The sequence below is a fragment of the Aplidium turbinatum genome, chromosome 5 (assembly GCF_918807975.1).
Source record: "Aplidium turbinatum chromosome 5, kaAplTurb1.1, whole genome shotgun sequence".
NCBI lineage: Eukaryota > Metazoa > Chordata > Ascidiacea > Aplousobranchia > Polyclinidae > Aplidium > Aplidium turbinatum.
This window is the reverse complement of record NC_137476.1, coordinates 35,451,808-35,588,315: the sequence shown is the minus strand read 5'-3', so window position 1 is coordinate 35,588,315 and position 136,508 is coordinate 35,451,808. Positions and strand designations below refer to the sequence as shown.

Below are 136,508 nucleotides of genomic sequence, written 5' to 3'. Positions count from 1 at the left end.
AGAGGGTTCGGGAAGAAGCTTATTTTCGCAAAGCAAAAATGTTTCGTTTCCAAACACTTTTATTTTAGACCTGTTCGGAACAGTTCGGAAAAGACCTGTTCGGAAAATGTCTCGTTTCGACACGAAATTGTTGTCTTAGCTTTGTTTTGAAACAAAGAGCAATTTCATGCAATGCAGAAAGCGCCAAAAGTACTGGACGGCCTTGCGCCGCGTTCCTTGAGGAACTGCAATCACAACCAAAAGACAAAAATATAATTTTTAAAAGCAAAACAAAATTGCTTTCAAATTTGTTTTTTCCAAACAATTTGTTTTATTTTTAACCGCCTTTCACGCTCCGAAATTCGCTCTGTTAAAAGCAAATAAATATCCCTGCACACAGCCCTAGTTAGTTAAGTTTGATTTCATTTCTAAGCACTAAGAAAATGCGCATATAGTCTGTCTATTCTAATTGCAGCAACTATCGAGCAGCAGCGCAAACTACTGCAGTACATTTTTGACTCAACTGAGTTTCAATCTACATCTACCTTCCCTGAAAGTTTGAAAAATCCACGCTACACTAATGCAAACGGCAAAGTGAAGCAATCTGTTCAACTCAGTGCTAAAGCAACTACCAACTTAACTGCTCTAGGTTGAAATAAGTACTGTCTGGTGACACATTGAAAGACTTGCATCTTGCTCTAACAAACACATTTAATTCCAGCATGTTAGCGAGTACTTTGAAACACTTTGATCCATTTTGTCTCACAACCACAGGACCCAGACAGAACGCAGAGGTCCAAGTGCACTAGACACGGTTGGCTGCACACATCCTCTTTCATTGCTCTTTGAAAGCGTTTACCAATAAATAAAAGAAACAACAAGGAGAATAAGAAAATTATCACTCTTTTTTTCTTTTTGTTTCATTTATTATAATCCTCAAATATTTGTAATTCGTTGTTGAAATTCAGGTCTGGTGAGACAACAGAGACCTTTTTCCAGACATGTTTCAAATACCAACCTAAAAACAATCAAACAAGTCCACTGTCCAGTCTGGGACAAGATCACTTGTCCATTCTGCCTTTTTTGCTCTTTTGGACAATGCGATGTCACAATTATTATGACTGCTCAATCAGCGCCGTAGCCAGAAAAAAAATTTGGGAGGGGCCAAATATTTGATGAATTGAAGAGAACGACAAAGTGTTTAATTTAAAACATCTGCAGTGGCGTTTCCTGGTGGATTAAGAAAGAGAAGCAATAAAGCTGAGGGGGGGTTAGAGCGTGCCGAAGGCACGCGTATACTAGGGGGGTCCGGGGCATGCTCCCCCGGAAAATTTTTGCAAAATTACACTCAAATAATGGATTATAGCGCTTTCTGGAAACACTTTCAGGGAATACTTGTATGAAATTTATAGACAGATAAACAGCTATTAACTTATTAAAGGTAGCTGTTACAGACACACAAACGGGCAAAAATTGCGCCTAAAATTAGAGAACACAAAAATCTTAGCTACACAAAAACTACAAAAAAACCCAACAGAGTAAGCGATCCTGAAGTTGCTTCCACAAATTAGTTAAAAGAAGAGTAAATCCCGTAAACTTTGCGCGATTTACGATTTGCAAAACTCATTGGTGTCTTTCTGTGTGTCTAAAACAAGTCCTGGAGGGTGTTAATAGCCAGATGTCTTGAAAAACAATATAAATTTATACAAATTATATTATATTTTCAACAAAGGGTTCAACTTCGGAATCCAAACTTTGAAAATTTGGGGGGGGGGCATGGCCCCTTTTCCCTCCCCCCCTGGCTACGCCTATGCTGCTCATCCACATCAATATTGGAACAGGCAAATTCACTCCACAACACTTTTCATTAGGCTGTCATTCATTACTACATGTGTGCTTCTCTCTGTTTTTGTTTTATTTTTTGCTATTTGTTTTTTGGGTTTTGTAGCCGTGCTAACTACTGATATACAGCCTACTACATGATTTTCCATGCAGGCACGTTTTAAACCTTTCAAGGTTTTGCCACCTTTTCCCGTTCATTAACGTACTGGTAGGTCTATATCGGTTTTTGTAGTTAGTAGGCTATCTTCGAATTTTTATGTTTTTGTTGAAAGTTTTTACGTAATTTTAACGTGGAAAGTAACCGCTCACACATCATTGGCCAATTTTTTAAAATATTGCGTGTTTTATTTTTTCTTGCCTTCAATCGCACTGCAGTATATAACCTGGTGAAATTTTATTTTGTATGTTATTCGCTCTGAGGATGCGCATTGTCATGATGCGCGAAACGTCAGTGAAGCAATAAACCATCTTGTTTGTTGTTAATTTTACTTTCAATTTCATCAGATGAACGTAGCAACTAACGTAGCAACTAGTGCTAGAAACGATAATTGTCCTGATGAACACCCAAACTTTTCAGTATTTAGGCTATCTTTTTCGTCTCGGACGCGTTAATGGCGAAAAATAAAATGATTGATTGATTGATGTGAGATTAACATTTGTGAGTTTATATTCAAGCCTAATAGGCACTATAGAGAAAATCCAGGAGTGGGTCACGTGCATAGGCGTAGCAAGGGGGGGCAAAAGGGGCCATGGCCCCCCAAATTTTCAAAGTTTGGATTCCGAAGTTGAGCCCTTTGTTGAAAATATAATAAAATTTGTAGAAGTTTATAACGTTTTCCAAGACATCTGGCTGTTAACATCCCAAGGACTTGATTTAAACACACAGAAAGACATCAATAAATTTTGCAAATCATAAATCGCGCAAAATTTACTCGATTTACGTTTCTTTTAACTAATTTGTGGAAGCAATTTCAGAATGGCTTACTCTGTTGGGTTTTTGTGTAGCTGAGTTTTTGGTGTTCTCTAATTTTAGCCGCAGATTTTGCCCGTTCGTGTGTAAGAGCTACCTTTAATAAGTTAATAGCTGTTTATCTGCTAATAAATTTCATACAAATATTACCCTAAAAGTGTTTCCAGAAAGCGCTATAATCCATTATTTAAGTGTAATTTTGCAAAAAAATTCCGGGGGAGCATGCCCCGGACCCCCTAGAATACGCGTGCCTTCGGCACGCTCTAACCCTCACCAGTTTCGTTGCATCCCCTTGCTCAAGCCACCAGGATACGCCACTGCACATCAGGTGGCGATGTCTTAAATCAAACACTTTGTCGTTCTCTTCAATTCAGCAAATATTTGGCCCCCCCCAAAATTTTGTCCTGGCTACGCCACTGGTCACGTGCCCCCAACAACCGAAAAACAGTTTTTCAAAACATTTTTCTTGTTTTTGTAAAACATATCTCGTTTGCTTTGCTCGTTCAATTGCATTTCATTAAAAACCAAACTGGTGGTAAACGGTTTCAACAGTGATCATATAAACTTATGAAAGGTAGGCTAGATGTTTTTATGATTCTCAAAAACTGAAAAAAGATCCAACATTAAAAAGTGAACACAATGTTCACTCAACTACTGAGCTATTTAAGAGAATAGCTAGCCTATGTTTAAAGAATATTTTGAGCCGTAAAATTATTGGGCTCCAAATCAAGACATTTATAAGAAAAACGCAATGCATCTAAACAATAGGCTGTAGTTTCCACATGTTTCCGGGCCTCATGAAAAGGTTACGGCCCCTAAAAATATCTCTGGCCTGGATTCAAAAGGACTCCCATGGACCCTCCTGACAACGCTACTTTGTGTTAATGAAGGTATGAGTCCGAGGATAAAAATTCAAAATCAATCATGTACCTTGTAGTAGGGTTATATGGCCTGTTTGGCCCAACCATAAGGAAAAGTTGGACACTTCTGGCGGGTTTTTTAAATTTGACTGAAAGACTTTTAACAAAACACAAAACTTCGCTTCATCAACTGATGAATTGTTAAAATTCTTCCGTGGTCATAAAAAAAAAAATAATCTGAAATTAATTTCAATTCTAAACCAAACCTTATTAATCCAACTTACAGAAATCTAGTTTTTAATTTGATGAGTTGATCCGGTTTGGTCAAGCCATGGACTTCTAAATAGTATCAGGACTGGAAACTCAGTTGACAACAGTAGGCCAAACAGTTGGTACAACAGTTGGCCAACAGTGGGCCAACAGGGTTAGTTACTTGGCTGTTGGCCCACTGTTGGCCAACTGTTGTACCAACTGTATGGCCTACTGTTGTCAACTGAGTTTCCAGTCCTGATACTATTTAGAAGTCCATGGTCAAGCACATAATATACTGTAACAATGGCGTCCTGTCTGATTGATTGGTTTTGAATCTTTATCCTCGGACTGACAAAGTCTTGATACTGGGTTCTCATTGGTTCTGGGCTCAAAATGTCTGTAAGTGTGAGGCAAATGCAAAAAGGTCTCCAATATATTGGGCTGCAAAATACCCAAAAAATGACCAAAACAAGGTAAAATATTTTGAAAGGCAAGCCTTCCACACCCCAAGCCCTCCACACCCCTTACTTCTCTAGTTGCTGTTTTGAAACTGAACATTTATTTTGTCCATTTCTTTTAGATTTTTTGCTTTGTTGAGGCTCTGGTGCCTAATAATCTTTAGCTTACCGATGCTAAATGAATTACACGTTTGCCGTGATATGTTTACCTGCAAGTAGGCGTAGACCCATATTTCGTTTCGTTATATACTGAAGGGATTGTATTTTTAACATATAGTGCGTAAAACGAATTATAAAATACATGATACAAGCTACAGTGTATCACAGGGCTTCCAAAACTTTATCGCTCTCGACCCCTTCTAATTCCCTAACAATTTTCGCGACCACTCACAATCAAAATGATAAACAGTGCGAATTAACATGATGCGTTCTACTGGTGCAAATTAAGCAAAAACTATCACAAGATGTATAAAGTTACAATCTGCTTTTATTCCGACGTTTCGTTAATCAGATAGCCTACGACTGACTTCTTCAGGGAGCTAGATTATGCCTGGTGAACAGCCTCATTCAATTCTAAACAGTGCGAAATATAGCCTACATTTGTGATATTTATTGACAACCTTAACTCGAACGAAAACTAAAAACAAGCTGCCGATACTCGAAGCCTATTGGAGACAAAACAATAAAGCAAACACATTTATTCAGTGTGTCTGGTGCGACTGCTTCAACACAGCAAGTCCAGCCATGGCTCAATTTGCTGGTCTCAACTCTCAAGGCGGTTTTAATGTTGCTTGGGCTGGAACAGTGGGCCTAATTTCTTTGATTGCCATCAACGTTGAAAACACTGATACAAATAGTTGAAAACACAGATACGTAGATACAAATAACGGGAGTGCGGTTACTGCTGAGTGAGATAATAATGGACATTCCACTCTAATGTTTAGCCCAAAGTGTGCAGCTTTAAAGTCAAAAGATAAATCAGCAAGTTCTTCCTGTGGTTTGAAAGAGAGAGGTGCTTGAAAGGGTTATGCGTCAATTCAAAGCCCGACAAAAAAAAAAATTTTTTTTGGTGCCGAAGATATTTCAACTGTTTTTAGCTAATTTGGGGTCGCTGATTTCGAAAATGCAGTCAGTTTTTGTCTATCAGGTCTAGTTTTCCAGTTACGGTGATTCCACTGCATATGCTTGTTTTGTTTGTTTTTCATATCTTTATCCTGCATTGCGGGAAAGCGGACTTAAGCGCTATGCATCGGTGTACGCCTTCCGACGTACACCTGACCCACGCTGCAGCCGACGGCAATGTCTGTTTCCGGTTGTCTACTCTACTTATGACTTAAATTTGGTACTACCCATTACTCGAAATCGATCACTGGGTAGAGGCAATTATCGTAAAGTTTCTTGCCCAGAGAAACAACAGCAAGTGCGGGTGGCTGGAGTCGAACATGCAGGCTCTCGACTGCGAGCCCAACGCGCTAACCACTCGGCCACTGCTGCCGACGGTAGGCCGTGGAGTAGGCTACGTATGGTAGAAGGAAGAGGAAAAAAGAAACGTAAATTTGATTGATTAATAATAATTTATTTACGATAAAGACAATTGTAACCCTAACACTAACCCTAACCTTAACCCAGGGATCTCTGAAGAACAGAGATTTTTTCCTCAAAGATCCCTGCCTTAAAATTTCGTCGTTGAATTGTCGGCTTTGAATTGTCGTGATACCGCTTGAAAGGGCTACTTTGTTTTTGCATTGCAAATAGGTTTTGAATCCAATTTAATTTGGTAACGCCCAATTTTGGAGGAAATAATTTACTTCTGAAACTGTTTCAACACATTTGGTTGGTTGGTTTTTGAATCTTTATCTTTTGATTGACAAAGCCTTGATTGGTTATTCCTGGTAGCAGACAGATAGTCGATAAGCAGAGGTTTAATAACATTTGATTCCTTGTTTGTCAAAAACTTTTCAGTACGGTATTATGAAGCAAAAGAAGATTCAAACTTAAGTTACTTTACTGTAAATAACTGATCTGGCCACGAAAAGTTAACACGATTTAAAAAATTAACACAAACTTTTTTTTAGACAGTTTGCTAATAACTTTACTTGGCATTATTTCCACTTTGCCATGATGTGTATTGTTTAGTGCCCCAAGGCGAAAGACATGTCTCATCAGCCAACATGCTCTGGTGATGTGTCACCTCGAAAAGGAAATTTACTGGGTTGAAGTTGAAAGTCATTATATACAAGCCTACCATGAGTCGCTTTTCATAATAACGTTTATTTTACATTCTTTACGCATGTTTTGTTTAATCAAGATTGGCAGGGTAACAGAGTGGGGAAAGTCCAGACAATTATTCTGGTCCTACAAGCTATGTCAAAGGATGACCACCTCCTCAACCAGATTGTTCTAACCTCGCACTCCCAAAAGCCCCAGCGCTTGAAATCTCGACGCCCGTTCTCCCGACATGCTGCAGCTATGTGCAAATCGAACTTCCACATTTCCGAAGTTTGGAACCGTGAATGGAGAGAAGTTGCGAGACCAACCCAATTCACAGTCCTTCCCAATACCAACACCCCACCTGGAGCAGAACTACCCCGGAAGGAATGGGTGAAGCTCAATCGCCTGCGGACTGGAGTGGGCCGTTTTAGCAGCAACATGTTCCAGTGGGGCCTCGCCGATTCACCATCTTGTGCGTGTGGCTCAGATTTTCAAACTGCACACCACATTATCTATCAATGTCCTGTATACCGACCACAAGATAGACATGTGGACCTAACAACGCTCGATGAATACACAATCCATTGGCTGCTGCGCCTGGATGTAACAACGTGATCTGTGGCGGCCTCAAACGCAAGAAGAAGAACACAATTATTGAGGCGGGTCCACTCCTCCACTTCGTAACTTTAGGGAGATATTTCAGTATAGCCTATTTACAGCTAAGCTTATATTTTTGATCATTAAAACAACAAGTTCACACTAAGACGGCGCTGCCAGGAATGAAACAAAACTATAGGACCACATGAAGCTTCTCTCTAATCATGTCAAGATAAAACAATAAAAAAAAGTCTCATGTTAAGATCATGTCATCACTGGCCTTGCAAAGCGAGATGAATAGAGCTCTTTTCCTGCATTTTAAGAGGGAGAACACCATCTTTGAATTCTCAGTTGAGGCTTAAAAGAACATCGGTTTTATATTTGCCGACAGAACCGAGCTGTCTCTTTAGAAAGACCTTTATTAACATAGAGCTTCGGTAGAGAGTTTGTCTTGTTGAACCATAGGCATACGAAGCCGAGTAACGTGATCAAGTTTAACATCTCAAGTTTATTACATATAGAAACACAAAACTACGCAACAAATTAAGTATCGAACGATTTCGACATCACAAGATGTCCTCTTCTTGATGTAGTTAAGTTGCATGTATATTATTTCCTGAAGAGGACATCTTGTGATGTCGAAAACGTTCGATACGGTACTTGATTTGTTGCGTAGTTTTGTGTTTCTATAAGTAATAAACTTGATCACGTTACTCGGCTTCGTATGCCTATGGTTTAACTCAGTGCTGTGTTAACCTTTTGTGGGCCCCGGGGCCAGAATAATTTTGGGCGCTTTATCGTCAAGCAAACCTATAATATTGTGTATATTTTCACTGCACCGATATGGAAATGTGGTTCACTTCAATAGACTTTCTCACAAGTTTAGAAAACAACACAAGTGTAAGTAACCGCAAACACAGGTCTATCATTTCTTAGCTACTCCTTTGGAATGAAAGCCAAAAGTGTTAACAATTTCTAATAAATAAAATACTGGCAATGGAGTATGGTCACGACGCGGTATTACCAACGTACCGCGCAAAATTTCGACTGTTTGAACTTTGCCGCGCGTACCGGCGTACCGTGCAGATAAAATCAAAACTGTAGAAATTATTAATTTCCATTCAGATTTGGTCATCTGACAACATTATTGTTTTTCACCATTTTTATGTTTTATCTGGCAACATTACTTGTTCTGTCAACCAAGGATTTGTAAACAAAAGCAGTGTAAAGCGTTTTGAGGTCAGGTGTTCAATTATTTTTATTCAACATTATTTCATTCCAAGGCAAAGCTTTCATAATTTTATGCAGGCATTCAAGTTAATTAAAGTTTTTAGGGTATGGTAGCCTCTGAGGTTAGTGGCAAGAATAAACAGGTCACTTGTGATAAGAATGATTTTTGTTTTGGATCAAAACAATTTCAGTACCGTACCGTACAACATGTGATATGCCAGGTCTATAAGGTATTTGAAGATAAGAGCAATTTCATGTGCATATATTCAGAAAAAAGTAAATACAAAAGAACGTTTCTGCTAAAAGTTCCCAGCATTCAATAAAAGGCAACTTAGATGAGCTACGATATCAAATTAGATGTCGATAATAAGTGCAGTAAGTTACTCAATTGCCTAAATTGGCCCTAAATTTTTTTCCAAAATTTGCTTTTGTTTAATAGATTCCCTTGCATTTGCTGTGCACTTGTGCAAGTGCACTCTTGTTTTTGGTGGTGTAGGGGCAGTGTGACATTTTGAGATGTTTTGCGTTGCAGTGTACAGGAAGACATGTGCATTACGGCAGCGGACAGGTTTTTCATGCTCACGACATCACTAGTCAAGGATATTTATAATTACGGTGTTGTAGATGTTAAAAATGAAATGATAATTAATTAAACTATCAGAAATGCTATTTTGCTTCCAGCTAACAATTTTTTAAAGCAAAACACTTTTATTGATAAAAATAAATTGAATATGTGAATTCACAAAGGGCCCAACTCCATTTTTTTTCATTTCACTTTTTGTGCTTTCCGATTTCTTTCAATGAAAAGAAATTGAATATGTGAATTCAAACAAGGGCCCTCCAGTTTTTTTTTTCATTTCCCTATTTGTGCTTTCCGATTTCTTTCAATTTCTTCTAAATGATACCGAAAAAAAACAGCCAAATTTTTCAAACATATCAGTAAACACATAAAAAATACCCTATCGATATTTCCATTGATTTTGAAATGGGCCCAACTACAGCAATTGCACTTCAACTTCTCCATAGTTTCTCCACAGAATCTTCACCGAGTGAACTTTTTAGTTATGATGCTTCTTACCAGTATGTTTAAGCATACAATCGTTATCAAGTTTCACCACAAAAGAAAATGACCAAAACAATTAAAACAGTTGTGCCAAAAACACTTTGTGGCAATTGGGCCCTTCTTGAATTCACATATTCAATTGCATCCCACCTGTCATATATATGTTAAATACATCTCCGCAGATCGTGTTACTAACGTTAGGCCTATTGCATTTTAACTTTGTTTTTAGATAGCAATGGTGTTTTTAGAGATGTTCCAGTGTAGTTAGGGCCCAAATTTGAGATGTTTTGGTATAATAAGGGCCTAAACCATCTTCTTAATGGACAAGTACACGCAGTGAAGTTTAGCAACTCAAAAAACACTTTACTGAAACGCAAGAATCTATTATTTGTGAGCCCCCTGAGATGGTGGGCCCGGGCCCCCCCTTGACACAGCACTGGTTCAACTTATTAACATGTATGCAAGGGGACACGAAGATTGGCTTCCTTACTCAATTAAATCTTTTACCATTAGACATAGTCTAAGCTGGAAAGCCTGCAACACAAAAATCCACGCAAACCGTATTTGCACTGCTACCAAACATTTCACTTGCTTTCTGGTAAGAAATTATCAACGTTCAAAATCAAAGGGATGGTGGTTGAACAACCATTGAGACTACGTAGTCATGAAATATTATTATTAGCATGTTATTAGCTTTTATCATGCACGTTATAACGTCCGCGTTTTGTCGCTTCTACTTTTTTCTAGACCTCTGCTATATTTGTCATATATCGTTTTTCGTTGTGGTGGTCAGAAATAAAAACAAACTGAACTGGCCATATGCAACTTCCACTGGAATCTCGCAAATATTTGGCATCATCCTTTGCTTTTTGGCTACTGTGCGCCACCAAGCGAAGTGATTGGCTGGTGGTTAAAAATAAATAAAAAACCTAGAACCCTTGTCAATGCTCTACAGTGGTGGACATTTGTGTGTGCATTGTTGAAAGGCGGATAATTATAAATGCAGTTGCTATGAAACAATATACAATCGCCTTATTAAAATATATAGATAATAAAGGTAAGTTTTTGATGCTTCAAAGGGTAGCCTACCTCACTAACGAGTTCGTTCTGCAGTAGTGCTCAACTGATGCAAGCAAAAAATTGAAACATTGGCGAAACTATTCACCCAGAGCCATGTGGTTAAGTGTTGAAATGTGACAAGTTAATTATATTAGTGTAGAACACTGGGCTAAGTCACTACCTCACCTACATGGAAACGTAGAAATCTGTGAACGTACAAGCTATCATTGCACTGGTTGATGATTTTAGTAAAACCTTCAGTTTTTCTCTCCAAATAAAAACAAACGAGGCAGTCTCCCACAATTGGGGTTATTTGAATGACAGATTTGTGACCCTTCTGTATGTGTAACTCCGGCTTCTTACCAGAATTGTCAAATAAACAAGAGACCTGGAGTGACAGTCTGTCCGAGTTTACACTTGTAGTAGCTGACAACTTAGAATAAGTGGCGCTAGAGTAAATAATACCAATCTTCGTACCAATCTGGGGGCACGCCTTTCGGTGTGCTCCCAAAGACAACACAGCGAAGTCAATGTAGACCAAAACTTACTTGGGAAGAACTTGCAAAGCGCGACCTTGTAGCCCTGAACATGGACTCTACCAACCCAGTGGACCGTTAGATGTGATGTGGAGAGGAAGACTTCGCTCTCGACAGACAGGCCACACCCTCAACATGAGGATTAATCCATGGCCTGTATGACTGAAATTTGTTGATGATGCTCTTGAGCGGGGTCGGCTGCTGCAAGCGCCGCAACAGCATCCGACAAGACACTGCTCCATGTTCAAGCTCAGGTTAGTAATTTCTAGTGACCTGGTATTGGTAGACATGATACAGAATTTGCTGCTTTTTTATTAATAAGACTATAACTGATGTAGAATCAACGTTAAAATACAAGATTTTATAGCCTGGATTACCGCAAAGCAAGACGAATAAATCCCAAGAAAAACTTTTTTTAGGATAAATGTCATAAATAATGTATTACAAATAAACCACGTGCATTGGTGGAAAGTCCCATAGCTATAAACGAAAGAGATACTCGGTAAGGCAGACGAGTATTTGTTATTGGTGTCAAAGTGTTTTGAGACGGACGCTGGATATTCGATAATTTTCTACTTAAATTCGACCACACAAAAGGTTTGGGAACAATTGGTACAAGTTGTTTATCTCGACGAGGAAGTTGGCTATGCTTTGTAAGCAATCTTCATAGACTTAAGATGGCTGAAAACTCGCTTCTTCATATACCAGGAGAGCGGCATCATTAGCACGAACAACAAAATCGCCTGAAACAGCAACAGATTGTGTAAATCATGACGTCACAATAGTGTAGAATAGCATAATCTAATTAAGAAATGAAATATCTTCTGACAGGTGTCAATCCCACAACAATGCTTGATATGAACGACTTGGTTATATGTCTTGTAATGCAAAGAAATTCATTTTCACACGAGTCAGTTCAGTCATAACAGCTGACAGCTAGATCAGGGGTCGGAAACCTTTTTTGGTAAAAAAGCCATAAAAGCTACATTTTTGGAAATATATTTCCGTAAGAACCACATAATGCTTTAACACTTAATACACCTAACACGCGGTGGCAGGTGATGAGTTTATAATAGTGGGGCCATGTGTTTAATAACGAATGGAAAAACAACGGGGGTCTGGGGGACTTTTCCCAATTTTTTTTTAGGAAAATTACATTTAGTTTAGAGCATTCTGAGCGTATTTTCAGCACTAAAAAAAAATAAAACTTTCTGCGCGGAAGAAGCCGTCACGAAAACAGCCGTGGCTTCCCGACCCCTGAGACAGATCATCTTCTTTTAAGCTTATTCAAATAGAATATTCCAAATAAGAAAATAATCCAAAATGTAGATACTAAACTTATGTTCAGCAAACGTTTCGGAAACTAAACTGCGTTATTAATTTAACAATTAGAAGCCCTAATTATTTTGCTGAAAGTGAGTTTAGTATCTACATTTTGGGTTCTTTCTTTTTTGTTGGAGAGACCAAACGTTCCAAAGATACTGTTTCTAAACATTAACAATGTTTTGCAGATAAAAGGCAATTGTTTTAGGCAAATCATTGCAGCTATCACACATTAACCCTTAGAGGACCAGTGGCACACAAATGAACCACAAATTAGACCTGTTCAAAACTGAATATTTTAATTTTTAGCCTCTTGCATTGATTGAATTGAACGGGCTTTATTTTCGAATTCCCTAACCTCGAAAACCTCTAAAAGCCTCTTAGCTTTGTTGCACCAAAAATTGTATTGACCAGTGTAATCTACTGAAAAGAATACAGTACCGTATAATCAAAGTTTGAAGTTTTGTTTTATGATAACAATCGTGAAACATACCCGGAAGCCATATAGCTTCTTGGTGTCATGGTGGGGCTCTGAAGTCCATCGGAGAAATGTGCTCACGTCCTTGGCTAGCTGACTTTGTGTGGCGGGGGTGCCTGAAAAGTTGGGGATAGAATAACGCTTCTGCCATGCCAATCTAGTTGTGTATATTGACAAGAGAGGACGCGTTAGACAGATTGATGTGGAGGCAGGGTGTGAAGGCAATTGCGACACTTGGACGTGAATCCGGCCACCCTCGGGAACGGGAACATCACCGGATTGAGACTGGACTACTACTACTATACAAAGCATCGCAGTAATGAATCAGCAAGAATGGGCTACAATTGAGTGACTCTTTTGGCAACGCTGGGGTGCATTGGCAATGCAATATTCAGTTAGAAAATTAAGGCTTAGAATTTCTTAGTTAAATCAGGCTTTGCTTAACGGTTCTTGCTATTAACTGCTGTAGCTACTCAGCAACATGGTGACCACACAACGTACCGTCTTCGTATTCTATTATTTCGTTATAGAGAGCTTGAGCCATTCCAATGGCCTGGCCAGGGAAGTAGACGTTGTAGTATTGTTCCTCAGCTATTTCCACACCGGCTGGCGCGTCGTGATACCCGGTCAACAATGAAAAGATATAATCCTGATCATGAATAGTTGTGGTGATTTCTCGTGTTTAGTAATGACATTTACAAATCACATCCTTGTATACTACAGTAATGACCAATATGACCACAAAGGCTCATTTCAAAGTTCATATGAACTTTCAGAAGGTTGACAAACAACTAATGACCCTACTTACCTCCCCTCCATGTCTGGCCAGCGTTATGAGGCTGAGATCAGGGGGCAAGGCCCCGTTGTTAGCAGCCCTGGCCTCTTCATCATTAGCATACGGCTTTGGCATGTAGTCTGACAATTTTCCAGGCCGCATAAACATCTTGCCAAGGTCGTTCGGGCCATCTTGGACCATAGCCTGTTGAAAAAAGAATGAGCAATAGAATGGGCAGTTCTTGACCGGTTCAAAAATGTAAAAACGCCGAGGTTAGGTGTTCTAGGCCAATGAGACATCAACAACCAACGTGCTTGGATCAACAATACAAATCTTTGAACAGTAAGCAAATTCATGACTACAGAGCCCCTACGGTACTATGCCAGTAATTCCCTACTTTTTGCACTCAGACTCCTTTCAAAGAACTCCTTTTCTAAACTTCTAAGAGTGGCCTCGAGTGAAAATTGACTTGTTACTCCAGAACATGAACGTTTTCTACCAATACTTCATCCAAATGTCAACGCTTTTTATGCATCCTTAAAAAGTATCCATGGATGCCAGACTTGGAACTTCTTCACTAGACCATTAAGAGGGCGGCTTTGAAGACATGAGCACAAGTGGTTATAACCGGTTGGACATTTTGTCAATCAACTGATGCATCTAACGCAGTTGAGTGAAATCTTTGCAACCATTTGGGTTGTGTACGAAAATTTTATTAAAATATTACCTCAGCAGCTAAAGCCTTTGCTTCTGCTTCAGTGTGGGTGACACCAACTAAGTTCCTAAAGGCCAAATAGTTCATGCTATGACATGCCGCACATACTTGCTGGTAGACTTGAAAGCCACGGCGGACGCTGCAAACAAATGAGTGAAATGAACTGGTCATGTACATTGTATAATGTTACCAACTTAACCACAACTTCTTGAACATTACAACCCAGGTTTATATCAAACAAATTGATGGCTATAAAGAGAGTTCTAAATTGTAAAAATTAAAAACAAAAAAACACCTGACAAGTAAAAGCGTAAGCCAGTAAGAATAATGAAGTCAATAGTGTTCTTCTTCTTTCGTTCGAGACTAGATCAAATCAAATTTCAGGGCAGGTGGTGGAGAGCCAGGTGAGGTGAGTGTAGCTTCGTCAAGCGTTGCTATACCATGCGTTCCATTTCGGAATGGCCCGTTTCGGCGAGTCCGATTCGGTGAGTTCCCTATACGGTGAGAGCCTTTTTCGGTGAGAGCCCTATTCGGTGATTTATTTTTTTAATTATTGGGTATCCTAGCCTAATTATAATTGCCGTTATAGGGTTAGGGGTTAAGGGTTAGTGGTTAGAGGTTAGGAAATAGGGGTTAGGGGTTAAGGGTAGGGTTAGGGTCTTATTTCAACGTTTAGCGACGTTAAAACGATGTAAAAGCGGCAATGATAATTAGGCTACGGTACCCAATAATTTTCAAAAAAAAATTCAAAAAAATCACTGAATAGGGCTCTCACCGAAAAAAGCTCTCACCCAAAAGGCTCTCACCGAATCGGACCAACCGAATAGTAGCAGACCCGTTCCATTTGGTGCCTTGTAGATGGGGCATTCGAGAACGAAATGGTCAGCAGTTTGTTCCTCCGCGCCGCATTCGCAGGCCGATGAGGGAGCCAGACCCCACTTGTGCATGTTGGAATGGAAGCGACCGACTCCGGTTCGGATTCTGTTGAGCTTGACCCAAGTCGGCCGAGGCAGGTCCATACCAGGGGGGCGCGCCACCGGGTGGGGTATAAAACCATGTAGTTTGGTGTCGGTGGCGCACCACGCTGCATTTCAAGTGTCTTCCATGAAGTGTGCTGCGCTGATGGCATGATCGCTGAATGTATGTAGTACTTCAACAGCAACAATTCAATAGTGTTGTTAACAATAAACAATGATTCAAGGATTAAGCGATGTTGGTTTTTGTCAATAAGTCAACAGGTTAAACATAATATTGCATGACTGAAATGAATCAAGAACTCCTTAATGAACAGAGCATATAGATAGTGTTGCCATCAATGTGAGCAACTACCTGGCTGAGTCCAGTGTTGTCAGTAATCCCTTATGCTTGAAAGGATAGCTTGGAGGGTGCAGTTCATCCTCAGAAGCATGGACAGAATGATGAAGTGCAAGTGTTGTGATGACTCCAGTTCCACATATTAAAGCTGTTGACCCAATCACCTTGACAGAATAGAAGACGCTTAATTGTAATGTCAAAAAGACAATTATTTCTTAACTTAAATTGTTTTTGAAGACACAGCAATTTGGTGTTTAGCATAAGATATATATATAACTTACTATTTTCTTTCCTCTTGAGAAACTAGAAATGTTGTGTTTTTGACTAGTCTTGCCATGCTGGACCAACAACAGCCTACTAGATCCTAATGTTCTGCTTAAGGCTGATGCCATTCTAATCTGGTTGTAGACCTGCTGAGAGTAGTACAAAGAGTAACTTGGTCAATGGTCATTGGTCATGCATACTATCGCTATTACTTTTCAATGCAGTTAGTTTATTTATAATTTAGGGGCTCAATATGTGAACTACAAAACTTTGGGCAGTCCTGATTTAGACAAATTTGAACCTCAAAATACCAATTACAAAATAAGTTGTAGTGATTTTATCTCAAAATCTAAAAGACATAATTTGATAGGATCGGCAGGACAGCTACATCAATTGATTATTGAGAGTAAGGTGGAAGGAAAGAGGTGCAGGGAAAGAAAAAGGCAAACTTGGGAGATGATGTAAAACAGTGAGCTTACACGTCAAGTATCAGGGAAGCAAAAAGAATACCGTAGTGGGAAAACATAATGCGCAGAAGCAATGACGGAGTTCTGGTTTTTTTTTTTCGGTCATTTGTCGGTCATTGACCGATTTTTTAGCAAAATGTCCGAAAAAAATATAGTGAATTCGATCAAAATGACCGAAAAAATATGTAGTCAACGCGCGCAAATCGATTTCAGTGATTGAAAAGAAGCTTCTTGCGCCACTCTACAATTTTTTGTCAATCGGAAATACAAGACATAGACTTAGTCAAATTTCAAATGACGTAGACTTAGTGTTTGAACGTTGATCCAATGTCTTATTATATGTGATAACGCAAATACAGAAGTAACATTTCCCAAACGTGATTTTCAAGTGTGACGCAATGTTGCGTTGCCTTGGAAAGGTCAAACCGCTTGGTAGAGATTGATCGGTCCGTTCTGTCAATCGGGACATTTTCTCAGCATGTTGCATTATCAATTTTTGAGCTAGTGGTCAACCCTTTCGAAATGTTATTGACCAGACATGGATAAACAACGAAGTATCCCTTTGAACTGGTAACCTAGTAAATAGTCACCAGAAGAACGCAAATTACTTTAATTATCAAATGCCTGGTGAACAGTCTCTCTCTGTTTTTATCCCTTTGAACATTGATCCAATGTCTCATTGCTTGTGATAAACGCAAACATGAAAGTAACACACTCAAAGACTTCAACTTCCTAGAAATACCACTGCGTTTTCAAATCTTTCCTTCGAGTCGTGGAAAAGATTGATCTGTCAGTCAAGAAGTTATCCCAGCATATTGCATAATGTTGTTAACTTTTGAGCTGGTGATAACCTCTGTGAAATGTTTGACTCCACATTGATAGATAGTGATTTTGTGTGATGGTTTTTGCAACGTCGTACTCCACTCCATTAAAAATTTTAAATTTGAAGTAATGTGTAATTGCGAACCAGGTGACAATTGGCGGAAAGTTTTAACAATAGCTGCAAAGCGTGGCATAGATTGGCCAAGTTTGGCAGCTAATTGCTAATGCTTTGCTGACTTTTAATGAAGAAAAGTGAACGCAACCGTAGATTGTGGATTCAGTTTGCATTCTCGGTTGCAAACTCCAACAAGACATCGAAGCGAGCACGCTACAACGTAAGCGGTGAAATTGTTGATGAGTTAAATCACTTTGTAAATGCGAACCATTAGAGCGTAACGTGTTTTTTTATTTGGTCATTCTTACTTGTTTATATTCCTTTCCGTTGTGCAATAAAAGATGTCTGCGGTCGGGTGTTGCAAGGTTGAGTTTCGCTGATGAACGTTGAAGAAACGTTTGTCTGTTCTAACTTTTCTCAGATATAACACGACACCGTTTCTCAGCGAAACTTCATGTTGTAGCTAGTCAGGAAGTGCAAATTTTGGTTTGTATCAGGAAATTTTTGGTTTGTATCATTTGTATCAGGTTTGTATCACTTGAAAGGAAATATTTTCATCAGAAAAAATGACCAAAATAAATAAAAAATTACCGAATTTTTTGAAGTCATTTCGGACAAATGACCGAAAAGTCTCAGCGAAAAAAAAAATCCCAGGGATGGACACATGATGATATGAGAATGATTTTATCATATATACACAATACACAGCAATTCCACCACATTATTGTAGGCTTTACAGCAGTGGTTTTTGGATTCACGACCTATACGGGGGGTCACAAGCTATTTTTTGGGGGGTTGTAAGAGGGAGCAAGTCTTTTAGGCGCAGACAGTTAGGCACCGGTCAAATAGGGGCGCACACTGTGACGTCAGGATATTTAGGTGTGGAACACTGTGGCGCCTGTTCATTTAGGTGCTATTTCTACTAAAGTATGCAGATTGTATCAGCTTGGCAGGTAGGACAATGCTTTTCACACAAAATGTTATATTGAACAGAAAAATATGTCATGACTTCCGTGAGTGAAGCTGCTTAAACCGGCAATGCTTTTCACACAAAATGTTACATTGAACAGAAAAATATATTGTTTATTTAATGCGCGTGGTCGGCACTTATTTGTTGTTAGTCCAGGTTTGCATCGACGAAAGCTTTATCAATAAATTATTCAAGTTTCTGAACACGATTGAGTTCACTTTTAGTTATACAAGTCAAATAATAACTACACTAAACATCAGTAAAAAATAGCCTACCTATATTCAAGCGGGTGGTAGGCTTGAGTGAACAGTAACTTAGTTTTCCGTCACTAGGTTATTGCCAAAGCTGAGTAAATATTCCTAGTAAAGTCTGCAGATTGTATCAGCTTGGCAGGTAGGACAATGCTTTTCACACAAAATGTTACATTGAACAGAAAAATATATTGTTTTTTTAATGCGCGTGGTCGGCATTTATTTGTTGTTAGTCCAGGTTTGTGTCAGCGAAAGCTTTATTAATAAATTATTCAAGTTTCCGAACATGACTGAGTTCACTTTTAGTTATATATACAAGTCAAATAATAACTACACTAAACATCAGTAAAAAATACCTTTATTTAAGCGGGTGGTAGGCTTGAGTGAAGAGTAACTTAGTTTTCCGTCACTAGGTTATTGCCAAAGCCAAGCTGATACAATCTGCATACTTTACTAGGAATAGCACCTAAATGAACGGGCTCCGCACTTAAATATCCAGACGCCACAGTGTGTGCACCTATTTGACCGGCGCCTAACTGTCTGCACCTAATAGATGAGGACCCTCGTAAGATGCCTGCAAGTCAAGTATATTTTAATCAATTTTTTTTTGAGAAAAGAATAAAAAATGTGTTTTTTTGCAATTGACCATTTCTCAAACTAAGATTACAGTACTCTACTGTTTAAGCTTTTAGCGTTTATACCTAAAACTTGTAAGTTGTTTGTACAGACTAAAAGGTTAAGCAGAAATTATGCTATCAAAAAAATGAGGTTATATGGAAATCCAATGACAAAATTGGATTTGTAAGTATTCTTTCCAATGGTATTGAAAAACCTCAGTGTGTACTTTCTATGACAATTCTTTCAACAACAGTTCCACTCAGTATTTTTTATTTAAGTTGCATGGGACTTAATAATTGCAGTTCTACTCATTGACAAGCTTCAGATATACAGAACCAACCATCTCACGAAAACTGGTTTCAATCAATCCATAACTGCATTAAACATTGCTAGAAATTCAACTGGTGAAAAAATGCAAAAATGAAGCTTTTATTCAAAAGTTTTTCACCTAATCTAGCCAAGTTCGATAGAAAATGGAATTATTAAGTCGGAGGAAATGTAATATGGACACTGTATGTACAGTAGTATATAATAACATCACCAAGATGTTTTTATTCCAGTTTACAGTAGACCAGTGAAATAAGAAATAAGTTACTCGATATTGGCATCAATCAATTTTGCTTAAATTTTGCATTAAATATGCTTTTATTGAACGTTTTTATGGGGAGTCGCGAGGCTACATTGACTGCTCTTAAGGAGTCGCAGTGCAAAAAAGGTTGAAAACCAATGCTTTAAAATATAAAAATATCTTGTTCATGAAAAAAATACCCATTTAAGTTAACAAATACGATTTTTCATGATATAAGAGGTCCATGAAAAAAACGTCTGGATATTTGCGCATTAACTAGATTGGATAGCATTAGCTGATAATTAACAATTTACTAATTCCTAAAAAAGTGTTGTTAAATATATTTTTAATGTTTTGGATTTGCAAATTTTTCATTTTATAGGTATTGCATTTATAGAGAATGTGAAATCTTTTGTTTTGTAACAAAATACCGTACGCTTGGGCTGGGTTTTCTTTTTCGGTCATTGACCGATTTTTTATCAAAATGTCCGAAAAAAATATAGTCAATTTGGTCAAAATATCCGAAAAAATATATAGTCAATTGACTATATATGACCAAAAATGACCGAAATAAATAAAAAATTACCGAATTTTTTCAAGTCATTTCGGACAAATAACTGAAAAGTCTCAGCGAAAAAAAAAACCCAGCGCTTGGGCATACAACGTTATACTTGACTAACAAATAATAACTATAAGGCTTTGTTTATTATGGATGGTATTGATAACGACAACCTCTGCCTTGATAAAACACTTAACTTTTTCTGTGTAACGCTTGCATTTATCCTGAGCAGGCATGGAAATAAAAATGTAAAACCCAAGCTTGCCCTGTTCTAAGGGTTGCAAGTCGATATTGAAAAATGTAGGGAATAAATCGATATCGATAGTCAAACAAAAAAGTAGAGAAATATCCGATTTCGATAGCTTCCAAAAAAAGTAGAGAAATATCCAATTTCAATTGCTTCCCAAAAAACTAGAGAATAAAGAATAGGCTAATCGATATTAAACGCAATTAAAAAAATACAAAATCTAGTGTATATATATATATGTATCTAATTTTATACTGCCTACCAGTGACATTCCCTTTCTGCTCAATCATGCATAACTTCAAACAAAATGCTTATCCTTTCAACTCCGCTTGATTGGTATTGTTCAATTATCGTTTATCTCGTATGAGCGTCAAAATATGCTATGATATCTTTGTCCGTCATATGTTATTAACCACTTATATAGCTACGGATTTTTGCTTACGTCATGGTGCCATGCCAACGGCGTTTTTTTCGCAAATTTTTTTCCGGCGTTTTCGGCTGTAATATGGGCTTGTTAACTCATCCGAATGGCATATCTTCATCTTCAAAACCGTATCTTCATCTTCAAAACTGTCGGCTTCGTAGCCGAGTGGTGAGAACGTCTGCGCGACGTTCGAAAGGACGTGGGTTCGACACCGCTCCAGAGCACGCGGCTGTGTCTCGGCGAAAGACACTTAAAGGCAAGTCAAAATAAGGGGAGCAGCTGACTCGAAGACTATATGTCACTTCGTTGCTTCCTGTCGTCTGTTGTATCGCATCTGTGATCGCAGTGTACTGTATGTTATCGCAATGGGCGCAAATAAAAGCATGATTATAAAAAAAAAAAAAAATCAGCTTCTTTTGCATAGATTCAACGTATTCAGTCCTTCAATCAATGTAAAATGATTTGTTTAAAAACCCTTGTGGCGAAACTCCAAAAACTCCGTTTGAAACTCATAAAGCAAGTGAGCTCATGCGAAACGTATTCATCTTCGCTCCACGTGAAGTAATCAGCAGTTTTTACATAAATTCAACGGGTCCAGGCCTTGAATCAACGTGAAAAGACTCATTGAATTTAGGCAGTTTGAACAGACTTTTCTCAAAACTGCTTGCAGACAGACCTACTTTTCGCTGAGAAAACATAACCATAACGATGATTTATTGAAGCCAAACTACCCGGTATTTCTGAGAGATAACGGAAGCTTTAGGAAATTCATCGAAGCGATACAAGCTGTATACGACCGTAAACGCTGTTCCAACGTTAAGCAATAAAAATTTGCGCCCCTAGACGCTTGCCGTTGAATTGGCAGACACAACACGCGTGCATCAACGCTTGCCGTAGCTAAGTGGTTAAGTAGAATTAAGGCAGTGGCTATTTCACCGGCTCCGGTTTTTGAATCTGAAACACTATTTGACCGGTCATGACGTCACTATTTTTTTCTTTTTCTCTTTCAGAGCAAAAGACGAGAAGTGCCTATATAAGTTCTAAATTTGACAGTTTTATGCAACACGTTCTCTGGCGCGTGCGATACGTCTCCTGTTCCCACTCTAGAAGGAATGAGTTCGATACTACGCGGAAGCGTTCTTTTTCTTTTATTTAACTAATTTTTGACCCGAAGTGCATTTTTTTAGTCAATTTTTAATTTGAGTTGCCTACAGCGCAATTTTTTATGTCTTTTCAAATGTGAGTAATAAAGTTAGAGTTTTTTTAATTTGCTGAAATTTGAGAATTTCTCTGGGTAATTTTCCGTTCGTCATAAGAGGATGTGACTGTGTTTGCCGAACGACGCATTACATTCACATACCATTACCATTATTAACATCCTCTTATGACAAACGGCAAATTACCTAGAGAAATTCTCAAATTCAAGAAAATTAAAAAAACTCTAACTTTATTACTCACATTTGAAAAGACATAAAAAATTGCGCTGTAGGCAACTCAAATTAAAAATTGACTACAAAAATGCACTTCCAGTCAAAATTTAGTTAAAAGAAAAAAAAGAAAGAGAACGCTTCCGGGTAGTACCGAACTCAATCCCTCTAGAGTGGGAGCCGCAGACGTAGCGCACGTGCCACAGAACGTGTTGAATAAATCTGTCAAATTTAGAACTTATACTGTATAGGCGCTTCTCGTCTTTTGCTCTGAAAGAGAAAAAGAAAAAATAGTGACGTCATGACCGGTCAAATAGTGTTTCAGATTTAAAGACCGGAGCCGGTCAAATAGCCACTGCCTAGAATTAAAGGCTTGAAAAAAGTCGCAAAACAATCGATAAAGAATATCGATTCAGTCAAAAAAGTAAAGAAAGAACCATAAACAATATTGGCGGAAAAAAGAAAAGACTTGGACGTAATCGATATTGAAAAAGTAGAGAATAGTGCTATCGAATAGCGATTTGGAACCGATACTTGCAACCCTGACTGTTCTATATCAATTTGAAGAGAAACCAGTAGAGTACCATACGCTATGCTTTCTGAGGTGAGATCAGCTACACAACAATACTACTGGTAGTGTTAAAGCATAACCGAAGCATGTTGGACTGCTTTTGAAAGTATCTATTAATGTGAATTTCAGTGTTTTATATGTACGGCACCATCAGAGATCTGGGCACCATGCCTGCATTGTATAAATGCAATAGCCTATCAAACACTACTTTTCTCCATGTGGAAGCTACATCATGAAAGTACCTGAAAAATTCATGCAGTTATGAAAGTCAAGGTTACCCCACTAGTTTAAGTAAAACTTAAGGGGCAGAAGAGAGAGTACGGTACCGTACCTAAGTTGGCTTTGCTACAAACTTTAAATATTCTAGGCTACTATCAAATTTCCATCATACTATTATGACTCCTTCCAAGAATTCTCGCACTCCTTCAAATGAAATATAGTAGAAAATATTATTATCAGCAAGCAGTGTGCCGAAATTTGCAAATACTTATTTCAAATTTTTTCAGAAATCAGTGTCAATTATCCAGTCTTGACTTTCGCATCTGAGAGGACAAGTCACATTAGTGTTTCCAATCTAGAGTTAGACAAAAACAAAATCAAAAGGGTTGTTGGTGTGAATTCAAAATAATACATTTTTATTTGTGATTTCTCCCTTTTTTTCTTCCTTGTCGTGTGAGCCTCTGGGGCGAGAGATTATCCTTTTACCACCTTAGATTCACTGTGTTCCAGGACTACACTGAAAGGCTGCTAGATATCAACCAGCCTTTTCCTTTCATGAAATGATAGCCTACTGCCCGGACGCGTTAATGACGAAAAATAAAATGATTGATTGAATGCAATTTTAATTTTAAAGTTAACTTCATGTTCACAAGGTGTTTAAACGAATCCTTGTATTTGGCTGAGGTATTAAATTTAACTGAGGGGTGTCTAGATTAAATAAGTTTGTAAACAATACATTGTTTTCATAATGGTTAATATAATAATGGTTATAGGTCAATTTTGGAATAATTTGAAGTATTAAACACTTAGCCATAGGCCAGGCTACACGTATAGTCGAGAGGACGGCGAAAAGTCTGAAGCATCCGTCCATACTTTGTTGTAACTGTTACAGCAACGTCCTGAGTATAAGCACAGTAGTGGAGATGATATGAGAATGGTATCTTGGTTTCTACAAGTATGAGTTTATTGCAAAGAAAAAAAGTAAAACCTCCAGATCGAAAAATTACGTTGCAGCCAAATAATGTCTAGCTTGATTATAAATAGAACGAGATGAACTGAATCAAAGTCATGATCAGCACCTAAAACTACACTACAACCACAACACAACTAAACTGACACCGTGACTTTCAAGAAAAGAATCCGTGGTGAACTGACTGAAAATATCGTACTACCCAATGACTGAGAAAAACCATAGGCTATTGATTTTTGTTTAACGCTACACGGTCCATTTAAGAGAAACTCAGTGTGATTAAAATGGTCCAAGCAATGCAGTGATGTGGCATGCGGCAGATGCACAACGCAAAACGACGTAAAACTACGTATGTGTGTATCAAACTGCAGATTGCAAAAGAATACACAATTACTGTAAGCGTTTCAAATCCCTAATAAACGGCATAAAATCTTGAATAAACGCAAAAAGTTTAGTTAGCGTTTCAAATTTTTAATAAATAATACAAATTTTAAAGAGACGCACAATTGTAGCAAAACCGCAGGAACCAAAAAGGTTTCCATGTTTCGCAACAGCAATAAGACGCAAGGAAACGAAAGAAACATAAGAAAAGCCGCAGGCCCTACACACGTTTTGAATCTTTTAATTTTTTTGACCTCTCACCGTCCAATAGCGTATTGATTTCGAGTAATGGGTAGTACCAAATTTAAGTCATAAGTAGAGTAGACAACCGGAAACAGACATTGCAGTCGGCTGCAGCGTGGGTCAGGTGTACGTCGGAAGGCGCACACCGATGCATAGCGCTCAAGTCCGCTTTCCCGCAATGCAGGATAAAGATAATAAAACAAAACAAAAACAAAAAAATATAAGCTATCACTTCAGGGATATCTAAAGTAGGGGATACGAAGGCTTTTATTACGCCTGACAATAGAAGGGCTTTTGTATATCGTAATTAATCTGCGTTTATCGTAAAATGACAATTGGCACCGATAGTAGTTTAATAAATCTTGTTATGATAACTTGAATTGCGCTATTAGAATCAGGCCTGGATATTCACAGCATGCTCATGGTTGCTTGTTAATTCAACTACCCATATACTTGCGTTACATCCAGCCTGCTGCAAAGGCTTTGGTTTGGTTTGGTTTTGAACCTTTATCCTCGGACTGACAAAGCCTTGATAGGTTATTCCTGGTACTTGTTCGCATACTTGTAGAGGCACTTGACGCAGGGCCGGTTACCGAGATTGGCAGAGTGAAGCTTTTCCGATTGTTGAAGTCTTGTTGCCGAGAAATTATTCCATTCACTAGGTGCCGCTGAATGGAGAGCAGTCCTGAAATGCGTTGCTCAAACGCACACCCCGAGAGTCGAACCAGCGCCGTGTGATCTTGAGCCCGGCGCGTAACCACTGAGCTATCGGGGCGGACAGCTTACCGGTTACTAGCTTACCGGTTACTTACCTTGTTAAAAAAAACAGCTTACCGGTAACTTTTCAACTGTGTTTGTAAACAAGTATTCTTTAACTATGCTCTATGTAACATTTGCTAACTGTCTTCTGTAGCTCATTGTACCAGCTGCACTACAAAACTTTCTACGATTTAAAAAAAAAACACATGTTTAAAGCACTACAAACTACCGCCCTGGTAGTGTCATGAGAATAAGGCAATTGCTGCGAGCCTTCATATCCCCTTCTCTAGATATCCCTGTATCACTTGTTTTAGCTTGTATTATATTTTTGTCCCGCTCATGTCTTAACAAAAACGAGATGATACAAAACATGTTTTATTTGAACTTTGGTTGCTCGTTTTTTTGAAAGGTAGGCTACCTGTCATTGTGCTCACTTTTCTCATTGCATTGATTTTGCATTTAATACAAAATTAATGCTTTTTGTGTCCACAAAATTTTTGATGCTGACTCTGATGGTAGGCTACATTTAATAGAAGTCCGCCCCGATAGCTCAATTGGTTAGCGCGTCACTTCTGGAACGAAGAAACTTCAAGATCAAGCGGCGCTGGTTCGACACTCGGGGTGTGCGCTTGAGCAACGCACGTTAAGGACTGTTCCCGACAATTTTGTTCACCAAATCAAACGTCATATAAAAACCGTTATGGTCTACTTAACCTAGCTGGCATCTTACGTCATGGAAATTGCTAGAAAATGTCCAAATATTGCACCATCGGTCGTAAGACCTGATGAAATATTGCATCACTACCTTTGAACACCGGTTTGAATTGCGTGACAATGTCTTTCATTATTGCGTCACAGTTACTGTCTACGTGCATTTGAGATATCGCAAATTATTCTAGTCATTGGTAAAATTGTTTGTTGGAAGTCAGTCGCATATTTAACTGTTTGCTTGGTGCTTGCTAGCTGGACAAATTTTCCGTCTTTTATCTAAGTAATCTGTTCTGTAGTGACAAGTTTTAGTGGTGTACGGCGTTGCATCCAATTTCGACAGCTTTGAGGCTATTTTTACGGAAATACAATTTTGAATAGACGTTTCGAAGGAGTGTTTCTTTTTCGGTCATTACATACAGACGAACGGATCCGGGAACTTTATGTTACAATTTTCCCACGAAGAGATTATGGTTTACCGCTGTGACCATAAATAATAAAAGACGTTGCTTGTTAGCTGGTAGACCAAGAAGAACTTGAAGCAAGAAAAAATAAAAGACGATCTTGTTGGTTGGTAGTCTACAGAAGCAAAAGATTAGAGCCGTTTTCTTCTCAGTTGGTGCAGAAGAACTTCAAGTTAAAAAATTAAAGACATTTCTTCTCAGTTAGTACTGAAGAAAAAATAACATTGACATTCATTTGAAGAAAAAAGATTAAAGACAATCGATCTGTGCTTGAAGATTCAAGTGAACGAATCCAAGCAAGTTTTGTGGAACTTTAGGACTTTATATACCCCTACAACTACGGTATTGTGCATTTAAATTCTTTTTTGTATTTTTACGGTCTTTGCAGTTAATTTTTTTATAACTTAGTTTTGTGTGTTTGTGTAACTTAATTTTTTAATTGTTAAATTTAGCCTCAACATTTAATATGTCTACACTCGGTGGCGACAGGGACTCGACCGCCGTCGACTCGACTGAGTTTAAGCCTGATGGTGTTCTTTGCGGTTGGGCAGGCCATTCTGGGGAGGGACCCAGTAACGATGAGGCTAAGTCAGTTCGAGAGGCCCGGCATCTTAGACGGGATATTTTGACTCAAATTGGGGAACTTTCTGTAGCCCTAGGTTCTTTGAGTGATAAGCAGGAACTGTTAATTTTTAGATCTAAGTTTTCTACTTTAGAAGAGGATTTACGGCATTTCCATGCTCTTTTGACTAAAATTTTTAACTCTGCAATCTTGGCAGAACTTCGTGATAGGGTAGACCCCGAATTTAACTCGTTAAAAAATAACTTTGAACAAAAAGTAAGTGAGTTCTCAGATATGTTGGATGCTGACATAGCCTACATCCTGAGGATAGCGCCTCAAATGTAAGCACAAGGATGTCTACGAGTTCGTCTCGGATAATTGCACAAATTAACCTACAGCTAAGACGAGAGGAGCTCCAGATACAAGCTGAGGCCGAAGCAAGAGCTGCTGAGGCCATGGCGAGAGTTGAGGCCATAAGAGCTGAGGCTGCCGTGAGAGCTGAGGCCGAAGCAAGAGCTGCTGAGGCCATAAGAGCTGAGGCTGCCGCGAGAGCTGCTGAGGCCGTACGAGCAGAGGCCGCCGCGAGAGCTGAGGCCGAAGCGAGAGCTGCTGAGGCCGCCGCGAGAGCAGAAGCTAGAGCTGCTGAGTTCGCACTCAAAGACGCTCAGTTGAGGGCTGAACAAAGTAAAGAGGTAGTTTTAGCTGAATATCGTTCAGAGTTGGGCTCCCGGCGTAGCTCTAAGAAGGGATCTTCTAGCCATTCCAGAAATGAACATCAATCGCAGTTTAATTTACATAACCTTTTCCAGACGCCTGTTCAATCTGTAAGTGGACCAGTGCAATCCACACGTTTTCCAGCCGTTTCGGGAGGTCTCGGGGCCGCGGCTAAGGGTCTTCCGAAAGCTGTAGAGCATTGAATTGAATTGAGAAATGAATTGAATTGAAGGTCTGCGAATTACAACCGAACTCCTCCCCCAGAGCGTACAGGTCACGGGGCCGCTATCAGAAGTAATGTCTTGCCCCCTTCACATTTTTCTGCGCCGCTAGTTTTTGATCGCCCAGCTACACGTAATTTGGGTGGTTGTGAGAGGCGTATCGCGTCTACTGATTTTAACGTTTGTGAGGATCTTGATCGTGCTGTGCACGTGACTGAGCCCTATCAGCCCCTTAAGGGATATAGCTTGTCTTCTCCCGTTAAATCGAGTTCTCAACAACAGGATAGCTTTTTTGAATACCAAAATAGTAGGACGTTTTTCGATAAGGCGGCCTTGATTGGTTACGATGGTAATAATATGCCATTTGTCTTCTTTAAAAATTGTATTACGGCCTTAATGGCAGCTTCGCCCTTTAAGGGAACTCGTTTGACTATGTTACAAGCAGCTTGTGTTAGAACAGCTGCGCAAACGATTGCTAATTTGGTTTCCGACACTCCTGGCTTGTCAGAGGAAGACAGGATAGAAATGTCGTTAGCTCGCTTGTCCCAGCGTTTTGGGGTTCGTGGAGGTCTTTTCGCCGAACCGGAAATTAGAAAGTATCGCTATGGTAGCAAATTGAATTCAATCTCTTCCAGTCATTTGAAAGAGTTTAAAGATGAATTGTCGCAGTGTTTGCTTTACGAGCAAGCTTATGGTCAGCGTGACAAATTGGAAGGACGTTTTGTTTTGGATTTGGCTAAGCGACTCCCGTTTGACGCTAAGCAGCGTTATCTTGACTTTTTAGGTGATCAGTATGGTGGTACTGATGAGCCTACTTTTCAGAGTTTGTTTGAATTTGTAGTACGGGAGGAAACGCGCAAGTCGACTGATTTTAGCATTATGCTAATGGGCGATTCTGGTGAGTCGCAGCATTTTAAAAAGTTTGGCAAAGGAAAATTGCCTTCATGTCCGGTTAGGCAGACGTCGGTAAAACCCCATGATAATGTGATTTCAGGTAGTTCGCAGTACTCGACTGCTGTTGGCGCACCGCGCGGTGGTGTGGCCAGACGTAGTGACATACCGGCATGTTTTTATTGTTCGTCACGTGGTCAAGTTGAATATCATTTTTTGTCTAATTGTAAAGAATTTTTGCGCTTGACACCTAAAGATCGGAGAGATGTTATTGTGAAAGCTGGCAAATGCTTGAATTGTTTGCGCCAGCATATGGTTAGGGATTGCGTTCATGCAAACAACTGTCGTAAGTGTGGCCCTAACAACGATAGGAAACACTATTTTCTTCTGCATGATTTTTATGTGACGTCACGTGATTCTCTGGATTCGATTGGCAAAGATTATGCTCGTACCAGAGTTCCTGTGCGTAATGTTAAGATTGGAAATGTTAAAGCAGCCTTTAACCGCGTTACTGCTGCTCGTGTTTTGAATCCAATGACTGGCAAATCGAAGTTGGTGTATTGTCAGCATGATCCTGGTTCGCAGTTGACTTTTGTTTCGAGTGATTTGGTCTGCGAACTTGGCGTTAAACCTTATGACAAAGCGTCGTTTAAAATGGATGCTCTGGCTGGTCAGAAACCTACTTGTGCTAACCTTGTTAAACTCAACATCCAGTCGTTAGAGCCGAATGAACTGTTTTGTGATATAACTTTGGTGGTTAACCCAGCTTGGGCTGACGATGTTAAAACTTTACCACATAAGCAGGATTTAAATGGTTTCCGTCATTTTCATGACGTGAATATGTTTCATTTGAATGATTGTAGTACTGTAGATGTACTGATTGGCAACGACAACGCTTATTTGATGTGGGCAAAAGAAGAACGTGTTGGTGAAAATCGTAGTGAACCGCATGCTTTACTCACTCCTCTCGGTTGGTTGGCTTGTGGTGGTAAGTCACCCTTAGTTGAAAGCGTTGCTAAAGTGTGCAGAGTGCAGACGTCTTCAGAGTCGGATGTCATCTCTGGCTTTCAGCGTAAAATTGAGTCTCGTGATATGGAAATAGCAGACCCGAATAAAGTCATTCAGGATTTGACTTTGCAAAATGAAACCTGTGAATTGTCTCGCAATGATATTTTGGCTAGAGAACTTGTCGAACCGAATATTGAGTTGAAAGATGGTCGATTTGAGATACCTGTTCCGTTGAAGGAAGATATTGATCTACCTAACAATTTTGTGTTGGCGTCAGATAGAGCTGCTGCTGGAAGAAGGCTTTAAAACAACCTGAACTTCGTGATTTTCTTACCGACACCATGAAAGATCTTAAATCTAATGGTTATATTGAGCGTGCTGGTGAAGCAGGAAACGTAAAGGGCTTTCAGTGGTAGTTACCATAGTTTGTGATGTCACAATTAAAAAAGCGCATTGTTTACGACGGCAAGTCTGAATTTCGAGGAACTTGTGTTAATGATGTAATGTTTTCGGGTCCTGACTTGTTGAACCCTCTGGTAGATGTCTTGGCTAGATTTCGACTTGAAAGATTTGGTTTCATGGCTGATGTGACCAAATACTTTTTTCACATTTTGGACTCTTCAATACGTAAGCCCAATTTTATTGAACTGCTTACGTACACCAGCAGTGCCGTTCGGATCGTGAACGAACGCCCTTTGGTACCTTTGAGTGACGACCCTAGGGATTTTACTGTCATCACCCCTGCCTCACTTTTGACCCCATACTTAGACCAATACTGTGCTGTTGGGCAACCACATGATCGTGACCAACTAAGAAGGGATTATCGGTTCAATTTGTCACTTTCTCAGCAGTTTTGGAGCAAATGGATAGATTTTTACTTGCCAGGGCTTCAGGGCCGGAAAAAATGGTTAAAAATGGCCGAGAATTTGGAGCCTGGTCAACTTGTAGTGGTGGGTTCTCTCCAAGACATTGGTAAACGTGGGAAGTATCAACTTGTTTGTTTGTTTTGTTTGTTTGTTTATCTTTATCCTGCATTGCGGGAAAGCGGACTTGAGCGCTATGCATCGGTGTACGCCTTCCGACATACACCTGACCCACGCTGCAGCCGACGGCAATGTCAGTTTCCGGTTGTCTACTCTACTTATGACTTAAATTTGGTACTACCCATTACTCGAAATCGATCACTAGGTAGAGGCAATTATCGTAAAGTTTCTTGCCCAGAGAAACAACAGCAAGTGCGGGTGGCTGGAGTCGAACATGCAGGCTCTCGACTGCGAGCCCAACGCGCTAACCACTTGGCCACGGCTGGGTGCATGAGGTAGTTCCACAAATTAGGAAAGGGAAGCCTGTGGTTCGTAGAGCTAAAGTTGCCGTCTGCAACTATGATGAGAGTACGGGGGAAGTGAAAGTAGACTACGTGTTGAGGGATATTTCGTGCCTCGCCCCCGTAAAGAACACCTAAGTGTTAGGGTTTGAGCCTGGTTTTGTCTGCGGTGGCCGACACTTGTCTGAGCCCAGAACAGTCGGTTATTATCGCAACCATTGTAGGGATAGCGTCATTTTAGCGTGTACCTATGGTACCAATTTCATGTATCGTCGTGTATTATTCCGTATTGTTGTTCATTCTTTGCATGCCCTTTGTATTTACGTATTAACTTAAACGGGAGTGATTCAAACAATTTGTGTATTGTGTGTTTTTATTCATTGGCTCACAATTGTCGTCAATTCTTTTTAGTTATGCCATGCTCGTCGTCGTCGTCGTCGTCTGAGCTTCTGGGGCCGAGGGTCTATCCTTTTACCACCCCAGATTCACGATGTTCCCGGACTACACTGGAAGGCTGCTAGAGAGCAGCCAGTCTTTAGTTTCATCATCCATGACGCGCAGACCTTCCACTCCGTTAGGTGGCTTGAAGATGGTACAGTCATTGATGATGTGGTCTGCGGTCTGTTCCTCGGCACCACATTCACAGGAGGAGGAAGAAGCCATTGCTAGCCATGCTAGACTGTCATAACTAGGGGCCGCTATGTTCCCGACAATTTTGTTCACCAAATCAAACGTCATATAAAAACCGTTATGGTCCACTTAACCTAGCTGGCATCTTACGTCATGGAAATTGCTAGAAAATGTCCAAATATTGCACCATCGGTCGTAAGACCTGATGAAATATTGCATCACTACCTTTGAACACCGGTTTGAATTGCGTGACAATGTCTTTCATTATTGCGTCACAGTTACTGTCTACGTGCATTTGAGATATCGCAAATTATTCTAGTCATTGGTAAAATTGTTTGTTGGAAGTCAGTCGCATATTTAACTGTTTGCTTGGTGCTTGCTAGCTGGACAAATTTTCCGTCTTTTATCTAAGTAATCTGTTCTGTAGTGACAAGTTTTAGTGGTGTACGGCGTTGCATCCAATTTCGACAGCTTTGAGGCTATTTTTACAGAAATACAATTTTGAATAGACGTTTCGAAGGAGTGTTTCTTTTTCGGTCATTACATACAGACAAACGGATCCGGGAACTTAATGTTACAATTTTCCCACGAAGAGATTATGGTTTACCGCTGTGACCAAGGACTGCTCTCCATTCAGCGGCATCGAATGGATGGAATAGTTTCCCGGCAACAAGACTTCAACAATCGGAAACTTCACTCTGTAAATCTCGGTGACCGGGCCTGCATCAGTAATTCAAAGCCTCTACAAGTATGCGAAACTGCCAGGATTAAGCTCTGCAAGAAGCTTTCCCAGTCCGAGGATAAATATTCAATCAAATAATAATCAATCAATCAATATGACAATCTGCAAAGGAATAAATCCTTTTACTTTTTGAAAAAAAAAATTCTTTATATGGCATTACTCTTGTTGCAAAATTTGTTATTGAGGCGGAAGCTATATTGCTGTGAAGCTGGGGTGCTGAAACTGCTGACTGCTTAGAGCCTATCAAATCAAGTCAATTTATTTTGTTTCAACAGCACCATATATATTAACAAACAAGCAGAGTAAATGTAATTGTCAAAACAATACATTGTACAATTGTTGGTTAGATTATGGCGCCATCAGGATGGTAGCGAAAGACCATAAGCAGTCATATACAAGACATAAGGCTAAAACCAGATTTTTTCTTCCCAGGTTTGAAACAAACTTTGGCAAAAAACACTCCATTTTTTGTGTGTGCAAGTGTGGAGTGACATTTCACACAACATAAAAGATTTATCGTTCCATCGCTTTAAGAAGAATTTCAAAAATTAACTGTTACATGAATATAGGCTACATGCGTACTTTAAGTGGGTGCAACCTAGTTCGTACCTTGAAAAGATCGAGAGAAAAAATTAAAAAAAGCCAAAGTTGCTGATCAGAGTTTCCGCAAACAACTCGAGGGTTAGGGTTAGCGGAAACTGCGGAAAAATATTTGCGGAAACTGCGATCAGCGAGGGTTAGGGTTAGAGTGTAGATTAGGTTAGGGTTAGCAAAAAGTGCAGAGATATGTTTGCGGAAACTGCGATCAGCGACTTCGGTTTTGTGCTATCTTTCTCTTGATCTTTTCAGGGTACGAACTGAGGGTACGAACTGTTCAGGGTACGATCTAGGTTGCAGGGTGCTCAATCCTTAAATGCTTAATACAAAGGATAACTTACCTTTACAGTATATCATCGTATCGTACTTTTTAATCTTGTTCTCTACAGTAGTATCAAATTGTCCTGTTTTTGTATGTTTTACATAATAATTGTTGCAATTCGGTGGTGGTATTCACGTTTTCCTCCGTTATTTCAGGAAAATTTTTGCGAGTGCTGTGGCCTGTTCTCGCACACAATCACATATTGGTTGTTGATTAATTCTTGGTCGCTGGTTTGAATTTTCATCCTCGGCTTCTTCAGTTTGAGAATGGATATTCAAACCAGCAGCAGTTGTTTCTCAATCTCAGTGGCGAACCCTTTTTATTCATTAAAGTAGTGTGCCTGCCTCTGCACACTAGTGTGTATGAATGTGTAGTTAGATTTTCTGTGATGGGGTGGTGGCTGACTATATGACTGCTTATGGTCTTTAGCTACTATCCTGATTGCGCCATAATTGATTGCTTGAATCTTTATCCTCGGACTGGGAAAGCTTCTTGCAGAGCTTAATCCTGGCAGTTTCGCATACTTGTAGAGGCTTCGGATCACTGACGCAGGCCCGGTCACCGAGATTGACCGAGTGAAGTTTCCGATTGTTGAAGTCTTGTTGCCGGGGAACTATTCCATCCATTAGATGCCGCTGAATGGAGAGCAGTCCTTAATGTGCGTTGCTCAAGCGCACACCCCGAGAGTCGAACCAGCGCCGCTTGATATTGAAGTTTCTTCGTTCCAGAAGTGACGCGCTAACCAATTGAGCTATCGGGGCGGACCAATCTAACCAACAGTTGTACAATGCATTTTTTTGACAATTACATTTACTCTGCTTGTTTGTTAATATATGGCGCTGTCAAAACAAAATAAATTGACTTGACTATAGTCAGCCACCACCCCATAACAGTAAATCTAACTACACATTCATACACACAGGTGTGCAGAGACAGGCACACTACTTCAATGAATAAAAAAGGGGTTTGCCACTGAGATTAAGAAACAACTTCTGTTGGCTTGCTCTATGGGTGGAACCTATTTCGTCCCCTGAAAAGATAGAGAAAAAAAATACAACAGAGCCGAAGTCGCTGATTGGAGTTGCCGCAAACATTTTAAAATTTTTCCTTTAAAAAGAAAAAATTGAGAGAAAAATTCAGAAACACCGAAGTCGCTGATTGGAGTTCAGTTGACGAAACAGTTGACCACGCTAAGTATCTTAAAAGAATAGTTGATAAACCGAACCTCACGTTCGGGTTATCAAATATTAAGATTCTAGCCCCTCCATTACCAATGATCACGAGCTGTCACACTGGAATGATCTATTCACTTCCAACTAGCATTTCTAGTTTCCCTACAAAGAAAAAGTCAGCACTTATTTTATGGTGGCTCATAAAAAAAATCGATTTTTTTAGTTAGTATCTTTTTTGTCCCGGACGCGTTAATGACGAAAAATAAAATGAATGATTGATATATTGTTGAAATTTGGAATTTTAAATTGTGTTATTACTTGCCTTTTCTTATAATCTGAAAGTGCTTTATAAACTTTACCTTCACACAAACAAGTTTTCTACATACATTATTTTATTTCCAAATTCAAAATTTATTCATTTTAAAGTTCTGAATTTAAAGATTACCGTTCTAAATTCTGTATTTCGAACTCACGAATACAGAAATTCCTTGAGACTCATTTTGTTACCTCCGTGTCATCAGAGCGTAATTGCGGTTCTACTGTCATCAGGGGTTCTTCTGTCATGAGGGGTTATTAAACATTTTAAGAGAAAAACGTAGAACCCCTACACATCTATAGAATTTATTAAAAATTATTTCTAGTTACAAAATTACTAATTGTCTATTAAAAACCTACTTATTGATAGTAAATATGATACAAACAATGTATTGGTGTGAAAAAAATCTGTTTTTAACACATGATATATATATTGTAAAAACACAACTATTTCTAACTTTAAAGGTTTAGATTTGAGTTTGTAAATTTATTCTTATCTTAATTGATCTTCAAAAAGAAAAAAAGGATGCCGGTAAGCAAAACAAGTTTTTGTATGGAACATGTATATATATATATATTTTAAAAACAATGAAAACTATTAATACTACAAAAAGTGCTCTATGCTAAGCAAAAAGGCAAAGCAGAGCGAATTATATATATTTTATAATGCAAATGTGCTTGCTGTTAAAACTATTTTGACCAGTGTCCATCAATTGCCAGTAGCCTAACTACATCGCTGTATACTGAGAGTGCATTTTAACGTGAAAGTTTGTAAATAATTTTAAATGTATTCCATGCTTATTTTTGATGTAAGATTAAACAACAAGAGTAACTTGCTGTACTGTGCAGTAGGACATTCTAAGCATTTTTATTTCTATTATTAAATTTATTATGCCATTGTGACATGTAATACTGCCACATGTCAATTGCTGTCAATATAAATGTCACATCCCAATTTCTTTCCAATTGAATTAATGAGTTTCCACTATATAAATGAGGATTTGTCTAACCTACATTTGTTTATAGGCTTATCATTCCAGTCAAGAATTTCAACGCTCAATCTGCAACATGGCTCTCATGCCGTTGCGAACTTTATCAAAATACAAGGGTCCAGCTCCTCGGCTGCCTAACGACCAAACTGATGTCATTGATGAGACAATCGGCTACTTTCGGTAAGTATTGGTTTCTCAATGAGTGGCGATTTATTTCATCACAATAATAGTAATAATTTTGTTCATTTTTTAAAGAATTCTATGTGATTGGATAGGGGAATGTTTTTTCTCAGGAAGAAGCTTATTTGAGAGCTTATTCCATGCAGTGTTGCATAGTCGTAGAGGTAGGCCTACTTTAAACCGCCAATGGTCATGGTCACCAGGAATAATCAAATATATTTTGATCAAATAAAAACACAAATTTTGTGAAGAGTGAACACTTCACACTGGAAAAAAAACATCAAGAGCTGTATCTCCACTCTGTTAACATGTTACTCTTTTGAGCACTGAAAATTGCATTTTCAGGGCCAACATATTTTTTCGAAACTATGAAATCAAGTCTGATGCTGATCGCACTTTGATATACATCACTCTGTACATTCAAGAATGCTTTAAGAAGATACAAAAGGTAGAATTACACCTTGTTTCTTGTCAGAGGTGGGCACCCGCTACTTTTAAAGTAGCGCGCTACCCGCTACTTGGGCCAAAGTAGCGCGCGCTACCGCTACCCGCTACCAATTTACAAAAGTAGCGCGCTACCCGCTACCGCTACTCGGGCCAAAGTAGCGCGCGCTACCGCTACATCTTCCGCTACTTTTGTCTAAAATGATACTAGGAAACACTCAAGTCCCTAGTGACGCAAAAATGACCTTGACAACGAATGTTATCATTCGTTTACGCTGTCATTTTAACGTCGTTATAGAAAACACATTCTTAGGGAAATTTATTGTTACGCATCTTTCAAAAACACGAGCATTTCAAAATGAGAGTCACTAAGTCCTGCCGCTTTCGCTTAAGCACATCTTTTCCAACAGAGAAAAGTTTCTCCACTGCAGCACTGGAAGGAATGGGGGGGGGGGTTGTATTTAATGAACAGATGTTTTAACTCGCTATTCGAAAATCTCAAGGCTTGCTCTTGTCCGAAAAAAAGGCGTCCACAATTGCTGCTTCCTTCTGCACCGACGTTTCACGGGATCAAGTTGTCAACCTCCACGTGGTGAGCCCCGGATTCGACTAATGACAACAAACCGACAAGTAGCAAAGAGAAAGCAAAGCTTATCTGAAGCAAACAACATGCAAATAGAGTTGCAGTCTCCGATTAATTCCGACCCCGATCAAGCGCCCTTATTAGGGCGGACATCAACGAATGTCGTAAGGGAAGGAATAACCTTGCTGCAGCTCAATGTGGAAGGAAGGAACGGGATGGCGCAACACTCCAAAAAATTCATCCTCGGAGTCATGACTGGTGTTGGTGTCACTCTTCTCGGTATCAACCTGGCTTGATGTCTCCCGCAACAGTCTAATTACATCTGTCTTGACTTTTTCTCGCAGTGCGTCAGCATCATCCGTGGAAACGTAGTGCAGAAATTGTAGTCACAACGTCTTGAAAGAGGGATGAAGACATGATGCTATAACGCATTTCATGTTGTTGAAGCACTTGTTGAATCGTTTCTTCACCCCTTCAAGGACTTTCACTTTCAACTCCTCACAGGTCACAAGATCACTGATCTCGGTCAATTTCTTCCCGCAAATTGTGATGGTTGGAATCAAGACTCCGTAATATGCCTTAGACTCGCCCTGGAGAATGTCTAAAGCCTGGCAGATAGGCTTCATCACACGGAAATATTCGCCGAAGAAGTTGACGTCAGCAAGAAAAGACCGAAACTTTGCAACCAAGCTGATTCTATAGCTGCTTGACCACGCCAGTATTGCAAAAAAAACAAGCATTTTTTTTCAATTTAAATTAAAAAGTAGCGGGTAGCAGGAGTGCGACTGAAAAAAGTAGCGCCTCTCCCGATACCGCTACTTTGGAAAAAAATAGCGCCGCTATTGCAGCCGCTACTCCAACTAAAAAGTAGCGGCGCTACCGCTAATTTTACCAAAAAAGTAGCGCCGCTAGTAGCGCCGCTACAAAAGTAGCGCGCTACTGCCCACCTCTGTTTCTTGTTAATATCACAATTGTGAGACTTGTGTGTTATTGAGTGGTAAGAGGCTTAAAGCAACACTTGAATGTAGGTGTAACTGGCTGTCTTCGCAAGGCACTGAATGACATGATACAAGATTGCTACAAAGGTTGGCTTTCTGTCTGCTTAATTTAAAATTTTAATCACCACCCAAAAATCTGGACTCTTAAGATGGAATATCGGCATTTTTAAGTTGGTTTTTCAAACTCTTGCAGTGCAGCAGCAGAGAGGCAGCGAGGAAGGAGTTGTACACACTTGCTGTGTCCCCTTTTGATATCCCTGGTGACCCAGGCTTTCCTCTCAACAACATGTATGCCAAGCCATCCAATAGGTCTGATGCAGGTGAGTGAATTTAGTGGCAATCTTGGTCCATAGAAAATTTGCAGAGATGCTCTTCAATGAAGCAAGTGTGACGATGGGAAGACAAAAGATAAGTCAGAAATATGTGTAGCAGTTTTAAACCACTTGTTTACAGTGTAAACAATATCGGTGTCATTGACATACACTTCATTAAATGTACATTTTGTGGGAAAAACTGAGTTCAAAAGTCGCATTATAAAAATAATGTTTGCAATCGCATGAGAATCCTGTGAGAGTCGACAGGCTTTTGGTCACAACACACTTTGTTATGTTTCTCATGTAGACATAATTTCTCTTAAAAAGCGAGCTTTGCTGACAAAGCAGCTGTTTTTTTAGCTGCCGGTTGTGTTGTGTCCCATTCGGCCATGCCAGAACCTACTTTAGAGGGCGGCGAGATGCATTAAACACATGCCAGCCAAATACCCACCGTGATTCTACTTCAACAACGTAACAGTCGGTTTTTAACGACAATTAGGGGTGCTAGACTGTCCGAACTTGTTTACAGCTGGGCACTGCAGACGAAAAAAGTTGATAAGCGCTGTATTAGTATCTTTTAGTTTCTATCGTGTGTTTACAGATCAAATGAAGGCTTACATCCAGCAACTTCGCCATGAGACCGGAGAACGCATCTTGGATCGCGTCTGGGATGACAAGGCTGGTAGACCAAGCAAGTGGTGGATGTGCTTCTCCAAGAGGAAGTTCATGGAAAAGAGTCTATCCCAACCTGGCCAGTGAGATTCGCAACAACTTAGGACAGACTTTTGCCACCAGCGCGCATTCTATGCTCCCATGCTAAATCATGATATAGTCTAGAAAATATATTTTAACGTTTTAATGGTGTAATTACTTCCGTTTTTGATTACTCACAGGTAATGAATTAGTTTTCGGAGTTTTGAGTTTATTAGATCAGGGGTTCTTAACCAGGGGTGCACACATCACTAAGGGGTACGTGACAAGGCAAAAGGTTAAGAACCACTTATGCAGATTGTCGTTTACTTCGATATATGAAATCGATGTAGCCGGACACACGAGCCACTGAAATTGCTTGCATCCCTGGAGACGCCTCCATTATTCGTCTGCAATATTGTGCTGTGAATCTACAAGCCAGCCCATACTTCTCCATTGTGTACAATGTCTTATGTGGAAATATATAATCGCAAATACTTCGCTGTGTTCGGTAACAAGATTTGGAGGATTCAGCAAGGGTACATGTTGATAGATCATTTTATTTCATGCAATTTGAAAGCGTTTCATGAAGAAAACAGGAACAGAATAGGCAGTTTAGTCGTGCCGGACATCTTGCTATCCCGACAGGGCGTATGCTTTGTGAACCAACAATTGAGGAATACCGGGACAGGGTTTTGTTTACACATAATGTAAGCTTACTTTGTTTAAAACTATTGGATGATAAAGCAATGTTGCTATCTCACAGGACTTCCAAATAATTTTCTGAACATTGACGAGAACAGAAGTGGGAGAGCCCCCAGAGCGAATATGTAATCTGTAGGTTGTTGCAGCAGATGGAGTGTTACACGCACGTGATAGCCTATTGTGAGCGTTCTTCGCGAAATATTTCGAATAGAAAGAAAATTCAGTGATCGTATCGCCGTCGTCAACTTGGCCTAGCGGTTTAGAGTCAGGGAGGTAGCCATTTCGATGACGTGGGTTCCATTCCCACCCTTGCCATTACTATTTTTCTTCTTGCGTCTACTGATCAAAACACTTTATCTGCTGCAGCGACTTACAGATCACAAATACGCAAACGGGGGCTCTTCCTTTAACACCAGGAACAAAAAAATAAGGATCACAGTAATAAAAGTAGGGACTTTGTATCAACAAAGTTATTGCAACTAATAAAATTGTACGAAGAAAACCACAAATAGCCGTCATTCCCCTGTGATGGGAATTGAATGGACATCACATTGCACGTCTGCAATAATTACATTTATAAGTTATTGCAGCAAACAGAATGAAAAACAAATCTTGCCGCTATTCAGACGCGGCTTGCAAACCATGGCGTCAATCGACCAGTGACAATTTTTTGGTGTTTGCTTTTTTTCAGCAACTTTGAACACATGCGTCTGCCTTGTTTTACAATGGTTTTTCAAATTATCTTAAAACCAAAATGATTCTATGCACGTGTTTAAAACTTGTTGAAAAAACGTAAACATCTTAAAATGGTCACCATAGGTCCAAGGCGTCACTGGATTACTGAAAAAAGATTCCAGGCTCACAAAAATAAACTTTTTAAACTAGCAGTAGGTAAAAAAATGGCGCGTTTCTCCAAGCTGTAAAAAAAGGGAGCGATCTTTTTGTTTCCTACTCCTCGCTTGTATGCCTATGACATATGTCGACAACCTATGTGATAGTTGTGAACCCCAGAAGGTGTTGTGTGGTGCTTGAATAACTGGAAACAAAACGCAAGAAATGGCACAAACGGCGACAATGATAGCACAGTTGAAGCAAACAAGGCGGATCAAGCTCGAACCAAATCGTGGTTGACGAGATGTGCTCACACATAGTGGCTAGTTAAGGTCGATTGGTCAAAACAAGAATTAAAGCACTTTCCATAGTTGCGAGAATAAGCAGTTAAGCACCCTACATTAAGCAATGGCGTATTTGCACGGTTCGAAATGCACGTAACAACAGTGGCGGGTCTAGTCTCTGCTTCAGAAAGACGCAGTATCATATTTCTGTTTGGAGGCAATGTAACTCAAAACGCCATCTCAACTCTCATTATAAGAGTTTTCAACACCAACTGTACGTAAAGCGACTACATAGAACGTCTTCATGCAAGTAAAACTGACACTGCAATACTGTAGGCAAAAAACGACAAGAACCGCCACTGGGCTTTAATCAGAAACAATGCTTTTAGTTGCAGACAACCATAAAAAAGTGATCATAAGTCGGCAAATCGCTTCTCTTCATGCAGGTACGTCATAATGAACATGGCCAGGTCCTGGTTGGTCCAGTACGATGTGTGTGACGTCAGAGCGGCGTAACCCAATTTGCTTTCTGTGAATCCCTCCGGGAGCTCGTAATCAATCCTCTCGCGAAGTTGGGGGTCGCTGTGGATCGACGTCTCATCGATGTCCTCGCATTTTTGGAGGAGAGGATTCAACGAGGATGTTGCACTGACGTGGGTATCCAAGTGCTCCTCAATGGGAGGGATAGAGGAGGAATCTTTAGAGCCGCGGGTCTTGCTCCACAACCCCTTGCTAAACCTTGCGGCACTCCCGGCCACTGCGAATGACACTGACCTAGAATGAAAGACATCCGTTGCCTACCTGGGGTGTTCAACTGTTCATTCCACATAAAATATCAAAACTGATCGTTTTCTATCGTTTGCACAACGTTGAACTAATGTAAAAAGGACTAATTTTGCTGGCTGAAATTAACATTTAAAGTAGGCAACATAAACTGCTGATATAACTAAATTGCTTGTGCACACTTTGTGTCACAAATGTGTTGAAGAAAAATATCTGAAAGTAACTTTTGGTCGGAAACTTCAATTTCAATGTTGTCAATGAGATCATAAAATTCTGTTGGTTGCATGAAAATTACACGATTGGAAAACATTTTAATTGATTTAGCCAAGTATTCGATAAATTTAACCAGGCCTATAAAAGCGAAGCTTCTTCTTTGTTGGAGTTTCAGCAGGGAAGGATGCAATTCGTTGACAGGCATTGTTACGAAACTATGTTGTGCATGCAAAAAAGCCGAGATTTCCTTCAATAACAAAATATGACCTATTCCCAAGAATCTTGTTGCCAAATAATAATTTCCCTAATTTTTTTAAATAAAAGCAAAGTAATCATTTCATGTTCTAATAAGCAATATTGTCATATTATTTAACCGTATTGTTGATCACAAAATGTGGTTTTCTAACCAGCTGTGTTCTGTTTTTGTATCTGCCACACAAGATTGCATTCAGTACCTTAAGTAAGACGGTCGCCGGTTTAAGGTTGGGGAGTCCGCCGGAGAATCGCTTTCTACGGATAATCCGTTTTCCGCTGCATCCTCCAAGTCCAAATCATCAAAGTTTTCTTCAGGCTCAGGTAGTGAAGGTGCACTCAGCGGGAACCGAGGTGGGGGAGCAGGCTCGTTCCTTTGCGCCTTCACGAGAGTCGTGTATGAGCTGATCTGGAAAAGTACGGTTTGAAAATGTGCTTTGAAAGAGCAACACCTAGTTCTTGGTTCAATTCCTCTCCAGGGCAAGTGACGACGAGAGAAACTTCTCTCAAAATTACTCAAACTTACTATCGGACATTATTTGCAAATACATCCAACATAAGTGTGATCAACTGGCAACGGGGTTGCCAGGTGACAGATAAACAAGGTGACCAAAATCTGAATTTCAAGCTCAGGTCAACAGCAGAGACATAATCGACAAAAAGCCGGGCGTATACAAGACGCTGAGGCAAAATAGGAAGATTGCAACACACCGCGCCAACACTTTATCTACTGACACAAACTTCTAGTTGTCCACTGGCCTGAAGAGTGTGAAAAGCACAAATTTAAGAAACTATCTGTTTTCTTGACTTTAATAGCTCTGAAGACTTGGTAGCTTTTCTTATTTTGCAAGCGCAGCTGTTTTGCTGTCTGGGAAAGAACATGCAAAAGCTGAAGGGTTGAAACATACGGTGTCAAAAAAACGTATTACAAAGGTAATCATTCTACCTGCACAGGGGAGATATCGGAGTAATGGGGGAGGATGAGAGGCTCTAGACGATAAGCAACTGGGTCCGCTGGATGGAAGATGTTGAAGATCCTCCTGAAAATCATGGATGGGTTAATTTCTTTTATCACAAAATCTCGGATTAAGTGTGAATTTTAAAAGCCTTGCAGCAAGTAAAGCTCAGCAATTTAATCATTAACTCGATAATTTCTGACAATCTCGGGTGGCAACGTACTAATACACCCGACATCAATGGATAAAGATTCGGGTTTGTGAACGAAGAAACGACTTTCACATGACCCATTTTCCTTCAATAATGAATGCACTTCAAAAACCTGTCTCCAGTCAGCGACAATGAAATAACTTCCAATAAAAGGCCTTTAACAAGCAGTGGAAACTTTATACCCTAAATTTCGGTGACCGGCCGGAGTCGGTGGTTCAAAGCTTCTACAAGTATACAAAACTGCCACGACTAAGCTTCCAAAGAGGCTTTCCCAGTCCGAGGATGAAGATTCCTACAAACATGTCTTTTGCATTGAGTTCTGCCATGGCATAGAAACAGTGACAGACTTCTGTTATCTGGGTGATCGGATAAATGGAAGTGGTGGATGTGAAGCAGCGGTGACAACAAGGGCAAGATTGGGCTGGGCAAAGTTCAGGGAATGTGGGGAAATGTTGTATGGCAGAAAATTCTCACTAAGGATGAAAGGGAAAGTATATCGGAGCTGTGTGCGGCCTGCAATGCTATATGGTAGCGAGACATGGATATTGAGAGAGAGTGAACTGGCAATCCTGAGAAGAACGGAAAGGTCAATGGTGAGAGCAATGTGTGGGGTGAAAACGAGAAGGGAAAAAAGGACTGAAGAATTGTTGGATATGCTAGAGATGAGAGAGACCATAGACCAACTGGCAAGGGCAAATGGAGTAAGATGGTATGGACATGTGATAAGGAGGGAGGAAGGAAGTTTTCTTAGAAAGGCACTAGATCTAAAGGTGGATGGGAAGAGGAAACGCGGTCGTCCAAGAAGAACGTGGAAACAACAAGTGAAGGATGCATTTAAAAAAGTCGGACTGAAGGAGGAAGATGCAAGGGACAGGGTGAAATGGAGAAAAGGGATTAAAACAATTGCTGAGCGGAAACAATCGGCCACCCCCACTAGTGGGGAACAAACCGACGATGGATTATGATGATGATGATGATTCCACAGGACGAAAAAGCGCAGCAGGCTTCATTGAAGAAAGTGATTGAAACATATTTACTCCTCCTCCTACCTGCACGTGGTCCTTGGGATGATGTCATCCTGCATCCCCACCCCATTTTCGGGCCGATAGCCTCGCAAACATAGAAAGACACCTAGCGGCGAACCGGCGCTAAACAGAGTATCCGTCTGGAAGTTTAGGCGCCCTACCTGTTTAACAGATGACAACATTACAAGTCATTAACCATTAACCAAGACAGCAAAATGACGTTGAATTAATGTAAAAATGACGGATATTGCTGTCTAGGAAAGTGGTCTCGAATCGACTGATTGGCGATCAACAGAAGACTGTTTCCAATCCGTTAGTGTCAACTTGCGATCTTAGATCAATACTTTTTGGAAAAGGAAAGCATAGGCACATTCAGGAAACGAACTGGTGGCATTACTCCTGCCAGGTAGTCCCAAAAATATGACGTCAAAGGTACAGAGATATGCGAGGTCATGATTATAAAATGAATTAGGAAAGTAATTTGAGTCAGGTGAAAACCTTTTCTTCTTGAAATCAAACATCTACCTGCGTTTCCGCTCCTGGTGGTTGCACATCTTCCATAGCCATGCCCGGCTTCCAATCTGTCAAGATGTCGTGGAGGATCACGTTGCCAAGAGAGTGAGCCATCACATGAAACTAAAGGGATCACACATGATTAGTTTTTCAGTAACTATGATCTTGAAATTTGTTTCACCATCAAGATCAGTTTCAAGAAAACATTCAACTCAAAACGCCAAACGTATAGAATCGACTAAGTGAAGTCCTTGATTTAACCCTTAGACAATGCAAAAGTAACTGGTTTTTTCCTTAAATTATTGAGGTTTACATATCAGCTTAAAACCTCAAAACAATAAACATTACGGTACTATAAAGGCCAGACGCAAATGTGATCAATTTGATACGTTCTATAATTCACTAATTTCAAACCTTTCCTGTGAACCTTGGATTCTTTTCCATAAACAAATCGTGGATGCGATTAAGTTCGCTTCTTAATCCGTTCACTATCTCGTTCCTGTACAGAGGGCTGGCGTAGTACATGATGTCCATTGCTGAATTGTTCAAAAATCGACGAACGCCCTGGCTCTGTTCAAACGGAGCGATGTTCAATGTAACCCGTTAACTGAACTGTTACTTTGAAAGACACAGCTCATCCAAATATATTCTAACGCTCAACAATGCATTATTGCAACAATGCGTTGTTTAATGCAACTCGTAACTTTACATTGTAAGGCAGCGCATTCAATTATATTCTTACGCTCAACAATGCAATAATGGGAAAAGATATCTTTCCAGACAGTAAATCAGTCGTTTTTGTAAAAAACACACTGATATGCTATCTGGATTAATTTCGTTTTGATTGTGCTGTTGCAAACCCGTCAGTAGGTGATGTCGCCGAGAACGCATCATCCTCAGACCAACAGTCCAACACATGTACGATTGTACGGTACAAGAAGACCTACATAATATGTGTCTTGGATGATAAAATGAGAACAAGAACTGGTAGCCCAGTCCTCCAGTAACATCGCAGACAACGGGGAATGCACTGGGAGGTTGCTGAAATATCGACTGAGATGATGGACTCTCACTTCATGCAGCTCAAACGAAAACAATTTATTTTCTTTATCCAAAGACGTGGTTGTAGCATATGAGGCTCAAAAATAAGAGTTCACAAAATGGACTCCTCCGTGGAATCGCTAAAACTGCAAAATGTGACAAACGGTAAAAACACATCCTTTCCCAACCACTTTATACACAACCCAGACAGCAGTTCAGTCGTTTTTTCACATTGATTCAACGTCTGCAGGCGTTGAATCGGTGTTAAAAGTGACTAGATTGCTCTCTGGGAAACAATTTCCACCTTCTTCGGTGTTATAGTTTCCACAATATCTCCATCCAGTTTCGCCTTCGACCTCCACTCCACGGGAAGGAATTCCACACGCTCTGTGAACGACTTAGGCTTGACGCGGTGGCAGACGCTACGCAAGTCGGCGGTGTTGCGAACTATCTTCCGCCTTGAATGCGTCACAACAACGTTCACTAAATCATTCACAACCCACACCACATAGGCGATGGCGCATCAATTTGGCAGGCCATAGCCCGAAGAAGAGTCGTTGGTATTTCTCTCTACTCTACAGCAGTGTACAACTGGTCATAATCATGAGAGAAATCAAGGACGGTGTTCAAAGGGGCGTCACTCCGCAATGCCCTTTAAGTGTTTTGTCAAAGACACAGTCACATGTTCTTGAGCGGTGTCGAACCGGCGCCTTACGGAAAGTCGGACTGGGGCTCTCACACTCAGCTACCGCATCATTTCATCGCATTGTGTCGTAAAACATATACTGTAAAACAACTTTGAAATAAAAATTCCAAAATATGTCACTGAAGTGATTATTAAAAATCCTCCTTTGGATTTACTAATGATTCAAATAGATGCACTAATGTCAAAGCCCGAAGAAACGATGTCCACGCGGTAGGTGACAGACATACGCACCAACTTTCAATATTGGCAACGCAATAAAGTATGACGTTGTAAGTAATTGTAAGGTAACAATCCAATGAACGAACCTGTCTGATTTGGCACCAATTCCATGAATGACGAACACAAGATGGCTGACTGGCAAGTGAGTGTCGTATATCACTGCGGGCTTGCTGTACCCTCTGTGCAGGCGGTAACCTCCACTGGTGGCCTGGGATATTTAAGCAGATAAGTTACTGCCTGAGAAATTTAATATAGCAAAGGTTAGAATGGAAAGTTGTATGGTGGATTTGATATGTACTTTTGCTGTTTTTTGTTAACAAAAATTTATATTAACATTTCTAAGCTGGTAGTCGTAAGTACTTCACCCGCAAATATACTAAAAATTATATTTTGCTGGTTGTTTACTACAAACGGAAACTTAAATGAATTAGTTAAGAGCAATAACACAGGCAGGAGACCCATATATTTTGTTTAAAATAATTAGCACCACAGTGATATAGCAATGAAACATTTTTTTCGGAACTTTTTCACACTTCAAACACAACAACACAGTGCCTGTTTTTTTTCGTTAAGCCATTTATGAGCTACAACATATAGATGTTTTATAAACATCATGTCAGAAAAGAAAGTTTTGAAAAAAAATCTATGTGAACCGGGTCAGTAGAGTACCGTATCTTGAGAAGAAATGCTGAAAGATCAAACCTTAGAGACGCCAAACTTTTGCACAATGTTTCTGAATGCCCGATGGGTGGTGGCGTCTTTGTAAAACAAGATGTCAGTAACACTGTTCCAATCCACATGGCATCCATCCAGCTGGACACTATGCATCACTTTGTTAGTCATTAGCTCCTGGAAGATACAACTCAAAGATATGAAGATGACAAATGATACAAGTGAATATAAACAACAATTTAAGAAAGCTGATTTATTGGACAAACTAAAAATCTATCCTGAATCACAGCCTTTGTAAACTGAAGTGAAGGTTATTTTTTAAAATGTGTTGATGGAAGAGTTTGACAGCTGGACTTTTCTGTATTTCACTTTTATGTTACATATGTACACTGTACAGTACCGGTAGGTATGTCAGGGTTGAGAAAAACCCGGGTTTTTTTAAAAAAGCCCAACCCGCCCGGGTTTTTTTGAGTTTTATTGGGTTTTTTTAAAAAAGACGCAAAAAAGATAGATTCATGCTTATTTCTCCTCAAAACTACTTTTTACGAATGAAGTGCCTTTCACTCACAGTACATGCTTGCATAACTCAATAAAATAATGCACAAGGGTTGTTGTTGCTTGAATGTTGCATCATCCATTAATTTCAAGATCAAGTTGGATGTTGCATCATCCACTAATTTCTATACATTATTGCATCATTTGCTTTAGATATGAAGGCAAGGAGCATTTATGCCATCATGTTTAAATATTATTTATTTATTATATATATAGCAATGGATAAGCAATTGAGCGATTGCGTGGCCAATGGCCATTTAGGCAAATGCTCTGAAACAGCCATGCGTTAGAATCCAGAATCTGTAATTGGTAAATAGCCTCCTAAATTGCATTTCACATCATATATACAGACTACAGTAGAGTAGTACTTTCACCAGTTTAACTATAAGGCTTTCTTGCATAAATGAGTTTTAGTGTAGTATACACAAAGTGGCGTTACTTGATTTTTGTGTACTGTACAGTGTACAATATCCACTGCGTTTTCAGTTTATTCTTGGAAATTTACTTCACAATCACATCCTTAAGTCCTAATTTTTAAAGTTTGTTTTAAGTACCTTGTAGTGTTTTTGTTCATTTTTTTAATTTTCTAATAAAAACTGGACAAATATGATGCTCTGGGTTTTTTTATGGGTTTTTTTGGGTTTTTTTAAGTGGGTTTTTTTAAAAAAACCCACCCGGGTTTTTTTGGGTCGGGTAAAATAGCGACAACCCTAAGGTATGTAGCCTATATAATATAGGATAGGGTTCAAGATGGTTTCACATCAAATTCAACAAAGTGTCACCCAGGGCTACATTGAAAAGGTTTAGTGTAGAATTAAGATACAAACATGTCATCCGAACCTTAATTTGTCTGACACTGTATCCCTTCCATCTTGCCACATGCTCTGCTTCCAATCGACTTGCAATGTCTACATCCAAAGGTTGCCAATTGACTTCAAAAAACCATGAACCTCGTACGATAGACTCCCATTCTGGCTTGTCTGATTTCAAGTCCAAGGAGGACCAATAGATTGGATAACATTGCAGCTTGATAATATCTGCCTGAAAACACATAAAATTTTGTGAAAAAATATGGAAAAAAACAAAGACTGCATTTATTTCAAATTAAAACAATGAAAACTATTAATACTACAAAAAGTGTTCAATGCTAAGCAAAAAAGCAAAGCAGAGCAAATTAAATCAAATGTAGTTATTACTATCTGAAGCCTTTACAAATTGTTTCACCTAACGGATCATCAGAAGGTCTTATTCAAATAGAATATTTTAATATTTTATTAGGTCTTATTCAAATAGAATATTTCAAATTATGTTAATTTTATGATCATGCATGCTTTCGCACTTATGCTATTAGATTTTAATGTTCAAATAGATTAAATGTGAAATTGAATACGGTAATCAAAATATGCTTAAGATCAAAGGTTGCCTACTTGGTATTGTTGTCATGTTGCTGTTAAAATATTTAATTGTATAAAAGTGTAATGCAATGTTTTACCTCGTACATTCCACCACGGATGTGAACTCGCTTAATGTTCTGCTCTAAGCTGTGTTGGAAATGCAGAAGTCTCCATTCAGTTTCAAGACGAATCGAGTCATATCCAATTAAAGGTTTTAATTTCTTTTTCTTTTTAGTGCAATAAAACCAACGGACATCTTCAGGCCTCAGTGGCTCCACCTAACCAATTATTAATTAGTAAAAAATTAGAAAATATATAATCTCTTAGTCTATACGATAAGATGTTGATGGCAAAAATGGCCTTTTTATGCAGATCATTACAGTGACCCAATATGCTAAAACGTTTAAACACATCAATTTTATCACAAACAAAATAACAGCCACTCCTAATGCAAGATAAGCAATGTACTATGAGTAATAAACAAGCTACAGTCAAACTTCGATCCTATGCCACCTTGCTATTATGGCACCCTTGCTACTATACCACTTTCGATGGTCACCAACTAAATTCAATAGAAAATATATTTACTATGCCACCCCTTACCCTCGCTAGTATGCCACATGAGAGTACAGTATTACTGTATTAACAAAACAATAAACGCTACAAACAAAACGATTAAACGGCTGTAAAACGACAAAAGTATATGTATGATTGTATGTGCATACTAATGTGTTCTCTCAAGCTATCTACTGTAGCAGTGTAGCTCAGCACAAAACTCTGAGGAATCGTCAGCTGGTGCATGTTCTTTCGGCGAATTTTGTGCACCTCGTCATCTAGCCGATTGCATGCTTGCATCACACTGGGCTTCCCGCTTCTCTGCTGCATGAATTTCCGGACAGTGCTCCATGTCCGCTGGGCTTCCTCGAACAAAACGATTTCCTCCTCAACAGTTATCTCATCATCTTCGCTTTCAGTCGGCTCCTCGATGCGCAACATCTCCTTCGCAATCTCATCCAGTGTGAAAGACCCACCAGTCTCGAGGCACTCACCAGCTTCAAGAAAGTCAGACAGCTCGATCTCATTGCTCTCGTGCATCTTTTCCTCGGCAGGCAGCGCTTCCCAGATGTCAAGCAGATTTACATTGTCTGGCTCAGATAGGATAATCATACAACACAACATGGCATTACATTGTCACGTCACAAGGCTGTTTTTACAAACTCTCGCTACTATGCCACTCTCGCTACTATGCCACTTTCTCCCGGTCCCATTGACATTGATCTTTTATTCACTCTTTAATGGCCATGGTTTAATTAAACCAGCAAAGTGAAACTCTCTAGCATGCATTCAGTGCCAGTATCAATTACATACCGTACTTTCTGAGTTTGTGCACAAAATGCTGTCACAGGCCTTTGCTGGCTGTTCTGCTTTTGTGAATGAAATTCATTATCCTTGCACATGTTAAAACAAACAAAATGATTCAGTTTATGTATAATCTGTCACATCAAATTTTGGTAAGAAGACAGAATGTTTCAATGAAGTTACACAATGGAATTAAATACTAAAAAGGAACATCTACAATACTTTAAAATTTAAATGGTTTTGAAAGAATTTGTACAATAACCACTCATGAAAATTATCAGATGGTTATATCTTTGCACATAGTCTTGATGTTTTATTCTGTTGTTTTGTTTTTTATAGTTATCAGTTATTACTTGTGTTAGTTATTGTAGCTTAGGCCTACTTAATCTTTGGTGTTGTTTGTTTCAATGTGTGGGTCGCAGCTGACTTTGGCAACTATTTGATCTTTTGCTGCCATCCTTGTGCAAATTACTTTTGTTATGTTTGTATAATTTTGTTTTTTTACTAACAAATAAACTGAACTGCACCTTGCGAATGTAGTCAGTCATGGACTCAGTGGAATCATTTGGTAATAAACCGGCACCAGAGCTTGTAGGAAATACTTCTTGGTATGATAATGAACTGATTTCACAAAAAGAGTCAGAGTCGTTTTCTTCTTCATTTGATGATGATGCTTTTGTGCTTGAATGAGCACCTTCATCCATGAACAAACAAATTAGTAACTATTAAATTTAAGACAGATCTTAAAATTTTACAAACCACATTAAGTGTTTTTTTTGCGTTATCTACAAAGTAAAATAGAAATTGTCAACAAAATTATATATATTATGATTAAAATGTCACGTCAACTCCCTGCAACATGTTTAGGTTTTACAGTTAACAATAGATATATATAATGCAGTTATAAACATGCAATCATGCATCTATTAAACCAATTCAATACAATAATGTACACTTGTACAGTACAAAACGGTAAAATTGCAAAATTACCTAGATGAATTCAAATTCAATAAATGATGTATATACAGATTATGAGAGCATTTACATTTTACAAATTACATTTAGTTTCATATTAACAGTGCAAATTATGCTCCTGGTGTGCTGTACAAAACAATAGTGAAAAAATATGTATATAGCCTAATTATCATAACAGTCAGAAAATAGTGTAATTTTAAAAGAGCTTTGAATTCATTTGTTTTGTTGGCTTTCATTGAAAACACTACCGGTAACAATTTAGACTGAGGCTATATTCCTCTATTTACTCTTGAAAGCAAGGCAATCACTTAAATTATGCACTCAGGCATGCTGTTACGTAGGCTACAATGTTCCATATCGTTTCGCGTAACCATAGCGCCAAGTGTAAAACTTAGTTGTACATGCTTTATTAAACGTATAAAGGTGGCAGCATTAACAAAACTAAAACCCTTAAATAATACATGCAGGCTTGCCAGATTTTTTTTACAAAAAGTAGCAAAAAAGTAGCAAAATGGATTTGAAAGTAGCCCAATTTCTGCGCGATGTTTTTCTTTCAAGGAAAACTGTATTTTGTATGTTGCATAATTTTTCAACATGTCCCAATTGTAAGATATTGCATTGTATATCAGTTCCTACTGTACAACCTTAAATTACCTAAACAGAAAAAAGATTATAGGCTACAGTATTGACAGTCAGTAATCGGAAAGATCACAAGAACTATTATTATAATACAAGAGCAGAAATATATGCAAAATAATGCTTACACCAACAGACCAAGAAATGAACACCAATACCGTTAATTGTTTTAATGAAACCTATACGAGTACTAAAAAAAAAAGTCTATTGATTGTTTTACAATACCACTAAGTGATGTATACAACACAAAAATGTCAGCATAAATCTTACAATACCCACATGGCAATGACAAACCTCACGGAGTTAAGAGTTATTTATGCATTCATATCTAGGTAGTACTGCATAATTGTGCTCATTGAAATATTCATTACTATCAAATATCTCTATGAATACCAGTAGGCCTATATGTGATCTAGACAGTTTTGTTCATGGCAAGTTGAAAATGGATATATATTGTAAGGTTTAAAACACAGAAGAAAGTGAGCAATGATGGTAGCACAACAAAGATTAACGAGAAGATTTTAGTTGGTAGCGCTAACCAGAGGAAAACTGGTCACAAAATTGGTTTTAACGTCACTCAATTAGCTTTATTGTGCTACCATTGTTGCTGACTTAAAATATTAAAAGACTGTCACAGCTAGCCTCCATTGGGCTAATAAGATTTGCTACATTACTAGTTACTACTTACTACACCTGTAGTCTTTGTCTAATTAAACAATACCGTACATATCTTGTTTAAAGTTTACTAATTCAAACTTAAACCCAAATCTTAACCACAAAAAATAAGTCTATCACAAAATTCACACTCTGAGTCTAATCTATCAATAGCAACTACTTACAAAACCCCCTGGGAAACTTCTGCTTTATAACAACAAACGCATAGATCTAGATGCTGATAGTGAGGCGACAATAGCCAATAGGCTACTCGAGTTCGACTCGGCCAAGGCCAACTGGGTAAAACTCAGCAAGACGCTACTCGCTCATTGGCTAGGAAAAGTACACGTGGTCACGTGGAAGGGGTCATCACGCCATTTTTACCAAAATAAGAGAGAAGAGAAAAAACGTAAAAACGCTCCAAAGTGAGAGATGTGATGCAAGTCGATTATTCTGTGATTCTTTCCACTTTCATCTTTGTTAGGCATTGGGAAGTAAAAAGTAGCCCAAAAAGTCGCAAATTTCAAAAAATCGCAAACCTTCAAATTCAAGTCGCGAAGCGAATTAAAAGTAGCCCAATTCGCGATAAGTAGCCCAATCTGGCAACTCTGAATACATGTGATAAAACTATTTTTTTGAAATAAGTATTGTTAATTTTACAGCCACCAAACTTACTCGTTGACAGTAAAAATTGAGTGTATAAAATCAGTTATTTTTGTAAATTTGCCTAGTAAATAACAAAAGAATTATGACTCAGTGACCATGCATTAAAGATCACGTGCAAGTTCGTTTGAAGAACGTAGTCAACTGCTTTTGGCAAACAAAAATTTAACAAAAGAAATTCTCCAATTTCATCAAAATTAAAAAGTTCTAACAACTAAACTTGATTAGTCATACTGTTACAACTGGAAGCAGCAAAAGAGAACTATCGTCGATAAAGTTCTAAAAAAAAAGTGCTATACAAGAAATAATGCAATTGGTAGCATTTTTGAAGTATTTGGTATGTATGACCTGACCTGGAATCGATTTCAGATTTACCAACATCGAAGCCAGAAATCAAAACTATTGGCACTTTGGCAAAGGCATGCATCAATCAATTTTATTTTTTGCTGCTGGCGCAAATATGTACAGAACGACAAAGCAAACATATGAATTTGACACCAACAAAAGGGAAAGATGGCAAAACCCAAAAGTATAAAATATACAAATACATCGATAAAACAGTACCAGCTATAAAACTAGGTACCGGTACTAGCTAAACTACAGTAGAATTCGCCTATAGTGACTTTGGCTATAGTGACACCGGTTGCAAAGTCCCGTTTGCATACGCAACAGTTGAGTAGAATACGGCTATAGTGACACTTCGGTTATGGTGACACTTTTTCCGCTGTCCCTTCAGGTGTCACTATAGGCGAATTCTACTGTACCACTATCTTAAAATTGCACAGCCACCAAACCTAGAAGAAAGATAGAAAAAATAAAATGCATGTAGCAACTTGGAACTACTGACAGACGTTAATTATAAACTTGCAAACATTTACCACTTCATGTGTCCTGAACCTGACAACGATTCTCCCTTTTGTAATGTTATTTTTGTTTTCTCACAAAGCTTATGCTTGGCTGTTTTGCAATCAGCTGACTTACTTCCACATAGATCGCTAAAGCGCAGATACATAAAAAGTGAACTTGCGGGTTTGTTGCTGTTTTGAATAAATAAATTTGAAAATAATGTAAAGCTTGATAACCTGATAGCTTACACCTAATAACAGTATAAATATCCCGTTAAAAATATTTTTGACAAAAAAGTTTGAATGTGCGGAGAATTTATTTCCAAGTTTGATTTGTAAATAAATGCGATATTTATAAAAAATTATCTGATTGATTGTTTGAATTTTTATTTTCGGACTAGGAAAGTTTCTTTGAAAGCGTAGTCCTGAAAGTTTCGAATAGGCATACTTGTAGAGGCTTTGAATCACTGATGCAGGCCCGATCACCGAGTTTGTAACATGTAACAAATTAATATTGAAATTTTACAAATGAAATTTCTTTGAAATTAAATTTCTTTAAAGTTTGGTTTGCATGTGAATAAACTAATTTATCAATATTTCATAACAGCGTAATAGATTGTTAAACAAACAAAAAAATCAGTGGACACTATTTAGAAGGTTGAAGCATTTCGTCTGTTGATTATCAATTTTTTCCCTGTAGAATTGTTCGATAAAAGTGCGGATACCAGAATCATCCCAAATCAAAACTTCTTCCAAGCATGAGTTTTCTCTTACTATCACAAAACAAGCGATTGACAGGCATGACAGTGTATAAAGCTTGGCTGCTAATACTAATAAAGCCGTTTTGTGATATTTAAATAACACAAAATTTGTAAAAATTAGTTACTATTGCAGACGATTTCATAAATTGTGACAAACTTGATGTGTTTGACAAAGTGAACAATCAAAAGTGAATGCAAATAGTTTGATTGCTGTGCTTTGTAGACTTTCATCTATTCCATTATATTAAAATGTCTCAGATACAAGTAAAGTTTTTTACTCAACAAGAAAAGTAGGTCTTTTCTCAATAATGTGTTATTGTTGTTATGATCTAAATTTTTCATTTATTAGGTAATGTTGATTAGCAAGCATTTCACAAAATTTATTTACTGTACCAAAACTATACGTACGGTAAGACTAAAAGTTTTGGTTATAAACATAACGTCTTTTAATATATATAATACTACACAGTTTTATAGCAAAAGTTATATTAAATCAAATTTAAGCATTTTTAGTATAGAGCAGGATGCTTTAAGGTATGAAGTGGATTTTTGATTTGACTGATACCTATGATAATAAAAACTAGATTAAATTAAATTGGCTATGATGTACTACACTGTTGTTGATTGTCCTCTACTGCGTAGCCTATGAAAGTCCTCAAATTAGTATATATATATAAAAGTTGTTTCAGTATCCTAAATAAAAACCTACGGTATAAGATTTTCTTTTCTAACACAACTCCTCTTTTTAAGATACAAGGTTGACGAATCTCCCTTTTCTGTGCTTGGAAATGTCACAGCTGCGATCCTGAATGACCTAGTCAACAAATTATTACATGACGTAAGAAACTGTGAAGGGTTGGCTTTGTTGTGTTTTGTTTCACAAAGTTACTATTATGGCATTATTAAGATGAAAGCATTTTTAGTTTTTTTATGCCGTGTGGTAGTGAATTGAAAAGTATGTTTGCTATTATGTTTAGGATGATCATAACACAAGCCTTAAAGCAGCCGGCGGCCATCGTGGCCATGGCCGCTAAGTAGTGCTTGAATGACCGCCGGTGCTACCTTCTCAGTCTGCCAAGTTTGGCCGCCGGTTTCTTCTAGCCAATTATTTAATTTTATAATAGAATGATCGTGGATTAACTGTCGAAAATCTGTAGTATCAAAGAGTGACGCAGAATTAGGTCAGCGCGTCATAATCACCACTGTTACATTGTGCGGGAACATTTGCTATTGTATAGAATATATCCAGCTGCGATCACCAGCGCTGTAAGTCTTGTTTGCATTTCCCGACTTCTATTTTAACAAAGTGTTAATCCGAAGTGCTAATTTACATCGGTTGGCGTTATTGTCATTTTTATGTCGATTCAATGTTGTCGGACATTGAATCGTTGTCAAAAAGGAGAACTAGGTTAGTTGACATCCGAGGGGAAACACGTGTCTTCATAGTTGAGAAATATACCCGCTGTGGATTACTGGATTAGTGACTTCACACCCTTAATGGTAACATCATAACGGTATAAATGGTCAGGTTTTATGAAAGGCGGTATGCCATTGAAACAATTTACTGAGCTGCGAGCACTTGAAACAATTTAGTAGTGTCGTTAGATGGTCCCGCAATACCGGATTACAATCCCGATAAAGCAGTTATTTTGTGGTACAACGAGTCTATTGCAGGACGTCGCCCAGACTCCAACAACGCTAAGTGATCATTTTAGCATTGTTGCAAGTTTAATTCTATTTATATACTTGTGTTATCGTTATTTGTATTTTGGCCTCCATGCGCGCAGATTTGGCCGCCAAGAAGGAGCTCCCAGTATGCCACGATGGCTGCCGGAAAAAAACACGAGTTTTAAGGCCTGATAACAATAATTAAATGTAGAACGAAAGCTTTCACCTATCAGAAATTAGCTGTTTCTTGGCAGTCGACTGTAGCAAAAATTGACAGCGATAAACAGCAGTGTTTCACCCATGAAGCTGGGCTCATCAGTGTTACACCACTAATTCATGCCACAGAGCTCTCGGCCGCTGCTTTTTGCCAGTTCTTGTTTTTAGCATCTTGTGGTGGACTAGCCTGTAGTCACCAGCAAAATGTTTTTTTATGTTTGAATTAATATGTATTAAACATCTGTGTAATATTAATAAACAAGAATATTTTCCATTTTAGAATGCTGATCATGACAAGAAACAAGTCAAGTTTGAGTTCTTGATTGACAAAGAAATTTTACGTTCATCTTTGTTGGACCATATTTCAGAGAATGGACTTTCAGTGGTAACTACACAATGACTTTATAATGAAGATGATATTTGCATTTATTCTGTTAAAGACATATCAATTAAATTTTAATAAATACATGGACAAAATATCTTTGTTTGAGGGTATGTACCGTATTTACTTGATTTTAAGCCGCGGCTTATAAAGTTTTTTTTCCATCATGTTTGTGGCTTAAATTCAAGGGTGGCTTACAATCAAAGACGGCTTACATTTTTTCTTTATGTCTTTTTCCTTGTCGACTTTGCCATAGATGTTTTGCCGTACTGCGTTGTTTGATGCCGACAATTGTGAAGTTGTGACGTGCATTTTAAATTGTCACATGCATTTATGACATGCATTCGAAAGAAAAAAATGAGTTGTCAGTTTTATTTATGGTACTTAACAGTAAACAGTTTCAGCTTTGCGTGTAAACAGTATTTGCGGCTTACATTCAAGGGCGGCTTACATTAAATTTTTAACACTATTACATGCGGCTTACAATCAAGGGCGGCTTACAATCAAGTAAATACGGTATGTGAAAATTTGTTTATTCTTTCAAATTGTTTTATATGAAAGCTTGCAAAAGTTTTATTTAAGATGTTTTTATTAGGAATCAGTATTACCCGTTGAATATTTTGAAAAACAAATTGCCCCAGAATTGGAGTTGTGTTTAGAGCATGAAGATTGGGTCAGCAGTATTCAATTGTCTGAAAAGTATATTTTAACAGGTGAGAAGGTTTAAATTATCTGATTTTAGAGTTGTATGGCATGGTGCTTGTTGTGTTTAATGTGAAGGTACAGTGGTACACATTCACCTTTATTGAATAACGAACTCACTGGTATAGGTCTATTGATTTTTTTTTATATGATAGGTACATATGACTGTGCGGTGAACATATGGAACAGAAACACTGGCGAAAAAGTGTGTTCTTCTGCAGAACATTCTGAACCTGTCAAAGCTATTAAGTGGATCCATCACAGAAAAAAAGGTAGACTGGCACTGATGTTAAAACTAGTCAAATTTTTCAGCCAATAAATTCTTAACTTTATTGAATTTGCCACAAGTGCTGTTTTGTTGTGCAACATCTACAATTCTACATTCTACACATGAAGCCGCTCTTAAATGTTAAAGCAAATATTGTTTCTTAATTTTGTAGAAGACATAGCGTTGATTGAGTCAGGTTCATATTGTGTGTCACAATGGGCAAGAAGTGATTGCAGGAAACTGTTTTGAAAGGTTTAATACTGTATGTACATAGGCGTCGATTTTTTCTTAGAAGAGAGGAATTCTAGGTGGGCGAGAGTTTTCAAACAGATTTCATTGAATGTGTATGTTTGCAAATTCGCAATGGTTCAGTCTTCGAAATCAGCATATTTTTACTTCGGCAAAAACGTTGCCGAGGCCAAACGGCAAAAGTTGAAATTGCCTCGGCAATTGCTTGAACGTTTAGTAGGAAAAGATTGTACTAAAACATGTAAAACGAGAAGCGAAAAATATACTAGAGTAGTCTATCACGAACGCATTGTTTGATTTGTTGTGATGTAATACAGTAATACCAAAAGTAGTGATAAAGCGAGCAACGCGATACGCACGCTGTTACGGTAATTCACGTTAAAAAACTCGCGGGGAGGGGGAAAGTAAGTTAATTTTGGGTTGATTTAACGTTCCAGTCAGCACAAATCGATTTAATTTTCCCGGCGGGTTATATTGCGTAACAACAATGCCCAATAAGAAATTTACGTTTGTTTTACATTAATTCGACATCTAGCGACGTTGAATTATCATAAAATAACGTTAATTGCTCAACCAGGTACAGGTAACATACCAAGAGCTCAAGATAGCCTCGATTTACGTAAGCTTATAAGCCAACATAATTTCGGCACAATTGGGACACTGCGAGCAACACAAAGTCTGTTTGATGAACTAGTCAGAATCGGTATCATCAGATGCTGTATCAGCTGGACGAGATAACGGAAAGCGAGGCGCAACAAGGAGTAGATGCTTACAATAATTTGACGTCTACTGGAGTTAAATCAATGCAAATAGGGTGATATTTCTATAAAAGATTCTCCGAGCTGGACACGTGTCTAAGCGCCGGCGAAGTAGGAAGTAACCCAAATAAATCATCCAGCAATAGTAAGATTGAATCCTAGTCTGGTGTAGTCTAAGAAAATTAGTTTTTTCTTGTAATCTTGTGGTCCTTACATTTTACAATCACCTCGGCAATTTCCGACGGTAATTTCGAAGATTGTGGTTAGTCTTTCTCACAAAGACTGCGTTTAGCGTCGCTGCAGCAATTAAGCTTTATTAGGTTGGATGTTTTCTTTCTTGCACCTTGCGTTCTTATTAGCGCTGCTAAACTAAACAAATTTCTTTTGCTTTCCTTTGCGACCTAAAAAGCGCGTGAGTCGTGACCTGTTATCTTTAAAGTGGCGCCTTCGGATTTGCCGCATTTGATTTGTAAAAGCGATTGTTTCAGTACGTCTTTAGTTTGTATTGGTTATTTTATTGTCATGTTCATTATAATGTCATATTCGGTGTCCGACGTTTTCTTCGTAAACAGTTTTTCGTAAAACAATTGTTCGTAAGCAATTCTTTGTAAAAGCAATTCTTCGTAAGCAATTCTTCGTAAAGCAATTCTTCGGGCATGCAATTGACCGTAATACTAATTGTTCGTAAACAAATGTTCATAAAAGTTAGGCTACAGCTTTTTTTTTAAAAAACAGTTACAATTGTTTACGAACAATCAATTAGGGTAGCCTATATGCTAGAGATGTGCTAATTGTGATTAAACACATAATTGTGCCACTAAAAGAAATCTGCAGCTCCTTGCCCGTTCAAAGCACTGGTATGCTGACGGCACCTTCAAGACAGTGCTTTCACTGTTTGAACAGCTTTACACAATACACGGACTGACGGAAAACACTTCAGTGCCTCTGGTGTATGCCCTGCTGGGGGACAAAAGGAGATGGACATACATTCATGGAGTTGTTACCTGCTGTTGCTGTTCCAGAGACAATCATGACTGACTTTGAGATGGCCATGGTCAATGCAGTAAGCAGAGACTGAGAGAGTACCCACTTTCAACTCACCGTGGCTGGTTCTTCCATTTGTGCCAGTGCATTTGGAGAAAAACGATGGGAATGTATTACCAGATGTTGCTCAGCCAGTAATTGACTACTTTGAAGACACTTGGGTTGGGCGCCCAGATCGTCGTCAAGGGCGCCGTCCTCCAATGTTTGCAATTCAAATGTGGAACTGCTATGATGGCGTCCTCAGTGGCCTTCCCAAAACTAATAATAGCATTGAAGGATGGCACAGAGGGTTCATGTTCCCGTATCTGCAAATCATCCAGATATTTGGAAGTTCATATCTGCAATCAAGCGAGAGCAAAACCTAAATGAGGTTCGCATTGAACAGTATGTCAGTGGACAGGCAGGACCCCCTCCAAAGAAGAAGTACAAGGACAGTGCAGAAAGACTAACTAGAGTCGTCCGAACTTGGCGTCAAGACTTTCAAGATGATGAAATTTGTGATTACTTGCGTGGAATTGCACACAATACTTCATACTAAACTTGGCTCGTGGACAATTTGTACGAAGTTACTCAAAGTAGTATTGGTAGTGTAAGCAAAGAATTGCTAAACACAGACAATTGTTGTATTCCAATAAATAACAAAAAATGCGCTTTTTCATTGTGCTTATTTGTTTATGTCTCGTAACTTGGTTATTCAGGAAAATTTGCATTATGCACCTTCATCGGAAATTGCAAGACAAACCTTGCTGTTGCGAAAAATTGTTCACGAACAATTGACCTATCATCTGTTTACGAACAATTCACCTATACGAAGAATTGATGTATACGAAGAATTGCTTTACGAAGAATTGCTTTACGAAGAATTGCTTTTACGAACAATTGTTTCACGAAAAACTGTTTACGAACAATTCACCTATAACCGTCATATTCACATTCTCTTACGTTGACCGGGAACTGAAGTGTGATTGTGACATAACGAAACTAAGACCATTCGGAGAAAAGATCAAACGTGGCTTTCTCACCAGGAATTGCCAGCTGTGGCAGTTGCTGTAACAACAACAATGCAGTGAGTGCCCCTCTTTTTCCACGCAACGTTGTTGCGGAATTGCTTTGTTCTGTCGGATACCTTGCGAGAGACATAGCGTAAAACAAGAAGTTGCGCTGCAGTTGGTTGGATAATCCAGCGTTTAAAAAAAAAAGGAAATAATAATTGTAACGAACACTTCATAAGTGTCATGAAAACAGGGTGGGCGAAACATATTTTGCCCTATTTCGACGCCTATGTGTATGTATGTTTTTGTTCAATGCTCAGCCAATGAAGTTGCCTTTTTCCTTGATGTGTTGCAGAATCATTTGAGCACTGTGTCAGTGCTGCTCAAGATCAGAACATAATTTTGTGGGAATTTTCACCGGAAACTTCGAAATTAAAGCCTCTGTTCCGTTGCAAAGGTCACTCAAAGAGTGTTGAGTGTCTTTCTGTAAAAAAAGACAATTTACAGGTACATTAAACAGCAGCTTTGTCTTTACCGTATAATGCCAATGAATTGGAAAGTGGTAGATGCAGTCGTTTCTGTTTCTGACTTTCATTTTTTTCAATCAAACAACAAAAAGTTTCTTCCCATTCAAGCTATTTACACAACCTTTTGGAACATTTTATAATCAACTGTATAAAAAGTGTAGTAATATCGAACAACCACTGTTTATCATATTTAAGCATGTCGTGTTGAAATAATAGACAGCTTTGTAAAATTGATCTACTGCAAAATATTGTACACGTTTTTGAGCTGTGAGCTAGGTACAATGGCACAGCATTGTTTGGGACCTGACTATGCGACATTTATGGCAGTTTCTGTCCGGATCATGGGATTGTTCTATCAAACTCTGGTCCACCGCGACATCACCGGAGCCAGGGACTAATGAAGAGCAACTGATCAGCGAACTGAGTGGGAGGAAGCGCCACAAGGTGGAACGAAAGGGCTTTCTGCGAGTAAGTTTGGAAATCGCTGTTTTACAGTCATCTCTCTGCAGTTTGCCTCAAAACTCTGTCTTTATCCTGAGACATTAGTTTTGACCAGTTGTCTGCAACGGCTTCTGTCAATATTCACTTCACAATTACACTAATTTATTCTCATTACGCTTTGAGTTTAAGAGTAAAATTCATCAGTTCATCTTATTCGTCACAATTTTGTCCGTCCGTATTCAAAAGGTTGACGCGTTTGTATGATTCGTTACTTTCTTCCAATCTCCTTGAGATGACGAATTAGGCAAACTGTACTGTAGTTCTCTCATTAATCATGAAAAGGTATCTTCTGACAGATTTAAAACTCACAACAATGCTTGATGTAAACGATTCGGTTTCATGTCTTGTAATTTATTTTCACGCCAGACAGCTCACTTCTATATGGCAAAAACTTAATCAATCTATTTTGAATAGGTTAGATCATTTTCAATCAGGCCCGTTCAAATGATTTGTTTGGATTGCATTCAGACAGGCGCTATTTCTAATGCAAACTGATGTTTCGTTTGGAAGGGTTATTTTCTTGTATGATTGTGGCAAAATTTTTTCATGCTAACACAGGCCCCACAATTGACTTTTGCTGGTCATACTGAAGTCGTGTCGTCACTGTCATGGTTGAGTGAGCACGAGGTATGCAGCGGTTCCTGGGATCACACTCTACGCTTGTGGGATCTTGTTGAAGGGAAAGAAGTATCGCAGCAAGTAAGTTAACAAGGACATAGCGTCACTCGATGCGAATTTGTGTACTCTTGTATAGCGAAGAGCTCGTTTCACTCAGTCTGCTTTTATTTCTCGTTTTGCAGCTTGAAACTCCACCATTTATTTTTGTTGTTGTGAGGATGTAGGTATGACGGAGAATTTTTTCAGTGGTAAAATCAATGTAAAAATGACAGATTTTCCTGTCTGGGATGTTACGTTTTGGCTCATTTTTTTCATCTTGCAGCGCGGAACAAAGGCCATCACCTCCCTGGATTATTCTGCTTTGAACAAAAGCATTGTGACTGGGAACGCAGACAGGCATATCCGGCTATGGGACCCAAGAAGTTCAGGTAACCCTCAAGATAGAAGTCACATACCGGGTTGAATAGGTCTTATTTTATTTCAATTTATTCCTGCCGGATAAGAGCTGTAGATGTCGTATTGCTATTTTAACTTGTATGATGTCTGAATTCAGGTGCTGCGGAGTTCCAACTCTGTATCTTTGTAAGGACTTACAAAGGATATAACGAACTTTCCCGTTGCTTACTCCACACTCCTGATCCTGACTACTATCTGCAACGCTTTTGTTCATGATTTTAGGAAATTTATATTACAGGGTAGCGTCTAACTTATGAACAAAGGTCGTTTCGTTGTCTCTCTGTCATATTGTTATCAAATTTTTAAAAATTTGTTTGAAAAGTTGCAGTTTAAAAAACTTTGTAATGGTTTGGTTCGCTCAACACTTTGCAGAGGGAGCTGTGGTCAAGTCCAATCTTACTTCCCATCGGAACTGGGTTACTTGCGTTAGGTGGTCCCCTACTAACCCATGTTGCCTCATTAGTGGGTCCCTGGACAACCTCATAAAGATGTGGGACATCAGAAGGTAAGGTGATGTTGTTTGACAAATTTGGCTTTGTAAACCAGTCATTTTCAACATTGATGCAACTTCTGTGAATCAGCGTAAAAAACAACTGATTTACTGGCTGGAAGAAATGATGGATTTTATGCAATTTCTTGTGCAACTAATGAATTTGATTGTAGTTTAATGGCCAAGTCACTAAGAGTGAAGTGCCGCTGTTGATCTTCAACATTTTTGGGCGACATTCATTTGTCTGTTTGTAATATTTATAAAACTAAATTATGCTTTTTTTTAACCAAACAAAACTAAAAACTCAAGAACCGTTATTAACGTTTTCCTTATTTTAACGTCTATTTTCCTGATTGTCAACAATCTCTCGCCAGCCCGAAAGCCCCACTTTATGACGTGAATGCGCATGGCGATAAGGTGATGTGCGTTGATTGGACGCTGCCAGAGGTGAGCATCACTACATCGCATTTGTTGCTTGTCTCGCTACCTTTTCACGTTGTTCATAACAATATTTCATCAAGTAAAACTTGATGATATGTTGGTCGTGAGTTGTGCTTTATTTTATAAAAGACTGTACAAAGTGTACATTAGGGTGTTCCAAAATTTCACCACTTTTAAATTTCAAAACGAGTACCTTTTTTTCTGATGGAGTTTTGGCCGCTGATTACGAATCTGGCATTATTTTTTCATTATGACGTCATCTTGAGGGTGCCCCACGCGATTTTTCACGATTTTTCGCGTTGTTTCAATATCTCGAAAACTACTTGGGCTAGACGTATGGAATTTGTATCAAATGATGCAGAATATACGATTTCCTATCTCTACTTAAGAGTGTTTAAAGTCGTATCTGCTTCAGAAAAAAAGTTATTTGAGAAAAACACTTTTTTATTGTTTTTACATTCATTCCATATCTATAATCTTCGAGCTATATGACAATACATTGTGACGTCAATTCGGTAATTGGTAATAACAATGGTAATTGTTTGTAAATCAACAATGATAATTGTTTGCTGACAATACGGGTCTTAAGGGATAATAACAATTTCCAATTTGAATTTAGTTGGTCAGTTTTAAATGCAGTATAAGCAGGGATATGGCATGGTTGAGATCTGTTGAGGTTAAGTCTCTGATAGTCTCGAAAAAGTTACTTGGAAATACATTACCAACGTGTAGAGAAGTTATAGAGCACTATCATTATATTCAGCAGCTTTTAATGGATACAGACACTAAATTTTTGAAGAAAACTCCAGGATTCAATGATATCAAAGATGTAGTTATGAATGACATAGTTCAACTGTGGAGAAGAGCCAGCTTGCCTGCTATCGAGTTGAGAAGTATCCATACAAAACTGAAGCAACTTATTCACAAGCTTGCTGTGGCAAGAAAACGTGCCAAGAAATTGAAACTTATTTCAATCAGCGATGGCTGGCTCGACCAGCTCTTTGATATAACCAAGTGCCGGTGTGAAATACCAGATATATTTCAAACGTATAAGGGTAAGCTGATTTGTAGTTGCAGTTTTGACCACAGAGTTCCAGAAAAAGAAATTATGTTTCTGAAAGATCAAAGGTCCGATAGAAGAATGATTTTATCTTCATCCAAAGATGCACTGTTTAATATACACAAGCTGCAGAGTGTAATCAAGCTCAAGCGACGCACCACGGCAGAAGATGATATTGAGATCCCCACATCCAGTAAATTAAGAGCTACAATAAACGGAGGCCTATCCAATTCTAAAGTTTTATTCAATTCGTTGAGACCGCGCCAGTTCGATTTAAATATAACTTCTAATGAGAGCAACGATGATGTTTTGGAAGCAGAGACGAGTGATAATGTTAGGGACACGTCAACCTATTTCGACCTGGATTACCAACCTGCTCCCAAGCATCTTGCAGGAGGAAAAGCTTACCTTAAAAAACGTTCATTTTCGATCAGTACCAGTGACTGTGTTAAAGCAGACCGTCGTTTAGTGTCGATTCGCCAACAATCCGATCTGCAGCGATCAACTGTTGGAGAAAAAAATATTTCTGCTTCGCCAACAACTGTACTTCGAAAGCGCGAGCAGTGTCGACTTGAAGCTTTAAATCAATGTGAGGAAGAGCTGAAACATGCTAAAGCAATTCAATTATGCTATGATGGAAAAATCATAAACAAAATGGACAGGTAGCCTACATCTTTTTGGGACAATTTGTGAATACAGGAGTCAAGTGTGAAAAAGTTATAGCTGTGAAAACTTTTTTGGAAGGAATTTCGGTAACTTCTCAGACCATTTTTAACTGTGTTACCGAGCAAATTTGTGAGGATACTTTGAGTAAAATATATTCAGTTATGTCAGATACTACTGCATTAAACACAGGGAAAAAATCTGGTGTAAATAAGCGCCTGGCCGATTTCTTCATGGAACGGCATGGTCGAGGCATCCACACATTGGAATGCTTATTTCATGTTAATGAAATATATTTCACTCATGTCATCTCAAAAATCGAAGGGCGAAAGAAGAGACCTGGAGCAATGCAAGATGGAGCACTGATGAATCACTTTAGTGAAATCAAGAAGCCTGATTTGAGTCACATTGTTGACAGAGTTAAACTTAGCGTTCCTATCACAGGATTAGCTGCTCTGCATTTGAGAAAGAAAGCAGAATGGTTTTCTAGTCAGATAGAAAATGGCGTAACGAACATTCGTTTAGGAACGATCACGTGTGTTTACTTGCTTTGGCTTGTTACCTTGTAATGGATGTTCCAGAAAACATGAGAAATCTTTTGTTTTACAAGCAAGAGCCGACATGCCATGCCCGATGGATTACAACAGCAAGCGGATATCTTCGTCTGTTGATTTTCAACGTCTGTAAACTGGATGGTAACCAAAAAGAAAAACTTACTAGATTGGTATCTTACATAGTTTCAGTCTATCTACCTTCGTTTTTGCTTATTCACCTGATGCCTTCCGCTGCTGAAGGCCCGGGTATCATGATTGTGCAACGAAATTTTTTACTTGCGTACAGAGACCTCGATTCAGAACTTGCAGATGTCGCTTTGAAGTACTTTTACGACCATGCTCTGCAATGGTTGACACCAATAAACATCTCATTAAGCGTTTTCTCTGAAGTACCACCTTATTCCGTTGAAGCTGTAAAAACAGTAGCGTTTCCGCAGTCAGTAGATGCCAGAAGTTTAAGTATGCGAGATCGCAAAGCCGGACTTCGAAACTTTTTTACTGCAAAGAGCAAAACTGCTCCTTGTATGATGTGTTGCGATGTTCCGGAGACATTTTGGAAAAAAATTGAGAACAACAACAGAGCGACGGAAAGGATGATTGGGAAATTAAAAGGTGTCGTTAACAACAGGATTATCGATAACCCATCACAAGCAGGAAAGACAGATGCTCGCTTCCGTGCGTTTCTTTGTAATTAGCAGACGACCATCATGAACGTTGAAAATAATTTTAGTGTTATGTTAGCTTACAGTTTGTTGTTTTGGTTAAGATACAGCTGAGTGGGACATACTGTATGCTCTTTTATTCCTGATTATACTACTCGCGATTGTTTATGTCAGTGGAATTTTCTTAGTGTGTGATTTTTCCTGGCCAATCTATCTAGGCTCTTTAGTTGCTAATATTTTTTTATAATATTGCGGTGTATTTTACTTAATATGGTACAGTATTGTATAATATTGACTTAGAACGACTACAGGTTATAAAATCAAATTTAAAAGTAGAGACGCTTTTTAAATTTGAACCCATCCTGCAAATGACGTCACAATTGTAATTGTCATACAGCTCGAAGATTATAGATATGGATATAAAAACAATAAAAAAGTGTTTTTCTCAAATACCTTCTTTTCTGAAGCAGATACGACTTTAAACACTCTTAAGTAGAGATAGGAAATCGTATATTCTGCATCATTTGATACAAATTCCATACGTCTAGCCCAAGTAGTTTTCGAGATATTGAAAAAACGCGAAAAATCGTGAAAAAACGCGTGGGGCACCCTCAAGATGACGTCATAATGAAAAAATAATGCCAGATTCGTAATCAGCGGCCAAAACTCCATCAGAAAAAAAGGTACTCGTTTTGAAATTTAAAAGTGGTGAAATTTTGGAACACCCTAGTGTACATTGTACACCCTTTTATAAACAACTCAATATCCTAAAGTTAAAAGATCTGTACAACTTTGACATTGCTAAATTTATGTACCAGTTGAGTTTTAATTCATTACTCGGCACTTTTCAAAATTGCTTTAAAAAATGCAACGAAATTCACAACTTTAAAATTCATCAACTTAAAGCACTCTCAAAATGTTGAATCAACGTTAAAAGGAATATTTGATGAGATCCCGGTAGTAGTCGAGTGATTGTAAAACAGTCAGCGGTGTAGGTAGAAGTAGATGGTTTAAACATTATTCCTACCTACTTGCCACAATATTCCTACACCCCATGGCCATGACCAACTAAAGTTTCGGCCTAGTTTTTGTATGTTACCCCAGGGAACGCATGTGGTTATCACATAGACAGTGAGAGTAGGTCAGGTAATATTGTGGTAACAACTTAAACCTGATAGGAAATTATATATAAACCCTGTCGCTGAAAGACCTTCGCTGTTGTAGAGCGGCAATAAATAAACCATAGAATTATTATTATGACGACATCGGCAGTGAACGATGATGGAATGTGGTTCGTAGTTCAGACCGTCAGAAACAGTTTGCAAGACGTGATGACTGACGAGTCAAGTCGTATCCATAGTGGACCGTGTGTCTGCTTTTAAACTCCAATGCAGGTGTTTGATGCTACAGCTCCATTTGGTTGTCTATTGTTTAATTAACCACTCGATGAAATGTATCTCAGGAATAGTGTATTCAATATTCATACAATATTATTATTTTTAGGTGCTCGCTAGCGGTGGTGCGGATAGCAAAGCGTTTACATTTTCGTCGGGAGAAGGCGCTATACAACAAAAACTTTCTTAAAATAAAAAAAAATTTAGCTTTACTTTGTGTGTGGCAGTAACGTTGGCGAAGATGAAAGAGGATTTCCTGCTTTTCGGTTGACAACTTACGAGCAATATGATGTGAGTTTGAGCACAGTACTTTAAAATTATGGTGACGTTGAAAGTAAATTTAAAAAAAAGCAATTTTATTCCAAGGATTGAGCTTTTATTCTTGTTAACAAACATTTGAAGATTTTCCTCAGAAGCATTTGAGCTAAGTTTTGTTTTATTGGTTTGGAACTTTTATTCTCGGACTGACAAAGCCTTGATAGGTTGTTCCTAGTAGTTTGGCATAATTGTTGAAGGTTTTGACGCAAGGCCGGTTACCGAGATTGGCAGAGTGAAGTTTCCGATTGTTGAAGTCTTGTTGCCGGGGAATTCTTCCATTCATTAGATGCCGCTGAATGGAGAGCAGTCCTTAACGTGCGTTGCTCAAGCGCTCACCCTGAGAACCGAACCAGCACCGCTTGATCTTACGCCGAGCGCGTAACCACTAAAAGCAACTAATCTTACTGGCAGAAATTTATATCGCGACAAACTCAAAAATGGCTTCTTCAGTCTTTTACTCAAATACAACGATTTATTTTGAATAATAATTGATAAATAGTTCCGGAATCAACACGCATAGCCGTACGAGACCAAACCATTTTTTAGGGGGGGGGAGAACGTAAATTTGCCCAAATCTGCCCGCTTTTATAGAAATTGCCCAAATATAATGTATTTGCGGTGCATGATAACAGTGCAAACTAACATAACAAGATCACCAGCTAGCTAGAATTTCTTGATAAAGTAAGCAAGATAGAACAACTGAATTTATCTTTGAAGATACCTTGCTTGTGCATTGCTCGATGCTTTTGCATGGAAGGTAGGAGTAACAAATATTGTTTTACACATCACAAATAAAAAACAACCCCATTAAATATTTTGTATAAAAAGTATAAGGTAGGCTACTGGTTAAAATTAGATCTAGATAGACCAAGTGCACCGATTAATAGACCTTGAAGTTGAAACAATGGAGCCTGTCTGCAGTTATATGATTGCATAAATCATATCAGGAAAATCAGCAACAGGAAATATATTAGTACTTACCAAAATGTACTGTATTGTTGCTTGTATTTACTGCAGGAATACATACAAGAATCCTTTAATGAGAATTACAGGCAAGAAAATACATCCACCTAATTTTCTAATAGGCTATTACACCCAGCAATCTCTGAAAGGAAATTTTGAAATTGAGTAGGCCTGTATTTGTAATTGGACAATATAAATGCACTGGTGATAATATAATACAAACCAAGTTTGCACATTTTACTTTTGATTCTAGGATGTCTCACCCTAATTAAGCATCTTTTTGAATGAAACCACGGTCTGAAAGCAGAGTGCTCGACTTGAGACTTGGCCAAGTTCAACAACAGAGCAACCCTTGCGTGATGCTTAAGGCAACGGCCTTGAGACACACAAAAAGACTGACTATCTTGCTGATGATTAATTGTAAGTTACAATTTTTGAATATATTTTATTGACCGCTACATAGTTCACTCATAAATAATTATCCAACTGGTGTGATAAACCTCAGACAGCAATGCAAAAACATAAGGTGTGGCCATGAAATTAATAAACATTGATCAAAAGAAATATGCACTGAAATTTACCACTGTACTGTACAGAATAATAATGCAAATCACCAGCTCGGTTTTAAGAACTACATCGTTGGTTTAAAAGTATATGTAATTATCTTTGTTTTGATAATGTAAAAAACTGAAGGTAGCATAAACACTTCAAATACAGTGGATCATCAAGTTATGCTTAACCTCAGCCAGGGGCTCTATCCACTTTTAGAATTCGGGGGGGGGGGTGATTTTTGGACAGTGGGCTAAAATCGTCATAGGCATTTCAACTTCTGGGGGTTGCGCCCCCCAGACCACCCATTGCAGCATCAGCTTCTTTCTGATCGAAGCAGCATAGGGTTTCCAAGTCGTTTCACAAAGTATGTTTTGGAAAGGGTATTTTTTGGTAAGCAAACTGGTAGTCACTTAACAAGAAATAATTCTGGCACTGCAAATGTAAACTCGAACCAATCATAAACTACGTTTTCCGTGACGTAAAAAAGGGCGAAAAGAAGATGATGCAAAGCAAATCAAGTGCTGGATTTTCTATCAGCTGTTTGTTTGTTTGTTTATTTGTTTTTCAAATTTTTACCCTGCATTGCGAGAAGCGGACTTGAGCGCTATGCATCGGTGTACGCCTTCTGACGTACACCTGACCCACGCTGCAGCCGACGGCAATGTCTGTTTCCGGTTGTCTACTCTTGTTCCCGACAATTTTCACCAAATCAAACGTCATATAAAAACCGTTCAAGTCTACTGAATATTACGTCATGGAAATTCCTAAAGCATGTGCCAAAATTGCACCATCGTTCATAAGACCTGTTTGGACCTGTTTGGGCCTGTTTAAACAGGAAATATTACATCAGCTTAAACACCTGTTGGAATGACTTCATAATTGTCTTTCATTTATTGCGTCACAGTTACTTTCTACGTGAATTTGAGATATTGATATCTATTCTGGTCATTCGTAAAATGATTGTTTGAAAGTTGGCCGCACATTTAACTGTTGGCTTAGTGCTTGCTAGCTGGACAAAAGTTCCGTCTTTTATCCAAGTAATCTGTTGTGTAGTGACAGTTTAAGTGGTGTAGGCGTTGCACCTCCTCGTTTTCGGTAGCCTCGGGCTAATTTTACAGGAATACACTGTTTGAAAAGAAGTTCAAGTGTGTGTTTCTTCGGTCATTATATACAGACGAACGGATTAGGGAACTTTATGTTAAAATTTTCCCAAGAAGAGATTATGGTTTACCGCTGTGACCATAAAAAATAAAAGACGATTCTCTGGCTAGTGTTTGTACGGAAGCACAGGCAGCATAAAAAATAAAAGACGATTCTCTGTCTAGTGTTTGGCGCAGAAGCACTTAGAAGCAAAAAAATAAAAGACGATTCTCTGTCTAGTGTTTGGCACAGAAGCACTTAGAAGCAAAAAAATAAAAGACGAAGTTGGTTAGTTGGTAGGCTAAGAAGCACTTAGAAGCAAAGAAATAATAAAAGAAGATCTTATTGGTTGGTAGTCTAAAGAAGTAAAGAAAAGTAAAGACATTTCTTCTCAGTTTGGTACAGAAGAAAAATAACTTTGACATTTATTGGCAAGAAAGAAGATTAAAGGCAATCCATCTGTGCTTGAAGATTCAAGTGGAAGAATCCAAGCAAGTTTTGTGGACGTTTGGACTTCACATACTCGTACAGCTACGGTATCGTGCATTTAAATTCTTTTTTGTATTTTTTACGGTCTTTGCAGTTAAGTTTTTTATAACTACTGTAATTTGTGTGTTTGTGTAACTTAATTTTTTAATTGTTAAATTTAGCCCTAACATTTAATATGTCTACACTCGGTGGCGACAGGGACTCGACCGCCGTCGACTCGACTGAGTTTAAGCCTGATGATGTTCTTTGCGGTCGGGCAGGCCATTCTGGGGAGGGACCCATTAACGATGAGGCTAAGTCAGTTCGAGAGGCCCGGCATCTTAGACGGGATATTTTGACTCAAATTGGGAAACTTTCTGTGGCCCTAGGTTCTTTGAGTGATAAGCAGGAACTGTTAATTTTTAGATCTAAGTTATCTACTTTAGAAGAGGAATTACGGCATTTCCATGCTCTTTTGAGTAAAATTGTTAACTCTGCAATCTTGGCAGAACTTCGTGATAGGGTAGATCCCGAATTTAACTCGTTAAAAAATAACTTCGAACAAAAAGAAAGTGAGTTGTCAGATAGGTTGGATGCTGACATACATCCTGAGGATAGCGCCTCAAATGTAAGCACTAGGATGTCTGAGAGCTCGTCACGGATAGTTGCACAAATTAACCTACAGTTAAGACGAGAGGAGCTCCAGATCCAAGCTGAGGCCGAAGCAAGAGCTGCTGAGGCCATCGCAAGAGCTGAAGCCATACGAGCTGAGGCTGCCGCACGAGCAGAGGCTGCCGCAAGAGCTGAGGCCATACGAGCTGAGGCCATACGAGCTGAGGCCATACGAGCTGAGGCTGCCGCGAGAGCTGAGGCCGACGCGAGAGCTGCTGAGGCCGAAGCGAGAGCTGCTGAGGCCGCCGCGAGAGCCGAAGCTAGAGCTGCTGAGTTCGCACTCAAAGACGCTCAGTTGAGGGCCGAACAACGTAAAGAGGTAGTTTTAGCTGAATATCGTTCTGAGTTGGGCTCCCGGCGTAGCTCTAGGAAGGGCTCTTCTAGGCATTCCAGAAGTGAACATCAATCACAGTTTAATTTACCTAACCTTTTCCACACGCCTGTTCAATCCGTAAGTGGACCTGTACAATCCACATGTTTTCCAGCTGTTTCAGGAGGTCTCGGGGCCGCGGCTAAGGATCTTCCGAAGGCTGTAGAGCCAAGGTCTGCAAATTACAACCGAACTCCTCCCCCAGAGCGTACAGGTCACGGGGCCGCCATTAGCAGTAATGCTTTGCCCCCTTCACAGTTTTCAGCGCCGCTAGTTTTTGATCGCCCAGCTACACGTAATTTGGGTGGTTGTGAGAGGCGTATCGTGTCTCCTGATTTTAACGTATGTGAGGATCGTGATCGGGCTGTGCATGTGACTGAGCCCACTCAGCCCATTAAGGGATATAGCTTGTCTTCTCCCGCTAAATCGAGTTCTCAACAGCAGGATTGCTTTTTTGAATACCAAAATAGTAGGACGTTCTTCGATAAGGCGGCCTTGATTGGTTACGATGGTAATAATATGCCATTTGTCTTCTTTAAAAATCGTGTTATGGCCTTGATGGCAGCTTCGCCCTTTAAGGGAACTCGTTTGACTTTGTTGCAAGCAGCTTGTGTTAGAACAGCTGCACAAACGATTGCTAATTTGGTTTCTGACACTCCTGGCTTGTCAGAGGAAGACAGGATAGAAATGTCGTTAGCTCGCTTGTCCCAACGTTTTGGGGTTCGTGGAGGTCTTTTCGCAGAACCAGAAATTAGAAAGTATCGCTATGGTAGCAAATTGACTTCTATCTCTTCCAGTGATTTGAAAGAGTTTAAAGATGAATTGTCGCAGTGTTTGCTTTACGCGAAAGCTTATGGTCAGCGTGATAAATTAGAAGGACGTTTTGTTTTGGATTTGGCTAAGCGACTCCCGTTTGACGCTAAGCAGCGTTATCTTGACTTTTTAGGTGATCAGTATGGTAGCACTGAGGAACCTACCTTTCAGAGTTTGTTTGATTTTGTAGTACGGGAGGAAACGCGCAAGTCGACTGATTTTAGCATTATGCTAATGGGCGATTCTGGTGAGTCGCAGCATTTTAAAAAGTTTGGCAAAGGAAAATTGCCTTCATGTCCGGTTAGGCAGACGTCGGTAAAACCCCATGATAATGTGATTTCAGGGAGTTCGCAGTACTCGACTGCTGTTGGCGCACCGCGCGGCGGTGTGGCCAGACATAGTGACATACCGGCGTGTTTTTGTTGTTCGTCACGTGGTCAAGTTGAATATCATTTTTTGTCTAATTGTAAAGAATTTTTGCGCTTGACACCTAAAGATCGGAGAGATGTCATTGTGAAAGCTGGCAAATGCTTGAATTGTTTGCGCCAGCATATGGTTAGAGACTGTAATCATGCAAATAACTGTCGTAAGTGTGGACCTACCAACGATAGGAAACACTATTTTCTTCTGCATGATTTTTATGTGACGTCACGTGATTCTCTGGATTTGGTCGGTAAAGATGAGGCTGGTGCCAGAGTTCCTGTGCGTAATGTTAAGATTGGAAATGTTAAAGCAGCCTTTAACCGCGTTACTGCTGCTCGTGTTTTGAATCCAATGACTGGCAAATCGAAGTTGGTGTATTGTCAGCATGATCCTGGTTCGCAGTTGACCTTTGTTTCGAGTGACTTGGTGTGCGAACTTGGTCTTAAACCGTATGATAAAGCGTCGTTTAAAATGGATACTCTGGCTGGTCAGAAACCTACTTGTGCTGACCTTGTTAAACTCAACATCCAGTCGTTAGAGACTGATGAACTGTTTTGTGATATAACCTCGGTGGTTAACCCAGCTTGGGCTGACGATGTTAAAACTTTACCCCATAAACAAGATTTAAGTGGTTTCCGTCATTTTCATGACGTGAATATGTTTCATTTGAATGATTGTAGTACTGTAGATGTACTGATTGGCAACGACAACGCTTATTTGATGTGTGCAAAAGAAGAGCGTGTTGGTGACAATCGTAGTGAACCGCATGCTTTGCTCACTCCTCTCGGTTGGTTGGCTTGTGGTGGTAAGTCACCCTTAGTTGAAAGCGTTGCTAAAGTGTGCAGAGTGCAGACGTCTTCAGAGTCGGATGTCATCTCTGGCTTTCAGCGTAAAATTGAATCTCGCGATATGGAAATAGCAGACTTGAATAAAGTCATTCAGGATTTGACTTTGCAAAATGAAACCTGTGAATTGTCTCGCAATGATAATTTGGCTAGAGAACTTGTCGAACCGAATATTGAGTTGAAAGGTGGTCGATTTGAGATACCTGTACCGTTGAAGGAAGATATTGATTTACCTAACAATTTTGTGTTTGCGTCAGATAGAGCTGCTGATTTAAAGAAGAAGGCTTTAAAACAATCTGAATTCCGAGGAACTTGTGTAAATGATGTAATGTCTTCTTGTCCTGACTTGTCTGCCTTGTTAAACCCTCTGGCAGATGTCTTGGCTAGATTTCGGCTTGAAAGATTTGGTTTCATGGCTGATGTGACCAAATACTTTTTTCACATTTTGGACTCTTCAATTCGTAAGCCCAATTTTATTGAACTGCTTACGTACACAGGCAGTGCCGTTCGGATCGTGAACGAACGCCCTTTGGTACCTTTGAGTGACGACCCTAGGGATTTTACTGTCATCACCCCTGCCTCACTTTTGACCCCATACTTAGACCCATACTGTGCTGTTGGGCAACCACATGATCGTGACCAATTAAGAAGGGATTATCGGTTTAATTTGTCACTTTCTCAGCAGTTTTGGAGTAAATGGATCGATTTTTACTTGCCAGGTCTTCAGGGCCGGAAAAAATGGCTAAAAATGGCCGAGAATTTGGAGCCTGGTCAACTTGTAGTGGTAGGTTCTCTCCAAGACATTGGTAAACGTGGGAAGTATCAACTTGGGAGGGTGCATGAGGTAGTTCCACAAATTAGGAAAGGGAAGCCTGTGGTTCGTAGAGCCAAAGTTGCCGTCTGCAACTATGATGAGAGTACGGGGAAAGTGAAAGTAGACTACGTGTTGAGGGATATTTCGTGCCTCGCCCCCGTAAAGAACACCTAAGTGTTAGGGTTTGAGCCTGGTTTTGTCTGCGGTGGCCGATACTTGTCTGAGCCCGGAACAGTCGGTTATTATCGCAACCATGGTATATAGCGTCATTTTTTGCGTGTACCTAATACCTATGGTACCAATTTCATGTATCATCGTGTTTATTCCGTATTGTTGTTCATTCTTTGCATGCCCTTTGTATTTGCGTATTAACTTAAACGTGAGTGATTCAAACAATTTGTGTATCATGTGTTTTTATTCATTGGCTCACAATTGTCGTCATTTCTTTTTAGTTATGCCATGTCAGACTGTCATAACTAGGGGCCGCTATGTTCCCGACAATTTTCACCAAATCAAACGTCATATAAAAACCGTTCAAGTCTACTGAATATTACGTCATGGAAATTCCTAAAGCATGTGCCAAAATTGCACCATCGTTCATAAGACCTGTTTGGACCTGTTTGGGCCTGTTTAAACAGGAAATATTACATCAGCTTAAACACCTGTTGGAATGACTTCATAATTGTCTTTCATTTATTGCGTCACAGTTACTTTCTACGTGAATTTGAGATATTGATATCTATTCTGGTCATTCGTAAAATGATTGTTTGAAAGTTGGCCGCACATTTAACTGTTGGCTTAGTGCTTGCTAGCTGGACAAAAGTTCCGTCTTTTATCCAAGTAATCTGTTGTGTAGTGACAGTTTAAGTGGTGTAGGCGTTGCACCTCCTCGTTTTCGGTAGCCTCGGGCTAATTTTACAGGAATACACTGTTTGAAAAGAAGTTCAAGTGTGTGTTTCTTCGGTCATTATATACAGACGAACGGATTAGGGAACTTTATGTTAAAATTTTCCCAAGAAGAGATTATGGTTTACCGCTGTGACCAACTCTACTGATGACTTAAATTTGGTAGGCTACTACCCATTACTCAAAATCGATCACTGGGTAGAGGCAATTATACTTATAGTGAAGTTTCTTCCCCAAAGAAACAACAGCAAGTGCGGGGGAGTGAAGTCGAACATGCAGGCTCTCGACTACGAGCCCAACGCGCTAACCACTCGGCCACTGCTGCCGACTAAGTTGGCAGCTGGTTGGCTTTTTAGGGGTTAGGGTTAGAAAGTAGTTATTTCATTGACGTGGGTTCGATTCTCACAACTGCTATTGCTCTTTTTTTTCTGTAATTACCAAATAAAGTTCAAAACAAGGATAAACTCTCTGGCTGAGTGCTAGAAGGGTCACCATTGGACGGTAGCCTCTTACAGGCGCGGATCTAGGAGTTTTTTCGGGGGGGGGGGCCAGAAAATTTGAAAATCAATTAAAAAGAAAGAAAAAGATAAAACAGATATGAACAATGATACTACGGCATTAGCGTAGCCAGCAATTTTGAAAGGGGGGGTTTTGATGGCCGGCGGGCGAAGCCCGACGGCGTCTTCGCCAAAGACGACACCCAGCGGCGGGGAGTCTGGGGGGCACCCCCCAGAAAATTTTGAAAAATTACTTTGAATTTGGTGCATTCTGAGAGCATTTTCAACAAAAGTGTGGGTACAAATATTCCTGTGAAATGGTGCTGTCTGGTGGCTTAGCAAAAGGATAAGATCATGTTTTCTTCGGCATTTTTTGGTAATAGGCTAAAGGTAAGTCTCTATGTTTTCTTGTTGCTAATTCCTGGGTGAGATATTTGAATGTTTAGTATTGGCAAAACTCGCTCTTTTAATGCAGTTTCGTTTAAAATTAGGCAAACTTTGTTTTAGAGACATAGAGACTGAAAGCATCATTCTCAATATCGTGATGTCACACGCATGCCAAAGGGGGGGGGGGGGGGGTGTAACCCCCAACCCCCTTGGCTACGCCACTATACTACCACATATACGATATGCCATAAAATAGACATTAAAAGAAACAGCCATTTTCATCAATTATTGTGAATGTTTAAAAAATACATTTTGCTTTAAGAATAAAAATTGTTAAGCATGCATAGTAAACTTGAAATCTGGTTTAAAACCCGGTATGTAGTGTCCATGACCAATTGGATGTTTGTATGTTTGCAGGCATATACGGCAATTGATTGAAATTATAATGAAGGCTAAAAACTATAAAACAGCCATTCAAGGTTTCAGATTGTTTCAACTGATGTCATTTGGTTCAGCGTTGGTTTCAGCTGAGTCAGCTCCAACAAATGTTGCTATTAAAATGCATTTGGAGTTGTATAAAAGAAAATAACGGAGTCTGATGGATGGATGATTTCAACCATAATAATAACAAAAAATTATCCCCTCCCCTCCCCCCCCCCGGATAAGTTAAGTCGGCCGTGGGACTAATATCAGCTGTTTAGACGCATATCAAACGATTTGATGCGGATACATAGAATTTCAACAATACTTCCTCACAACATTTCGGGGGGGCCCGGGCCCCCTGGGCCCTCCCCATAAATCCGCGCCTGGCCTCTTATAACATGTTCTGATTGGTTGGCGGTGTCATTCTAGTCATTTGCAGTGGCAGAATTTTTTCTTGTTAAAGTGGCTACCAAGCAAACTAAGTTAAAACACAGTGTAAACGCCTGGCTCGTAGTTCAGGCAGACTGTGGTTCAGGGTTGCCAAACCAAAAAATCATATTGAAATAAACTATATATATTCATATTGATAAAAAATTCAACATGTGCTAACAGCGAAAATATATTTTTCAAAATTTGATCAATAAAATATCACAAAACCTTTTCAAAGCCAAATGAGTGGGGGGGGGGGGGGGGGGTGATTTTGCATTGATTACCCCCCACTCCAATTAGTGGGGGGGTGATCACCCCCCCTTGGATAGAGCCCATGACCTCAGCGCTTGGCAATACCAACATGAGTCTCCTACAAGTCAGCAGTTGTAAACCGAGCAAGCGACAACTCAGCTAACAACATTTCAGCAAGAGGCTGAAGTTGGCTAATGAAAAAGCTGTGCAAGTAACAATTGAGCAAGCCAAAACTTGTCGTGTCGCAAGTCAGCAAATTCAGTTTTGAAAGCAATGACCAAGCAAATCCGCTGCTCGGTGAAAATCTTATTTGCTGACTTGAACAGTTGCTGAAATGTAATTGCTGAGTTGAAGCACTTGCTGAGTTGTCGTATGCTGAGTGGTAGGCTACGAGTACGACTACCTACCAACATTGCATAAACAATATTACATTGATACCAGGTGCACACTTCAAATGTATGTAGAGTTTAAACCTTGCACCAAAAAAACCCTCAAAACTTGAAAAAACTTGAGCTAAAAACTATAAAAATATGCTTTCTACATCATCACAAGAAACACTTTCTATGCATGTAACTTGCCAACATTTTTTTGCAACCAGAAAAAGCAGGTCAAGTTAACGCAAACAACTGGATCTGTTTCCACAGAACAGAAGTAAAGATATTAATAAAAAAAAGTGGAGCTGCCATGTTTCACACAAGATCGTGCAAAGAAAATATTTTGCCAGCTTGCATGGCAGGTTTTGAGTTTGGAAAGCTTTCAAATAAATGAATATAGGTGTTCCCGACAATTATTCACCAAATCAAACGTCATATAAAAACCGATATGGTCTATTGAATCTTAGCGTATTACGTGATGAAATTTTTCCTAAAAAATGAGCCAAAATTGCACCATCGTTCGTAAGACTTGTGTCAAACCTGTTTAAACATGAAATATTGCATCAGCCTCTTTGAACACCTGTTTGAATGACTTCATAATTGTTTTTCATTATTGCGTCACAGAAACTGCTGACGTGCTTTTGAAATATTGCAAATCATTCTGGTCATTCGTAAAATTGTTTGTTGGAAGTCGGTCGCATATTTAACTGTTTGCTTGGTGCTTGCTAGCTGGAGAAATTTTCCGTCTTTTATCTAAGTAGTTTGTTCTGTAGTGACAGGTTTTAGTGGCGTACGGTGTTGCGTTCCATTTTCGACAGCTTTGAGGCTATTTTTACAGAAATAAAATTTTGAATAGACGTTTCAGAAAAGTGTTTCTCTTTCGGTCATTACATACAGACGAACGGATTCGGGAATCTTATGTTACAATTTTCCCACGAAGAGATTATGGTTTACCGCTGTGACCAATAGGCTATTATGATTGGTTTGAGATTATATACTTCAGCAGTAGCATTTTAAATGTATGTAAAATTAACATGACACAGTTGCATAAACAAACTAAATATATTTTTTTATTTTGGGGCGCAACTGCATCATTTTAATTTGGGTACTTTTATAAAAGTAAGCAAACAAAGCTAAGCAACACTACAACATTAACATTACATTTAACACTTAACAGGTATAACATTTTTTTTTGTTAAATGTTGTGTTGTTGCTTAGCTATGTCCGTTTATGGTTGACAAAGTACTGTAACCTCTCCACCCGAATTGTCTTATAAAATTATTTACCAGATTTATATAAATTCATAACTTATTTTGTAGTTGCCCAAATCAAGATGATGCATTTATGGATATTATGAAAAAAATTAAAGACTTTGTACATTTTAATGCCGAGGCAACTGCATCATGCCAATTTGGGCAGTTTTATAAATAGACTGTGATCAGATCAGTGGCGAAGCTATGGGGTGGACCGCCCCGGGCGGCACGTCTGGGGGCGGCACTTTCAGACAGGACGTGCATTTTCGTTACAGCTGTATAGGGAAAACTTGAAAGGGAAAACACTTGCAACAAAATATTAGAGCCGAAGGGATATGTAGCTCTTGTTGAATGAATAAGTGAATGAAGTTTACTGTAATCGCACTTTATGTTTATAAAGTTGTCCATTGGTAATTGATAATGGAATGTTGCCAACAATTTACGTGAAATCTATTTACTTCAGTAATTCAATAAAATATAAAGCTGATTTTGATTATAATCTTGGTATTGCCATTGGTGATTGGGTAGGCTATCAGTACTATTAGCTGATAATATTTCTTGATTTTCAGTGAAGTAGGGAGTTACCTTGTTTTTACACATCGTTGCTGAATACTGATTAACCATAGTAATCTACTGCTGCTGCACTATACAGTACAAACATTTCAGTAAATGATTTTACCGTATAACGCTATAAGGCAGTGTCTATGGAGTTTACAGACGCTTCATGTTTAAAATCGATTTCACACGATCCACGCTTAACCCCCCACAAAAACAAGTCAGAAAATCTTGAATTCTACTTACGCGAAGCTATAATCCTATCGCTGTGTAAGTTAGACTGGTTTTGCAGAGCTCCGCAGTGCATTTTTTCAGATTTAGATTTTTTATTAATTGCTGTAACAATATACTACCTACTGTATTATTGTTACTGATGCCATGCCGCACTGGATTTCACTTTTGGCCACATAAACCGGCCTTGTATCCTGAATTATATATTTTAAATACAGGGAGAGGGAGAGCAGAACACTATGTTTATTAACTGTTGTAATAAATAACTTTGCTATACCGTCACTAGAATGTGGCTGTTAGATTGCGAAAAGTGAAAACATTGCGCAGTAGCATGGCTAAAGTCTACTTAAAGATGATTTTGCTGCATTTGCAACCTTGTAATTTGTGCGCTTGCTCATTTTGTATTCGTTTTACAGTTGATAGGAATAAGCTTCTATGTGATTCTATCCATATTTTATTTTAAAGTATTGTAAGTATGTAAAAATTAACGGAAAAATTATAAAACTTACCTTGCGAATAAGTAAAGAAAGTTCAATGTGCAAAAGAAGAAAACGTCTATATCATTACATTGGACGCAACTATTCATATTACACTATATTACACAGTCTAGTAGAAACGAATTAAATGAATTTTTCTGCCGTTATGTTTTTAATACGTTACAAAATTCCTACTATCCTTTATTAAGCAGAGGCGGAAACATGCTCTTCAAATTTGGGTAGCCTTGTAAAAGGTTACAAATTGATTATTTTAATTCTGCAGCAGTTTTTGTGCTTTTGCATTCAGTGGCCTATATTATTAAATTATAATGGTACGTTCGTCTGACTTTACACCGCAAATAGAAAAAAGCACGTTGCGTATTGCAGTGCTGATAAAAAAAAAAACGCATTTCATTTTCACATGCTTTTTTTTGAAGGGGCGGCAAAATCTGATCCCGCCTCGGGCGGCACATTCCCTAGCTACGCCACTGGATCAGATAGTTTCATATTTTTTGTTGCCCAAATCTAAACGATACAGTTATGTAAATGGAAAAAATTAATGAGTTTGTTCATTTTGGGGAAAATGCCTCATGCTAATTTGGGCAGTTGCATAAACAGACTAATCAGTTTCATCAGATAATTTCATGTTTTCAGCTGCCCAAATCAACACGATGCATTTGTGAAAATTAATAAAATTAGCTATATAGCAAATTTTGCGTTTTGATTTGGGCACTTTCACAAAAGCATTAGAGACATATTTTGGTGGCGGCCCAAATTGGCATGATGCAGTTGGTTAAATGCATTTCGTACTACAGTTTGATCACCATGCAATACAATTACATCAATAAGGGTGTGCCAAATGAAAATTTTACGGCACATTTCTTATGCAAATAAGAGGCTGTAGGCTACTTAGTTTGATAGGTAAAAGATATTAATTTATAGTTTTTCTTAATTCATGCAATTTTCTAGCTTTCCATATAGCAATTTTTGCCCTAAAAATTGCAAGATTTTGCCCGAATTTGCAACGTTTTGCAACAACAGGGGGGGCGGTTGCCCCCCCTGGCTCGTACGGCTATGTCAACACGAAATGAAAATGTTTATTCTTTTGAAATGAAACCAGGACATTGACTTTTGGGTCGATACCAATAATTCATATCGGACAGCTCTAGTTATTAGCCTGCATAATGCTCACTGTATTTGTGACGCAACAAAAATAAAACAAGCAACGAATTCTGGAATTAATCACAAATCATTGTGGCGACAGATAACGGATCCGTTTGAAAATTTAAACTTTTCATTCCAATCTTTAGTAACGTATTCTTTCGGATGAACAGAATCTCTATAAGGGAACCCCATGTAATGTACAGCTACCGTAGGTCTAATGGTTTGAACGCATTGTCTGGGCATTCCAATTTTTTCACGCAATATTCCAGTTATCCAAACATCGTCCATTTTGATTACATGTTGAGTCCTGGAAGCTTCCCATAACATACTGGCAACTTTCACGGAGGTAGTGTACATTCCTCCTAGGCAATAGTCCGGCCAATGTGACCAAATGTATTCTCCATATGAAAGATAATATTTTGATTTTTTGTCTCGAATAGGCGTATCACCTATTCGAGAGTTGTACATGCAAAGTATAGGAAATTCTGTCCACTTTTCTTCAGCAACTAATTGTCGATATTTATCAATAGCTTCTTGGACTCCTCCAAGACTTACAAGAAAGTCATCATCAGCAGAAGAGTAAAAATAATCATCTGGAAGATTTTCACTCGCCCATTGCATCCCAGCTAAGGTTTTGTAAGTGACATCTCTGTAAAGTTACATTATAAATAAATTACATAATGCACCCACAAAAACATAGGGCTTTATTAAAATATGCTACACTGCTTATAGCTACCCTGCATAATTTATCTGAATTAAATGTGGAGTTTCCAGTGTACAATTTTCAATTTTTTTACAAATAGCTCTCAAAAGTCTTCATTTCTTGACATGTTTGAAAGTCCTTATGTTGCATCAATTTTCTTCGAACAGAATAATTTGCTTGGGACCTAAAGGAGGCTTTAAGTGATATACCGCGCTCAAGTCCAACAAAGATTTTTAAGATGTCATAATGACACTGCCTAAAAATGTTTGTTTGGCGTAATCTTTATCCTCAGATTAAAAAAACCTTTAAATGCTTCATAGTTTTTCATGGAGTCTTCATAGTTTTTCAATCATGTAGACTCCATGAGAAGCTTTGAATCACTGACGCATGGCAAGTATCCGAGATTGACAGAACAAACTTTTCATTTGTTGTTGACGTGTTGTTGTCTGTGAAATATCCTATAGGGGCCGGCGCCGCTAGATGGAGGGTTGACATTGAAATGTGTTGCTCAAACGCACACGTCTATCGAAACAAAGAAGCTACTGCTGTGTAATAATAACCAATGTAATCCACAACAGCAAATGCCATGTGGTTACCCAAAGATAGTTCTACCAATTCAACAAACGTATTCTCCAGAAATTTACTTTTGATATCATCGGTTTTAAAATTAACTGAATGAAGGATCTTCAGCATTTACTATCACAAATCCCAATACAATAAATGCAAGTTATTTCAAACAATGAAGACATTTGAAACGATGTTAATGTGTGGCAATGAAAAGGAAAGCATGAATCTGCAGGTGATGGATTTTGTGTCAAAACGAGGTGTAATGTGTTTGGCTACCACATATTTTTGACATTATAAACAATAACGATAACCTATAAACTATAAATAGCCTAGCCTATAAATTGTATAAACGATAGCCTAGCCTACAATGATTAAGGCTTTTAAATCAGTTCAATTCAATTTATTTTGCTTTGTCGGAAAACAACAGCAATGATAAAGTTACAAATAGTGAACGGGAACAAAACCAACAAAAGGAAAAGGTGGCAAAACTAGAAAAGTTTAAAACGTGCATGCGATGCAAATTTAAAGGTTACGTACACGAAAGTAATTTAAGCACGGCCACCAAACCTAACAGTTTAAAGTAGATGAATTAGTTGGAAGCAGGCCCGGATTTAGGGGGGGCAGAGGGGGCAGTTGCCCCCGGGCCCCCCGACTTTTGAAGGGCCCCCTAAGTAGAAAAAAATGTGATTTTGTGTTATTTTTTTCCTTTTGGCCTTTAAAGTTTCTGCAAAATGCTGTGCAGTACTGGACTGATGCTCTGTAGACGTCGTCGTCGTCAGCGTATGCTCAAATTCTATGAATGGAGACAAAGGACCAGATGAACTTCAATTCGCTTTTAATTCCAATTCATACACAGCATGAATTTGTTGTATATCCGGATTTCGAGCATTTAGCTCTCTTCAGTACAACTTTTGAATTGCGAATGAACAACACTACAAATGAACTGGTATTTATAGCGAAAAAGGTTCCACGTTGACAGCGATGGCATTGCAAAACAACGTCAATCACTGCCAACGCGGAGCAAACAATTTGGACAGTGGCGAAACGGTTGAACGAACAATGGATAAAGGCCTACGAATAAAATTAACACGTGGAGAAACTTGCGTTAACAATATCGACGTGGAACTTCATTGCGCTAGTTTAACGTCTTTGCGGACTGTAGACGTAGAGATGGTTTTTCGCGCCCTAGGCGCGAAAATTTTTTTTGCACGGGGGCCCCCCGATCTAAAAGTGCCCCGGGCCCCCCATCAGATAAATCCGGCCCTGGTTGGAAGAACCAGTTGGCTCTACATACCTAAAGCAACTGGAGGTGTGCCAGTTGATGAAACCATGCGGGGACGACTGAACCTTACAACCAATATAAAAAAGAAAAATCAACAACACGAGCATTTAAGAATAAACAATGAACATACGGCATATTATTACATATTAAACATATTACATATTATTTACATATTAAACATATTATTTACATATTAAACATATTACATATACAAAATACTATGTACAGTGCATCGTTTTAAGTGAAATGGAGTGTTCGCAGCAACGACAGTTGTGGATGTTGAATAGGAATTGATAACTGATGGGTACAGGAATTTAAATTAATTAACGTATTATTTAAGCATGATATTAAACTGATGATCATGAATGATGAAAAATGTAGTAAAGATGATATAAAAATGGTCTAGATGGCATGCGGGTAAAATCCATATGCAAACACATTTTTTTTTATGCCAACAAGCAAAAGTTATTGCAATACTAGCTTACTTTGTTGAATTGATAACTTACTTGTATTCGTCAGAAGAATTTATTTGCAAAATGTCTCCATATCGCTGGATTTCTTCTTCCAATAAGTTTTGATTTCGTTGAGATGTTATTCCAACTACAAACACAATGGCAAGCCTACCGCCATTGATATAGCTCAGTGACGCCCACGTGCGGCGTAGAATTTCACGATTTCGAAAATTAAATGTAGCAGACTTGACAAAAGTATACATTGCCCAAGTAATAGCTGAAAGTGAAACAAGATAAAATAATTGTAATTAAATTATCTTATAATATAAGCAAAAGCTAGATATGAGTAATAAAATACTTAAAAAACCTTGATGTACGTTGTACACCTGAACGCTAATCAACAACAATAAGGCATTTTATCATCACATGCAGTTTTTAAATACTTGACAAATCATGTACTGCCAAAAACGTTCGTAATGGATTTTTTGTGAAATAATTTACGCATTGTTGCTTGGTTTTGTTGATTTAACGACATAAATTATCAAAACTAAATACTCTGGTACAATAATTTTTGTCATTGGCTACCGCGCATGCAAGCGTTTCTTCTCAATACGTCAAACTAGAATATGGAAAGCCTGGAATTATTTATATTGGCAATTCCGAATGGTTTGTTTTAGAGATGTTGGGAAAGATCATATATTTGAGACATAAATTTGAGCACAGGCCATTGCTAATGCCTGAGCTCCATTGGCCTACAGAGACTTTGCTCCAACTTTCCCCAATCCTTAGGTGGAAAAGTGGATTGGGTATTTAAGATGCAAAAGCAGAGAAAGTGCTTGTATGAAATTGGGCTCATTCCAGCTACGTTTTCCCTTAGACAAAAACATTTCGTTGTACTTTTGAGTTACAAAACTTATCCCTTTAAAGATGAGATATCAATTTGAGGTAACTTTTCACGTTCGTTCAATGAAACGACAATAGTAATAGTATTTTATGACCGTTTCTTGCGCTTAGTTCGGAGTTTTTTAGCCAGTTTTCAAAAAGTGTTTTCTCATGAGTGCACTGTGCAGTGTGCACTGCATAGCAATAAACTAGCAACAGGGTTGGAAACCTCTTAACTTGTATTTGTGGTTTGAATAAAAGCGACTCACGTTTTCCTTTCATGCATTTGTTCAATAAAAAAGAGGAATTGAAGTCTTTAGGAATTATCAAATATGAGATTTTGTTTCTTATCGTCGTGTTATTGCCGCAATGTGACAGACTTTTGATGGGTGCAAAGATTCTGTGAGTAAAAATACTTAGAGTTAATAATTAGTTATGCATCAACATTAAACATTTAAAAATAAAGAACGTTTTTATTTTTTAAAATAAGCTAAATTAATACAGTATATTAGTTAAGTTATATTAGTGGCTTAGCGGAACTCATTTGATTGGAGGGGGGAGAGAGGGGGCGCACTTCAGAAGCAGAATTATTTAACTCGACATGAAAATTTAGCTTCTGACAATTTTGGTTTATAACATTTTAAATTTTACCTATCCAGACATCATTTTTGAATCATCCCCACCACCGATGTGCCCGGAATGTCGCTGCAATAATTTACAGCTAGGTATGAGCTGATGCATTGGACTACTCAACGTCCGCTACACAAACGAGCGGTTGATGACAGTCTAGTTTTGCTTCATTCAGCTCGGCTATGCCTATAAATAACAAAAGCATAGCTTAAAGTAGGCGAAAAAATTAGAAATTGCGATACCAGCTACACATTTTTTTTTACTGAACACGCATCACAGAAGGCATCTTGGTTATAAGTTAATTTTTGTTATTAGAACAAAAATTTATGTTTTCCTTGACCGAAGGATGATCATGATGTCATAAATAAGGTTTGTAAATACTTGGTTGGTAACATTGTTTTAAAAACACTAATTTCACTTAGTGAAGTATTCTTGAAATGTCACTGCTATTTCTTGTTTTGCGTTCGAGTTTTTAAAACAGAAACGTTTTAAGTGAATGAATAGTGCAATTTAAGTGACTGCTGGTGACCCCCATACCCCAGACACCACTGATATTTCATAATTCAGAAAACAAACAAACCAACCTTACAAAATTGTTTTTTTGAATAATAATAAAGTACTATAGCATCAGAATCATTGAGGGGCACGTGTCTCTTAGACGCAGGGCTGGATTAAGAGCACTGTAGGCCTATAGCGGTTTACTAGAGAAGAGCTTAATTTCCCAAACCAAGCTGCAAAAAGTAATAAAAATGTATACATGAAAAATTGAAATTATTTACTGCAAAATAACTAAAACATAACATAAAAACATGTATTAAATGTACCATTAAGTGTCATAGACTCATAGTGTATTTTACTCATTGTGCCTTACAGCTAGAAAACGTATGAATGATGTTATCGACATTCAAACCTCTAACAACATCACTCTCTATGCTTAAAAGTGATAGCGCAGAGAGGCGTGTATCTGACATTGTTGAACGTAGACAGTTCTTAACTCGTTTAAGTACGGAAAAAGATCGTTCTCCGCTACAATTGGTGATCATGAAAGTCAAAAACAAGCGTATAGCTATTTCAACATTTGGAAAACTCTCAGTGATCTTTGTCCAGGGCCCACAAGAGGGGTGGACAACCGGTGCATTGCACCGGGGCCCGGTGAGTTCAAGGGGGCCCGACAAAATGTCTAAATTTACGCGATAAAAAGATTGATTTCAACGATTTGCATAAAATATTGTTTTTATATTAGTTCCGTATGTCGAATGGGGCCCCCCTCATGGGTAGCCTATGCCCTTTTTTAGAACTACAAAATTTTCATTTTTTTGCGTTCAAGGGGCCGATAAAATGTTTAAATTTGCGTATTAAGGTCAATTTTGCCTAAAATGTTTTTTTATTTTGAAGTTGGTATTTCTCAGGGATATTTAGAGAAGGGGATATAAAGGCTCGCAGCGATTGCCTTATTCTCATGAAACTACCAGGGCGGTAGTTTGTAGTGCTTTAAACATGTGGTTCTTTTTAAAATCGTAGAAAGTTTTGTAGTGCAGCTGGTACAATGAGCCACAGAAGACAGTTAGCAAATGTTACGTAGAGCATATTTAAAGAATACTTGTTTACAAAGACAGTTGAAAAGTTATCAGTAAGCTGTTTTTTTTTAACAAAGCCTTTGCAGTAAGCTAGATGTAAAGTAAGTATATGGGTAGCCTAATTGAATTAACAAGCAACCATGAGCATGCTGTGAGTGTGAATGTGAATATCCAGGCCTGATGCTAATAGTGCAATGCAAGTTATCATAACAATATTTATAAACTACTATCGGTGCCAATTGTCATTTTACGATAAACACAGATTATTTACGATAAACAAAAGCCCTTCTATTGTCAGACGTAATAAAAGTCTTCGTATCCCCTTCTTTAGATATCCCTGGTATTTCTTAATGTCATGAACAATAGCAATGCATTCATCCTAAGTTTTCTACCCTAGTTTCTGCAGATTTTAAGGTCAGAAATGGTATTGTATGTTAATGTAAAGCTGTAAGCATACATATGCAATGCTATGTCAGCCATGTCGGATAGTATTGCAACTTTTATCTTCGAAATGACTGATTTTACCCACTTGTTGCCATGGTTACAATCAGGTGTTGCCAGAGTTAGGATTAAAGTTAGGAAGGATTAGAGTTAGGAAAGGATAGGGTTTTGATCTTTGCCCAGGACTAAATAAAATTTCCAAAATACAAGTTTTTGTTTTCAACAGCTATAAACTTTTCCTCAAATTAGGGCAGAATTCCATATCTGACAACGCTATTGAGGCTATATTTAGTTTACACTATGTAGTGTTTTAGCATTTTACAGCATTTTATCTTTGTGTATAACTAGTGTGTATCTGTGAATTTAAAGTTATATTTACAATAGTGCATTGTTTGTGAAATAATGGAGTGTTAATACTTTAACCTAATTTATCCTTTGTAAAAACGCGCACCGCAAATTTTGCTAGTGATTGGTGAGATATCACGCAACATGTCGCGCTGTGAGGCCCGGCAGCAACATCTGCACCGGGGCGCAACTTTCTAAAAGGTACCATTAAAAAATCCCCTTTGAGCAACAAAGGAAAAAGGCAAATAATATCTAAAGTAACTCGTCGGCTTGCAACTGGCTAATTTGGTGTGGAGGGTTAAGGCGGTGGTAGTCACTAGTCATTGCATTGACGTGGGTTTGATTCCCACCACTGCTATGCTCTTTTTTCTTCCGCGATTACCAAACAAAGTTACGAAGGGGATTTTTTAATGGTACCTTTTCGAAACTTGCCACCGGGGCCCGGCAGGGCTCTTGGAGGCCCTGTCTTTGTCTAAATGATTATTCTATACAGCGTAATTGGTTTTGGAAACAAAAGCAAATTTTAGTGTCGAATTTGAAGCAGATGAAAAAGATTTTGGAAAGAAACAAATGGATAGGCCTAATAGGTATCCATGGTAATATTCTACCTAATGACACTTCAAACTCCAATTTTGGTAAAAGTGGCGCTTACATGGTTTTAGAAATGGGCTCTTCATATGTAGGCTATTGACTCAACTCAGCCATTCGTTTTTAGGCAAAAACTGTACTGTAGCCTACTGGTCTACTGGATCTGTATCACTATCAGCCTTACAAATTTAAACCTTAAAAAAATTGAGAGCAGAATTTTTCCAAGACCTAAGGCCTTGGAAAATTAGCCTTAGTAGCCTTAGTAGCCTAATGGTTAATCTGGCCCCTGCTTAGACGCTACACTACTGAGTTATATTAGTTACACTTCTATGCTTTGAAGTTTTTATTTTATCTTGACAGCATAAAAAAAGAAAAATATTAAGATCAAAAAATGAAACAAAACTTCGCTTGTGTAAATATTGTATTTTGGACTTTGGAATGAAGTCGACACAATATTAATCTTTCCACATTTGTATTCTACGTATCTTTACAAAATTGAACACCAAAAGTATCTTTTCTAGCAACAAAAATAAGAAATACCACAAGTTTTTCTTACCATGACGTTTAACAGCATTTGTATTAATTCTATTGCTGGTTTCATTTGAAACAGAACATCGCAAAGCCAAAAAATTACTTTTATCAACTTAACTTAACAACAATTTATTTCACTAAAAGATTCTTATTAAAAAACAAACTGCAAGTCTTGTTTATGCCAAAGGTTTGTATACAGGTTACTTACATTATTATCATAGACAAGCTTATATGATAGATTCTGATTTGATTTATATTGACCTTGTCTCACCTTTTTTTGGAGTCAATGTTAATCAGGTTGTGTGAAATCAATCGAATGTAATACATGATCATAAGCACCCCAAAGCACAACACAAATAATTTGAATACTCCAAATAGCTTCATGGTATTGTGTGAGTTCCAATGTCCAATGAAAAAATTCTTGTTGCTTAAGCTTGTCGATGTATTTGATAACTTTATGGATTGTCAAAGTTTTTGTCATTATTTTTCCAACACTACAAACAGTTTATAAACAGGTTATTTCATGTTGTTTATTTTTCCAAAACTGTACATTTATTTTTTCATTTGTTTTTTCCAAAGCCACACTACATTCATAAACAGGTTATAATCTTAAAATATATTCTAAACTAAGCAATCAAAAAATAAAGAGCGCAAAATGTAGACACTAAACTCATGTTTAACAAACGTATCAAAAACTATACTGACTTCATCTTCAGTGCTATAAAAATATTTATCAAATATGAAATATAACCTAAAATATTGAAAATAGGCTATGCTAGTATGCTATACAATACTGTAGATTTAGGCACTGAAGATGAAGACAGTATAGTATGAGTTTAATATCTAAGTTTTAGGCTCTCTAGTTCTTGATGAGAATTTCCTCAGCTTTCTGCCTATTTATATATTTAAAACAGATTAACTTTAGCGGGTTTAACATGATGTATTACACACACAAATATAACATAATTAAAATAAGCTCAAACGTTTTTGACGTGTATGTGTGTCCTCATCAGAAATTACATAAATCTGCAATATACATAAAATGAAAATTGTAAGGTAAATTTGACTTTGCATTATAACTGTAACTGTATACTAACGACACTCCAGACTGAAAAGCACAAACTGAACGTACAAACATCACTTGTTCAGTTTGTGCTTTTCAGTCTGGAGTGTCGTTACAGTTATAATGCAAAGTCAAATTTACCTTACAATTTTCATTTTATGTATATTGCAGATTTATGTAATTTCTGATGAGGACACACATACGTGTCGAAAACATTTGAGTTTACTTTAATTATGTTATATTTGTGTGTGTAATACATCACACCTCCACGCTCCGTGACTTCATACCCGACGCCGATCCCCGTCCACCAGGGATGTCCCTCGCAAGGCTTGCGTGGGTCAGGCTTAACCGCCTGCGAACTGGCGTCAGCCGCTTTCGTTCGGACATGCACAAGTGGGGCCTGGCTCTTTCATCAGAATGCGAGTGTGGTGCCACGGAACAGATCGCAGACCATGCCATCCACCACTGCCTAACCCACCGGCCTCCACACGGTGCGCATGGTCTGAGGGTCCTGGACGACGAGACAGCTAAGTGGCTGAAGATTTCCTGCCCTCCAATCTAGCCTGGAAAGATTGCTCATACGCCATCATCATCATCATGCTAAACCCGCTAAAGTTACTCTATTTTATTTCACTATGGTTCAATAAAGCAAACTCTCTATCAAAGATTTTATATATTTTTGTGTTAAAACTCATATCATCAAATCTGCTTTACCTCTGTAGTTTTAATGTTTTATACTAATTGTAACAATTATAATTTTTCTAATTAATTTGCTTTTAAATACAATTTTTTCACATTTTTATCACTTTGACAACCTTTTTGGTGAAATAATAATTGCATTTAAATCGCCAAAAATTTGCTTCATTTTTAACTTTTGTAGAATCTTTGAAAATTGAAACTGGAATTGAATGATCAAAGTTTATTTGAACAGAAGTAATATGTTTGTGTTTTATTATATTTAATTATATCTCTATCTTTATTTAATTTGTTAATGAATCCGCACGATCACACTGAGCCGGTTTCCTGTAATTTTTACTTTGCTGAGTCTTTTATGACATCACAACTAAGTTTTCGAATGCGAGATTCTCAATAAAAAGAGTTCGGAAAATTTATTATAACTTTTATGAATTTTTTTGTGTGTTGTAAAATTTACATCTCCCTTGTTGCACTTGGAAGTGTTGATTGTAGGCCTATTTTTACAATCAACAAAATAAAAAGTTTTCTTTTTACTCTGTCTTTTCTAGGTTTGATGGCTGTACATTTGATGTTTCCCAAACACTGTTTTATGGTAAATTGTAAGATAAAATTGGCAATTCTAATTGGCAGTAAAATTACGTTTTGCTGGAGTCTGAAATCAAAAATTAAATTAATCCTCATTGGCTATTACATCACTCTCAGAAACCATCTTTTCAAGACAACTTTTCACTTTCACTTTACTACGCTGAAGAGATCGGAAGATCGAAACACTGGCAAGTTGGCAACTGTCCGTAGTTATTTTTTACAAATAAAAAAAGAGTCAAAAGTCATGAAAATTTCACTCTGTGTGGAGCTACATGTAGCCTACTTGAGAGGTTAACTGTTAATTCCTTGTTAACTGTTATTTCCTTATTCACTTGTTGATTTATGCATATCAGTTTGTATTCTCAGTAGATCCTTCTCTTGTATCATGGGCCAATCCTATAGATGTTTGCTGGTACACCCCTTCATTTTTTGACTGTTTTATGGATGCACATTTTAAACCTTTTGACTTTGTCATCTTTTCCTTTTGTTGGTGCCAAATTCGAGTGTTTACTTTATCGTTTTCTACATGTTCGCGCCAGCAATGAAAAATAAATTTGAATTAAACTGAATTGCAAAAGAGTTGTCTCGAAGTTTTGACGTCATAAAAACTTTCTGATCCCAAAAATCTAACCAGACAAACTGGTTGCCTTATAGGCTGTTGAGTGATTTGCATTTGTAGGCCAGACCTATTCCAATACACTCTTTTAAGAATCAGAAACATTTAGATTTACCTTTTCCAAGATTTTGATCCGATGGTTTGGAAAATTTTAATTATCCTGCCCTGATCTTGCCAATTTTTAATGATTCTGTGAATATTTTTATTCGCTGTTTTCAACCATTTTCTGTTTGTCGTATCCAGGCGTAACCGTAGCCTACCTGGTGGTTAAAGATTTAGATTAAGTAGACAGGAAGACAAGGAAGCCAATCTTCTGGCATAGCTTTAATTGTCCTGCCAAAGACACAGCTGCATGCTCTTGAACAGTGTGGAACCGGCGCCCTTTCGATTGCCGATCCAGGGCTCTCACCACTCGGCTATGCAGCCTTATGAAAACTTTTGAATTCTGTTCTGATCCTTGTTTTCCGCAAAAATTAAAATTCTTTTCTGATCCTGCTGTGAAAATCTCTTCTAAGTTCTACCCCTAGAATAGACCATTTGTTAACTAGTTCCAGCTTAATCATTAATAAAATACAGTTGACGTGAGTCATTCAAACAAACTGATTAGTAAAACCATAAAACGTGTTTATTTCTGTGAACCAAGCCAGCAAACTGTCCCCTTGAAGCGGTCGACTGTTTTGCATATCATTAATATAAACCTTAATATTTTAATATAAAAAATGAGACCGGTGAACTGTATGTTGTCAATAACAAGGCTTACAATAATCAAAAAATAGTTGTTAAACCATTTTTATTGAAGCTATTTTATATGTTTTACTGTATATAAATTCAGTTGAACAGTTGTTTGCGTGATGCAAGCCTGACATACATCGGTATGTCAACAAGACATTTATCGACTAGAGCTGGAGAACACCTTAATTTGAATTCTATAGAGCCTATATCGTTGAGTTTGAGCTCGTCAGAAGTACTGTGCAGTTTTTGTTTTTTCCTGTTTATAGTTATAATAACCACTGTATTTGATTCAGATGTAGAAAAATTGTATGTATGTTATTCCTGAAGAGGACATCTTGTGATGTCGAAAACGTTCGATATTTAATTTGTTGCGTAGTTTTATGTTTATGTAAATATAATAAACTTGAGTATGTTAAACTTGATCACGTTGCTCGGCTTCGTATGCCTATGGTTCAAATAACTTACTAAAGTAGTTTCGTTTTAGTACTTCAGTCTAATACTCACTTTCTAGAGAGCAAAATCTGTCATTTTAAATGTTACAATATAAAAATGACGAATTTTACTGTCTGGGTATTTTCGTAAGTGTAGAGTTTGCTACGGTGACAGCGGAGTTTTACAACCTACCGAAAGACAGTTCCAAAGCCAGCTGCAATGACTAGGGTAGCCTACTGTGTTCCAAAAGCTTGTGAAAACTAGCTGTTACCGTAACTAACCCACAACATTAGGCTGTAACAAGTCGGTCTGTCTACACTGTCTTGTGAAATAAGTTCCAATCATGCCGCTAAAGGCGAAAATCATTTTATGTTTCCCTAACTCACATCAAATGCAGTTACTGGTCTTTAAAAGCGTTTACAAACTGTTTCACTTTTAGTTGAGATCATCAAAAGGTTCTTATTCAACTTAAAAACTCCTATAGCAGGAATGGCCAAATAATTTTGGCCATGATGCACCACCGCCAAATCTGACAACTTAGAGATCCACAATGGGCTGAAGATGTGCATTTTTCCTTTTGTGTCATATAAAAAACATGCAATTATTTGTGTACATCTAAAACAAGGCGTTTACTGTAATAAACAGGTCTGGTATTAGTGAGAAAAATGATGAGTGGACTTTGATTTCACAATACTATCGAAACGTGGTTTTCTGCTACTTACAGCGATTCTTACAAGTTCATTGAAAAATAAAACCACAAAAAACTACTTTCTCAATCTTGTGCAACTTTAAAGTGCAGGTTAGTTTTAAATGGACAAACTTTGGACAACCACCATTCTTTAAAAATGCCAAAAAAATAGTTTTTCTAAAATTTTTAAAAATATTTGGCAACACTTTTACACTACGCTTGTCAGATATCCAGCCGAGTTGGCGATCCCTATACTATGAATCCCTGATAAAAGCCTTAAAAATATATATAGACCTTATAGACTAAAAAGAAAATTTAAACAAATTTTAAAATAAATACTTTAAATTTTGTTTCAGAGCCAACTTGAAAGATCCACAAAAAAATTTGAAAAGATCCGGAAACGGATCGCGATCCGCCATTTGGCCATGCCTGTCCTATAGTGTAATAGATTTTATTTGAATGAGAAACTTTTAATGACCCTATTAAGGACGAAACAACCTGTAAGGGATTTAATGACTGGTTACGGTACCGTACTGCGTTTGACAGAATTCTCTCTGCTTGGCATTGAACATTTTTTTGTAGTAGGCTATCAGTAGTATATACTGTATAGGCCTAACCTTAACTTATTGTAGGCCTATATTGACTCAAAACTTTATTTTTTGCAGCTCTGCTGAGCAGTGATTTGCCGAACTTGGAAATATGGTAAAGGAAAAGTTGATCTCTCCTCATATCTGTTCCAGTTGTAAAGTGGTAGGCCTAGCCTACATGAAATGATAAAATTAACTTGGATCCACGAATTTACAATGGTACCGTACCAAACGATATTGAATGTGACATACAATTAGCAAGGGGTATTAACTTAGGCTACATAGGCTAAGTTACTTTAAAGATTCGGCCAACTCAAAAATGGCTTCTTCAGTGTTTTACTGAAATAAAACGATTTATTTTGATTAATAATAATTGATAAATAGTTTCGGAATCAACACGAAATCAAAATGTTTATTCTTTTGAAATGAAACCAAGACATTGACTTTTGGGTCGATCCCAATAATTCATTTCGGACAGCTCTAGTTATTAGCCTGCATATGCTCACTGTGTTTGTAATTCAACAAAAATAAAACATGCAACGAATTCTAGAATTAATCATAAATCATCGTGACGACAAATAACGGATCCGTTTGAAAATTTAAACTTTTCATTCCAATCTTTAGTAATGTATTTTTTCAAATTAACAGAATCTCTATAACGGAACCCCATATAATGTACAGCTACCGTAGGTCTAATGGTTTGAACGCATTGTCTGGGCATTCCAATTTTTTCACGCAATATTCCAGTTATCCAAACATCGTCCATTTTGATTACATGTTGAGTCCTGGAAGCTTCCCATAACATACTGGCAACTTTCACGGAGGTAGTGTACATTCCTCCTAGGCAATAGTCTGGCCAATGTGGCCAAATGTATTCTCCATATGAAAGATAATATTTTGATTTTTTGTTTCGAATTGGCGTATCACCTATGCGAGATTTATACATGCAAAGTATAGGAAATTCTGTCCACTTTTTTTCAGGAATAAATTGTCGATATTTATCAATAGCTTCTTGGACTCCTCCAAGACTTACAAGAAAGTCATCATCAGCAGAAGAGTAAAAATAATCATCTGGAAGATTTTCACCCGCCCATTGCATCCCAGCTAAGGTTTTTTGAGCGACATCTCTGTAACATTCAACAATAAAAAAGCATAATTGCAGTTGCTTCTTTCGTTGCATTGTGATTACACAATGACACAGTAGAACAATTGACTGCGTAACTAATATTTGCTTTTGGCCACGGCGCTCTACACAGCGGTCTTGTCAAGGTGCGAATCATAGCGATGTATTTAGAGAGAGAGAGGCCCCTTGATAACGTGCGAACTGGAGGCCTGAATGAAGGCCGGTGTAATTTCGATTTTGAAATCTACAATAAGCTAAATTCACTTTATATCTCTTTGAAATGATAGTTTAGAAAATTCAAATTGCCAAAGTGTGATCACTGATTTTCAAAACACTGCAAAACTCTTAATATTACATTAAAAAAAGACAAAAATTCCCCATTTACCAATGTTGCCAGACATTTTTGAATTTCCAGCACTAATGCTAAAATCTGCTCTGTTATTTGAAGGTAACAACAGAACAAAAGTAACTCAAAATCACAAAAAATATACACAACGGCTAAGTCTACTAATTAATATTCAAATTATTAACTTATACTAGCAATTTTGGCTACTGACTGATCGGCCTTCAGTCAAATTTTAAGCTGCGCGTTGTCATGATCTATGTATAGAGGCCATGGTGAGAAGAGAACCTATTAGGCTATATAATGAATATTAGAGGCCGATGTAATTTTGATTTCAAATTCTAGGTAAGATGTATCTTTTTCTCTTTGAAATAATAGTTATTAGTTGGGAGAAACCAAATCGCTAAAGTGTAATCGGTGAACCTCAAAGTCAAATTGCTTTGAAAACTTCTGGTTTCACTAATAAAAGACATCCCTTTCCTTTTACCAGTGTTGCCAGATGCTCTACGATTTCTAGCCCAAGTGCCAAAATCCAGTTCAGTTTTGGCATGGTAACAGTAGCACAAAAGTAGTGTAAAATCACACAAAATATGCACAAACACTATACTTTTTATTTATTTCTCAGACTATCAACTTTTATTAACGTTTCTAACTGCAATCACGTTTAGCAGATCGTCCTCCAGTCAAGTTCAAAGCTTGCACGTTGGAATGACCTGTGTATAGGCTTAAGAGTTGCCAGGTTTTGGGCATATAGATTTTTGCAAAAGCTCGAGTGCTATTTCTATATTTGTTACATGCCACGCGTTGAACACAACTACAAGCCTTTTTGCTATAAAAAATGTGAACGCAAGTTTATTGCTCTGTTAGCATAAAAAGAAAAATGACGTTTTATTGAAAACAAAGATTCGACAAATAGTCGGTAAATTTTAAAGTCTTTCAATTCCACAAATGTGTTGAATTGAAAATTGAATTGAATTCAATTTATTTTTCATTGCTGGCGCGAACATGTAGAGAACGGTAGAGCAAACACACGAATTTGGCACCAACAAAAGGGAAAGATGGCAATAATTTTGCTATAAAAAATGTAAACGCAAGTTTATTGCTCTGTTAGCATAAAAAGAGAAATGACGTTTTGTTGAAAACAAAGATTCGACAAATAGTCGTTAAATTTTAAAGTCTTTCAATTGATAACTTACTTGTATTCGTCAGAAGAATTTATTTGCAAAATATCTCCATATCGCTGGATTTCTTCTTCCAATAAGTTTTGATTTCGTTGAGATGTTGTTCCAACCACAAACACAATGGCAAGCCTACCGCCATTGATATAGCTCAGTGACGCCCACGTGCGGCGTAGGATTTCACGATTTCGAAAATTAAACACAGCAGACTTGACAAAAGTATACATTGTCCAAGTAATAGCTGAAAATGCAACAAGATAAAATTAATCAAACAATCGTAGTATATTTTTTACAAAACATAGATATGAGTAATCAACTTTAAAAACCTTAGTGTACCTCATAAACTTGAAAATTAATAAACAACAAAGTATCTTACAGTCTTTTAAAATTTAAATGATTGGCAAAGACCAACAAAGAGAAGAGAAGAAGTTCTTTTATTTTGCATCATCAGCACATGCGAAAAAAAAACAATGCAAGATTACAATGTGAGCTAGGTTGTTTGCTGATGATGATGGGAGTGACAGAAGGACCGAACTGGTCATCAAGTCTGCCACGCGCGTGTGGTGTCATGGCTTATTTGAAATGGAACGGTGTCGAAGTTGAACGCAAATATTGATTGATTGATTGATAGATATATATTATATACAACATAAAAAACAATACACATACGAAATTTAACAGTGCAATATAAAAAAAACAGGAATACTAGAAATGATGTAAAAATACAAAATGGCATATACAATATACATGCAACACACAACACAGCATACCGGTAAGACAAAAGCGAATATACAGTAATTAGCGAGATACGGTGAGAATAAGTAGAAGCAATTTGATGGTACTATAGGCTACCAGTTACCTATACTCAGACATTAAGTGCAGTTTTAATTTCTTAGAAAACATACTAATTGTTTGAACTTTTCTTAGCTGTTCGGTAATTTGTTCCAAGAAATTTAATTGAGCGTTGGCCAAGCTTTGTACGCATTCTTGGTTTAAAAAGCATATCTTTCTTAGCACCTCTGGTATTATAGTTTGCTGGTAGATGTCCAAAAAAATTGCTGGTAGATGTCCTTTATTGCTTTTATAAACAAGTTTGCATACTTCTATTAAAAACATGTCTTCGACTTGTAGCAAGTTGCTTTCATTGAAAAGAGATTTGGTGGCAATTCTGTCCTTAATCTTGGTGAAGTTTAAACAGCGAATGATGCGATTGTGTACCAGATTTAAAGGATACAGTTCCATTTTAGACGCACGACCCCAACATATAATACAATACATTAGGTGGGAGTGAACTAGAGCATAGTAAACTGCTCTTAATGTCTGGGAATTTACGTACTTTCTTAATCGATATAGAGCATCACAGCTTTGAGAAAGTTTTGTTGAGACTATATTGATGTGCTGTTTCCATGATAACGACTCATCAAATGTTATTCCTAAGTATTTGTAGGTGTTTGTGCTGTAGGGACCCGTGATGAATATCTACTGCTTTCAACCTTGTGCAAAGTGTAATTCTCACATAACATTTACGTTTCTTAAAAACTCACTTGTTGTGCACAAATATAGTTTGATAAATAGTTTTCTACCCAGGAACCCAACAGTGAGAATAAATAGTTGCGTTTCTTAAGAAAACTCACTTGTTGTGCACCGGGATAATTTTGATGGATCATTTTCTACTCAAATAACCTACCACCCGCAGCTTTCCCAAGTGAGACTGTTAAAATGGCCATTTATTGCTTTCAATCTTATTCAGTATACCCGCCAGTGGCGTAGCCAAAGGAGAGAGGGGCTTTGGGGGTTACAACCCCCCCTTTTGGCACGCGTGTGACGTCACGATATTGAGAATGATGCTTTCAGTCTAAAACAAATTGCCTAATTTTAAACAAAATTGCAACCCTTTAAGGGACAATGGTACATATGTGTACCATACCGTTTTATAAAAACAAACAAAAAAAAACAAAAAAAAAAAATCTTAAAATCAATTTAAGTCGCCATTTTAAACTACAAAACATGTTTATTTGGAAGAAAGCTTTCTTAGAAATATTATGTCCCTTAAAGGGTTAAAAGAGCGAGTTTTGCCAATACCAAACATTCAAACATCTCAGCCAAGAATTAGCAACAAGAAAACACAGAGACTTAGGTTTATTTCCGAAAAATGCCGAAGAAAACATGATCTTATGCTTTTGCTATGCTACCGGACAACACCATTTTACAAAAATATTCATAGCCACATTTTTGTTGAAAATGCTCTCAGAATGCACCAAATTCAAAGTAATTTTTCAAAATTTTCTGGGGGAGGCCCCCCAGACCCCCTGCCGCTGGGTGGTCAAAACCCCCCCCTTTCAAAATTCCTGGCTACGCTACTGATACCCGCAGTTCACCTCTGTAATGGAATCTCACTAGCAGGAGTTCACCCTAGTTCGTAAACACATTGTTGAAATTTGCCAATTTTAAATTACGTAACTGCTTGCTTTTCCTTTTTCTGAAAGTGTTTTTTCTGAAACCTCTGCACAAAACAATTTTAACAGAGACTCATAACATAACTGAAAATTAACTCAGACTCATAAGATAACTTTTCAAATTCCAAATCTAAATTCAATTCGAACTCACGAATAAAAGAACTTGAGACTCATCGTGTTACCTTTGTACTATCAAAGCTTTGTTATGCCAGCAGCGTATCTGCTGTCACAGGGGTTATAAACCTTTAAATCACCAATAAAACCTTAAACCCCTGCAGAGCGTTGCAAACTGGTATTTTGAAAAGTTATTTCTAGATTTGAATTTTCTCGGACAAACTTTGACCCAAACAACATGTATTTGGTTTTGCTTACATTAATTGTTACCGTAACTTGTTTGTATGCATCCAGTTTTGAATCATTAGGAGGTTAGAATTCACTTTTTCTTGCAATCTAGTAGGGCTTTTATCCTTAATACATAGTAGTGTATCATCAGCAAACAAACGAGTCTTAAATTCAGAAGCGTGATTAAGGTCATTAATGTAGATAATGAACAACAGTGGACCAAGAACTCAGCCTTGGGGTACACCACATTTGATTTCTTCATATTTAGAATTTGTAGTACCAAACTGCACAAACTGGTAACGGTGATTTAAGTAAGGCTTTAATAAATTATAAGCATTTCCTCTGATGCCAAAATAATCTAGTTTCTTTAAAAGGATTTCATGGTCAACAGTGTCAAATGCTTTAGCAAGATCAATAAAGATACTACATGTAGCAAAATCATCATCACAATTTTGTAGTAGTTGTTCATAGATATCCGTAGCAGCTAATGTGGTTGAATGTCCACCTCTGAAACCAAACTGTTGTTGGGACAAAACATCGAATTTTTCAAAAAAATTTACTAACCTTTTATGAAAGATTTTTTCAAAGATTTTGGAAAAACATGTTAAGATGGAAATAGGCCTGCATTGATCAACTTTATTTTTTACTCCCCCTTTATGAAGGGGTATCACTCTTGCAATTTTATAGCTATCAGGGAAATTACCTATTGTCATAGATTCATTTATTATAGAAGCTAGGATTGGGCTTATGACATACTTCAATCTTTTTATTGTTTTGATAGTGATGCCATCTGGACCAGTTGCTTTTTTGTTATCTAAGCTGTTGACAATGCTTAAAATTTCCTTTTCATCAGTATTTTCTAGGTGCAGGGAATTGAGAAGTCTGCCTCTCATCAGGGACAATGGATTAGAAGTGATTTTTGGAACTTTGGCTGCAAGTGAAGGTCCCACTTGAGTAAAATATGTGTTAAATGTATTACTTATTTGCACCGGGTCGGTTGTAACTTCATGACCATTACTTAATGAAAAGTTGGTTGCATATTGTATATTATGTTTTTTGTTTGTACGGCCAGTAATTTCATTTATTATTTTCCATGTTTTGCTAGAGTTGTTTCTTTCTTTGTTTATTGAAGTTTTATAATAATTAGACTTCGATTTCTCTTTCACATGAGTAGCCTAAGCAGATTTCTATAATTTTTGTACTTGGTGTATAAATCATTACTCTTAAAGTTAGATTTATATAGTTGCTTGTAGCTACATTTTATTCCTCGTTTTGATGGAGGATAGAATACCTCTTGACAACCATGGTCTCAAATATAGCCGGCCCTCTTTTTTGCTGAGTTTAGTATAGGGCATATGCTTGTTGGTTTCATCATTAATAATCTGTTCCAAGGTTATTACTTTCTCTTGTGGTGTCATATTGAATGTCATGCTGTTATCAATAGATTTTGCAACATCATTTACAAATTGGTTTTCATTAAAATTCTTCATACTACGTATCCGGATGTGAGTGTCTTCAGCAGACTTGAAGTGATTATCTAAAGGAAATTTAGCAGCTACAGGAAAGTGGTCAGTGATATCGCTTTGAATAACAAAGGCCTGAGATTTTATATTGAGAGTGGATTTTGTATAGATATGGTCAAGCAGCGAGCTGGAATGAGATGTAATCCGTGTTGGTATGTCTATTAGGCTATTTAAACCAAAACTTTGCAAAAGATTTTTGTAGCTTAAAATATTTTCTGTTGTAGAATTTAAAATATTTATATTCATGTCACCAGCTATCACACAAAGTCCTTTAGAATTTTGTAACTTGTGTAGCGTATCACTAAATGAATCAATAAACATTTTGATGGATGTACTGGGATGTTTGTAGATGACACCAATGATTAGTTTCCCTTTGCCTTGATCACCACAAATATTCTCAATCCATAAGTTTTCACAGCCTTCAATGTTGAGTTTTAGGTCATGTTTGACTTGGTACAGGATGTTATTCCTATTGTAAAGGCAGACTCCCCCAGCATTTGTAATGGAGTCCTCGTGGACAAATTGGTACCCTGGTAGTGCTATATTACCAATTGGATCAAAAGGTTTCAGTTTGGTTTCAGAGATGGCAATTATTTCTGGAGGTCTTTTTAATGGAGTGAGCACTCTCTCAATTTCTTCCTTGTTTTTTCTAAGGCTAGGAATATTAAAATGTATAATATCCAGTTGATTATTGTTACCAAAATGGTGACACAATTCATCTTCACCAATTAATTTGCATGTATCATCAAGATCTTCAACACTGTCAAGCCATTGATCATTTAATTGTGTCATACTGCTATCAGGGTTATTTAAAGAATTATATGACATTTCCAAAGCAAAATGTGACATTTCTAAAGCAGTTAAAAACGAGTAAAAATAATAAGTAAAGAAAAAGAGGAAAAAATACACTCACCATCACAGCTTTTTTAGATCGTCTTCTTTGTTAATCATAATTGAATCGAATCCATCACTCTTTCTCACAAATATCCGTCTATTTGTAGTCCAAACATATCGGTATTCTTTGCTTTTTGCTTCTTGTTTGTAGAGCCAAAAAAGCCTTTTTCTTTGCTGTGTTAAATTTTCATTGATGTATAGTTGTCCCATTCCTTCTATTGGGAATACTTGGTCTCGAGCAGCTTTGCGGTTTTTATAGATGCGGTTGCGCACGTTGCGATTGCTGAAGCGCACAATGACCGCAGGTGGTTTAGCATTATCCTTCTGTTGTAGGCAATGTGGCTGTGCTGCTATAATATCATCTTCTTTTACTTCGACATCAAGCTTGCTGGCCAATTGAATGACAATATTGCAAACATCTTCATTTTTCCTCACAGGTATTCCTACAAACTCAAGATTTTGTCGTCTTTCGTATTGTTCCAGGTTATCTAATTTGATACGTTCTTCGTTTGTTTTGGATTCTAATTTTTTTGTACTAGTATTTAGCTTTCCAATTTCAGTTTCCTGTACCTTGTTTGATTTCACCACGGTCTCGTATTGTTTCTTCAACTCTTCATATTTATTGCATATAAAGTTTTGTCTGTCTTTTAGTTGCTCAATTTCAATTTTAAGTAGTAAAACCTCTTCCTCATGCTGTTGTACCAGTCTTGCCATTGCTTTGTTTATCAATTCTTCTACTCTAGGCAAGCATTTTTCAACCATTTTATCCAAACTGTCTTGAGTAGAGCTGTCCGAGTCGCCCTTTCTTACAGAAGTACCAGACTTTCTTGATTTTTCACTTGGCATTACGCCCAAAGCCAGAGAGCAGAAAGAAGAGAGAAAAAAAAAACACGTCCATTCAGCAGAACGACAAATTGAAAAACAGAGAAAGCAAAAAACATCTGCAGTCAGTAGCGTAGCCAGGAATTTTGAAAGGGGGGGGGGTTGACGACCCAGCGGCGGAGGGTCTGGGGGCCTCTCCCAGGAAATTTTTGAAAAATTGTTTTGAATTTGGTGCATTCTTAGAGCATTTTCAACAAAAATGTGGTTATGAATATTCCTGTAAAATGGTGCTGTCCGGTGGCATAACAAAAGGATAAGATCATGTTTTCTTTGGCATTTTTTGGAAATAAAGCTAAGTCTCTATGTTTTCTTGTTGCTATTTCCTGGCTGAGATGTTTGAATGTTTGGTAAATGCAGTTTTGTATAAAATTAGACAATTTTGTTTTAGACTGAAAGCATCATTCTCGTGACGTCACACGCGTGTCAAAGGGGGGGGGGGGGGGGTTTTAAACCCCAAAACCCCCCCTGGCTACGCCACTGTCGGCAGTTGTCTCTGTTATAAAATAATTAATGATAAATAATATACTGACATAAATAATATTATGTATACTTTATAATATATATAAACAATATAATTTATTATTAATATAATACAGTATATGCAGTAATACATACTAAATAATAAACTTTTATAATAATGTCTTTTTGCTAGATTTGTTTACTAATCGGTCATCAAAGCAACCTATCTACCAAAATTGCACATTAGGGGTAGGGTAGGCTACAATTAAGTTAGTGTTTTTGACCAAGTATGCAAGCTTTTCTTTTCAATACACTACAAAATTACATTGACAATTTATTTGTTACATTGATAATTCCGGTTGATGTGTTACACGATTAAATTGAAGGTATTTTGAGCAATGATTTACTAGCACAGGCCATTGCTAGTGCCAAAGCTCCGTTGGCTTACTAGGGTTTTTCCCAGCGTTTCTCTATCCGTATTACGAGGAGGCCGAGTTTTTCTTTCAGATCCAAAAACAGAGCTAGTGGTCTCATTAAATCAAATTATTTTCTCTAAAACTGCTCATGTAACATCTACTCGCGATCGCTTGTATTTGGCATAAACAATGCATCACACATTTGTATCAACTGCATGGCCAACTGGGTTGTCCTTTGTACACGAGATATTAATTTGAGGCAATTTTTCACTTTCGTTCAGCGATATCCTTAAGTAGCGAACTACATAGCTAGTACTATAGTATTGTATGGCAGTTTTATAGGTTCAATTTGTGATTTTTAAGTCAGGTTGCCAAACTTATTTTCGTATTGGTGCACTATGTTGCTAATAGTAGTTGAAAACCGTTAACATGTATTTGTGTTTTGAATAAAAGCGACTCACTTTTTCCTTTCATGCATGTGTTCAACAAGAAAGAGGAATTGAAGTCTTTAGGAATTATCAAATACGAGACTTTGTTTCTTCTTGTCTTGTTATTGCTGCAATGTGACAGACATGTGATAGGTGCAAAGATTCTGTAAGAAAAAGTAATAATCAATGACCGCCTCACATTTATAGATATAGAAATAGTAGTAGGCCTAAGTAATCAATATTTAAAAACTTAGAGCACTTGGATTAAAATAATCTAAAAAAACTAGACTTTGTTAAGTTCTGGTATGATTTACATTTTTGTGTTTTGAAATTTTTGTTTTCTCTCGAGAACGTAAAAAAAGAAAATTGAAAATATCGAAATCATGGATAATTTCACTTCGAAAAATTGTATAAATATTTCGTTTTGAACCGCAGAATAAATTACACTTCACACCAATATTTGCACATTTGTATTGTACGTGTCTTTTTAAAAAGTAATCATTCTCTAGCTACAAAAGTAAGAAATGGCATAAATTTCTTCTTTTGCTATGGCATTTGGTGGCTGAAAGATTTCCATCGCAGGGTCGCTTGGTACATAGTGGGACCGCATTTGAAACAGCGTTGGTGCAAATGAAGCAAAAGAAATTCCTTTTATCAACATAACCTAATAACAATTTACTTCACACAAAATAGTTTTATTCAAAGATACACAACAAAGTTTCTTCTCCTGTAGGCCTAATATTCTTAGCGAAATGTTACAGTTATTATGATTTTTTTAGAGTGGCCTAAACTTACTTGTTTTTGAAGTCAATGTTAATCAGGTTTTGTGAAATCAATTCAATGTAAAACATGATCATAAGCATCCCAAAACACAACGCAAATAACTTGAATACTCCAAATAGCTTCATGGGATTATGTGAGTTCCAATGTCCAATGAAAAAATTCTTGTTGCTTAAGCTTGTCGATGTATTTGATAACTTTATGGATTGTCAAAGTTTTTGTCATTATTTTTCTAACACTACAATCAGTTTATAAACAGGTTAAAATCTTGAAAACATTTCCTAAGCATTTGTGCAAAAGCTTGCAAGCGTTGATCACATCGTAAAGCTGTTGAAATTGCTGGTCATATTGTATTCTAGCCTCAGTTTAACAAACAAGAATGAGATGGGTAGATTGGTTTTATTTGCGGAAACAATTAAACTGAGATGTAAAAGTCATCAAGTTGAAGTCTAAAAGCTAGGTATCATGAAAACACAAAGGCTGCCATTATCCTATGCAACTACTCACCGTATGAAGCCTACTGACATAAGATTGCAGCAGATCTGATTGTTTCTTTCTTAATGTTGATCGTTTGTCTTTTTTTTTATCCACGGACCACTAATTTTGTGGAACACCAAACGAAACTTTCTAATGATGCAATAAAATAAATAACACAACAACAATTTATTCCCTAAGCTTTTTCCGTGCGATATCTGATCCTGTTTGAATGAGCACAAAATTGATATTCGGGTAGAAATTGCAGAAAGACATATGCGAAGCTCTTGTGAATTGTGATTTTGATTTTCGGCCGGTGCTCTATGGAACACTAGTCAAACTAATAAATTTCTTGCAGAACACCTGACGATCTTTACGGAACAGTAGTCCTATAGTGTTCCGCGGACCACAGGCTGAAAATCACTGGTGTATAGAGACTATGGTGTAGATAGACTAAATGTAAGTACCGGTATCTATCAATTGGTAGCTCCGTGGTAGGCTACACTGTAAGCCAAACGTTTAAAACTACAGATTATGTCAGGTTTGCTTTCTCTATAAACGTTGTTTTTCCATTTGATTCGCAACAGCCTCTTTTACCTTAAGTGTTTTGTAAAACAAATTTTTTTAATTTTTTTTTGTCTTATTACGAGCAAACTCTTTCTGTGCACTGCTTACTGTATTTCGGTAATATTTCCTTTATGGCATGAGAAACAAATCAGTTATGTTTATTTAAAGAGCGATAACATCAATATTATTCAGATCAGAATGCACAGTTTAAGATTTTAGCAATTGAAACTAAAACTATTTCTTCGTCGTAATCGTCATTTACGCTTGAAAGAAACTCAGGAAGTCCGAAAGTCAGGCGCTTAACTAACTGAGCAATCGAAGCACAGAAAGGTAAGGAAGCCAATCTTCCCGTTCATCTTATGCATGGCACGTCTGTAAGCGCCCCCTGTCTAGGCAAAAACAGAACAATTTGTTTTTCAAAGCAGCATGTTAGCTCCGAAAGATGCGGTATAGTATAGAGTTTCTTTCCGGTCGGTTTCAGGTCCTTTAGTAAGATCTTGGGCCCACAATGCTGTTAGTCATTACACGGCAACGCTAGCGGATATAAAGCCTTTAAATATTAACATCAAAGCAAAACTTTTATGTGAGAAAATAACATAGAAATAAAGGGTTGAAAAAAGAAAAATTGCAATAGAGGATATGGAGATTCGGTTAAGTGGATAAAAAATTATCTAATATTGCTGTTGAGCAATTTCCAGTTGGTTCATTATATCGTTGTTCAGCTGCTGTCGCTATCATCTCTGCCACCTTTGACCTTGAGCGTCAATCCTGGTTCTTTCACGAACGTATCTGAAATGATTAACAGGATGCACGTCGAAGGAAAATCGTAGCCCACCCCTAATGAATGCCACAGGTTTCTTGGCCACTGCTTTGCCAGTCAACTGAATTCTCACCTGTGTAGAAGGAATTCTTACTGTAGTTTTCTTTTCACAAAGGTAAGAGAAGCGAAACACCGGTGTCTATCGCAGTCAATTCTTCTTACATTCGACTGCAGAGAAACGTATAATTTTGGAAAAGTCTTGATGGCTAGTGCATAGACTACTCTGGTATGGTTAGCGAAACGCAATGCTTGCTGTTCTATAGGGCAGGGGTCCGCAAATACTTTTTGGTGCGACCCAAAAAGCAATCGTTCGAAATCTTTGCGACCCAAACGTTTCGGAAGTACATAATTTTGCGCAAAACACTTTGCAAAATACTGTAATATCAATTCCAATACGGTGGTCCCCGCTTATTACGGCCACATCGGGACCGGACGATTTTGGCTTATTAAGCAGGGGACAATTTTCTACCACTCCTATACCTTCAGTAATTCCGAAATGGACCAAATTAGGCTTAATAAGCGGGTGGACCTGTTAACCTTGTGCTTCGTCGTGCAAGCCTCTTGGGCCGAGGGTCTACTCAATCCTTTTACCGCCCCTGACTCAAGATATTCCCGGAATACACTGGAAGGCTACTATAGAGAGAAGCCATCAGTCTTTAGTTTCATCATCCATCACACGCAGACCTTCCACTCTGTTAGATGGTTTGGAGATGGTACAATCATTGATGATGTGGTCTGCAGTCTGTTCCTCGGCACCACAATCACAGGAAGAGAAAGAGGCCGATTCCCCATTGGTGCATGGATGAGCGGAAAAACCCGACACCCGTACGAAGACGGTTGAGGCGCACTCATGCTTGTCTTTGTAGTGTCAGGCCAATGGGGCATGTGTCGGCGTCGGGGATGAACGAATGAAGTCTGGTGGTACTTGACTTCCCTTCATAATTCCATTTATAGTCCGCCCAAGTAGCCGCAGAGATGAAGTTCATCTGCTTCGTTGATCAGAAATTGAGCGACTGGCACGAATGGGTGTCTTGATTTCAGTCGACTGGGGTGCTGGTTTGGGGGAGCAGATATCTTGTGGTGGAGAAGATGGTTAGGCTCTAGTGCCCGTCGGCCAAGAAACAGAGTGGCTTCTTCACGACGAAGCTCAGCAGGTTGGATGCCAGCAAGAATGGCAAAATTGTCCAATGGTGTTGGACGCAGGCATACGGTCACTGTGCCCAGGGCGCTGTTTATGGCAGTGTCGGTGTTATGGCAGTGAGCACTGCAGTACCAAACAGGTGCACAGTACTCTGATGAAGAGTAGACAAGGGCTAAGGCTGCTATACGCAAGTGTCAGCCCTCGCCCCCAGCTGTGGCCTGCCAGGCGCTTGAGTAGTGCAGCGCTGGATGTCATTTTCTTGCGCAGTGACACCAAATGTTGGCGATATGTGTACGATCTGTCTAGTGCCACCCCAAGATATTTTGGTTCGGGGCAGAAGGACAGAAGTTTTCCATTGTAGCTCACGATCAGCTTCCCGATTGTGTAGGTGGAAAGCTGTCGCCAATGTTTTGGTTTCGCTGAGTTTCAGTCGCCAGTTCTGGAGATAAGCTGAGAGAGTTTTCATGCCCTGCCTCAAGGTGTCTTCCAGATATAAAACTGTGGGCTTAATTACTGTAGCCTATAATGCAATCGAAAGTATAATTTTTCTTGTAGCCTAAATTACCAAATTGTACAAAACTCAGCACATCAAAAACTCTATGATTGTATTTATTTTTGCCATACAAGTTATATTTATGGTAAGTTTTAACCGTTTTGCGACCCACTGTGGATGGTCTCGCGACCCAAGTTTGGGTCGCGACCCACTATTTGCGGACCCCTGCTATAGGGAATAGTCAGTCTTGTGCTGATCCCTGGAAGATCTCGCTAAACAGAAAGCTATGTTTCAATGGCGTAATCTCTTTACCAAGTTTGTGAATAGAAGTTAGACTAGAGCTCTAACTAATTCTTGTACACTACTTCAAGCTTAGAAGTAAACTTAACGTAGCCTACCTGTCAGATGCTGATTTGAACACGGAAACACAGCCTTTTAAAACAAGATTACTAACCTGTTTGACTTGACCAAACAAATGCCTTACGTGATTTTTCTGCATGAGTTGCCATGTGAAGTAGGCTATTCTGTTTCAGTTCATTGGGTAAGTCGACAATATCAAGTCAAGGTTCATCACGCGTTCAACCACGCAGTTGCCTAACAGCCTTGTCACAATTCTGTTTAGTTCTGTTGAAGGAGACTTTGGAAAGATTGATGACGTAGTTTATTGGGTTATAAAACGTTAAACAGTCAAATAAATGGTGGAATAGTTCTACTTGTGAGATGATGAGAATATCCTTAAACTGACGAAAAGTTCTCCACTCCCACCACGTGAAGAAATCAAATTCTGAACAGTAAACGACTTTGCCGATGTCATGATAAATATACTGCATACACAACTATTTGCAATAGCTACTTTGCACTTGGCAATAACTTCCATTTTCACAATCTATTCAATTTTGGCTAAAACTCTACAGTTGTCTTCAATATAGCCTAGGCTACTTGTTTCGTCGTATTTGCCCTCCTCCTTTTTATGTGTCACCAGCTAAATTTGGTCCAGTGCATGTGAAGATCACTTTAGCGTTTACAGCAACTATAGTTAGCGACTGGTAGTTAATTCGAACTAATAACGCTGCTGCTGTTTTTTAGTTCAATCAGAATAAGCGTGTTACTGTTTTAACATATTGTGGAAATGTGTGCTGCCATCCTCCTGCAACCTTTAGTGATAGGTTATGTGAATTTAGTGCCAAGGATAACCTATTTTTATATTTGTATGTTTTACATAATAATTGTTGCAATTCGGTGGTGGTATTCACATTTTCCCCCATTATTTCAGGAAAACGTTTGCCAGTGCTGTAGCTTATTCTAGCACACAATCACATTTTGGTCGTTGATTAATTCTTGGTCGCTGGTTTGAATCTTCATCATCGGCTTACTCAGTCTGAGAATGGGTTTTCAAACCAAAAGCAGTTGTTTCTCAATCTCAGTGGCGAACTCTTTTTATTCATTGAAGTAGTGTGCCTGCTTCTGCACACTAGTGTGTATGAATGTGTAATTAGATTTACTGTTATGGGGGTGGTGGCTGACTAGATGACTGCTTATGGTCTTTCGCTACCATCCTGATTGCGCCATAATCTAACCAATAGTTGTACAATGCAATGTTTTGACAATTACATTTACTATGGCGCTGTTGAAACGAAATAACTTGACTTGACTTAGTGCAATGGCTTAGTATAATAATGAACCTCCTCTTCTCATCCCCCGATGTTTGGATCAAGTATGGAACTATTAGTCCGACCTTTAGCTCAGTGGTTACGCTCCTGGTTCAAGATCACGCGGCGCTGGTTCGGTTCTCGGGGTGTGCGCTTGAGCAACGCATTTCAGGACTTGGCTACTCTCCATTCAGCGGCATGTAGTGAATGGAATAATTCCCTGGCAACAACACTTTAATAATCGGAAAACTTCACTCTGTCAATCTCAAACAAGTATGCGAAACTACCAGGAATAACCAATCAAGGCTTTGTCAGTCCGACCTATGTGAATTTAATAGCGTACCATTTTACTCCATAAACAGACATAACCCATCAACAACACTACATTTAACATTATAACAACAAAAACAATAAGCTAACGTTTTTGGCTAATCATACAGCCCATACCAATCATACAATTAAAATTGTTCAGAAATGGACTCGATCAAGTCAATCAAGGACTCAAGTCAATTGTTCAGTAAAAGAAAATTAATTTTACCTCTCAAATACTTGACTCGTTGTGCTGCGTAATTGTTAGTTATTATCAGTTTGCGTGAGCTAGTTAAGCAAGTTTCTCAAATGTTTAGATTTGTCCATATTTTGTTGTGATAGTGTATTATTCTTTAGTATTCTTTAGTCTTTCTCAGCCTTTTCTAAGTTTGATTGCATCTTTCTTTAATTTCATTAAATTCATAAGTTGTCCATTGATGATGATGATGGCGTATGAGCGATCTTTCTATGCTAGATTGGAGGGCAGGAAATCTTCAGCCACTCAGCAGTCTCGTCGTCCAGGATTCTCAGACCATGCGCATCGTGTGGAGGCCGGTGGGTTAGGCAGTGGTGGATGACATGGTCTGCGGTCTGTTCCGTGGCACCACACTCGCATTCTGATGAAGGAGCCAGGCCCCACTTGTGCATGTCCATCTCCTGCATTGCAGAAAATGAAGTTTGTCCATTAAACAGTCCATTCTCTGTATGATTAAGTTAGTGGAGTAAGTGTTTTTTAGGACTGTTCTCACTCCACCAAATTAGCTCAGTAATTAGGCACCCGACTCAGGGAAAGTTGCCCGACTTTCCCCCTCCCTCAGATTGTACCCAAACAATGTGTGTCCACGCTACAATGCTTGGTTGGAAAAAGTAATAATGTCTAACTTGCACTGATACATGCGATGCGCTTTAACATTAACTTTAACACTGCCCATTTAACAGCCAAATGTAGCCACGTTTTGGTTAATTGCAAGGTTATAAATTAAGTCAGACTGTACACCAGTCATGTAATCTATATGATGTATAAAACATGATACACTCTTTTTGTATAAAATTAAGTAAACCATCATAATGTGTTGTAAATGATAATCTACATTCCGATCGACTTCCCCAGAATTAAGAGAATCGTTAAAATGTCCATGATATCCGCCCCCGTTCTGCCGGCGCCACCGGTCAAAGATGTATGAAACAAATCCATACAGTACGGTAGCTTATAATAACAAAATGATTTTATTTAGTAATTAGTCTAGAGCAGATCACAGCAAGGACACTTTGAATTTGTGGTGCCGAAGATATTTCAACTGTTTTTAGCTAAGTTGTGGTCGCTGATTTCGAAAATGCAGTCAGTTTTTGTCTATCAGGTCTAGTTTTCTAGTTACGGCGATTCCATTGCATGCTATTGCGCATAATTGCTCATGTGGAATCTATTCACGAGTCAAATACAGTGGCGTAGCCAGGAATTTTGAAAGGGGGGGTTGACGGCCAGCGGGCGAAGTCCGACGGCGTGTTCGTTTAAGACGACACCTAGCGGCGAGGGGTCTGGGGGGACTCCCCCAGAAAATTATGAAAAATTACTTTGAATTTGATGCATTCTGAGAGCATTTTAACAAAACTGTAGGTATGAATATTCCTGTAAAATGGTGCTGTCTGGTAGCATAACAAAAGGATAAGATCATGTTTTCTTCGGCATTTTTCAAAAATAAAGCTAAGTCTCTATGTTTTCTTGTTGCTAATTCCTGGCTGAGATATTTGAATGTTTGGTATTGGCAAAACTCGCTCTTTTAATGCAGTTTCGGTTAAAATTGGGCAAACTTTGTTTTAGAGACATAAAGAGACTGAAAGCATCATTTTCAATATCATGACGTCACACGCGTGCCAAAAGGGGGGGGGGTGTTGAACCCCCCCCTTTAGCTACACCACTGGTCAAATATATTGTCAAAAGACATAAATCAATTTCAGCATTAAGCCAACAAAGAACTTAAAAACGTACACACAAACATAGGATTAATAAGTATGGTAGCTTCTTATTCTTCACTTTGCTTAATGTCTGCCATAAGCTTGCGCGTAAGAGATCTACGAGAGTGAATTGCAAAAGCATCATCGCGTTTAATAGACAATAGTCAGCTAGCATGGTAGCATCCCATTCCCCTTGACTTGATATCTGACTTCTATCTCACTAATGTCTTGATGAAATCGCTCCCCTTGCTCGTCACTCAAATCGCCAAGATTATCAGAAAAGTAGTTTATTTAGATGACTGTGCAGAAAATGAAGTTTGATGCTCATGTTAACACCAATATCCTGGAGTCTTTTGAGTAAGTTAGACACGAGCTCTTTGTAATTGGATGCATTTTTATGTCCCAAAAAATTCTTAACAACTTTCACAAAAGCATCCCAGGCACTCACTTATTTGTCATTCATAGAAGAATGGAAGTTTGGGTCATTGATTAGTTTTCTGATTTGAGGTCCATCAAATATGCCAGCTTTTAACTTTTCCATTGTTAATCCTGGAAATTTTGTGCAAATATATCTGAAACAATTTCCATCTTTATCGAGTGCTTTTACAAATTGCTTCATTATACCCCACTTTGTTACGTGAGTTGTCATGAAAGTGATAAAGCATTACTGTGCTTGCCACACCATCATTATTATTATACAGAGATACTTATACATTATTTGGGCACAGAGATTTACAAAAAACCGACACACACCAACAGAGGTACATGCAATACACATCACACGGTAAAGGCGAAACAACCTGTAAGGGTTTTAAAGACTAGTCACTGCATTTGACGTATAGGCTAATTCCCTCTGCTTCGCATTGAACATTTTTTGTAGTATCAATAGTATTTACTGTTTAACCTTAACTTATTGTATATTGACTCAAAATTTCATTTTCAGCAGCTGCAGCTCTGCTGAGCAGTGATTTGCCGATCTTTTCAATGTAAAACTTGGAAATATGGTAAAGGAAAAGTTGATCTCTCCTCACATCTGTTCCAGTTGTAAAGTGGTAGCCTACATGAAATGATAAATTTAACTTGGATGCACAAGTTTACAATGGTACCAAACGATATTGAATGTGACATACAATTAGCAAGGGGTATTAACTTACATAATTTCTTTTAAAGATTCGGCCAACTCAAAAATGGCTTCTTCAGTGTTTTACTCAAATACAACGATTTATTTTGAATAAAGTGATAAATGGTTTCGGAATCACCACGAAACCAAAATATTTTTTCTTTTGAAATGAAACCAAGACATTGACTTTTGGGTCGATACAAATAATTCATTTCGGACAGCTCTAGTTATTAGCCTGCATAATGCTCACTGTATTTGTGACGCAACAAAAATAAAATAAGCAACGAATTCTAGAATAATTAATCATAAATCATCGTGACGACAAATAACGGATCCGTTTGAAAATTTAAACTTTTCATTCCAATCTTTAGTAATGTATACTTTCAGATTAACAGAATCTCTATAACGGAACCCCATATAATGTACAGCTACCGTAGGTCTAATGGTTTGAACGCATTGTCTGGGCATTCCAATTTTTTCACGCAATATTCCAGTTATCCAAACATCGTCCATTTTGATTACATGTTGAGTCCTGGAAGCTTCCCATAACATACTGGCAACTTTCACGGAGGTGGTGTACATTCCTCCTAGGCAATAGTCTGGCCAATGTGGCCAAATGTATTCTCCATGTGAAACATAATATTTTGAATTTTTGTCTCGAACAGGCGTATCACCTATTCGAGATTGATACATGCAAAGTATAGGAAATTCTGTCCACTTTTTTTCAGCAACAAATTGTCGATATTTATCTATAGCTTCTTGGACTCCTCCAAGACTTACAAGAAAGTCATCATCAGCAGAAGAGTAAAAATAATCATCTGGAAGATTTTCACTCGCCCATTGCATCCCAGCTAAGGTTTTGTGAGCGACATCTCTGTAACAATCAACAATAAAAAAGCATAATCGCAGTTGCTTCTTTCTTTGCATTGTGATGACACAGTAGAACAATTGACTGCGTAACTAATATTTGCTTTTGGCCACGGCGCTCTACACAGCGGTCTTGTCAAGGTGCGAATCATAGCGATGTATTTAGAGAGAGGCTTTGATAACGTGCGAACTGGAGGTCTGATCGAAGGCCGATGTAATTTCGATTTTGAAATCTACAATAAGCTAAATTCACTTTATATCTCTTTGAAATGATAGTTCTGAGAATTCAAATTGCCAAAATGTGATCACTGAACCTCAAAACACTGCAAAACTCTTAATACTACTTTAAAAAAAAGACAAAAATTCCCCTTTTACCAATGTTACCAGACGTTTTTTGAATTTCCAGCACTAGTGCTAAAATCTACTCCGTTATTTGAAGGTAAGCACAGCACAGAAGCAGGGGCGCCGAAAGAGGGGGGCAGGGGGGTGGATGCCCCTTCTGCCCTCAATTTTTCTGTGGATGGGGGACAGGGGGGCAATGGTGCCCTTTTAAAGTCATGTAAGCTAATGCACATTTTACAATACGATATAACAACTTCAGCTATTAGACTAATTATAATCTTTCATTTGTGCCTCAAAATAATATTCACTACACAAAATTCTGCATCACAGTAGGTAATTAGCCTACATCATCATAACATAGCATGATGCCCTCCCATGCCATTGTTCTTTGTATACCGGACACTTGTATCGTTACTCGATGATGAGCTCATGGATGAGCATAATTGCTATATCTTATCTTAAAAGTTAAAGAAAATTGGCCTTTCAGCAACAAAAGTCTCCTTTTTTCATAATCCTGCTCTCCCAGTTAAAAATCGTTTCGGCGCCCCTGCACAGAAATAACTCAAAATCACACAAAGGCTAAGTCTATTAATTAATATTCAAATTATTAACTTATACTAGCAATTTTGGCTACTGACAGATCGGCCTTCAGTCAAATTTTAAGCTGCATATTGTCATGACCTGTGTATAGACGTGGCCGTGGTGAGAAGAGAATATTTGACCTATTCAGTGCCGGTCTTAGGGTTTTTCGGGCCCTGTGCGGAATATGCTTTTGCGGGCCCCAATGACAATAATCCAATTCAGTGGCGTAGCTAGGTACTTTGAAAGGGGAGGGGCGGCGGTGGCGGCGTGATCGTCAAAGACGACAACCAGCGGCGGGGGGTCTGGGGGGCCTCCCCAAGAAAATTTTGAAAAATTACTTTGAATTTGGGACATTCTGAGAGCATGTTCAACAAAAATTTAGGTATGAATATTACTGTGAAATGGTGCTGTCCGGTGGCATAGCAAAAGGATAAGATCATGCTTTCTTTGGCATTTTTCGGAAATAAAGCTATGTCTCTACAGTATGTTGAGTCTGGATGCAACCTATTTCGTCCCCTGAAATCGTGTAACAAAATTAAATTTCGACTTATTTCGTCCCCTGAAAAGATCGAGAAATTTTCAAATGTTTGCGGCAAGTCCGATCAGCGATTTCGGCTATGTCGTTTTTTTTCTCGATCTTTTTAGGGTGCGAAATATTCAGGCGACGAAATAGGTTGAATTCGTTGAGTCTCTATGTTTTCTTGTTGCGAATTCCTTTGCTGAATTCACTTGTTGAATTTTTCCTTTGAAAATGACAAAATTACTGCATTTTCTGAGTAAATTGCGGGCCCCCTAATTTGCGGGCCCTGTGCGATCGCACGGTTTGCACATCCCAAAGACCGGCACAGACCTATTATAATGAGTATTTGAGGTCCACGTAATTTTGGTTTCAAATTCTAGATAAGATGTACTTTTTTCTCTTTGAAATGGTAGTTATTAGTTGGGAGAAACCAATTAGCTAAAGTGTAATCGGTGAATCTCAAATTGCTTTGAAAACTTCTGGTTTCACTAAAAAAATGACATCTCTTTTTCTTTTACAAGTGTTGCCAGATGCTCTACGATTTCTAGCCCAAGTGCCAAAACCAGTTCAATTTTGACATGGTAACAGTAGCACAAAAGTAGTGTAAGATCACATAAAATATGCACAAACACTATACTTTTTAATTATTTCTCAGACTATCAACTTTTATTAACGTTTCTAACTGCAATCATGTTTAGCAGATCGTCCTCCAGTCAAGTTCAAAGCTTGCACATTGGAATGACCTGTGTATAGGCCTAAGAGTTGCCAGGTTTTGGGCATATAGATTTTTGCAAAAGCTCGAGTGCTATTTCTATATTTGTTACATGCCACGCGTTGAACACAACTACAAGCCTTTTTGCTATAAAAAATGTGAACGCAAGTTTATTGCTCTGTTAGCATAAAAAGAGAAATGACGTTTTGTTGAAAACAAAGATTCGACAAATAGTCGGTAAATTTTAAAGTCTTTCAATTCCACGAATGTGTTGAATTGAAAATTGAATTGAATTGAATTCAATTTATTTTTCATTGCTGGCGCGAACATGTAGAGAACAGCAAAGTAAACACACGAATTTGGCACCAACAAAAGGGAAAGATGGCAAAACTAAAAGGTTTAAAATATGCAAAAACAGTGTTTGAATGTCACTGTGTTTAATTTGCACAGCCACCAAACCTAGAAAAGAGACGAAAAAATAAAAAAAATGTATGTGAAAATACTACAAAAATAGGCTACAATTACAATCAACACTTGCCAGTGCAACAAGGGCGACTTTAACCACCAGCTGAAGTTAAACATAACAATCCCAATCCCTCTCTTCAATTGATAACTTACTTGTATCCATCAGAAGAATTTATTTGCAAAATATCTCCATATCGCTGGATTTCTTCTTCCAATAAATTTTGATTTCGTTGAGATGTTGTTCCAACCACAAACACAATGGCAAGCCTACAGCCATTGATGTAGCTCAGTGACGCCCACGTGCGGCGTAGGATTTCACGATTTTGAAAATTAAACACAGCAGACTTGACAAAAGTATACATTGTCCAAGTAATAGCTAAAAATGTAACAAAATAAAATTAATCAAACAATCGTAGTATATTTTGTACAAAACATAGATATGAGTAATCAAATCTAAAAACCTTTGTGTACCTCATAAACTTTAAAATTAATAAACAAAAACAAAGTATCTTATAGTCTTTTAAAATTTAAATGATTGGCAAGGACCAACAAAGAAAGCAAAAAACATCTGCAGTTGTCTCTGTTACAAAATAATTAATGGTAAATAACATACTGACATAAACAATATTATGTATACTTTATAATATAATATATATAAACAATATAATTTATTATTAATATAATATATACAGTAATACATAACTTACTAAATAATAAACTTTTATAATAATGTCTTCTTGCTAGATTTGTTTACTAATAGATCATCAAAACAACCTATCTACCAAAACTGCACATTAAGGGTAAGGTAGGCTACAATTAAGTTAGTGTTTTTGACCAAGCATGCAAGCTTTTTTTTTCAATACACTACAAAATTACATTGACAATTTATTTGTTAGATTGGTAATTCCGGTTGATGTGTTACACGATTAAATTGAAGGTATTTTGAGCAATGATTTACTAGCACAGGCCATTGCTAGTGCCAGAGCTCCGTTGGCTTACTAGGATTTTTCTTCAGCGTTTCTCGATCCGTATTACGAGGAGGCCGAGTTATTCTTTGAGATCGAAGAACAGAGCTAGTGGTCTCATTAAATCAAATCATTTTCTCTAAAACTGGTTATGTAATATCTATACTCGCGATCGCTTGTATTTGGCATAAACGATGCATAACACAGTTGTATCAACTGCATGGCCAACTGGTCTCACTTCAGTCATGTTTTCTTTTGACACGAGCTCCTAGTTACAGCGTTGAGTTACAATAGCCTATGTTGTCTTTTGAACACGAAATATTAACTTAAGGCAATTTTTCACTTTCGTTCAGCGATGTCCTTAAGTAACGAACTACATAGCTAGTACTATAGTATTATATGGCAGTTATATGGGTTCAATTTGTGAATTTTAAGTCAGGTTGCCAAACTTATTTTCACATTGCTGCACTATGTTGCTAATAGTAGTTGAAAACCGTAAACATGTATTTGTGTTTTGAATAAAAGCGACTCACTTTTTCCTTTCATGCATGTGTTCAACAAAAAAGAGGAATTGAAGTCTTTAGGAATTATCAAATACGAGACTTTGTTTCTTCTTGTCTTGTTATTGCTGCAATGTGACAGACATGTGATAGGTGGAAAGATTCTGTAAGAAAAAGGAATAATCAATGACCACCTCACATTTATAGATATAGAAATAGTAAGTATATGTCAATATTGTATAAATATTTCGTTTTGAACATCACAATAAATTACAAATCACACCGATATTTGCACATTGTATTCCACGTGTCTTGAAAGTAATCATTCTCTAGCTACAAAAGTAAGAAATGGCATAAATTTCTTCTTTTGCTATGGCATTTGGTGGCTGAAAGATTTCCATCGCAGGGTCGCTTGGTACATAGTAGGACCGCATTTGAAACAGCGTTGATGCAAATGAAGCAAAATAAATTCGTTTTATCAACATAACCTAATATCCTAATAACTGTTCTCCCGTCAGCTCAGTGGTTAAGCGCCCGACTCAAAATCACGCGGCGCTGGTTCGACTCTCGGGGTGTGCGCTTGAGCAACGCATATTCAGCGGTACCTAGTGAATGGAATAATTTCCTGGCAACAACACTTCAACAATCGGAAAACTTCACTCTGTCAATATCGGTAACCGGGCCTGCGTCAAGAGCCTCTACAAGTATGTGAAACTACCAGGAATAACCTATCAAGGCTTTGTCAGTCCGAGAATAAAGATTCAAAACCAATCAACAATTTATTTCAAACAAAAGATTCTTATTCAAAGATTAACAGCAAAGTTTCTTCTGTAGGGCTAATATTCTCAGTGAAATGTTATAAGTTATTACGATTTTTCTAGTTGGCTCATAAATATTTTCTGTTTTTGTGAACCAACCTAGCAAATTGTTCACTTGAAGCAGTTGACTGTCTCATATCATCATTATAAGGCTCGTTACTCAATGCAACAAACAGTTTACTAGCCTCATTTTCTTTATCTTAAATCGATTTCGCTATCACAGCATCCTCAGTATGATCATGTCAAGAGCCCTTGACAGGTCAAAGACACACTCAAGACTCTTGACAGGATATCAATCACAGCACAGATATCACTATCACAGCATACTGAGGATGCTGTGATAGCGAAATCGATTTAAGATAAAGAAAATGAGGCTGGTAAACTGTTTGTTGCATTGAGTAACGAGGCTTATAATGATTTTTCTAGAGTGACCTAAACTTACTTGTTTTTGAAGTCAATGTTAAGCAGGTTTAGTGAAATCAATTCAATGTAAAATATCATCATAAGCACCCCAAAGCACAACACAAATAACTTGAATACTCCAAATAGCTTCATGGGATTATGTGAGTTTCAATGTCCAATGAAGCAATTTTTATTGCTTAAGCTTGTCGATGTATTTGATAACTTTATGGATTGTCAAAGTTTTTGTCATTATTTTTCTGACACTACAAACAGTTTATAAACAGGTTAAAATCTTGAAAACATTTCCTAAGCATTTGTGCAAAAGCTTGCAAGCGTTGATCACATCGTAAAGCTGTTGAAATTGCTGGTCATACCGTACCTGGCAACCAACCTTAGATTAACAAACAAAACTGAGATGGGTAGATATTGGTTTTGTTTCAGCGGAAACCATTAAACTGAGCATAGAAGTCATTACACAGAATTCTACAAGCTATAAGCAACATACAAGCACAAAGGCTGCCATAATGCTATGCAATTACTCACTGTGACGTCAGATTGCAGCAGGTCTGCTTATTTCTTTCATAGTGCAGTTGACTACTAAAATTTTTCTGCTTTTGTGAACCAACCCAGCGAACTGTCGACTTGAAGCGGTTGACTGTCTCATATCATTAGTCTCGTCCTGTTACTCGACGCAACAAGCAGTTTACCAGCCTCATTTTTGTAATCACAAATCGATTTCGGTTTCGCTAATGTAGTATCCTCAGTTATGATCATGTCAAGTGCCACCTTTATATCATCGTATCGAACGTCTTATTTTTTGTTCTCTACAGTTGTATCAAGTTGTCCTGTTTTTGTATGTTTTACATAATAATTGTTGCAATTCGGTGGTGGTATTCACGTTTTTCTCCGTTATTTAAAAAAACTTTTGCGAGTGCTGTGGCCTGTTCTCGCACACAATCACATATTGGTCGTTGATTAATTCTTGGTCGCTGGTTTGAATCTTCATCCTCGGCTTACTCAGTCTCAGAATGGATATTCAAACCAACAGCAGTTGTTTTTCAATCTCAGTGGCGAACCCTTTTTATTCATTGAAGTAGTGTGCCTGCCTCTGCACACCTGTGTGTATGAATGTGTAATTAGATTTACTGTTATGGAGTGGTGGCTGACTAGATGACTGCTTGTGGTCTTTCGCTACCATCCCGATTGCGCTAATCTATTAATTAATCTAACCAACAGTTGTACAATGCATTGTTTTGACAATTACATTTACTATGGCGCTGTTGGAACAAAATAACTTGACTTGACTTAGTGCAATAACTTGACTTAGTGCAATGGCTTAGTATACAGTAGGATAATGTACCTTCTTTTCTCATCCCCCGATGTTTGGATCAAGTATGGGACTCACCTATTAGTCCGACCCGTTAGCTCAGTGGTTACGCTCCTGGTTCAAGATCACGCGGCGCTGGTTCGTCTCTCGGGATGTGCGCTTGAGCAACGCATTTCAGGACTGCCCTCCATTCAGCGGCATGTAGCCTAGTGAATGGAATAATTCCCTGGCAACAACACTTCAACAATCGGAAAACTTCACTCTGTCAATCTCGGTAACCGGCCCTGCGTCAAGAGCCTCTACAAGTATGCGAAACTACTAGGAATAATCTAGCAAGGCTTTGTCAGTCCGAAGATAAAAATTCAAAAACTAAACCCAACCTATGTGAATTTAATAGCCTATTATTTTACTGTTTATAATATGTTCAGTTTCGATCTACAACGATTGAATTCAATGGTTGGTTTTCTTTCTGTGCTGTTTCCGCGAGTAACAAAATAGTCGGTAAGAAAATAAGAATCGATTATAATTTGTCATCTGTAATTCCGCATTAGACTTAATTCGTAAGTTCTGTGTGTTAATCGTTTATTGTTGCTGTGTTGTCACTGAAACCTTCTTCACTTCACTTTCTGCTTGTTCGTCGTCGTCGCTGTCCAAAAGCTTCCAGATGATGTTAGGCTCGTGTTACTTCTGCACTTGCCTTTTCAATGGCTGTATAGCTAAACTCTCAAGATAAGTACGGTTTGGTTTATTTCAGGGATCCATACTTGAGCAAACCCTGTTCAAAGTATAGCCTACTTTGCATCAAAGGCATGCTACCAACAAGATTTTTCGTGTTTGGCCATGTAAGTTATTTGACAACACTTTGCCCATTAACAAACACAACAAAATTGAAAACATGCCAACAACAATAATACCAACAATTAACAAATCCATTGAAACATAAAATACATTTCGTTTGAATGACTCAGCTGTGAAGCGGAGTTATTGGAGCGTTCCGTCCCCAGAAAAAAAAATTTTTTTTCTTTAAATTTATAGTTGCTGCAACAACATTAGCTTGAAAGTATTCCCCTACTTTTGCAAGCTTTTTTAAAGTTTGATTACATCTTTCTTTCATTCCAATAAATTCATAAGGTCGTTCTCCATTAAACAGTCCTTTCTCTGTATGATTAAGTTAGTGGAGTAAATCTTGTTTCGAACTGTTCTCACTCCACCCAATGAGCTCAGTGATTAGGCATTTGACTCAAGATCAAGCGGCACTGGTTCAGCTCTCGGGGTGTGCGGTTGAGCAACGTATTTCAGAACTGCTCTTCATTCAGTGAAATCTGTGAATAGAATAATATCTCTGCAACAACATTTCAACAACTATCGGAAACTTCACTCTGTCAATCTCGGAAACTAGCCTTGCGTCAAAAGTATCTACAAGTATACGAAACTATCAGGAATTCCTTATCAGAGACTTTGTCAGTGTGAGAACAAAGATTCAAAACCAACCAGCCACAATGTAGAGAAGCACAGATCTAAACTATTGAAGTCTATAGCACTGACTCAGGTTTCGATCTAGCTCTTGATTCCAAGGTGCTGTATTTAAGTAAAGTCTTTATAGTTTCAATTGTTTGGCACCGTGGCCTAGTCTACAAGCTACTCCGCCTACTCCCTGACAGGAAAATGGTCAAAATGATCATGGAACTCATCCACAACAGGAGTTTTACCCTTACCACCGGAAGCGGAAAACCAAGTAGACTGTGGCGACTCAAAAACAGTGTCCCACAAGGATCAGTCGTGGCTCCCCTCCTCTTCAACGTCTATACACACGACCTACCATCAACAACATCTGACAAATATGCATATGCTGATGACTTGGCCATCTTGCACTCAGCGAAAGACTGGCAATCATTACAAACGACGTTGAGCCAAGACATGACGACCATATCTGGATACCTTCATCAATGGAAACTGAAGCTCAGCGAAAGTAAAACTGTGACGGCAGCCTTCCATCTCAACAACAGGGAGGCAAAATGTGACCTGAAAGTGACCGTTAACGGCAAAATTCTGCCGCCCTGCCCAGAACCAACATACCTTGGGGTTACACTTGACAGGTCACTCACATACCGTCATCATTTACAGTCACTACGCAAAAAGCTGAAATCTCGTGTCGCCCTGCTGAGACGTTTGGCAGGCACAACTTGGGGTGCAGGTGCTGACACCTTGCACACTGCAACCCTGGCTTTGGTTCACTCCACTGCTGAATACTGCGCCCCTGCCTGGTGCCGCAGTGCCCACACCCGCCTCATCGACAGCCCAATCAACGACGCATTGCGAACTGTGACTGGATGCCTGCGCTCAACTCCAACAGAGTATTTACCAATCCTTGCAAGCATCCAACCTGCTGAGCTCCGCCGAAAGGGAGCCATTATACACCTGGCTCGCCGGGCGGGGGATCCTAACCACTTGCTTCATGCAAAACTCAACATCCCACCTCAGGAATCCCCCCGGCAACTAAAGTCAAGACACCCTTTTGTGCCAGCTGCTGTTGAATTACTACATCCATTCAGCGATCATGCCATCGGCGCAGGTCACTTCATGGAAGACACTTGGAATGCAGCGTGGTGCGCCACCGACACCAAACTACATGGTTTCATACCCCACCCGGTGGCGCGCCCCCGTGGTATGGACCTGCCTCGGCCGACTTGGGTCAAGCTCAACAGAATCCGAACCGGAGTCGGTCGCTTCCATTCCAACATGCACAAGTGGGGTCTGGCTCCCTCATCGGCCTGCGAATGCGGCGCGGAGGAACAAACTGCTGACCATGTCGTTCTCGAATGCCCCATCTACAAGGCACCAAATGGAACGCATGGTATAGCAACGCTGGACGAAGCTACACTCACCTGGCTCTCTACCACCTGCCCTGAAATTTGATTTGATCTAGTCTCAAACGAAAGAAGAAGATAGTTTCAATTGCAAAAGGGTAATGTAAGACCATGAGTTAGATTACATCATACCTTATCCGTCACAACGGATAAGAAATCCGTTTTTGTCCAAAGAGTTTGAAAACAGACAGAGAGGTACCGGTAAGTTAAAATATTTCACATCATCGTCAACAACAGTAGGCTACATCTTCGACTTAGAGTTTGTAATCTTTGCCAGAGAAAACGACGCGGTACAATTGCGCTTCAAAGAGGCCATTTTCATAAGTAGACGGAATCTAAAGATCAACAACTGCGCTGAAAGGGAAGAACTACGTCACCTAATCTATTAACCCTATTTGGAATGACGGGTGGACGGGTTCCGTCCATACCTAAAACTTTCATCGATTACATAAAAGCTACTGGCTCAAATTAACTCAAGTTCTATGACTTTTCCTAAAAATTATTCATCTTTGGTTTAGTAGTAAAATGACATTTTTGTGTAGTAGAGGTATAGTTTTTTTAGTTATCAGCAGTTTCTGACACCCTAGGCTACTCCCACAATTGGAAAATTTTATCATCTTGTGCAAGCAAGTTAGCAAACATTTGTATTGTTTTATGCGTTCCAAGATTTACTGCGGGACCTGCATGACTGCTGACCATTTCGGATTACGTGCATGACTGGACCGTGCGTGCCTTTAACGAAGATTTTAGCGATTTCAAGGAGATTAAGGCAGAGACATCAAACAAATTAAAAAAAATTGACTACTTTCAGCAAAAGGCAATACCAAAAAACTGGTAGAGTATGTGTGTCCACTTAAAATTTTAACCAGTTTATCAATAATTTAGCTCTAACTTTGCGAAAAAAGCAACCTGGTAACGTTGTTATATCAAACGTTATTAGAAAATGAAAGTGTGGATGGAATAAGTCCACACATTGTTTGTTTGTTTGTTTGTTTGTTTGTTTTTCATATATTTATCCTGCATTGCGGGAAAGCGGACTTGAGCGCTATGCATTGATGTACGCTTTCCGACGTACACCTGACCCACGCTGCAGCCGACTGCAACGTCTGTTTCCGGTTGTCTACTCTGCTTATGACTTAAATTTGGTACTACCCATTACTCGAAATCGATCGCTGGGTAGAGGCAATTGTCGTAAAGTTTCTTGCCCAGAGAAACAACAGCAAGTGCGGGGGGCTGGAGTCGAACATGCAGGCTCTCGACTGCGAGCCCAACGCGCTAACCACTCGGCCACTGCTGCTCGGCCATTAGCTGCCAAAAATAGCTTGGTCCGAATAGGTTTAATCAACTGATTCAACAAAATTTCAGCCTCAAGCCAAACAAAAAAGCTGCATAAAACAACGACTCACTGACTTCAACATCATTCGTCATAGTACATGACCAGGAAATTGTGTTCCGAAAACTAGCGCAACTCGCAATTACCACATCGAGCTCGCAGCATCAGGCTAAAACAGGTCATTAATATCTACATTGTGAAGTAAGCAACGATCATGCTGCTAAAAGTGAAACTCAATCAATTGCATATTTCATATTTATTTTCACTAATGTATACTATGACAAAGGGAGAGAGAGCTTGATTCATTTGAACAACGTTTATGTTGGTATATTTTTTTACAATTTTGGAAAAAAGGTAATTTTCTTGAATTATAGACAAATAAGACCTAACAACATCACCTAACCTTCTTCAACACATCTATTAAAGTTGCTATTTCTTCATCAGACTACACAAAGACTCAGCCAAATTTCAACTTAAACGAGGTGTTAGGCAAGGAGACACCATCTCTCCTAAGCTTTTCACAGCATGCTTAGAAGCAATTTTCAAAAATTTAAATTGGGAAGAAAAAGGTATCAAAGTGGATGGCGAATACCTATCCAATCTCAAGTTTGCTGATGCCATCATTTTGATATATTCAACACCCAATGAACTCCAAACAATGTTGACTGAACTCGACGAGACAAGCAAAGAGGTCGGTCTCAAAATGAATTTGACTAAAACACAAGTTATGTTCAATCACCATGTCAAAGGAAGCCAAAACATTACATTAGATGAAGCCAATCTCCAAAACGTAAACAAATACACAACACATACCTTGGCCAAATAGTAACCACATCACCTGATAAAGAAGAAGAAATTAAAAGAAGAATTACACTTGGTTGGCAGGCATTTGGAAGAGCGAGCTCAATATTTAAAAGTAAATTACCGATCTCAATGAAAAGAAAAGACAAGTATATGATCAATGCATTCTCCCAACAATGGCATACGGAGCAGAAACATGGAACTTAACGAAAGCACTAACACTCAAACTACGCACTGCACAAAGGTCACATGAAAAAGTACTCTTAGGCATTACATGGAAAGACAGGAAATCAGCCAAATGGATACGACAACAAGCACAAATCAAAGATATCATTCAAACAACAAAAAGTTTAAAGTGGAATTGGGCAGGACATATCATGCAAACAACTGACAACAGATGGACAAGAAGAGCTACTGACTGGATACCGCTTGACAATAAACGCAAAAGAGAGAAACAGAAACAAGATGGCGAGACAAACTCTACCAATTCGACAAACACTGGACACAAACGTGCAAAGACAGACAAAATTATAAAGATATGGGGAAGGCCTTCATCCTGCAGTGGAAAAACAATGGCTGACAATGATGATGATGATGATGAAGACCTAACAAACACACAGCATCTAACATGATATATAGTAACATGAAAATGAACTAATTTTTTTAGTTTAGTACCTTTTCGTTTTTCCTTTGCAATGTTATGCTAGGAGAAAGTTACCAGACTTCCCCCCTCTCTCAAATTGTACCCAAACAATTTGTGTCCACGCTACAATGCTTAGTTGGAAAAATTTATGATGTCTAACTTGCACTGATACATGCGATGCGCTTTAACATTAACATTAACAATAACACTGCCCATTTAACAGCCAAATGTAGCCATGTTTTGGTTAATCGCAAGGTTATAAATTAAGTCAGACTGTACACCAGTCATGTAATCTATATGATGTATAAAACATGATACACTCTTTTTGTATTAAATTAAGTAAACCATCATAATGTGTTGTAAGTGATAATCTACATTCCGATCGACTTCCCCAGAATTAAGATAATCGTTAAAATGTCCATGATATCCGCCCCCAAAGATGTATGAAACAAATGCATACAGTAGCTTATAATAACAAAATCATTATATTATCTGTAATCTGTTTAGTAAATAGTCTAGAGCAGATCATAGCAAGGACACTTTGAACTTTCTATAGGCTACCTAAATATTGCTGTGTGACAAATGCCTTTTTACTGCTTTGATAATGGTAAATAAAACAAACAAATTATTAAAATATTATTTACCGAAATCAAATATAAAATCCCTTTTTGATTTTGTTTGCTTTTCTCTTTGTCACTATTGGTTGCGTACAAATTCCTGCATAGCTACAAGAAAGTAGGCTTCGACAACTGCGATTGACAAAACAGGAAACTTTCTTTTGGTGCTGTATAATGTTCTGCAAATGGTAGCTAATGCAAGATTTACAAAAGACATCCATCAAACGCAGCACGTTTATACCACGTGGCATGATTGTTACTGAATATTGGATGACGTCACAGTCACTCGAAGGATATGCATATTGCCTATGGAGCTTTCACAAAAGAAACTGGTGTTTAACACGTTAACACTAGCTTTTTAAAAGAGTTTTCGCATTGCTGAACTGTGTTGCAACCAGATACGCCAGTAGCGTTGACAAGAAGTCCAGGGAGTGGCCTACTTTTAGACCTTGGTCCGGGATGACTTTAGGGGCCCATAAACTTTCCAAGGGGTCAGCGAACTTGATGAAACCACCACTTTGGATGAAGTGTGTTTCTCTCAGACGTATTTTCATTGAGTCTTCTTTTGTATCAGACATAATTATTCAGATTTCGAGGCTGGCAGTGGAAAGCCAGACTAGTGCAGCTATACCATGGTGCCTAGTTTTAATGATTTTGTTGCCTGGTACATAGAATATTCAAGAAGGACAAGGTTAGCAGTTTGTTTCTCTGCGCTGCGTGCGCAGGCCGATGACGGAGCCAAATGCGACTTGTGCAAATTGGACTGAAAGTGGCCAATTTTTGTTTGAATTCTATTCAGCTCAATCTAAGTGAGCTGTGGCAGGTTTATACCATTTTCACGATGTAACCAAACCATTGGTAAAATGTCCATTGTAGTGTTATGAGATTGTTGATGCATCTTGTAATTGAATGCAATTCATTACACATTTCCATGCAACTGAAATTATAATTGTCATTGAGACCTTTTGTTGTTGTTTACTTGTAATTCCAAGAAATTTAGGTTCGAATTGCAACTACAGTTTTCAAGTTGCACGCATGATATCAATACTTTTGTTGAGCCGGTAGTTGGCGATCAAACAGGGGCTTCTACATTGCAACTCAATCTTTATCAAATGCAATTGCATATTTAAATTTGATAAAATCAAACTGTAAAAAAATCATTAATCATTGAAAAATCATTAAAAAATCATTGATGAACGGCTACAGACCACCCCATGGTATGGAAGGCCTAGTTTCTATCGATGACGACACCAGGCAGTGGCTAACCAACGGATGCCCTGACATATAGTGACAACACGAGAGAAGAAGATCATTGATGAACATAAATATTTAAAAGTTTAATTTTTGTAAGCGAAACTTGTAATTAATTACATTTGAAAGTAGGCCTAACTGTAATTTGAAAATTTCAGAACATTGTAATATAATTAAAATTTTTGATGGAGTAATTGTAATGTAATTGAACTTAAAAAACTATGTTTCCGACTTTCTGTTTAGGAAATGCCATCTTAAAGTATGAAATTAAGTGAAACTATTTTGTTGGGAGCAATTACCACTGATAGGCTATGATGCCAGTGAGTGTTTCAACATTTAATGAAAGCAATGCACCTTGGAAAGAGCTAAAAACCTAATTGCTGAATGCTTAAAAGTCTCAAATGATGAAGTATTAATTGAAATTCATCTAAAACAAAATCCTGTTACAAATAGTCAAAAGACGAAAATTAATATATTTTAGACACATAATATTTTAAATTTCATTACTATGATTGTTAGAAGAAAGTAAAATAAACAGAAAAAGAAGAAAAAGTATACCAAGAATGATTCAGACATCAAACATTACAATATGGACAAAATTAAATTACAAAAAGAGCTGTAACAATAACGCATTGCTTCTAACCTCCATCACAAGAAAGGAACACTATAATGCTGAACGCTGTTGTTTGTCTACTCTATAATATATGAATGTTAAAGCTTTGGTAGAGAGTTTGCTTTGTTGAACCTTCTTCTTCTTCTCTCGTTTGACTTGTAGTAGCTTAGATTGGCAATGCCTCCTCGTGCAGCCAAGATACGGTAGTTGGGTCCAGCTGTCGAATACCAACGATTCCACTTGGGGGTCGTAAGATGGGACATTCGTGGAGTATGTGTTGCATTGTTTGTTCTACCGCTCCGCAGACACATATCGGCGTATAATGCAACCCCCACCTAAATAGATTAGCTCCAGTGCAGCCAACGTCACATCTGATTCTGTTCAATGGGACCCATGCCTTTCTTGAGAAGTCTGCTCCAGGAGGGATGGAGAGTGCTGATATAACTGAAACTTCGAAGTGCTGGTATGACTGGTTTTGTTGAACCATAGAGAAATAAAACAAAGTAACTTTAGCAGGTTTAACGTACTTTTTTTACACAAAAAAATATAACATAATTAAAATAAACTCAAACGTTTTTCGACAAGTAGGCTACGTGTGTCCTCATCAGGAATTAAATCTGCAATATACATAAAATGAAAATCGTAAGATAAATTTGACTATGCACTGTAACTGTAACGACACTCTGGACTGAAAGCACAAACTGAACAAATGATACAAGAATGATTGCGAGTAAATTATGCGGTGGGAAACAGATCACGTGAGGTGTAGACTACAGGCATTGGACAAACAATTAGAACACACACAAAAGGAACGATGAGCCACAGGCGAATAACTGCCGGTTGAGAGATGGATTGTTACGTTTGATTCTCAAGGCTTCCATGATCTTAGTTTGAAAATCAGATCTGCCTCGAGAGATGATTTTAAATTGGTCGATTGAGACATTGTCAGTGTACGTTTCACAAGAGGCGATGTGCTCTTTAATTGCACTTTTAGTTGTTAGGTTTGGGTTTAAGTTTTGGTTTAGGTTTTAGTTTTGGGCTCGCCGGCCGCGAAATATTTTTTCCCACGAGATTTCTGTCTCATTTACATACTTTGGTAAAAGTTTGTATTAAAACCGTGTGGAATGCAACAGTTTCTCGTTGGCACGGTTGGTTCAGTGGTATCGTCCTCCGCCTAGTAATCGTGAGAACGAGGGTTCGACGCCTGTCGAAGTCAAACTTTTTTTTTCTTTAAATTAATTTTTGCGGTGCACAAGAGCTTTTCAAAAAAGTAGGGTTAGGGAAAGCTTATATTTTATTATCATTGCAGAATTTTATTGGCAAATAGTTATTTCGCAATCTGAATCAACCAATCTCTCAAACACTTTCGGAAAATCTTACTTTTAAAGTGACTAAAATCAATGAGACAAAAATCTCGTGGGAAAAAAAATTTCGCTCCCCGGCCCTTGTCAACAAATGTCTGGTTGACATACCAATGTAGCCTATGTCTGGTTTGCGTCTTAGTTGTTTGCGTAACGCAAGCCAGACATACAGTACATTGGTATGTCAACCAGACCGTTTGTTTTGTGTGTGTTCTAATTGTCTACAGTTATGAAACGCCCAGTACTTGAGATACCTTGCTGTTCTGTTGTGCACTGCTTCTGCAGCTGAGAGCCAAACGTGTATCAAATACGGTCGTGACATAAACAGATAGTCACCACACTCAATTATTCTACAATAAAAGCGTTTTATCGCGTGTATATTTGTTTAGTTGCTGGTTAAAAGAGAGGCCCTGTTTGCAGTAATTTTTGTATTTTCTCAAGCTCAATGCGGTCAACTGCTTTGATATGTATATTGTACTGTAGTTAGGCAATTTCAATACAATCATGCAGATTTGGGCAAAATTTTGTTCTGCCTCCCAAAATATTTTGGTCCCGTTCGGCTATGACAGTGCTTCTCAACCTTTATTTGTGGCGACCCAAAAAATAAGGTTTCATTAATAGTGAAGATTTGACGACCCTTTTTCCAAAACTATGTTTCGTACAACGTTTTGTAAGCATGATTCAGTCACACTCATATATAACATGGTTAAACATAACAACTAAATGTCGAATTTAATTAATGTGAGCCTTGACTTTGTATTGTTTCAACAACTTGTCAAAATGAGGAGCTATCATTGTTCAGTGCCAATCTTTTGTCATCTTCAGGTTGAAGACAATTTCTCTCCTTTGTTTTGATGTGAGGAAGCGCAGAAAACCCGCTGCTCTCACACAGGCAGGTAGTAACAAATGGCAGGAGAGCTTCTACTGCGTGCGTGCCAACAACCGTCTTTTCATTCTTGATTTTTGTCGAAAATTGACGAAGAGTTTCTTTCTTAACACAGTTCATCAATGCACTGTTGCGCTGAATGTCAATAAACTCCTCTTGAAACCCAAAAATGCTTTGGTAGTTATCAGGCCCACTCTAATCCCTCTTCATTCACAATTGAAGCGACCAAAGCAAAGATATATTCGCCTCGAGTTGTTGTTTCCAAAACTTTGCAGAATAAAAATTCTTCTTCCAAATTAGTCTAGTTCTAGTGTATACTGTTGTGTACACTTCACCGCAAAATGCTTGTGGCAAAATCGTCGGGTGAAACCTGCGGCGTAGTTTGAACAGTGGATATTACGAAAACTAAAGCACTGGAAGGAAGTTTTAACTCTGCTCAAGAGACATTATTTTTTATCAACACATCTTACACACAGCGACTCAGCCAAATAAAACGGTGACCCAGTTTTGGGTTGCGACCCAGGGGTTGAGAAGCACTGGGCTATGACATTGAGTGCTCACTTTTATTCAACAAATTAAAAAAAGATGCTTTGTGCTGTTCATCCAAATTAGCTTCACTGTCTTTGTTTTGTTTTTAAATACAAGTATATGAGAAATCTATTGAGATGTAACCACTGTGAAGCGGTACATTTTTGTAACAAGGCTTTGGTAACTTTGGCTTTTAACCTGCATAAGTTTAGCCGTCTGACTAAAGTGGATGCTTTCGCATGAGTGAAATTACAATTGCCTCCAGCCGTTGTTTCTGAATCATTTTACGTAAAGATAACCTGGTTTATATATTTATCAAAACAGTGACATCAAATGCCTTTATCCGGCTTGCACCAACCTAACTAATAAAGCTCGTCTTTTTTGCATTGATTCGATGTCTGCAGATGTGCAATGAGAATAAAAAAAACTGTTTTCATCATTTCAGAAAGAGCAGGAAACAGGATGCAGCTAATAGACAGACGACTTAGTTATTAACAAAATACCAGAAAACGAGAACAGCTTAGCAATGAGTTTACAATATAAAAGTTTAATATAAACAGTATAAAAGTGATAAAAGTTTATGAAATTTTAAACTTTACAGTATAAAAGTTGTTGCTTTGTATTTGAGCTGTTGTGACTGTTTTATAATAGAAAAACTTTTGTCTAAAAAGAAAGTTAAAAAATGGTTAAAAAGGTCTTTGTGTTTTGGTGAGTTTTATTCTATCGGAGCTTGGCTAGAAACTAAAGCCTAGTTTTTTTTTAAAAAATAACTTAGAGCAACGATCAGTCTTTGACCAAAGCCTGATGTGCCTAGGTTTGATTCCAGATGCAAATCCAAAGATGCGTGGGGAAGTTTTTTTTTATTATGGGGCGAATAATTAAAATATTGGTTAAAAATCCAAGAGTGGATGTGTCATACCCATTAGCGTCATCTAACCTCAACATCCGATTGATTTTTCGGCTGAAAAAACGATAAGATATTCGACAAACTTTTGGTGAAAACTTTTATGGGGTTGCTGCAGAACAGCAGCGCACTCTAGCGAGCCGCCCTTGAGCCTTAGTATTTTTGAGTAAAGTATCGAGGTAAGTGGACCTGGAAACTTGCGGACAAAAAAAAACATACATTCATTAAAACTTTTTACAACTTAAAATTTACGTTGCGCTTATCCTAAAGCAATTGAAATGCTTGCTTTGCCTGTTAGCTTGCTTTGACTGATAGAGTGCTAGTTTGCTTTTCGTCTAATGCCACCAAGGTTGGACAATACAGGTCAACAAATAATCCTAATGCACCCTCACTTGAATGGTGTCATGTTAATTTCGAAAGTTTAATCTGCAGCATCAGAGCCGGCCCCGGATGATGTTAGAGGTCCGGGATATTTCCAGGATGCCAGCACGTAACTGAAAGAAAAGAGGAAACTTTTTTTTGGTGGAAAATGCTTCTTTTTTCGTGAGTTTACTGGTAGGCCTGACATTCCCATAGATACTTTTTTTTTAGATAAGTTAGCTTGTTTTTTAGGCCAGAGACTCTTATTAGCACAAAACCAAAATTATACTCTAAACGGGACTTTTAATATTATTTTATTTTTTGTTTGTTTTAAAAATACATAGGCTACAGTATCACATTATGACAAAAATCGATAGATTAGCTTCTGTGTTACAAAGTAGATGCGTTTTGATTTAAGGCGGAAGGAACACTTCAGACGAAGTTGACCAGCAGTTATTAGCCTCAT

General features: G+C 38.1%; 7 protein-coding genes and 1 long non-coding RNA gene across 9 annotated transcripts; 3 read left to right on the top strand and 5 right to left on the bottom strand.

Annotated features, from left to right (window-relative positions):
• Positions 1-11,351: 11,351 nt before the first annotated feature.
• On the bottom strand, positions 11,352-16,072 carry LOC145770363 (cytochrome c1, heme protein, mitochondrial-like). Its single transcript, XM_082581987.1, has 7 exons — positions 15,944-16,072; positions 15,678-15,826; positions 14,361-14,487; positions 13,667-13,837; positions 13,360-13,507; positions 12,874-12,974; positions 11,352-11,800 (listed from the first exon to the last, which is right to left on the bottom strand). Exons 1-7 carry the CDS (start codon positions 16,052-16,054, stop codon positions 11,702-11,704), a joined length of 906 nt encoding a protein of 301 aa, XP_082438113.1. The 5' UTR covers positions 16,055-16,072; the 3' UTR covers positions 11,352-11,701.
• Positions 16,073-35,669: 19,597 nt separating this feature from the next.
• LOC145769904 (actin-related protein 2/3 complex subunit 3-like) lies at positions 35,670-39,908 on the top strand. Its single transcript, XM_082581449.1, has 5 exons — positions 35,670-35,739; positions 36,234-36,379; positions 36,725-36,827; positions 38,598-38,724; positions 39,320-39,908. Exons 1-5 carry the CDS (start codon positions 35,734-35,736, stop codon positions 39,475-39,477), a joined length of 540 nt encoding a protein of 179 aa, XP_082437575.1. The 5' UTR covers positions 35,670-35,733; the 3' UTR covers positions 39,478-39,908.
• Positions 39,909-39,948: 40 nt separating this feature from the next.
• LOC145769903 (phospholipase DDHD1-like) lies at positions 39,949-51,908 on the bottom strand. Its single transcript, XM_082581448.1, has 12 exons — positions 51,655-51,908; positions 49,867-50,046; positions 49,215-49,415; positions 47,850-47,996; positions 47,234-47,355; positions 46,527-46,680; positions 45,596-45,751; positions 45,194-45,304; positions 44,693-44,829; positions 43,423-43,516; positions 42,680-42,885; positions 39,949-42,002 (listed from the first exon to the last, which is right to left on the bottom strand). The coding sequence occupies exons 1-12, from the start codon at positions 51,829-51,831 to the stop codon at positions 41,642-41,644; spliced, it is 2,046 nt and encodes a 681-aa protein (XP_082437574.1). The 5' UTR covers positions 51,832-51,908; the 3' UTR covers positions 39,949-41,641.
• A 3,891-nt stretch (positions 51,909-55,799) lies between these two features.
• LOC145770709 (ribosome biogenesis protein wdr12-like) lies at positions 55,800-70,961 on the top strand. Its single transcript, XM_082582405.1, has 13 exons — positions 55,800-55,951; positions 56,412-56,499; positions 57,826-57,930; positions 58,523-58,640; positions 58,785-58,901; positions 62,296-62,447; positions 62,795-62,935; positions 63,527-63,667; positions 63,909-64,014; positions 64,415-64,547; positions 64,907-64,979; positions 69,416-69,597; positions 70,841-70,961. The coding sequence occupies exons 1-12, from the start codon at positions 55,911-55,913 to the stop codon at positions 69,494-69,496; spliced, it is 1,296 nt and encodes a 431-aa protein (XP_082438531.1). The 5' UTR covers positions 55,800-55,910; the 3' UTR covers positions 69,497-69,597; positions 70,841-70,961.
• On the top strand, positions 65,136-67,014 carry LOC145770714 (uncharacterized). The gene is made up of 2 exons (XR_014289162.1): positions 65,136-65,488; positions 66,200-67,014. It is a non-coding gene; the product is annotated as an uncharacterized LOC145770714 (long non-coding RNA).
• A 12,705-nt stretch (positions 70,962-83,666) lies between the features above and the next one.
• Positions 83,667-92,168, bottom strand: LOC145770623 (beta-1,4-mannosylglycolipid beta-1,3-N-acetylglucosaminyltransferase brn-like). Its single transcript, XM_082582313.1, has 4 exons — positions 91,901-92,168; positions 87,787-87,917; positions 86,690-86,912; positions 83,667-84,280 (listed from the first exon to the last, which is right to left on the bottom strand). Exons 1-4 carry the CDS (start codon positions 92,011-92,013, stop codon positions 83,710-83,712), a joined length of 1,038 nt encoding a protein of 345 aa, XP_082438439.1. The 5' UTR covers positions 92,014-92,168; the 3' UTR covers positions 83,667-83,709.
• A 5,250-nt stretch (positions 92,169-97,418) lies between these two features.
• LOC145770832 (beta-1,4-mannosylglycolipid beta-1,3-N-acetylglucosaminyltransferase brn-like) lies at positions 97,419-108,124 on the bottom strand. Its single transcript, XM_082582563.1, has 4 exons — positions 107,868-108,124; positions 107,106-107,236; positions 99,691-99,913; positions 97,419-98,155 (listed from the first exon to the last, which is right to left on the bottom strand). The coding sequence occupies exons 1-4, from the start codon at positions 107,978-107,980 to the stop codon at positions 97,585-97,587; spliced, it is 1,038 nt and encodes a 345-aa protein (XP_082438689.1). The 5' UTR covers positions 107,981-108,124; the 3' UTR covers positions 97,419-97,584.
• Positions 108,125-113,072: 4,948 nt separating this feature from the next.
• LOC145770717 (beta-1,4-mannosylglycolipid beta-1,3-N-acetylglucosaminyltransferase brn-like) lies at positions 113,073-122,809 on the bottom strand. 2 transcript variants are annotated; one of them, XM_082582414.1, is made up of 4 exons: positions 122,592-122,809; positions 121,365-121,495; positions 120,020-120,242; positions 113,073-113,962 (listed from the first exon to the last, which is right to left on the bottom strand). In XM_082582414.1, exons 1-4 carry the CDS (start codon positions 122,702-122,704, stop codon positions 113,866-113,868), a joined length of 564 nt encoding a protein of 187 aa, XP_082438540.1. In that variant the 5' UTR covers positions 122,705-122,809; the 3' UTR covers positions 113,073-113,865. The 2 variants fall into 2 exon arrangements, with proteins under 2 accessions (XP_082438540.1, XP_082438539.1); XM_082582413.1 differs by lacking the exon at positions 113,073-113,962 and adding an exon at positions 115,567-117,252.
• Between the last annotated feature and the right edge of the window lie 13,699 nt (positions 122,810-136,508).

What these genes read in the sequence shown, in the direction of transcription:
- LOC145770363 (XM_082581987.1), bottom strand. Translation starts at nt 16,054, where the DNA reads ATGGCATCAGCCTTAAGCAGAACATTAGGATCTAGTAGGCTGTTGTTG. An exon ending in ACAACACTGGACTCAGCCAG is followed by an intron (nt 14,488 to 15,677) that starts GTAGTTGCTCAC and finishes ATTTGTTTGCAG; the next exon opens with CGTCCGCCGTGGCTTTCAAG. An exon ending in AATAATAGAATACGAAGACG is followed by an intron (nt 12,975 to 13,359) that starts GTACGTTGTGTG and finishes CCAACTTTTCAG; the next exon opens with GCACCCCCGCCACACAAAGT.
- LOC145769904 (XM_082581449.1), top strand. An exon ending in GAGACAATCGGCTACTTTCG is followed by an intron (nt 36,380 to 36,724) that starts GTAAGTATTGGT and finishes TTGCATTTTCAG; the next exon opens with GGCCAACATATTTTTTCGAA. An exon ending in ATCCAATAGGTCTGATGCAG is followed by an intron (nt 38,725 to 39,319) that starts GTGAGTGAATTT and finishes GTGTGTTTACAG; the next exon opens with ATCAAATGAAGGCTTACATC.
- LOC145769903 (XM_082581448.1), bottom strand. Translation starts at nt 51,831, where the DNA reads ATGGATGAAGGTGCTCATTCAAGCACAAAAGCATCATCATCAAATGAA. An exon ending in TCCGTGGTGGAATGTACGAG is followed by an intron (nt 49,416 to 49,866) that starts GTAAAACATTGC and finishes ATGTGTTTTCAG; the next exon opens with GCAGATATTATCAAGCTGCA. An exon ending in CCGATATCTCCCCTGTGCAG is followed by an intron (nt 42,886 to 43,422) that starts GTAGAATGATTA and finishes GTACTTTTCCAG; the next exon opens with ATCAGCTCATACACGACTCT.
- LOC145770709 (XM_082582405.1), top strand. Translation starts at nt 55,911, where the DNA reads ATGTCTCAGATACAAGTAAAGTTTTTTACTCAACAAGAAAA. An exon ending in GGAAAGAAGTATCGCAGCAA is followed by an intron (nt 63,668 to 63,908) that starts GTAAGTTAACAA and finishes TTCATCTTGCAG; the next exon opens with CGCGGAACAAAGGCCATCAC. An exon ending in AAGATGTGGGACATCAGAAG is followed by an intron (nt 64,548 to 64,906) that starts GTAAGGTGATGT and finishes ATCTCTCGCCAG; the next exon opens with CCCGAAAGCCCCACTTTATG.
- LOC145770623 (XM_082582313.1), bottom strand. Translation starts at nt 92,013, where the DNA reads ATGAAGCTATTTGGAGTATTCAAATTATTTGTGTTGTGCTTTGGGGTG. An exon ending in AACATTGACTCCAAAAAAAG is followed by an intron (nt 87,918 to 91,900) that starts GTGAGACAAGGT and finishes TTTTACTCACAG; the next exon opens with AATCTTTGCACCCATCAAAA. An exon ending in AATTCTTCTGACGAATACAA is followed by an intron (nt 84,281 to 86,689) that starts GTAAGTTATCAA and finishes GTAACTTTACAG; the next exon opens with AGATGTCACTTACAAAACCT.
- LOC145770832 (XM_082582563.1), bottom strand. Translation starts at nt 107,980, where the DNA reads ATGAAGCTATTTGGAGTATTCAAGTTATTTGCGTTGTGTTTTGGGATG. An exon ending in AACATTGACTTCAAAAACAA is followed by an intron (nt 107,237 to 107,867) that starts GTAAGTTTAGGC and finishes TTTTTCTTACAG; the next exon opens with AATCTTTGCACCTATCACAT. An exon ending in AATTCTTCTGACGAATACAA is followed by an intron (nt 98,156 to 99,690) that starts GTAAGTTATCAA and finishes TGAATGTTACAG; the next exon opens with AGATGTCGCTCAAAAAACCT.
- LOC145770717 (XM_082582413.1), bottom strand. Translation starts at nt 122,704, where the DNA reads ATGAAGCTATTTGGAGTATTCAAGTTATTTGTGTTGTGCTTTGGGGTG. An exon ending in CACATGCATGAAAGGAAAAA is followed by an intron (nt 120,243 to 121,364) that starts GTGAGTCGCTTT and finishes TTACATTTTTAG; the next exon opens with CTATTACTTGGACAATGTAT. An exon ending in AATTCTTCTGATGGATACAA is followed by an intron (nt 117,253 to 120,019) that starts GTAAGTTATCAA and finishes TGATTGTTACAG; the next exon opens with AGATGTCGCTCACAAAACCT.